Source organism: Oryctolagus cuniculus, chromosome 2 (genome assembly GCF_051225735.1).
Source record: "Oryctolagus cuniculus isolate XC-2025 breed Fujian yellow rabbit chromosome 2, ASM5122573v1, whole genome shotgun sequence".
Classification (NCBI taxonomy): domain Eukaryota; kingdom Metazoa; phylum Chordata; class Mammalia; order Lagomorpha; family Leporidae; genus Oryctolagus; species Oryctolagus cuniculus.
The window spans coordinates 50,368,377-50,512,555 of NC_142868.1; the positions used below are offsets into that span (position 1 = coordinate 50,368,377).

The 144,179-nt window shown below is 39.3% G+C and overlaps 1 long non-coding RNA gene across 2 annotated transcripts; it reads right to left on the reverse strand.

Annotated features, from left to right (window-relative positions):
• Window positions 1-19,014: 19,014 nt before the first annotated feature.
• Window positions 19,015-99,378, reverse strand: LOC149127758 (uncharacterized). 2 transcript variants are annotated; one of them, XR_016228901.1, is made up of 3 exons: window positions 99,306-99,378; window positions 77,762-77,868; window positions 19,015-19,231 (listed from the first exon to the last, which is right to left on the reverse strand). It is a non-coding gene; the product is annotated as an uncharacterized LOC149127758 (long non-coding RNA). The 2 variants fall into 2 exon arrangements; XR_016228902.1 differs by lacking the exon at window positions 99,306-99,378 and adding an exon at window positions 83,144-83,434 and having other exon boundaries at window positions 19,032-19,231.
• Window positions 99,379-144,179: the final 44,801 nt, after the last annotated feature.

The following is a 144,179-nucleotide window of genomic DNA, read 5'->3' on the forward strand; positions in this document are numbered from 1 at the left end:
ATAAATCATTTTTTCATTCCTAATGAATAAGGTGTGACATCTGGAGTTTATGAGTAGAATTAGATAAGTATACATAGTTAATGTAGTTTCAACGAGAAGCAAAATATGTTGCTATAGATAGCCTTCATGCAAAAAAATAATCTTCCATTAGGTGCCTTGGATGAGTGATGTGAATATTTCACCCTACTTTCCTACCACACCCCCTCATGTCCACCTGTTAAGTGCCACAAGCATGCAGGGGTAACACAGTGCCTAACAATGAATTGCAATATTCCCTGTCACCTTTCTCTTTCTTATAGAATAACCTACAAAAGTCTGTTTTATGCTCACTTATATTTTCCTCATTTAGAAAGTTTTATGCTGCTATATTTAAAATTTTTAAGTGATACATATTTATGGGGTACAATGTGACATTTCAGAACATGTATTCATTCTGTATTGTTCAAATCTTCTCCTCATTTATCATTTCTTTATAATAAGAACATTCCAAATCCTTTCTTCTAGATTTTTTTTAAATTACGTATACTACTTTATTATTAACCACAGTTACCCTACTGTGCAATGGAATATCAGAACTTCTCCTTGCTATCCAATTATTAGTTGGTACCTGCTGGTTTTTAAATGAGTTTTGAATACTTTTCTATTTAGAAAATAATATCTTAAATGTAATATGGATTCTAGTTTAGTTCCTGGTATAAACTATTAGTTGAAAACCTGGTAAAGTACAAATAATCTGTAGTTTATTTAATAATTTACAGAGGCAAGCATTTAGTCTAAATTATGATGCCTATGTCCTATCTTGGAGCACATGGGTTCAACACAAAGCTCGTTTCTGACTCTGCCTACCAGTGCAAACCCTGGGAGGTGGCCATGACAGCTGAAGTATTCGGGTCCCTGTCAGTCACATGTAAGATCTAGATGGAATTCCCAGATCAATTGCTGTGGACATTTGGAGAATTAACCACTGGATAAGAGCTCTCTTCTTGTCTACATCTCTCTCTTTTTGTCTTTCTATATCTGTGTTTCCCTTTCTCTCAAATAAATAATGTGCAACTGTTAATGTTTTAGTTTTTTACTTGCTGCACAACACCGGCCCCAAAATTCATATCTGAACTGTCAAATTCTTATGTATTCTTACATCTGATTTTCAATTTTGTATTGAAAAATATCCATCTGTATTAAAATCAGGTTAATAGGAAAGTTTCCACATATCCTACCATAACTATCTATATTTCACCTTTTTAAATAAAAATCAGTTTTAATTGTACACCTCAATATGTGTATCAGAAATATTTTATGATGTTTCAAGAAAATCTTATGACATTTTGATGAGAATCAAATTAACAGAATATATTAGTAAGAAAATAATGGACATTTTTGCCATTTGAATCTTCCTGTTCAAGATGGAGATAAGACTCAGCATTCCATTTTTTCAAATATTTATTAATGTCCTAAGTAATGTTACATATATTTTATGTAATAATTCTTAACCAATTTTGAAATTTATTTACTTTTTCATGGTAAGAACACTTAAAATGATATGTAGCCTATTAGATTTTTAAAGATACAAAGCAGTAATGCTCACTATATGTACAATGGTTTACAGCATATCTCTAGAGCTAATCCATCTTGTTTCGCTGAAGATCTGTGCCCACTGCTAAGTAACTCACCTTTTCCTCTCCACTCCAGCCCTTGGAAGCCACCATTATGCTCTCTGATTTTGTAAATTTGATTATTTTAGATGTCTCATATAAGGAGAATCATGCAGTATTTGTATTTAAAAAAAGATTTATTTATTTGAAAGACAGAGAGAGTTAGAGTTAGAGTTAGAGTTAGAGTTAGAGTTAGAGTGAGATTCCCAAATGGCTACAACAGCTAGAGCTGAGCCAATACAAAGCCAGGAGCCAGGAGCTTCTTCCGGTCTCCCACATGGGTATAAGGGGCCAAGATCTTGGGCCATCCTCTGCTGCTTTCCCAGGCTCATTAGCAGGGAGCATTAGCATGGAGCTCAATTGGAAAAGGAGCAGCTGGGACTTGAACTGGTGCCTGAATGGGATGCTGTGCCACAGACCTGGCTCCAGTATTTGTATTTCTGTGACTGTCTTGTTTCCTTAGGATAGTGTCCTCAAGGTTTACTCATGCTGTCACATCTTGTAACATTTTGTTATTATTTTAGGGTGGAATAGGGTGTCATTATATTCATATACCACATTTTTTACCCATTTATCTGTCAATGGACTTTTAAACTATTTGCCCATCGTGGATGTTGCAAATAGTGCTGCAGTGAGTGTAGGAATGTTCTTGACTTTAAACCTTTTGTATAAGTACTCAGAATCTAGGTTGCTGAATTATATGGTGGTTTTATTTTTAATATTTTTAAAAAGCCCCATATTGTCTTCCATTGAGACTGTACCATGTTTTCTTTTTCTCAATCAATAGGGTGCAGGGGTTTCCTTTATTCTACACCATTACCAACACTTATTGGTACCTGGTAGCCCTCCATCTCCTATCCTAGTAACTGAGTTCAGTTCCTAGCTCTGTTGCCAATTCCAGCTTCCTGGTAATACATAATCTGGGAGGCAGCAGTGATGGCTCTCATAGTTGGTTCCTGGCCACTCATGAGTTCTCAACTCCCAGCTTCAGCTTGCCCTCGCCCTGGCAGTGGCAGGCATCTGGATAGCTAATAGGTAGATGAGAGATTCTATCTCTCTCTTTTCAAATAAATAGAATAAATTAATTAAAGTGTGTGGGGCAGTCATTTGAGGCAGCAGCCAAGTCACCTCTCGGGATGCCTGCATCCCATGTTGGAATGCCTGGTTCGAGTCCCAGCTACTCTGTGTCAAATAAAGTTTCCTGTTAACATGCACCCTGGGAAGCAGCATAGTATAACTCAAGTACTTGAGTTCCTCCAACTCACATGGGATACCCAGATGGAGTTCTGGATGCTGCCTCATCCTAACCTAGTCCTGGGTGTTGTAGACAATGGAGAGAAGACCAGCAAGTTGAAGATGTGTGTGTGTGCGCGCGTGCTTGCGTGTGCACACATGTCTGACTCTTTCTCTCTGCCTTTCAAATAAAAAGAAAACATAAACAAACAAATAAGAATGTAAATGTAAATTAGTAAACTGAATTCCACAGCACCTTAAGATCATACATCATAACCAAGTAGATATATAACCAGGGATTCAAGGATACTTTAACATATGTAAATCAATTAAAATGATGCTTTATATTAAAAGAATGAAAGATAACAATTGCATAATGGTCCCAATAGATACAGAGAAAACAGACAAAATTCAACTCAGTTTTGTAATAAAACTCTCAATACACTGAGGATGTATAGAAGGAAGATACTTCAATGTAACAGAGACCCTATCTGAAATGCCCGCAGCTAACATGATAGCAATTGTTGAAAAACTGGAATTTTTTTGTCTAAAATCAGAAGAAAACCAAGGATATCCAAGCTTGCCACTTCCATTCAGCATAGTACCAGACATACCACACAATTTTAAAACATTTCTTATTGCTATAAATTGGCTTTTTGTCTATTGTATGCATCCCTATTTCTACTCTTGTCCCTGTGTAGTCTTAGCACAGCAGGAAGAGTGACCCACTGTGAAGGAAAATCAAATTACATTACTTGGAGCAGCCACCCTCAACTATTGCTGCACAGCAGAATCATGAAGGGTCACAGAAAAGTCCTAAGACTCAAGCCTCACTCTCCAACAACCGTGTCTAAATTTCTGGAAATGGGGCTAGAGTACTGGTATTTTTGAAAGATCCTGCTGCTACCAGTGCCGTTCTTGCAATAACAATCATGTGTGACCTACCACTGCCTGTAAATAAATGCTCAAGTTTTACAAAGATCAGTGCTTCTTACACTTCAATATGCTTGGAATACCCAGGGGCCTTACTTGAACTGCAGATTATGATTGCATAGGTCAGACTGTGACCTGTGCTGCATTTCTAACATGCATCCAGTGAGTGTCAGAAGATCCTCTGTGTCCCAGGCCTACTGTTATCTGTCTCTACCGCTCTCTCTTGTGCTCACTCCACTTCAGCCTCTCCCCAGTCCATGAGTATACAGTGACACGCATGCTCCTCTTCATTTTCATTATTTATACTGAATGCTCCCCCTCCCAAAAATTCCCTTCCTCCAGCCACTGCTGATCAGCGAGCACTGCTGAAGGGGTGTGTGGATCCCAGGCTTTTTCTGTTTCTTGAGTAAAATGTGCAAAAATTAATCTTGGCACTTACTGTGTAAAAATGATTATATATTCATTATAAAACTTCACGTTATTTTTCTTCCCTTTTCCTACTTGTGCCAAAATTCATTATCCATACAGTTATAATTGGATTTAAAAGATTAAATAGTATGTGAATGATCTATTCCTTAATATTTGAAAACAATAATGAAATGTCTAGTTAATGTCCAGAGAGCAGGATGACTGGCAAAACTGCCAGGCCAGTCTTCAAGGTCTAACCAGTGTTTTTTGTGCACTTCTTCTTTATAAGTTGATACGTCTCTTAGATTTTTTTTTAACTTTTATTTGATGAGTATAAATTTCCAAAGTATGGCTTATGGATTACAATGGCTTCCCCCCCATATTGTCTCTCCCACCCACATCCCTCCCATTTCCCACTCCCTCTCCCCTTCCATTCACATGAGGATTCATTTTCGATTCTCTTTATATACAGAAGATCAGTTTAGCATACATTAAGTAAAGATTTCAACAGTTTGCTCCCACACAAACATAAAGTGAAAAATAATAGATGATTTTTTAAATGATCATGAAATCAGATCAGACCTATTGTCATGTTTAATCCCAGTGAGAGTCAAGTTGGGAATTGATAATTTCTTTTTTTTTTTTTTACAGAAGATCAGTTTAGTATACATTAAGTAAAGATTTCAACAGTTTGTACACCCATAGAAACACAAAGCGAAATATACTGTTTGAGTACTCATTATAGCATTAAGTCTCAATGTACAGCACATTAAGGACAGAGATCCTACATGAGGAGTAAGTGTACAGTGACTCCTGTTGTTGACTTTACAAATTGACACTCCTGTTTACGGCATCAGTAATCTCCCTATGCACCAGTCATGAGTTTCCAAGTCTATGGAAGCCTTTTGAGTTCACCGACTCTTATCTTGTTTAGACAACGTCATATTCAAAGTGGAGGTTCTCTCCTCCCTTCAGAGAAAGGTACCTCCTTCTTTGAAGACCTGTTCTTTCCACTGGGATCTCACTCACAGAGATCTTTCATTTAGGGTTTGGTTTTTTTTTTTTTTTTTTTTTTTTTTTTTTCAGAGTGTCTTGGCTTTCCATGCCTGAAATACTCTCATGGGCTTTTCAGCCAGATCGGAATGCCTTTAGGGCTGACTCTGAGGCCAGAGTGCTGTTTAGTACATCCGCCATTCTATGAGTCTGCTGAGTATCTCGCTTCCCATGTTGGATCACTCTCCCCTTTATTTATTCTATCAGTTAGTATTAGCAGGTACTAGACTTGTTTATGTGCTTCCTTTGACTCTTAGTCCTTTCATTATGATCAATTGTGAACTGAAATTGATCACTTGGACTGGTGAGATGGCATTGGTACATGCCACCTTGATGGGATTAAATTGGAGTCCCCTGGTATGTCTCTTAGATTTTTTAAAAAAAATCATGGATCTGGGACTTGGAGAGAAGAAAAGAACATTTGTAATTTCTCCTTCTTCCCCATGCTAGGAGGTAAGGCTTTGGTTTTCCATTAATCAAAAATAAAGGTTTATTTAGTTCACAGTTGTAGAGATTTGAAGGTGCAAGGTTGAGGGACACAATCTGGTGAGGGTCTCTTTCTGGTGAGGACACTCTGAAAATTCCTGGGGTGGTGCAGATCATCAAATGGCAAGACACAGCAAGCCTGCCAAGTTCCCTCTTCACTTTTTTCCACTTTTCTACATTATTGAGATAGCGTTTTTAATTTATAGTACAACCTAAGGCTAAATGCTCCACTAATGAAAGAGTTCAACAAATAAAAAGTAAAAGGTATTTCTATATCCACAAAAAATCTGTAAAATTTGAATCATCACAATTTCATTTCATGCTGTTTTATTTTTTCACTAGGGAAATAGTAAAGCACCAATTTAAACCAATAGTCACAGCCTAGAATTCATGGATAAATAAACAAAGAAATAAATGAGACTCTAAAGCCGGCGCCGTGGCTCAATAGGCTAATCCTCCCCATTGCAGCGCCTGCACACTGGGTTCTAGTCCCGGTCGGGGCACTGGATTCTGTCCCAGTTGCCCCTCTTCCAGGCCAGCTCTCTGCTGTGGCCCAGGAGTGCAGTGGAGGATGGCCCAAGTGCTTGGGCCCTGCACCTGCATGGGAGACCAGGAGAAGCACCTGGCTCCTGCCTTCGGATCAGTGCGTACGCTGGCCGCGGCTGCCATTGGAGGGTGAACCAATGGCAAAGGAAGACCTTTCTCTCTGTCTCTCTCTCTCACTGTCCACTCTGCCTGTCAAAACAAACAAACAAACAAACAAAGACATAAATGAGACTCTAAGGAATCCTGCAGTGATAATCCACCCAGCACAGATGAAGAGTAGAGGATGCTATGAGGAGGCACAAACACCGAGGGAGGAATTCTTTTTCGAGGAAGCTTGTAATTCACTTAGTTGCTTCTAATTTTAGGTAAGAAATCAATAGGACACCCTTAGTACTTTCGTCAGAAAATTGTGAGGGAATTACATCTAGTGAATCCAGACATCCTTCATCTAAGGAACAGCTAACTACATGGGCACCCATACTGACATTTGATCATGTGCCTACCATCACGATGGGACGTCACATCCAGATAAATGAAAACAATTATTCTAATCCCTGGATATTTGGAGGATAGGTATACAAAATAGATATAGCTAGTCCTTACAGCTTAAGGAAGAAACAAAGTTGCAGAGAGAGTTCCTACCTACTGGCAATAAGAGAGATCTATATTGATTTGTCATCCATTTCCCTAAAAACATAGTGAGGAAGGGGAAGTACTCAGCCATTTTTGATTCCATAAGACTGTCTTGCAAGTTTGCAATTTTTGATGTTAATTTTCTTTGATGTCACGTGAATATATTCAGTTACATCTTATGAAGTTTTTGAACTTCCAAGACTTTATGATCTTCAAAGGATAATTCCATGACATTCAACTCAGTAAATTGGAGTAAAGAGAGTGAGAAGGTAGGGTACAATATGATTTTTTTATGTCATCAATTCGCATTCCTACCCTGGGGGACCAGGTATACATTAAGGTTGTTTGAAGTAGATTACCACCACACTACCTCCTTCAGAAAACAGAACAGGCCGGCACCGCAGCTCTCTAGGCTAATCCTCCACCTGTGGCGCCTGGTTCTAGTCCCAGTCAGGGCACTGGATTCTGTCCTGGTTGCTCCTCTTCCAGTCCAGCTCTCTGCTGTGGCCCGGGAGTGCAGTGGAGGATGGCCCAAGTGCTTGGGCCCTGCACCTGCATGGGAGACGAGAAGCACCTGGCTCCTGGTTTCGGATCAGCGCGGTGTGCCGGCCACAGCGGCCATTGGGGGGTGAACCAACAGAAAAGGAAGACCTTTCTCTCTGTCTCTCTCACTGTCCATTCTGCCTGTCCAAAAAAAAAAAAAATCAACTGAGAGGGAGTCTATAATTACAGTAGAATACTGGTTAAAATATTGATTAAGATGCCTGTATCTTAGATCAGAGTACCTGGGTTCAATACCTGGCTCTTGCTCTTGACTCCAGGTCCCTGGTAATGCAGACATGGGGAGTAATAGCTGTGACTCCAGTACTTGGGTCCCTGGGTCCCTGACATCCCCATGGGAGTTCTTGGCTCCTAGCTTTGGCCTGACCTATTTTTAGCCATCACAGGCTTTTGGGGAGTGAACCAAATATTTCTCATTCTCCCTACTTCTTAAATAATTTTTTTCTCTCAAATAATTTTCAGAATGATAATGTCATAATATAGCAACTAGGCTAATATCATAATAATGAAATTAAAGCCAGTCCTATGCAAAATTGTGCAAAAGAAAAAAGTGAATTTCATGGCTACAGAATTGGATAGATCTGGATTGAATCTGTCACAAAACTATTGTCAAACACTAGGTTTTAATATACTGCAGAATATCTATAAAGTTTCATTTCTTAGTTAATAAAAATATTTTAGCTCTTCTTAGTAGATTATTAACATTAATCTTAAATGTATATAAAAGTGCTACGGGGTTAGAAATAACCAAATGCACAGTAAGTGTCAATGTTTTATATTTTTCAGTTCATGCTCACCATGCCCATCAGAGCCTCAATATTCTGTCTTGTAAGAACAGCCTAGAGAAAATCCTGTGCTTTCCCTTCTCTTTCATCTTTTAGTCCTTGCCTTTTATTACATGCCATGTTAGGGTCTAATCAGTGAAGTCTTACTCATTTCTAATGATTAACAGGCTCATTTTTCTTGCAAAAAATGCATTTTGATAAACAGCAATTCCTCTCTTTCCAAAACAGAGAGGTCCATGTCCTGAGGATTTGTATATTTGAATATTCTGTGGACTAGCACTATGTAATACAGATATCACAGACTTTTCTATAAAGGGTCTAAGAGTAAATAATTTAGGTTTTATAGCCACGCAGTTTTGTCTCAACTACCCTTCTCCACATTTAGCTGGACAGAAATCGGAACCAACATGTAAATGAATGAGTATGGCTGGGTTCCAATAAATGTTATCTATGAACTGAGTTTAAATTTTATGTAATTTTTATGTTTCACAAAATATTATTTTTGAACCATTGAAAAGTACAGATACCATTCGTAGCTATCAAGAGTCATGCAAAACTGGATGATGAGCAAGATTTGGTCCAGGGGCCGTAACGTGTTTACCCATGTGCTAATGCTCAAAAAATTGCTAGCATGTTTGTGATTCCCAGATAACTTTGCCAAACACAATCTCTCCTTAAACAACTTTTCAATACAAGGTAAGGAGAAGAAGAGAGGAGAGGAGAGGGGAGAGGGGAGAAGGGAGAGGAAAGATGAGTGAAGGAAGAAAAACAGGAGGAAGAGAGCAAAAGAAAAGGGGGGTAGAGGACAGAAGGAAGAAAAGAAAGGTAAGAGACCTTTCTCTCTGTCTCTCTCTCTCTGTAACTCTGCCTGTCAAAAAAAAAAAATAAGAAGGAAAAAAGAAAGGTAAGAGAGAGAGGGAAAGGGAGGGAGGGGAAAAGGAAAGATTGAAGAGAAGAGGAGAGGAGAGAGGGGGATTCCAGAGGTCAAGAAAGTTGTTCACATTTCTCCTCAACAGAAAAAACAAAAGTTAGAATCTTAATCACAGGGAACTCATCTTGGTTTTGATATCTAGTTGTGTATTTTTTTTGATATAGGACTATAGTACATGATTCTAATTTATTCTTTTATAGCCTTTGTATCAAAACTTGTGCTGATATTTGCTATCCTGGAGGCTCTCTGAATTCAGTGCTTAGCCCAGTTGAAACATGTATTGACCACTGCAAGTTGCTGGCCTCCTACAGAGTAGAATGATCCAAGATAACCTTGGTCCAGGTGTCACTTCTGCTGACTGCTAGCAAGATTATCCTGGTTAAGATCATTAGTTTCTAAACAGTTTTTCGTCTCTTTAAAATGGGATAATATTGGTTAAACAATTCATCTGTCCATAACGGACTCGGCTTACTGAATCTCAGCCCTTGTTAACCCCCTGACTTGCAAAGTTATAGTGCAACTTAAGTGAGAGAATTACATAGGTAACATTTCTAGGGGGCAGGAGTTTAATGCAGCAGTTAAAACTGTATTCTGTATCTGGGAGCCTAGTTCAAGTCCTGAATCCTCAGCTTCCTTCTAATGCACACCCTGGGAGAGGGCAGACAGCAGCTCCAGTATTTTGTTCCTTGCCACCCATGTGGGAGACCTGGGTTGAGTTCCAAGCTCCTGGCTTTGGCCTCTCCCATCCCTGAGTGTTGCTGTTGCAGGCATTTAAGGAGTAAATCAGCAGATAGAAGATGTCTTTGTCTCTGTGCCTCTCTTTGTCTCCTGCTCCCTCTCTCTTTCAAATAAAATGAAAATAAATTTAAAAAAAATAAAACAACTAGAAATATAGAATTGCTTATGAGGTATCATTATTGTATTATTAAGGGTATGCATACCAATCTGATATTTTACAAACAAAGCCACAACAATCATAGAAGTACTATATCCAGGAAGTGTAATGAAATCGAGGTTGATGGCTTCTAAGCTAGCAGATAAGCAGGTGAAACTCTTATTTCTTGAAAGAGTGCTGTTATTAATGATGCTTCCAGAGATATGGAAGTCGATTTCTAGAGACATATTGCTGGGTCATTTTTCATGAGACATGCAGAGGAGGAAGGAAATATCAGTGCCTGCCAATTGCTTTGGATTTTATCAAAATTGGCAAAGAATTCTTATTTGAGAAGAAAGAAGAAATATCATCAAGTAAATTTGTGATTTAGAAGAGAGAGAATAAGAGCAAATACAATCCTCTTCATTTTCTTGGAAGCTTAATAACAAATTTGGCTCCTGATTTATATTTGAAAAAAGTGCTAGTTAAACACAAGGTAGTTCATGTTGTGAGTCATAGGAAGTTCTCTCATACAGGGAAATTATATCATGCAATTTTATGATCTGCTGGACAGTAAGTTAATTTAATAAAGACACAGATGTATACTTTGCCACATAGAGAAAAGTTTGCAAGTGTTCCCATCATAACTTTGATTGGTTTTTAGATTTTAGTTCTTCTGGCTTATTTCCTCTTTACTCCTACAGCAAATTTAACTTTTATAGCATTAAAAAAAAAAACTCTGTTTGGAAAAGCCACTTAGTTTGGCTATTCTCAATTTGTAGCCACCCCTCAGACCTATAATTTAAGTCAGAGAAGCAAATCAATTGAGCAATATATTTTAACTTAGAAAACTTAAATATAAATCTTAGATATATATACTTCGATTGAAATTAAAGCAATGGCTAGCCATAGAATTGGGAGACAGGGAGAAGAAGCAATATCTTTTAAGTAAACCAAATAAAATATCTGGTAAAAATGTGTACATGTTAATTCTAATTTCTTTAGATAAATAATATATACATTGAGAAATAAGAATATGTTTTCTCAGCATTAAATTATAACATCAAAATGAATAAGAATGTGTTATTAAACCTATATGATCAGAACTTCCAGTTTCATCTGGGGCAGGTAAAGAACTTGGAAGGTGTCACTACCATCCTTACAAGTACACGGTGAACAAACTGAGAACTAACAACTCTTCTTGGAAGCATACAGGAAGGTTCATGGTAAACTACCACCACAAAGGAACAATCATCTCCAGACCACTACGGCTGATATTTACCTTCCCTGAGCAGAAGCATTTGAAGCCATAAACTTGGAGCAACATTTAAATGGCAACATTGATGAATTTCTAGAAGCTGAGCTTAGGAAAGCATGAAATAGAGATACTGATGCGGAGTCACAGCCTTAAGGGATGACACAGATTCTCCGGCTTTATCTCCAGAAAACAGGTTCTCACCAAGAAGATCCAAAAAGAGATGGCTCTGGTAGGGATCAGGCAAGGATAAACCCTGTGAAATACACCTAGGGTCTTGTCTGTAACAAGGTCTACTGTCCAGAAAAGACTCCAAGAGCCTTATTCCAGATGGAAGAAAGTCATTTTTCTGATTTAAGACCTCTTCTAGCTTTTCTATCCAAACTGAAAAAAGTAATGCTGTGGAAAATATCTGAAGATCACAGCCTATGAAAGATAAGTTTACTAAAATAGTGAAATTTAATCATAAGATTATAGAATGCTTCCTTTCTCACATACAGCATTTAAAGGATACTAAGATACAGGAGTTCTTAAGGAAGCCCAAAGAAAACAATAGAGGCTAAAACAAAGAGACCACAGGAATTTAAAGCCTCTGGCACCCATAACTATGGCAAAGCTTAAACATGACCCAAATTCTAACCAGATAACATAGAAGATAACATTTGTGGTCTTTTGAACCTAGTTTTTATTACTTAACACATTGCCTAGCTTTCAACAAAAAATTAGAATATATGATAAAAGGCAAGAAAAATATTCTGAAGAGAGAAAGCAAGCATCAGAACCAGATTTACATATGACATAGACTATGGAGTTAACAGGTTATTAGAAATGACTGATTAATATGGTAAGGACTACAATGAAAAAATTGCACTCAAGGACAAGTAGGTGATGTAAGCATAGAGAAAGAAACTAAGAAAGAATCAAAGGGAATATCAGCTATCAAAACATTCTACCTAAATGAAGAAAGCTTTCAACAGACACACTGGTAGACTGGACACAGTAGAGGCAAGAATCAGTGATCTTAAAAATTGGCCAGTAGAGGCCGGCGCCGCAGCTCAATAGGCTAATCCTCCGCTTTGCGGTGCTGGCACACGGAGTTCTAGTCCAGGTCGGGGCGCCGGATTCTGTCCCGGTTGCCCCTCTTCCAGGCCAGCTCTCTGCTGTGGCCCAGAGTGCAGAGGAGGATGGCCCAAGTCCTTGGGCCCTGCACCCGCATGGGAGACCAGGAGAAGCACCTGGCTCCTGCCTTCGGATCAGCACGATGTGCTGGCCGCAGCGCGCCAGCCGCAGTGGCCATTGGAGGGTGAACCAACGGTAAAGGAAGACCTTTTTCTCTGTCTCTCTCTCTCTCTTATTGTCCACTCTGCCTGTCCAAAAAAAAAAAAAAAAAGATTGGCCAGTAGAAACTTGCCAATCGGAAATGTAAAGGAAATGAGGATGAACCAGCAGACAGAAGACCTCTCTCTCTGTCTCTCCCTCTGTTTGTGACTCTGTCTCTTAAATAAATAAATAAAATCTTAAAAAAAATAGAAAGAACAAAGTATGTAGGAAGATCTCAATAAATGGTGAGATATTCCATATTCATGGTTTGATAAATTCACTAGTATTATGAAAGCAATTCTTCTCAAATGGATCCATAGATTCAGCACAATCCCCATCAAAACTGTAGTGAGCTATATTTTAGGTATTAAAAAGTTAATTTTAAACTTTATATTGAAAAGCAAAATGCAATGTATAAAAATATTCAAGAAGAAAAAAGTTGAAGGACACATATTGTCCAATTTCATAAATTACTATTGCTACAATAAACACAATGTTGTATTATTAAAAAACAGACTCAGATTAACATAGTTGACTAATCTTTGACAAAGATGCAAAGGCAATTCAACAGAGAGAAGATGGCCTTCCAATAAAGGTTGAAATAATTAGACATTCACATGAAAAAAATTAGCCAATAAAAAACTCATAAATACCTTGCAAGGAAGTTTATTCAAATAGATAATAGACTTAAATATAAAATTTAAAAATATAAAAGTCTATAAAAACTCATAGAAGAAAATCTAAGTGATCTTGAGTTGGTGATCATTGCAGGTATACATGAAAAGAAAACAGCACGAACCATGAAACAAAAAGTAAGTTACATTTTAGTAAAATTAGAATAATCTACTCTGTGAAATAAAATGTTAAGAAAACAAAAAGATAAAGCATATACTAGAAGAAAATATTTAAAAACATATATGTGATAAGAAAACTATAGCTTAGCCAGCACCGCAGCTCACTAGGCTAATCCTCCGCCTGCAGTGCTGGCACACCGGGTTCTAATCCTGGATGTGGTGTCGGATTCTGTCCCAGTTGCTCCTCTTCCAGTCCAGCTCTCTGCTGTGGCCCGGGAGTGCAGTGGAAGATGGCCCAAGTACTTGGGCCCTGTACCCCATGGGAGACCAGGATAAGTACCTGGCTCCTGCTATTAGATCAGCGCAGTGCGCCGGCCGCAGCACGCCAGCTGCTCTCTCTCTCTCTCTCTGTCCAGCTCTGCCTGTCAAAAAAAAAAAAAAAAAAAAAAAAGAAAAGAAAACTATAGCTGAAATATGTAAATAGTTATTAAGGGGCTGGCATCTTGGCGCAGCAAATTATGGTACCGGTTCGAGTTCCCACCTGTTCCACTTTCTATCTAGCTCCCTGCTAATATACCAAGAAAAGCAGCAGAGGATGGCCCAAGTAGTTGGGCCCCTGCAACCATGTGAGAGACCCAGAAGTTTTCATGGCTCCTGGTTTTGGCTTGATTCAGCCCTGGCCATTGTGGCCATTTGGAGAGTGAACCAGTAGATGGAAGACCTCTCTGTCTCTTCCACTCTCTCCCTGTTACTCTACCTTTCAAATAAACAAAATAAATATTTTGAAAAAAGAGTTATTAAAATCCATAATAATAAAGAAGCCAATTTAAGATTAGGCAAAATATCTAAAAAACACCAGAGAAAGATACACACTGGCAAATAAGAATATTAAGGTGTCTCAATGTCATTTTTCATTAAGGAAATGCAAATTAAAATGATATACCTGGCCGGTGCCGTGGCTCAATAGGCTAATCCTCCGCCTTGCGGTGCCAGCACACCGGGTTCTAGTCCCATTCGGAGCGCCGGATTGTGTCCCAGTTGCCCTCTTCCAGGCCAGCTCTCTGCTATGGCCCGGGAGTGCAGAGGAGGATGGCCCAAGTCCTTGGGCCCTGCACCCTCATGGGAGACCAGGAGAAGCACCTGGCTCCTGCCTTCAGATCAGCATGGTGTGCCGGCAGCAGTGCACCAGCCGTGGCGGCCATTGGAGGGTGAACCCTGTGCAAGGCAGGGTAAGCATGATGAGCAGGTTGAGGACTGACGAGTTTAAATAATTCTGGTGTGCTCTGGATTAGCTTCTATCTTATCCAGTAAGATTCCTGGGATAATTAGGGCAGAAATATTGTGGTTTGAAATGTGAGAGGCTGATATAGAAGAAGATAGGAAGCATAGAGTCATAGGGTTTGGATTGATATTTTACACATGAAATGACAGATTGGCTGGCTATCTCTAGGAGTTAGCTCTCCCTGGTAAAGGCAATACTTTCAAGGTCTATAATCCTTAACATTCAAAGTGTCCAAGCAGAAATTAGGAAATGCATGGTTATTATACCACAAAGCAGGGAAAATCACACATGAACCTTAAATAAATGCTAAGTGAAAGAAATCAGTTTAAACCCTGTACGATTCCATTTATATAATATTCTGAAAAAGGTAAAACAGTACAGACAGTGAATACATGATGGGCACCAGGAGTTTAAGGAAGGGTGGAATAGGTGGAAAAATAGTGAACTTTTAGCAGAGTAATGAAATCTCTGTATGACACTAATTGTGGATAGCTGACACTGTGCATGTTTCAAAACTAACTAAACTTTATAGCATGAAGATTGAATCTTAATGTGTATAAACCTTTTAAAAATCTTTTTAAGATTCTGAGGAATCTGAGGAGGGAAACAGATTGTGTCTAATAATCAATTTACAATTGTATGAAACAATTTCATTGAGGGTGTGGAAGGAGAGGCCCCTGGCTAGGTTTGGTCCAGCTTCTTACATCCATGAAGAAACATTTCGAGGAGGAGACATAAGCAAAAGTGAGCAGGAAAGCAAGATTTAATTCAAGGCAAAGGGGATGTATGTATTAAGGAGGAATTGCAGACAACTTTGTGGGAGAGTGAAGCCAGTCACAAAGCTTGAGGACATCCTTTTATAGGATAGGGGCTGGTGTCTGGAGCAGCACTTAGCTGAATATTCAAATAGGGGCAGAGTTTGTGGCAGAGCCTGAGTGGTGCCCATTTCTGTGCCCTCTATCTAGAAATCTCACAAGTGTTATGGCTTCACATCCATGTGGGGATGCAGGGCACATGGGGAATCTCAGAAGAGTCATGGCACCAAGTGCATGATAGGAGTGCTGTTCAGGTACTTGAAGAGACTGGGTGTGCTATCCGCAGTAACTTTATTAAGATGGCATGTTAATGACCCAAAGATTGCTGTAGGAACCCAGCCCAAGGTCACGTTCACTAAATCTAGCTGGTACGACCCTGGCAGTGGGTCTGCACAGAAGGGGTTGGGGTTTGAGCAGTGCACAAGGGACTGCAGCACAGGTGCTGGCAGACCTTAGTTCTTCATTAATAACCCCCTGCCTACATCAAAGGGAATGAAGGAAAAAGTTCTGACCTAAGGAACTGTAAGAGTAATAGTAAAGAAAAGAGTGCAGCAGTGTTGCATTCTAGTTGATAAAGTTAAATGACATGGAAGTATGGATTAACAATTCTTATACCACTATACATGTATACTGAAACAGAACAATTAAGTGATGTGTTAACAGAATGTTAAAATCAGATTTGTCATATTTTTCAGTGGGTGTTAACAAATAAGCATGCAGGAGATCACCCCCCTGCAACCCTAAACCCTGGCTGTATTTGTCTGATGTGCAGTAAGCCGATCACTGACAGCAGGGTGTTTGAAAAAGAAAGAATTTACTTGCAAGCACAGAGCAAGGAGCTAGGCAGCTATTATTTAACTCCTAGGGTCTTTTTGGGCTAGAGGTAATGGTTTATAGATTGAGGTTGGGGTTGAGAGTTGTGTGTCCAGCTCATGTGCTGGTCCCTGGATGGTCCCTCTTGATTGGTCAGTGATATTGTATTCTTTTAGCAATTTTGATGATGGTAAAATGGGCTTCAGTCAGCCAGGTGGTAGTTACTTTCTGCTCAGAGCCTGGGGTTCCTGGAAAAGCCCTCAAGACAAGACAGAACATCAAGATGTTATCTATAGAGGAATTAAATGACTTCATAAGTCTCGTGATCAGCGACCTTGCAGGGCCGGCTCTACCACTCCCTCAATTCAGTGAATTATTTTCAGGAGAGATGACTTGCAATCATAAAAGCAGGACAAGAAAACTTTAAACTAAAGAAGCAAAGGAGAGAATAAAATGGTAAACCTTAGCTTAAATTCCCTACGATGACAGGGAGATCATAGGAGACTAGAAGCTGATAGTCTGCACCATCTGCACTGAGGGCACTGTACTGGGCGTGGTTTCAAGCATGATAAGAAGGCTGAAATGATCCATATGGTAATTATTAGAGTTGAGACATAGTCACATTTAGCTTAACACTAATGCAGATGATTGCATAGAGAAATATTTGTAAATGTGCGTTTATAGACAGGATCATGTCCGCACGTGTATTATTTTTTGAACTGAGAGAACTTGAAAGCAATCACACCTAAGTAGAAATGAGTGTATCTAACACCAGATTTCAGTTTCTAACACTTTCTGCAATGGAAGAATGATTTCTTACATCATTCCATGATTTAAAAAAATATCATTTTCTAATACCAAGAATCCTTGGGGGAAAACTCCAACTTTATGGCTGAGGTAGAAAATATTCAAAATGCAACTAAAGTACCTTGTAATGGCAAAAAAATAAGGAAGTGCTAAAAAAAAAGGATTGTGGCATATCAAAGTAATTTAGAAGCTAACTACAAAAGTTCCCAGGAAGAATATTTAGCCTAGTGCTTATGTTGCTGATTAGGATGCCACATGTGACATGAGAGTACCTGGGTTCAGTTTCAGGCTCTAGCTACACATTTCAAATTCCTGTGCATGCAGACCCTGGGAAGTAGACGTGATAGTTCAAGTAGTTGGGTTCCTGTCACCCACCGAGGAGGAATCATTTGAGTTCCTGGCTCCCGGCTTCCGCCCTCCACTGTCGCAGGCATTTTGAGGATATGCCAACAGATAGGAGGGTTCTCACATGTGCTTTCTATCTGTTCACCTTCCCCTGTCTTTCTGTGTCTAGTGTGTGTCCCTGTCTGTATGTTTGCCTCTTAAATACATAAAAATTTAAATTTAAAATTAAATAAATAGTCAAAGCTAGAATGCCATTTTAAGCTTTTTTTTTAATTTCATTTGAGAAGCAGAGAAAGCAAGCAAGCAGGAATAAGGAAGGAAGAAAGAAAAAAGGAGAAAAAAAGGAAGGAATGAAGGGAGGAAGGGAGGGAAGGAGGGGGAGAGGGAGGGGGGAGGGAGGGAGGGAGGGAAAATGGAAGGATAGAAGGCAGGCAGGCAGGCAGGCGGGCAGGTAGGCAGATCTCATATGCAGTTCATTCCCCAAATGCCCACAACATCCAGGGCTAGACCAGGCTAAAACCAGGATTCCAGAACTCAAATTGGGTCTGTCATGGAGGTAGCAGGGCCCCAAGAACTTGAGCTATCACTTAGGATGTGCATTAACAAGAACCTGAAATCAGGAATGGAACAAGGATTCAAAACCAAGCATACTGATATGAGATGACAGAGCCCCAAGTGGCATCTTTGCTGCTGAGACAATTGGCATATCTAAAGCTGGAACAATGTGCACAATAAAATATAGTATTGCATTATAACCCATTGGATAAATAAATATGAATACATATTACTTTCAATAAATGATTGCATGAATAATACAACAAAAGAGACAAATTTCATATATAGAAGAATATCAAATAAAACAGCTCAAGTAATTCAGGTATATAGTGTACCCTTAAGTGGGAGGTGAAGTGTAGGTTCTACACAGTGATTTCCTTTCCTGGAGCATGAGAAGTGGAGGAAAGAGTAACTTTAGAGTGGAGAAACTTGACAAACACTACATCAGGTGATCAAGATTAGTAAGAAAGTGGTATCACATTGATACTATATATCCTGATACGATATGTTGAGGATGGCAATTCACCACTGTGGTCTTCCTCTCAGAACACATAACTCCAGTCTAGTCACAAGAAAGGTATCAGAAAATTCCAACCCTGGAAATTGCGTCAAATATCTGAGCAGTTTGCATCAAAACTTTCAAAGTCATCAAGAGAGATTGAGACTTGATGAATAAATCTAGTTTACAAGGGATATTGCAAGCGAATAGCAGCATTACATTTTTAAAAAGAATTAAAAAAATCTGAAAAGGATATGGACATTGGTTACAAATGATATAACCATACTGGTTCACTAGTTGTGAACAATGTGCCATGCTAATGAGAGGGAGAAATGTATGAGGGGTATGAAAGAGTTCTTAGTAACATCCCTGTAATTTTCCTATAAATCTAACACTTGTAGCACAAGTGTTAAATCACCACTTGGGATACCTACATTTTATGTCAGCAGAGTACCTGGTTCAAGTCCTGGTTATTCTGCTTCCAATCCAACTTTCTGTTGATGTGCATGATGCAACAGGTGGACTCAAGTACTTAGGTCCATGGCATTCATGTGGGACACCTGGGTTGATTACCAGCATCTTGGTTTAGGCCTGGTCCAACCATGGATTTGGTGGATTTTTGGGCAATAGGCCAGCAAATAGATCATCTCTCTGAAAATATATGTAGAAATATGATCATTCACATCCATTCTGTATAACAGAATACAAATTACAATTTAAAAAAAGACTATTTAGGTATCTAAATCATCAGTGTTTATACAAAATTACATACAATTTAATCCATATCTATTACCTATTTGTGCATTATGAACTTTGGTCCAATATATATTTATTGGTTCATTCTTTGTTCTTGCAGTAATGGAATAGACCTATTGTATCAGCTACACTGTAGGGTTAGGATTACTGTAGAGATTTAACTGCCTTTTTCTTATTATTCTGCATTTCAAAAATATTCTAATGTTTCCTGTTGGTAGTAAGCTCAAAAAACAGAAAATAATAAAAGCATAGCTCCCCAAGCAATCAGAAAAAGTAATTGATTATTTCAGTGGAAAAGAATTGATTGGCTATTTTTTTTAAAGATTTCACAATGTATTCTGTATTCTATTGATTATTCAAAAAAGATTTGTTTATTTTTATTTATTTATTTATTTGAAAAGTAGAGTTACAGAGAGAGAAGGAGAGACAGAGAGAAACCTTCCATCCATTGGTTCACCACTCAAATGGCCACAATAGCCTGAGCTGTGCCAGGCCGATGCCAGGAGCCAGGAGCTTCTTCTGGATCTCCCAGGGACTTGGACCATCTTCTGCTGCTTTCCAGGGGCATTAGTAGGGGGCTGGAAGTGGAACAGCCAGGACAGGAACCAACACCCATATGGGATGCCTGCAATGCAGGCCATAGCTCAACCCACTGTACTGTGGCATTGGCCCTAAAAAACTGAATTTTTAAAGATTTAGTTCTGTCCACCTACCCCCGCTCAGACTGTTTTTATTGTCAGCATACTGACTTAGGGAAAGCTCTGCATCATGTTCACCTGCCAATCAAGCTGTTCTGGTCATTCAGTCTGTATGACACCCCAACTGAGGCAGATAGGCATTTTGCAAGAATCTCTAGGTGAATCACAGTACAAATCTTTAGGATTTTGAAGCAAAAATATGTTATCCTCTACCAGTATTATACATTTATTTTTTGAAAAACAGCTTCTGGATTACTACAGAACAGTGATGGAGACTGAATTATTAACCATGGGCCTTGACATTACCATGAGACTTGAGCTACCCATCATATGTTGGGGTTGTTTGACCTACAAATTAAAAGTTAGCACTATGTAATCAAGCTGAACTGGGAAAAGAAGAAATGTAAGGTACATCCCAAAGGCATATGAAGAAATGGCCACATGCATCAGGTTTATAGACAGTGACTAACGGTTTAGCTGGACTATTTGGGACTTAGAAGGGATAAGACTGGAAACATAACCATCAAGAGGTCCCTGGAGAGGCATGTGAAAAGACGATCCCAAATATAAAGTGTATAAAGGTATGGCCTATATGAAAGCTCATTAACGAATGTGCTCAGCAGAGGAGAACCTTAATGATCTGGTGGATAAAATTTTATGGATGTCAATCAGCCTCTTTTCCCAACTGTCACTGTCCTTGCCCAAGGAGATGATTAACAAAGTAGCCATGGGAGCCCAATGTGGATTATGCTTATGCTTAATATCACAAAAGTCTACCCATTAAGGCTGATCTAGCAACAACGCCTAACTGCAAGCAACAGAGACCAATAGCCTCCACTATAGAATTCCCAGTAAAGATTAGCTGGCTAGCCAGGTTCATTATATTGGACCACTTCCATCATAGAAGGGCAGCATTTTTCCCTCACTGGAAAGTAGACACTTATTCTGCCTTTCTAACTGTAACACTTGCACCAAAATCACCATCCATGAAGTTATAAAAGACTTTATCCATAGCATAGATTCTGACCAAAGCACTTGTTTTATAAGATGTAAGTATGGCAAGGAACCCATACTCGGGAAATTCACTGGGCTTACAGTGAATGGGCTTACATCATTCTACATGTCTGATCAAACAGTAGAGCGGTCTTTGGAAGACTTAGTCACGGTTCCAGATGCACGGTAATACCTTGCAGGATTGGGGTTAAAGTTAAATGTAGCCACTAGAATGCAGTATACACTCTAAACCAGTAGCCAATATACGGTGCTATTTCTTCAACTGCCAAGATTCATTGATCCAGGGATCAAGAGGTGGAAAATAAAAGTGGTTCCTAAAACTATTATCTCTAAAGATTCATTCATAAACAAATATTTGCTTCCCATCCCTATGACTTTGAGATCTACTAGAATAGATGCTTTCATTACCAAAGAAAGCACACTTCCTCCAGAAAATACAGCAAAAATTCTATTGAACAGAAGTTGAAATTACATCCTGGTCACTTTGAGTTCTTCATTCGAATAAGTCAGCAGGCAAACAAATTTTCTATAATGGATGAGTGACCCGATTCTAATTCTGACAAAGGGAAACTGAATTGCTACAAAATAATGGAATACTGAGGAATATATCTATTAGGTACATAATCCCCTGGAGTGACTAGCTAGTACTCCCATGTTCCATGATTAAAATCAATGGAAAACTATAGCCCTCTAATAGGAAGTAAGACTACAGGGTTAGACACTACACCAGTAAAGGCTAGATCAAGAACCACAACCAGCTGAATTGCCTGCTGAGGGCAAAATGGGTAGTGAAATAAGGAAAGTATGAATACCAGTTACAACCTCATGACCCTTTGCAAAATGGAGAACTGCCATATTAATGATACTTTTTCTTATTTTGATGTGACTATACTTGTATGAACAGGCATGCATTGCTTAACAATGAGGGTACATTCTGAGAAATGCATTGTTCAATGACTACATCAGTGTTAGAAATCATAGCCAGACACAAAGCTGATAGTATAGGTCAATCCCTTGACATGGTCTCTTAATACAATCAGGAGAGGTAGTAAACACAGATAGTGAGGCTGCTGCCATTTTAACATGGTATTCTGCTTCATAGTAAACTTCTTCTATAAATATAATGAATATACTCTAAAACAAAACAAAAATATAGTCTGGTCATAAACCAGTAATATAATGACTTATAATCATGATCAAGTATTATGTACTATACCTAATTGTATGTTCTATGCTTTTATTCTACTGGAAGGTCAGTAGGTTGTTTTACATCATAATCACCACAAAAAAAAAGAGTACACATTGCCTCATGATATTATGTTGGTCACAATGTCACTAGGCAATAGAAATTCTCCAGCTTTATTAGCATCTCCTTGTACCTTTATCAATACTCACTCTGCCCCTTGGATGAAGTATCATAATGTGTATATGACTTATTTTCAATCAATTCTTTCTAACTTCTATTGCTCCATTTCCCTGTCTTCTAACCTGTTTTAACAGTAATCTATATCTCAGGATAAAAATGATGGGATATCGGCTGGCGCCGCGGCTCACTAGGCTAATCTTCTGCCTTGCGGCGCCGGCACACAAGGTTCTAGTCTCGGTCGGGGTGCCGGATTCTATCCCGGTTGCCCCTCTTCCAGGCCAGCTCTCTGCTGTGGCCAGGGAGTGCAGTGGAGGATGGCCCAAGTACTTGGGCCTTGCACCCCATGGGAGACCAGGAGAAGCACCTGGCTCCTGCCTTCGGATCGGCGCGGTGCGCCGGCCACAGCGCGCCGGCCGCGGCGGCCATTGCAGGGTGAACCAACGGCAAAGGAAGACCTTTCTCTCTGTCTCTCTTTCTCACTGTCCACTCTGCCTGTCAAAAAAAAATTGATGGGATATCATCAAGAGAGTGGAATTTAGCAAAGGGATGAATATCTGAAATGGCAAAAGAATTTTGTATCCACTTTTGGGGATATGGTTAGTGTGCCATCCTTGTGTGTGAGATATTTACATCATGTTACATGAAAGCATGATTTTGCTATTGTCTTTATTTAAAAGTTAAATATAGTTAAAAGAAGTGGCTAATAATTTGAGAATTGCTGAGCTGTGGTGGCTTTGTACTACATCAAATCTGCAACTATATTTTCCAGAATTCTCTTGTTATGTGGCTCTAAGAACTGAAGAACATTTGTACAAAATTTGGAAGTGGAAATAGAGCAACAGTTATTTGGATACTCTATACAGGTTAGTGTCATTGTATTACTGCAGTTCATATGGGTTCTCATCCATCTAGTGGGTCACCTTATTGGTGTGGAACAGCATCTGAACTCACATCAACTCTTAATATTGTCAGATCTTATTGTTCTGCAGCTCTGAGTCCTGAAACTCAGCATGTACCTGCAGGTCACCTGTGGAGCAGTTTGAGTTAATGAGACAGACTTGGGTTTAATTCATTCTTTTTTTTTAACTTTTATTTAATGAATATAAATTTCCAAAGTACAGCTTATGGATTACAATGGCTTCCCCCCCATAATATCCCTCCCACCCACAACCCTCCCCTTTCCCACTCCCTCTCCCCTTCCATTCACATCAAGATTCATTTTCGATTCTCTTTATATACAGAAGATCAGTTTAGCATACATTAAGTAAAGATTTCAACAGTTTGCTCCCACACAGAAACATAAAGTGAGAAATACTGTTTGAGTACTAGTTATAGCATTAAATCTCAATGTACAGCACACTAAGGACAGAGATCCTACATGAGGAGTAAGTGCACAGTGACTCCTGCTGTTGACTTAACAAATTGACACTCTTGTTTATGGCATCAGTAATCACCCTAGGCTCTTGTCATGAGCTGCCAAGGCTATGGAAGCCCCCTGAGTTCACTGACTCTGATCATATTTAGACAAGGCCATGGTCAAAGTGGAAGTTCTCTCCTCCCTTCAGAGAAAGGTACCTCCTTCTTTGATGACCCGTTCTTTCCACTGGGATCTCACTTGTGGGGATCTTTCATTTAAGTTTTTGTTTTTTTTTTCCCCCAGACTGTCTTGGCTTTCCATGCCTGAAATACTCTCATGGGCTTTTCAGCCGGATCCGCATGCCTTAAGGGCTGATTCTGAGGCCAGAGTGCTGTTTAGGACATCTGCCATTCTATGGGTCTTCTGTGTATCCCACTTCCCATGTTGGATCGTTTTCTCCCTTTTTTATTCTATCAGCTAGTATTTGCAGACACTAGTCTTGTTTATATGATCCCTTTGGTTCTTAGTCCTATCATTATGATCAATTGTGAACAGAAATTGATCACTGGGACTAGTGAGATGGCATTGGTACATGCCACTTTGATGGGACTGAATTGGAATCCCCTGGTATGTTTCTAACTCTACCGTTTGAGAGAAGTCAGCTTGAACATGTCCCTAATTGCACATCTCTTCCCTCTCTTATTCCCACTCTTGGGTTTAAATTCATTCTAAAGGATTCAGTCTTTCTGATTTCAATTTTTTTCCTGTTCTTGTATATGTCCAGCTCTTTTCTTCTCTCAGTCTGATTGATTTATATGATTTAAGGCTCAACTCAGCCTCAGAAACACCAGCAATATATAGATTTCTCCAAAAGTTCCTGCCATTGCATGAAGTCTAAAACCTAAATAAATCTCTCTTGATCATTATAATTATATACCTCTGAATGTACTCTAGTACATTATATACCATTCTTCATACTGAAAAAAGAAGGCAATAAACAAATTTCCACCAACAATTACATATTTGTAGGATGAATATGAATTTCACTATTATAAAATGACATGTTCATTATCTTATTTGCCTAAAATAAAATTTTAATCATATTTTTCTCAACACAGCTCTTGTTAAAAACACATGACATGCTGGGACCTACTAGCCAAGTTGACAGAAAGCTGGGACTAGTTTTGGGTGAAACCAGGACACATGTACTAGAAAGGAAGAATTGTCCCCATCCAGGGAGAGATCATCAGTTCAAATCACCAAATATGAATCTTATCTGGAATAAGCATCTACTGGGCTCCTTGAAGGGACAGATCCAGGATTAAGCAACAAGACTGCTAGTCATTTGGCAATATCAACAGAAGCTTTAATTACAGATTAAGGAGACCCAGCTGGTCTAGGCACGGAGATGCATCAAACCATTCTGTGCCTACTGGTTCAATAATGGCCATATCTTATTTATGAATATCATTGTATCCTAGAGCCTGTTTTGGTGCCTAAAATGTAGTAGGAACTAGTTATATTGTGGAAAAATTAAGATAAATGAGCTCCATCAGGCAAGCAGGAATTGGTAATGTTAAAGTTTGCTAGAATAAATGCCTGCTATTTGAGAAGACCAACAAGGTACATTTTTTAAGAATGTAAATAATGTAAATGTTACAATTTTCTCTATCTTCCCCTCTCTCACTGATGTCTATCTTCTAATATTACACATAAAAACACTCATACACGGAAGGAAGAAGGGAGGGAGGAAGAGTGATCTTACATCATAGATGTTGGTGTTAGAAGAGACTTTATTGATGTCTATTAGTTTAACACTCATGTAGGATAGAGAAAATGAAGTTATCATTACCAGAAAACTACAATCCAAAAATAATTTAATATATACTGAGAATAGAATAAATATGAGGAAAATTAGATGCTAGGACAAGACTTTAACATTTCTTTTACATAAGTACCAATTTCTGGCTGCCTCATTTGCTCATTTGCAGGCCCTATCATGGTTAGTTTATAAGCTACTTCAAACTCATGCAGTGGGATTCAGGAGGTTCAGAGTTCTGTTCATATCTGTGATGGATCTTTCCCTCCTTCTAGCCTTCATAAATACACACACACAAACACACACACATACACACACACACAGAATATTTCCATAACCTTTGCCATTACTCTTTTGGTTCCATGACTCCAATGTAACTGAGATTGACATGCGTAAAATTCTACCTGGAAGGCCAGACATCTTTGGTTGTTGGGCCGTTTGACTTCAGATGACCTCTGTCCCTACATTTCAGTGCTAGTCCCAATTTGCTGGATTAAACCTTACACACATGGATGTCAGCAGAGACCATGCAGTTTTCCTATCCACTTAGCACTGCTTGAACATGTGGTGCCCGCTGCATAGTTTCACCTACTACTCTCATAGGTCTGATTGTATTGTCCCAGACATGCAACACAATTGAACCTGAGGAATGACACCCACTAGACACCTTTGAGGAAGGTAATTAAAGAACAAATTATCAGGATGAATGATAAATCTGATTAATCACAATGATTCATGTTCTTTTGATGGAACAATTGCCGCAGATCAAAGTCATTTTTTAAAGTTTATCTCTTTGGAACATAGAGTGACAGAGAGAGAGATAAAAAGAGAGAGAGAGAATCTTTCATCCATGGATTTACTCTCCAAATGCCTGCAACAGCCAAATCAGGGCCAGGTTGAAGCCAGGAGCCAGTAACTCTACCTGAGTCTTCCATATGGGTAAGACTTGGACCATCATCTGCTGCTTCCCTAGGTGCTCACTGGCAGGAAGCTGGAGGTGGGACTTAATCAAAGGCACTCTAATGTGGTAAATAGGCATCCCAAGCAGTAGCTTTACATCCTGTGCCACAATACCCACTCTCCAAGTGATTTTTAATTCATATGTTTTCATTCAGATGTATATCCTTGTCCATTATGTGATATTATGTTAAAATACCACAGACTGGGTAATTCTGGGGGAAATAGGGTTGTCTTTACATTTATAAGGAATGTATTAGCACATTAGATTTTCAAGGACACAGCAAATGCATGATAATTACTATAACAATTCTCATGCTAATATGATATTAATACAAAGAGAACAGATTCAATGTAGTTCATAGATACAATTCTAGGCAAACTGGCTAATTTATAAAGAAATTTATGTCTTACAGTTCTGCCTACTTCTGTTGGGAAGTCAAAGGTGGAGGGAGCCATGTCCCTGAGGGTCTTCTTGATACACGTTTCCATAGTAGCAGATGAAAAGACAAAAGAGCACACACATGTGTGCATTTGTGGACAAGAGAGATGGGGAAGAGTTTGAGAGATAGAAGGGAAAGGAGACAAGCTATACTTTTATCAGGGACTTGTCCCACCATAATGAATCCATTCCTGTGACTGGGCATTCATTTTCCAACACTAGAACTTTGGAGGACACATTCAAACCACAGCAACCCTACAAGTACCAGTCTGGAAGAAATCAGGGTGTATCCTTTTACCCCAAAATTTATATGGTGTTATGTTCAAAAACTACTGACAAACAAAGCATTTTGATGCATTACGCTGTTAGAACTATTCTCAAATATCCTGATGCTTTCATACAAACTCTTTCATGACTAATGCTGTTGACTATCTCCTTCCTGTGCCTCAGGAAAAGGCAGCCTAAAGTACTTTAATGTGCCCAAAACAAGAAAAATAAACAGTGATGGGGAAAAGGATCATGTCGGTTCATAAACTGACAACAGAAAATGCCTGATACCAGTCCTGAAATTACTAAATCAACATTTGTCTGTTTTATATGATTAGGAATTAACCAAGGAAAAATTGCTTTCATGCTACAAGAATGTTACAAATGAAAATCAGTCTTCTGGGATTAAGTGTAATTAAAAATATCTTCCAACTACATATTCAGAAAGTAAAATATTAAAATTTTTAAAATGCTACTTCCAAAACTTACTTAACCAAAGTCAAGGAAATGTAAAATGGTGGTTTAATCCATAATATTTTAAAAAGGACATGAAAATTGATTAATTAAAATAAAACAGCACAATTTCCTTCTCTATTAGTAAATTACAAGTAATGAGTGATCCGTAGATTTAGGCATATCTTGTGACAGAGATTTCCAGTATTACAGCCAATGTAATTCCTAAGAACTTACTACAGGGCTTGCTAATTTCTCAATGGCATGCCCCATTTCATATACCCCTAAACTGGAGATAATAATTACAGATAACAATATGCTGAACATAGTGGTTCCAGAGTTTAGAAAAAGCCAAACCTCACTCAAGAAGGAAGAGATAACCTAAAGAATCCTTTAACCTATCAAATCAGTCTATAGGCTATGAATCTATTACAGATATTAAATGGATAAAAATATTCACACACAAATAAGTAAAATGAAATACTATTCTGTAGCAAAACCAGAAAGCCAAATATTTTCACTAACAAATTCTATCAAACTATTAAAGAAAAAATGTCAGTTCTGTAAATGTTTTCCACAAGGGAGAACTCTTTCTAATTCATTCAGAGGACAGGTTTAATCCAACCCTAATCCAAAACAATACAAAAAAATTACAAAAAAGAAAACAAAATCTATAAATCATAAACCCACATAAAAATATATGCAAAAATTTTCAACAAATACTAGTGAATTGATACAGCAATATATGAAAAAGAATGATATAATAACACCACGTGTGACACATCCAAATATTGTGTGGCCAATTAAATATTCTCAAATCAATCAATAAAATTCACTATATTATAGGAGTTAGAAACATACCAGGGGACTCCAATTTAATCCCATCAAGGTGGCATGTACCAATGCCATCTCACCAGTCCAAGTGATCAATTTCAGTTCACAATTGATCATAATGAAAGGACTAAGAGTCAAAGGGAGCACATAAACGAGTCTAGTATCTGCTAACACTAACCGATAGAATAAATAAAGGGGAGAGTGATCCAACATGGGAAGTGAGATACTCAGCAGACTCATAGAATGGCAGATGTCCTAAATAGCACTCTGGCCTCAGAATCAGCCCGTAAGGCATTCGGATCTGGCTGAAAAGCCCATGAGAGTATTTCAGGCATGGAAAGCCAAGACACTCTGGCAAAAGATCTCTGTGAGTGAGATCCCAGTGGAAAGAACAGGTCTTCAAAGAAGGAGGTACCTTTCTCTGAAGGGAGGAGAGAACCTCCACTTTGACTATGACCTTGTCTAAACAAGATAAGAATCGGAGAACTCAGAGGGCTTCCATAGCCTTGGAAACTCATGACTGGAGCATAGGGAGATTACTGATGCCGTAGACAGGAGTGTCAATTGGTAAAGTCAACAACAGGAGTCACTGTGCACTTACTCCTCATGTAGGATCTCTGTCCTTAATGTGCTGTGCATTGAGATGTAATGCTATAACGAGTACTCAAACAATATATTTCACTTTGTGTTTCTATGGGGGTGCAAACTGTTGAAATCTTTACTTAATGTATACTAAACTGATCTTCTGTAAAAAAAAAAAAAAAAAAAAAAAAAAAGAAATTATCAACTCCCAACTTGACTCTCACTGGGATTAAACATGACAATAGGTCTGATCTGATTTCATCATCATTTAAAAAAAATCATCTATTATTTTTCACTTTATGTTTGTGTGGGAGCAAACTGTTGAAATCCTTACTTAATGTATACTAAGCTGATCTTCTGTATATTAAGATAATCGAAAATGAATCTTGATGTGAATGGAAGGGGCGAGGGAGTGGGAAAGGGGAGGGTTGTGGGTGGGAGGGACGGTATGGGGGGGAAGCCATTGTAATCCATAAATCGTACTTTGGAAATTTATATTCATTAAATAAAAGTTAAAAAATAAATAAATAAATAAATAACTGAAATGAAAAAAAAAAACTCTTATATTTATCTCAATAGATTCAGAAGTATTCAGCAAATTCAATATCAATCCATGATAAAATTGATCAGAAAACTAAAAATGGAAGGAAACATTCTCAAACTGATAAGGTGATATTTCAAAACCTTAAAACTAGTGTCATGATTAATAGTGAAAGATTGAATGGCTTCCTCTTAATATGACAAATAAAACAAATATTATCTACTCCACTATTTCTATGCACTATTGCACCATAGATAATAACATGTGAAAAAAAGAGAAGAAAAAAGAAAAAGGAATACAGTTTGGAAAGGAAGAAGTAAAAGTATATTTATTTATAGACAACATAATTGTGATTGTAGAAACACTTAGGTAATCCACAAAAAAGAAAGCTCACAGCCATTAGGTTAATATTTTACAAATCTGTTTGATTTCTATATACTATAACAAGCAATTGGTAACATAAATTTCAAAATTAACAAAATTAAAATGAAAACAGTGGCGCAGGCATTGTAGTGCAGCAGGTTAAGATATCACTTGGGATACTCACATTCCATATTGAAGAGATATGTCCCAGCTACTCCACTTCCTGTCCAGCTTCTTGCTAAACAAAATGGCTCAATTGTTTGGTCGTCTACCATTTATGTGCAAGATCTTATTTGAGTTCTGGACTCCTGGCTTTAGCCTGGCTCAGACTGAACCAGCAGGTGGAGGATTTTTCTTTTCTTTCCTACACATATACTTTCTGTGTGTATGGGTGTGTGTGTCACTCTGCCTTTCAAATACATGAAAATAAATATTTCAAAACACAGCTACTTGCATAAATATATGAAATATTAATGAAGAAAATTGGAAAATACTTACAATTCCTGATGATGAACACAAGAAACATTGCTGAGAGAATATTTAAAGGATGGAAATAATTGTTCAGATATACCATGATCAAAATTGAAAGAGTTATTGTTGAGAGGTCAGTTCTCCACAATTTGACCTCGAATTTAGCATAATCCCAATAAAAATTCCAGGAGGCTTTTTGGACTAGAACTTGTCAGTATTATTCTAAAATTTGTCTGAAAGTGAAATGTCCTAGAACACCCAAAATCATTGTGGAAAAGTTGGAGGAGTTACACTACCTGATCTCAAGACTTACTATTAAAATACAGTGACTCAAACTGGCATAGTATTGGTACAAGCATCGATGTACAGAACAATGGAACAGAACAGAAAGTTTGGAAACAGACCCATATATGTTGCCAACTAATTTTTGATGAAAGCAAAGATACTTTTCAATGGAGAACGAATAAACTTCACAAAAAATAGTGCTGGAAAAAAACTGTTTATTCATATGCAAAATAGTGAATTTGGTCCTTTGCCTCATACCACATAGAACAATGAACTTGAAATAAATCATAGGGGGGCCGGCGCTGAGGCTCAGTAGGCTAATCCTCCACCTGCGGTGCCAGCACACTGGGTTCTAGTCCCGGTCCGGGCGCCAAATAATATCCCGGTTGCCCCTCTTCCAGGCCAGCTCTCTGCTGTGGCCCGGGAGTACAGTGGAGGATGGCCCAAGTGCTTGGGCCCTGCACCCGCATGGGAGACCAGGAGAAGCACCTGGCTCCTGCCTTCGGATCAGCGCGGTGCACTGGCCTCAGCGCGCCAGCCGCAGCAGCCGTTGAAGGGTGAACCAATGGAAAAGGAAGACCTTTCTCTCTGTCTCTCCCTCTCACTGTCCAATAAATAAATAAATAAATAAACAAATAAATCATGGGGGATGGGTATTTGGTTTAGCAGTCAAAACACAGCTAAGGAGACCCGCATACCACACCATACCAGAGTGCCCATGTTTGAGTCCTTACTCCCAATTACAGCTTCCTGCTAAGGCACAGGCTGGGAAATAGCAGGGATGTCTCAAGTGCTTGGGATCCTGCCATCTACACAGGAGACCCACATTGAATTCTGGGCTCCAAGTTTCCGCCCAGCCCTGGCTGCTTTGAATATTTAGAGAGTGAACTAACGAATAGCAGATCTGTGTGTGATTGTGCACACACACCATTAAGATAAATAAAATAATTTTAAAAATTAAAAGAACGGATATATTTAATTGCAAAATAAGGCACTATGAAACCATGGAATGGAGACGGCCTGGGCATTTCGCAAAGTGATTAAACTGCTTCTGGGGATGCCTGCATTCCCTATTAGATTGCCAGAGGTTGAGTCCCAGTTCTGCTCCCAATTCCAGCATTTCTGCTAATGTGCACTGGGATGTAGCAGGTGAGGGAGGGCTTAAGTAATTGGGTCTTTTTCATTCATGTAGAAAACCCAGATTGAGTTCCTGGCTCCTGGCTTTTGTCTAGCCTAGACCTGGCGACTACAGGCATGTGGGAAGTCCAACACAGATAAGATATCTCTCTATTACTGACTTATCCCTGTTTCTCAAACTTTCAAATACAGTTAATGAACCTAATATTTTAAAAGTAAAACAGCAGAAAATAACTTTTTTAAAAAAGAAAAATTTATTTATTTTATTTATTTCAAAGACAGGGTTACAGAGAAGGAGATGCAGAGGCAGAGAAAAAGAAGCCTTCCACCCACAGATTCACTTCCCAGATGACCAAAACAGCCAGGACAGGGCTACACCAATGCCAGGAGCCAGGAGCTTTATCCAGGTCTCCCATGTGGATGCTGGCGCCCAAGAACTTGGGCCATCTTCTGCTGTTTTCCCAGATGCATTAGCAGAGAGCTAGATTGAAAGTGGAGTAGCCAGGATTTGATTGGCACTCATATGGGATGCCAGCACTGCATGTGGTAGCTTTATCCACTATGTGACAGTGCCAGCCCCAGAAAATAACTTTCTGACTTTAAATAAGGAAAGTTTTCATAGAGGTAAAAGAAAACAACTGATAAGTGAAAGTTTATCAAAATTGCAAACTTTTATTCTTCAATACTCTCAAGAAATAAAAAAAAAGGGAGAAAACATTGGTAAACATATAACTAATGAAAAATTAGAATCTAGAATATATTAAAAACAGATTCCGGCGCTGTGGCTCAATACGCTAATCTTCCGCCTGCACCACCAGCACACCGGGTTCTAGTCCCAGTTGGGGCACCGGATTCTGTCCCGGTTGTTCCTCTTCCAGTCCTGCTCTCTGCTGTGGTCCAGGAGTGCAGTGGAGGATGGCCCAAGTACTCAGGCCCTGCACCTGCATGGGAGACCAGGAGAGGCACCTGGCTCCTGGCTTCGGATTAGCGCAGTGCGCCGGCTGCAGCAGACATTAGGGGATGAACCAATGGAAAATGGAAGACCTTTCTCTCTCTCTCTCTCTCACGGTCCACTCTGCCTGTCAAAAAAAAAAAAAAAAAAAAAAAAAAAAAAACCAGGATTCCTGGATACATACAACCTAACTAAATTGAGCCATGAAGACACAGAAAACCTAAACAGACCAATAATCAAGACAGAAATTGTGGTTTTAATTTGCATTTCCCTGATGGCTAATGTCCCTGAGCATTTTTTCAGGAGTCTGTTGGCCATTTGCATTTCCTTTTTTGAAAAATGCCTGTTTACATCTTTTGCCCATTTCTTAACTGGTTGTTTGTTTTGTTGTTGAGTTTTTTGAGATTTTTTTATCAGTTGTATAGTTTGCAAATAATTTATCCCATTCTGTCCCTTGCCTCTTTAATTTTCTGAGTGTTTCTTTAGAAGTGCAGAAGATCTCAGTAAAAAATAAAAGTGGGAACAGTAGAGTTAGAAGAAAAAAAGGTGGGAGGGAAGGTGAGAGGGTAGCGGGTAGCATGGGAAGAATCATTACTCCTAAATTTGTATTTATGAAATGCGTGAAGTTTGTATAGCTTAAATGTAAAAAGTTTAAAAAAACCTTTCAAATATGCAAAAAAAAAAAACTTTGAACAATTCAATGGTAAGAACATGTACATCCTAACTGAAGATAATTAGATAAAAGACTTGAATAATCACTTCACCAGACAAAATTTTCTGATAGCAAGAGGTAAACATGTTGAGAGCTGTTCAAAATTATTGATTATTGGTGACATGCAATTCAAAACCACAATATGATACTATAAAGCACCCACTTGCATTTCTTAAAAAAAACTGACTATAAAAATGTTTCTGAGGATGTGATCAGCTCAAATTCATATATATTGCTGGTAGAAACATAAAATAATTAACTATTTTGTAAGACAGTCTGGTATTGTCTATATTAACATAAAACTACTTTATGTACAATATTTCTAACATCTAAATGTTTTTCCTAGAGAAACTAAACTCTATTTCCACAAAAAAATTTATTCGTACATGAACATCCATATTTGTGTGGAAAGTTGTATTAAAAGTTGGAAGCTAGAAAACACCAGAAATCAATCCAAACATCTACAGCCAACTTATATTTGATCCAGGATCCACAACCAATCCCTGGAGCAAGGACAGTCTATTCAATAAATGGTGCTGGGAAAATTGGATTTCCACGTGCAGAAGCATGAAGCAAGACCCCCACCTTTCACCTTACACAAAAATCCACTCAACATGGATTAAAGACCTAAATCTACAACCTGACACCATCAAATTATTAGAGAACATTGGAGAAACCCTGCAAGATATAGGTATCTGCAAAGATTTCTTGGAAAAGACCCCAGAAGCACAGGCAGTCAAAGCCAAAATTAACATTTGGGATTGCATCAAATTGAGAAGTTTCTGTACTTCAAAAGAAACAGTCAGGAGAGTGAAGAGACAACTGACAGAATGGGAAAAAATATTTGCAAACTATGCAACAGATAAAGGGTTAATAACCAGAATCTACAAAGAAATCAAGAAACTCCACAACATCAAAACAAACAACCCACTTAAGAGATGGGCCAAGGACCTCAATAGACATTTTTCAAAAGAGGAAATCCAAATGGCCAACAAACAATGAAAAAATGTTCAGGATCACTAGCAATCTGGGAAATGCAAATCAAAACCACAATGAGGTTTCACCTCACCCCAGTTAGAATGGCTCACATTCAGAAATCTACCAACAACAGATGCTGGAGAGGATGGAAAAAGGGATGCTAACCCACTGTTGGTGGGAATGCAAACTGGTCAAGCCACTATGGAAGTCAGTCTGGAGATTCCTCAGAAACCTGAATATAACCCTACCATACAACCCAACCATCCCACTCCTTGGAATTTACCCAAAGGAAATGAAATTGGCAAACAAACAAGCTGTCTCAACATTAATGTTTATTGAAGCTCAATTCACAATAGCTAAGACCTAGAATCAACCCAAATGCCCATCAACAGTAGACTGGATAAAGAAATTATGGGACATGTACTCTATAGAATATTATACAGCAGTAAAAAAAAAATGAAATCCGGTCATTTGCAACAAGATGGAGGAATCTGGAAGACATCATGCTGAGTGAATTAAGCCAGTCTCAAAGGGACAAATATCATATGTTTTCCCTGATCGGTGACAACTAACCAAGCACCAAAAAGGAAACCTGTTGAAGTGAAACAGACACTATGAGAAACAGTGACTTGATCAGCTCTTGTCCTGACTGTTGATGTACAGTTTAATACTATATCTCTTTTAGTATTTTTTTTGTTCTACTTAATACTACTGGTTGAACTCTGTAATTAACACACAATTATTATTAGGTTTTAAATTTAACTGAAAAGTGATCCCTGTTAAATGTAAGAGCGTGAATGAGAGAGGGAGGAGATGTATAGTTTGGGACATGCTCAAGCTGACTTGCCCCAATATATTACTAAAGTTGTAAAGGTCTTATAGTTACATATCCCATATTAGCTTGTATCACCTAAAATATCTATCAATCCTAGAATAAAGGCATTTTTTGTTATGATTCTTTGTTGAATCTCCTGGGCAAAAGTCTGCGATACATTTTAGGCCCATCCTATTTCTCTTATAATATCTCTACATCTTCCCTCCCTACTCAGTCTTGTCTTTTCCTCACATTGGTTAATATCTAACTTTTTGAATGGATTTAATATGAGCTTCATTGCCTATTGAATACTCCATTATCCTCTCTTTTCTCTGATCTCAGATACACACCAACTGTCTTCTCACTTGATTATAGTTTTACAAATACGATTGTGACATAAAGTAGTCACTTGGCTTCCAGGTTTTAAAAAAAAAAAAATCCATCACAAAGGAATCTGAATGTAGTTGTTCCAGAGTTCACAGATTATAAATACTAGTCTTGCAGTTCAGAAACTGTTTCTAGAACTCTAACCCACACTATGAACTTTATATTACCACACAGTTCTGGGTCATTATTCTAACCTTGAAGGAAGCATTTTCCTAAGCAAGGGGAAAATACAGTTCAAGACATGTTAGTTCACTGATTGAATTCCTTCACTGCCAACAGCACGACACTGCCATTATATCTACTGCCTGGGCACAAAGGACTTTTTTAAGAGATTGAGAACAGAGCCACTAATGCTTCAAATTTTCTCTTGTGTTCTTCCTTCAGTAGGTAACTTTGCTCACTGCAGTAGTTTGTTGCACAGTTTTATACTATAATCCAGGGACTTCTATTCATCAACAAAATGGTAGGTATCCTATGAAAAACAATTCTCTTCTCAAATCTCTGCCTGATTAATCAGCAGCAGAGAGAAGCAATCTACCTAAGAATTAAATATTGGATATATGTGACATGGAGTCCCCTGATAATGTGATATAAAGACACAGAAGCATGTGAATGTGTGGGAAAACCTCAGAATTCCCATAATCTCCTTGTCTTCCAAATGTTGGGATTATGCCTTGCAAATGTTGATAGTTTTATAGGGAAAAAGTCCACATCTACACTGGCTACAGACTACCCAATAAATTTCTTCACATAGATTTATTCTGAGGATAAACCTAGATATATTTATTCATGGACAACCCAAATCAATCCCTCAATGCTCAATTTTCAGGGTAAAAAAATCTAAGAGAGCTCTGAATTCTTACCCTCATTCTGAGTCTATGTTAGACTTAACTATGGCCAACTTAATGACCCCACCATTGAGTTCAAACATTAGTTTTTACTAAACCAAACATTTGAGGAGATGGGCACTCTCCCAGGGCCAACACATGTAAAGTGTTTGATCCCAAGGCTGAGGCTTGCACAGCAACAGCTCACAGAGCAAAAATGTTTACTGGCATGGTATTAAGGAAAAACGACTTCCAGGCATCACATAGTGGTTGTGCTGGATTTTTGTCGTTGTTCTAAGAATTCTGGCTACTTAAGAAATCTCAGAAAGATAATGACAATGCTCCTATCTGAAGTGATCACAACATAAAAGGAAACTGCTATTTCACCATTTTTTTCTTACTAAGTTAACATAGTACTTGCTGGCTGAATTAGAGAATTATGTTGCAAATAATGCGTTTCTCATCTGAAAAATGAAATGATTGCATCACCTATACTTGGTTCAAGTGAAATAAAATATAATATACATAAATAATCCTACACTGCGCCTAGCACCTAATATCAACTCCCCTTCCTTTCAAATTGGAAGTTAGAGTCTGTTTTCATTTCAATGGATGTAGTCTAGGCCTGATTTCTTGCTGTTTTTACCCCAGCTCCCTCTTCTCTAATGCTCACCTTCTACTGCAAAGCTCAGACTCTCCTTAGTTCCCAGAATCCCTGGCTTCTTCCCTTCACCATTGCTACAGGTGCCAGTTCACTTAACTGGGCTTTGGTCTTAACCCACATTGCAAATCCCTAGGCCACTGTTTCCCACTTGAGGACCATGGTTCTTTCTTGTCCCAGCCAAGGTATGTGAAAACAGCTTATGTGCTCCCTCATTTTCAAGGCAAGCATGCTCCCTGATGAATTGAAGCCTAGCTGCCCTTGGACTAACATATCTTCTCCTTATGCTCTTTTTACATTGTTTTTATTGAAGTCAAAGAGGGAGAAAGAGATACCTGCAAGAATTCTGATGTTTGGCTCTAGCCCCATATCCAGGAGGACCTCTTTTTTTTATATATCTTTATGAATCTTTAAGATCTTCTTAATACAGACCTTCCCCTAATAATTAGTGGCAAGAGGCAAACAAGAAACAAGTCTGATTTTGGAACCAAGTGAACATAATATACCAAGGAACAGAAGACTTAAGACATCATGGGTCCCAAGGCCAACATTGTGGCATAATGGGTTAAGCCACTGCCTGCAACGTTGGCACCCATGTGGGCACTGGCTTGAGTATCAGCTGCTCAGTTTATGATCCAACTCCCTGCTAATGGCCTGGGAAAGCAATGAAAGATGACCCTAGTGTGTGGGCCCCTGTACCGATGTGGAAGACCCAGAAAAAGCTGCTTATTCCTGGCTTCGGCATGTCCAGCTCTGGTCATGTGGCCATTTGGGGAGTGAAGCAGCATATGGAAAATTTCTCTCTCTTCCTCTTTCTTTATCTCTGTATTTCTGCCTTTCAAATAAATAAAATAAATATTTAAAGGGAAAAACAGCATGAGGCCCATGGAAGAATAAAATTTTACAGATGCAAGGCTCCATCTCTACAGAGATGGGTGGTACTCTGCTTGAGATTTAAGTAGAAAATCAGGGTCCCTAAGCCGGCTGATGTGGAATAAGATGGGAGAAATGGATGGAGAAGAGGAACACTGACGCATCTCCACCCAACATGCTCACTGTATGGCTGCCAAAGGTACACTGAGTCCCAAAAAATTGGTGTGAGGTTCTTTTAAGATTCTGGATAGAGATGGATTTGGTGAAAACAAGCTCCCAAGCACAGTCCTTTCCAAATGTTGCCTCATTATCTTCCATGCACACAGGGAGAAAGCAACAGTCATGACTTGGCACGAGGGTCTCACCATGTGCCCTGGTAGAGCCCCCCTTTCCGTTCTTACTCCACATCCTCTCCACTTCGACCATCAGTTGTACTTGAGCAAGAGACCAGATCTTATATTTAACCCCACAAGGACTTGAAAAGGAGTCATGTAAGCAACTGCTCTCTTACTTAGGGAGCACACCATCTTTGCCCACATAACATACACTGAAGAGGCAGGAAGTAGAGAAAGGGATTATTGAGCAGAGCCTGATCGGCATAAACCAGCATGCACGCCAGGATCATGCCTAGAGATGTAAACAGGTAGAAATTCTACCAGGGTTTGTCTCTGAGGAAGAAACCTTGAAGGCAGTTGCAGAACTTGTTTTGACAATAATAAGTTGTAAAGCTGAAATAAATTTCGAAAACACCAATTAAAAATAAGTTCTAATTAATCATGTTGGAGGAAACACTAAATTATCATTCTTTTTAGAGAAAAAAATTTAAAAACTGTTCTAATGGTCTATGGTGCTTATAGGTATGAGCTATTACACAGACCTATGCCTATTACAGAGGTATATAGTTGAGTACAATAGTGCTGAAGAAATCACTCTACAAGGGCTGGTGTTGTAGCATAGCTGACTAAGCCTCCACCTATGACGCTGGCATCCCATGTGGTTGCCAGTTCAAGACCCAGCTGCTCCACTTCTGGTTCAGCTCTCTTATAATGTGCCTGGGAAAGCAGTGGAGGATGGCCCAAGTTCTTGGGCTCCTGAACCCACATGGGAGACTGGAATAAACTCCAGGCTCCTGGTTTCAGACTGGCCCAGCCCTAACCACTGCAGCCATTTGGGAAGTGAATCAATGGATGAAAGATCTCTCTCTCTCTCTCTCTCTCTACCTCTACCTCTACCTCTCCCCTCCTCTGTAATTTTGCCTTTCAAATAAATTTAAAATAAATGTATATTTTAAAAATGAATGATTCTACAGACCTTATTGGAATTAATGAATTCAAACTAGTATAGAGTTCCTATATTTCTTAAGAAGTATCAAAAGACCCAATTCAAAATTAAGAGATAAGAGAAAGGGAGAAAGGGAAGATAATTGGACTGGATTTAGGGTTAATAATATGAATCCGAGTTGTCCTGTAGGCTATATGCTCCACAGAAAGTCTATTAACCTCTAGGAACCTCAATTTTAACAACTACACAATCAGATAATAAGCATCTCACAAACAGCTTCTCATCCAAATAAGGTCATTATCACTTTTTGCAACAGTTAGTACAAGAAATAAAGCCTAGTTTTTCCAATATGCTAGTTCTCATGAACTGTTGACAAGGTTAACCATATCTAAAAGGGAGGACTTTATGTAGATTTTAATACTTTATTTTTAATTTTTAAAATTTATTTGAGAGAGAGGAGAGTGATAAAGAAGAGGATGGAGATATCTTCCATCTGCTGTTTCCCTTGCCAAATGCTCACAAGAGTCAGTGCTGGGTCAGGCTGAAGCCAGGAGCTCGGAACTCAATCCTGGTCTCCCACATGGGAGGCATAGTCCAAGCACTTGGGCATCATCTGCTACCTCCTAGGGTGTGCAATAACAGGAACCTGAATTTGAAAACAAAGTGAGTACTCAAACCCAGGAACTTGGCTATAACATGTGGGCATCCCAATCAGGTCTTAACTATGGGACTAAATGCCTCCTCAGACTTGGACTTTTTAATTAACCTAATCAATAAAATCTGAGCTTCATTAATAAAGATGAAGAGAGAATTGCTATTAGTTAAGGAACTAGCAGCCTCTGATTCATTTACAGACTGAGCAAAATGAAACATAAACAAGCGAGCTTTGTTGTTTTATTGGAATGGAAAAAACAATGCTCATAAAGCTTATACTTCTCACTATAAATTTTTCTTTGTCCATTACACCATATATAAACAAACTTATATAAGTATACACAGAGGTAACACCATATAGTAGAGATAGCAAACTTGTCCAGGAACATAGATAGCTGTCAATTGTTAACTGCTTGACCTGTGTCTTCAAAGTTGGTCTCCTAACTTTTGCCTTTCAGTTTTCTTTTTTAAGACTTATTTATTTGAAAGTCAGAGTTACACAGAGAGAGAAGGAGAGGCAGGGAGAGAGAGAGACAGACAGACAGACAGATGACCGGAGCTGCTCCGATCCAAAGCCAGGAGCCAGGAGCTACTTCCAGGTCTCCCACACGGGTGCAGGGGCCCAAGGACTAGGGCCATCTTCTACTTTATTTTTATGGATTTCCCAGGCCATAGCAGAGAGCTGGATTAGAAGTGGAGCAGCTGGGACGTGAACTGGCACCCATATGGGATGGCGGCACTGCAAGTGGCAGCTTTACCCATTATGCCACAGCACCAGCCCCTTTCAGTTTTCTTATCTGTGGAATGTTAGTAGGACCATCAACCAAATCAGTTTGCCAATATTTTATTAAATGAAATCCAGTATGTGAAAGCAATTTATAAACGGTGACATGTGGGCATGTTAAAGAATACCCTGGGTACACAGGATAAGAAGATAATGTCATTGGCTAGAATTACCAGGAAGTGCAAAGAGCTGTGGAGTTTAGTAATAACTGCATGGGGGAAAGCCACATGGCCAGGGTTAAAGAGCAGTTTTGGAGATCACGGAAATCTGAGTTTCAGTTCCAGATTTGTCACTCATTAACTATATCATCTTAAGCAAATTATTTAATCTCTAATGTGACATTTCTTCAACAATGTTACTTAAAGTACTGTTTAGAGTAAGCTAAATAAGATACATAAAACTCTTGGCGGTGAGACTGGAATCTTGCAGATACCCTCTAAGTGAGACCTGTGATAATGATGATGACTATGATGATAATGATGACACTGATGATGGGAATGATTGTAATGATGCTACAAAGAAGCATATGCATGTAGATTAACACAGAAAAGCAAAGAGAACACTTCTCATCCTCCCATTCCCAAATAAATAACAGTGTTCAAGAGTGAAATTTAATATTTAGCACCATGGACAGAAGCATATATAATTTCACATCTCTAAACAAAAAAACATGTTCATTGAAATTTACAAAAAGAAAGAGAACATATCAGATAACTTGTTACAATATTTGTTATTAGTGTTATTCTCAGCTCTAAAATAACATGTATATCTTTGCTGTTACTTTAGGATTCTTCTATATGTAGTACACATGTGTACACATTGATTCCACAAAGATTTTGAGTGCAACCTGCATGAAACAGGCACTAATCTAGGGATACACAATTCAACCAGGCACAATTAAACAACCACAATAAAACATAGTACATCATAACAGAAGCCCATGGTGCTTTGGGGATATGCAGCAGAAGAAATGTATTGCTATAGAGAGGAACCAAAAAAAGATTTTCCAAAGGTTATGAAGCTTATATATATTCCCAAAGTTAGTCAGATAAAAAGAAGTATTTTCCTAGCAGGAAAACAGCATGTACAAAGGTGCCTCGAGTGAGAGAGTATCTTACATTAGAATTAGTGGAGGAAAGTGCGGTAGAAAAGAAAAAGAAGGTGGGACATTCTCAGGCATGTTAAGCTTTCACTTTCCCTGTAGATAATAGGACCACTGAAGCATTTTTGAGAATAATAAGATTATCAATTGTAAAATAATGATAACTTTGTTGCGTCTTCAACTTTTCAAATGTCAAAAGGATTACAGGTTATATTTCCCAACTTTCACACTCTCTTAATCAAAACCTTTCAATAGCTTCCCATTATAAGCTCAATGGACTCCCCCTTCAACTTGATATTCAAGGTCTTTCACTGTCTGGTATCAAATGGAGTCTCTCTACGTATATACCTGGACACACATTTTGTAATTCAAAGAAATATTTCCAAAATTCATGCTTTCCTATTTTTAATTTGACCTTCTATTTAATTTTCATCTGCCTATAGTCCTATTTAAATTTCTACTTTTCAATAAAGTATCCCTTGGTCTCCTGTGGTAGTATTTCTCCACACTGAACTTGTAAAAAATACTTCAGTATTTCATCCTTTCTTACTAAGCATTCGCTTTATACTCATATGCCTATGTCATATATACTTTAATCTCAAATGTAGGACACTTGATGGTAGAGGGTAAACTTTATTAATTTTCATATCCTCTACAAGTCAAAGCCCTGTTCTTGGGCTATGAAAGCAGCATAATTAATCAGCAAATAAATGGATGAATGATAGTTTTACCACTAGAACAAGAGAAGACATTCCTGTGTCAAAGCTATAAATGGCATTGTAATTTATAGCTTCACTTTCTCAGAACCTTGTAATCAAGTTTATATAATACAGAATGTCACAAAGTACTTGGATTTATGTCAATTATTAGAATATTTATGAACTGATAAAATAATGAAGAAAGATGAAGCCTCAGAGTTTACAGAATTGTGAGAATTAGTTAAGAAAATTAGAACATTATAAAAGCACTAAGTTCTACAGTAGTGAGAAATTTGATATAAATTTCAAAAAAGTAGTTTAAGATTGTTGGTTGCCGGTGCTGTGTCTCAATAGGCTAATCCTCCACCTAGCGGCGCTGGCACACCAGGTTCTAGTCCCAGTCGGGGCGCCGGATTCTTTCCTGGTTGCCCTTCTTCCAGGCCAGCTCTCTGCTGTGACCCAGGAAGGCAGTGGAGGATGGCCCAAGTCCTTGGGCCCTGCACCCCATGGGAGACCAGGAGAAGCACCTGGCTCCTGGCTTTGGATCAGCATGGTGCGCTGGCCGCAGCGCGCCAGTCATGCCGGCCATTGGAGGGTGAACCAACGGCAAAAGGAAGACCTTTCTCTCTGTCTCTCTCTCTCACTATCCACTCTGCCTGTCAAAAAAAAAAAAAAAAAAAAAAGATTGTTGGCTACCTGATAATGGTATCTATGAATTATGCAATAGATTTGTCCATCTTTTCTGTTATTAATTACATAAATTAAACATGGAGGTGGGCATTGAGGCATATTAAATCAAGCTGCATTTTTGGGCATATGCATACCATACTGGGTGTTTGGGTTTGAGTTCTGCCTGCACTTCTGATCCTGAATGCATAACTTGGAAGGCAGCAGAGTATGGGTAAAGTATATGGGGTCTAGCCCCAGATGGAGTTCCTGGCTCCTGGTTTCAGCTTGGCCCAACCCCAGATCTTATGAGCATTTGGTAAATGAGCCACAAATGAAAGACTTTCTCTCCCTCTCTCTCTCTCTCTTCCTCTGTTTTTCAAATAAAATTAACTTTAAAAAATGTGCTTTAGAATAATGAAAAAAATTTGAGAGGATTCCAAGATGGCAGAAAAGGGAGGGCTCTTATAGCTCTAGTTTAGGGGAAGATAGTTTTAAAATAAATGGAGAGAGTGCCGTCTCAGGGAAAAGTCAAGAAGAAAACTGCAGAGAAAACTCCACACAAATTAGAGGAAGGAACATGGTGGACCTATGTGGAGGCTATGGACACATACATCTCAGGACCCCAGCAGCTGAGAACCTCAGCACCAGCTTTGGAGAGTGAGGTGAGAAAAGACAGCAGCAGACCAAGCCACTGGAGATAAAGCTATGGGGAGAGGCTCGTGTGAGTCCAACTTGGGGCCTTGTGGGCGACAGTAACCTGCCAACCCAGGGGGAAAAATGGGGGCACATTTCTCTTTCCCCCACAATCTGGCAATGTCATTCTATAAGTAGCTAAGAGAGGGCAGGCACCATTTTGGACATACAGAACCAACTACATCAGTTTGTGTCCTCACACCCAGCAACCAGCTGAGAGGAGACACCTGAGTCTGGCTGAGAGACTTGGCAGGGGACTTGATGGTCATGTGGGATCCTTGTGTGCTGGAACTGTGAAAACACTATGGTTGCATAGGAGGGCAGAGGGTGTGGTTGGGTATTTGGGCAGCCACTGAGGGTGGCTCCACACACTAGTGGCTCCCTGATTCCCTGGTGAGGGTCACTGCTTTGGGATCCATGCTCACACCAGGAACTGCAGAGATACTTTGTGTGACTCTTGTGGCAGCGCAGATGAATATTGTACTCACTGGGACTGGCTCTCAGCGTTAGTCTCCGTGGAGGAGAGGTTAGCATGACACCATGCCAATGGAGCTGATCAAACCTCCACTCTCATAAAAATAAGAAGAAGAAAAAAATAAAAGAAGAGATAACATTATAAGCACAACTTGGGTGTCACCTTGGTCATTCCCCTCACACTGGAGTACTGAACAGAGCTCCCTGGTGACACCCAGAACATGGCTCTGGGTATTCACTGAAGGAGCAGGCACTCCACTAAGGCACAGAGGCTTAATCCAAAGATAAAATCCATAACAGGGGAAAAATATCTCCACAAAATCCTAAAAATAAATGCAGCAATTCAAGAAACAAAAATAAGGAACACAACATGATGCCCCCAAAGGAACACAACAACACTTGAACACTAGAATGTGAAGACGAAGAGACTGAAGAAACACTGGGGACAGATTTAAAAATTTCATCAAATGATTATTTAGAAGTAATCAGAAGCAAACCCACAAATTAAAGAAATCCATACATAACATGAAATTTTTTCCCATGAAATTGAGATTTTAAAGGGAAATCAGAACAGAATATTAGAAATGAATAATTCAATAGATCAAATAAAAAGTGTAGTGGAAAGCCTTAACAACAGACTTGGTGAGGCAGAAGAAAGAATATCTGAGTTAGAAGACAAACCTCTGGAAATTTAAAAGTCAGAACAAAAACTAGAAGAAATTAAAAAATAAAAAAGCATTTCACTTCAACAAGTTTCCCCTTTGGTGCTCAGTTAGTTGTCATTGATCAGGGAGAACATATGATATTTGTCTATTCGGGACTGGCTTAATTCACTCAGCATGATGTTTTCCAAATTCCTCTATCTTGTTTCAAATGACCGGGTTTCATTGTTTTTGACTGCTATATAGTATTCGATAGAGTACATGTCCCATAATTTCTTTATCCAGTCTACTGTTGATGGGCATTTGGGTTGATTCCAGGTCTTAGCTATAGTGAATTGAGCTTCAATAAACATTAATGTTCAGATAGCTTGTTTGTTTGCTAATTTCATTTCCTTTGGGTAAATTCCAAGGAGTGGGATGGCTGGGTTGAATGGTAGGGTTATATTCAGGTTTCTGAGGAATCTCCAGACTGACTTCCATAGTGGCTTGACCAGTTTGCATTCCCACCAACAGTGGGTTAGTGTCCCTTTTTCCCCACATCCTCTCCAGCATCTGTTGTTGGTAGATTTCTGAATGTGAGCCATTCTAACTGGGGTGAGGTGAAACCTCATTGTGGTTTTGATTTGCATTTCCCTGATTGCTAGTGATCCTGAACATTTTTTTCATGTGTCTGTTGGCCCTTTGGATTTCCTCTTTTGAAAAATGTCTATTGAGGTCCTTGGCCCATCTCTTAAGTGGGTTGTTTGTTTTGATGATGTGGAGTTTCTTGATCTCTCTGTAGACTCTGCTTATTAATCCTTTATCAGTTGCATAGTTTGCAAATATATTTTCCCATTCTGTCGGTTGTCTCTTCACTTTCCTGACTGTTTCTTTTGCAGTACAGAAACTTCTCAGTTGGGGCCGGCGCTGTGGCTCAATAGGCTAATCCTCCCCATTGCAGCGCCGGCACACCGGGTTCTAGTCCCGGTCGGGGCGCCGGATTCTGTCCCGGTTGCCCCTCTTCCAGGCCAGCTCTCTGCTATGGCCAGGGAGTGCAGTGGAGGATGGCCCAGGTGCTTGGGCCCTGCACCCCATGGGAGACCAGGAAAAGCACCTGGATCCTGGCTCCTGCCATCGGATCAGCGCGGTGCACCGGCTGCAGCGGCGGCCATTGGAGGGTGAACCAACGGCAAAAGGAAGACCTTTCTCTCTGTCTCTCTCTCTCACTATCCACTCTGCCTGTCAAAAATAAAAAAAAAAAAAGAAACTTCTCAGTTGGATGCAATCCCAATAGTTGATTTTGGCTTTGACTGTGTGTGCTTCTGGGGTGTTTTTCAAGAAGTCATTGCAGGAACCTATATCTTGCAGGGTTTTTCCAATGTTCTCTAATAATTTGATGGTGTCAGGTCATAGATTTAAGTCTTTAATCCATGTTGAGTGAATTTTTGTGTAAGGTGAAAGGTAGGGGTCTTGCTTCATGCTTCTGCATGTGGAAATCCAATTTTCCCAGCACCATTTATTGAATAGACTGTCCTTACTCCAGGGATTGGTTTTGGCTCCATGATCAAATATGAGTTGGCTGTAGATGTTTGGATTGATTTCTGGTGTTTCAATTCTGTTCCATTGGTCTATCCATCTGTTTCTGTACCAGTACCATGCTGTTTTGATTACAACTGCCCTGTAGTATGTCCTGAAATCTGGTATTGTGATGCCTCCAGCTTTGTTTTTGTTGTACAAGATCGCTCCCTGATTAGCGACAACTAACTGAGCACCAAAGGGGAAACTTGTTGAAGTGAAATGGACACTATGAGAAACAGTGACTTGATCAGCTCTTGTCCTGATGGTTGATGTACAATGTAATACTTTATCCATTTTAGTATTTTTTTGTTCTAGTACCATTGGTTGAACTCTGTAATTAACACACAATTATTCTTAGGTGTTTAAATTTTAACTGAAAAGTGAACCCTGTTAGGAATTTGGAAAACATTATGCTGAGTGAAATAAGCCAATCCCAAAGGGACAAATACCACTTGTTCTCCCTGATAGGTGACAACTAACTGAGCACCAAAAAGGAAACCTGTTAAAGTGAAAGGAACACTAGGAGAAACAGTGACTTGATCAGCGCTCACCCTGACTGTTGATGAGCAACTTAATATGTTATCCCTCTTAGTATTTTTTTTGTTTATTCTACTTAATACTTTTGGTTGAATACTGTAATCAATACACAATTCTTCTTAAGTGCTGAAACTTAACTGAAAAGTGATCACTGTTAAATATAAGAGTGGGAATAAGAGAGGGAAGAGATGTGCAATTCAAGACATGCTCAAGCTGACTTCTCTCAAACGGTAGAGTTAGAAACATACCAGGGGATTCCAATTCAATCCCATCAAGGTGGCATGTACCAATGCCATCTCACTAGTCCAAGTGATCAATTTCTGTTCACAATTGATCATAATGATAGGACTAAGAACCAAAGAGATCACATAAACAAGACTAGTGTCTGCAAATACTAGCTGATAGAATAAAAAAAGGGAGAGAACGATCCAACATGGGAAGTGAGATACACAGCAGACCCATAGAATGGCAGATGTCCTAAACAGCACTCTGGCCTCAGAATCAGCCCTTAAGGCATGTGGATCCAGCTGAAAAGCCCATGAGAGTATTTTAGGCATGGAAAGCCAAGACACTCTGGAAAAAAAAAAAAAAAACCTAAATGAAAGATCTCTGCGAGTGAGATCCCAGTGGAAAGAACGGGTCATCAAAGAAGGAGGTACCTTTCTCTGAAGGGAGGAGAGAACTTCCACTTTGACCATGGCCTTGTCTAAATATGATCAGAGTCAGTGACCTCAGGGGGCTTCCATAACCTTGGCAGCTCATGACAAGAGCCTAGGGTGACTACTGATGCCATAAACAAGAGTGTCAATTTGTTAAGTCAACAACAGGAGTCACTGTGCACTTACTCCTCATGTAGGATCTTTGTCCTTAGTGTGCTGTACATTGAGATTTAATGCTATAACTAGAACTCAAACAGCATTTTTCACTTTATGTTTCTGTGTGGGAGCAAACTGTTGAAATCTTTACTTAATGTATGCTAAAATGATCTTCTGTATATAAAGAGAATCGAAAATGAATCTTGATGTGAATGGAAGGGGAGAGGGGTGGGAAAGGGGAGGGTTGTGGGTGGGAGGGATGTTATGGGGGGAAAGCCATTGTAGTCCATAAGCTGTACTTTGGAAATTTATATTCATTAAATAAAAGTTAAAAAAAGCAGTGTTGGAGATTTATGGGACACTATCAAATGGTCCAGCATATGGGTCTTAGAAGCTTGTGAAGGCATGGAAAGAGAGACTGGATTAGAAAGCCTTTTTAGTGAAATACTTACAAAAAACTTCCATGATTTGGATAACTAAAGGGATGTCCAAGTAAAGGAAGCACATAGAACTCCTAATAGACATGACCAGAAAAGACTTTCACCATGTCATATTGTAGTTAAGTGCTCCACAGTAAAACATAAAGAAAAAATTCTTTTTTTTTAAAGATTTATTTATTTATTTGAAAGTCAAAGTTACACAGAAAAGGAGAAGCAGAGAGAGAGAGGGAGAGAGAGAGAGAGAGAGAGAGATCTTCCATCCAATGGGTCACTCCCCAACTGGCTGCAATGGTGGGAGCTGTGCTGACCCGAAGCCAGGAGCCAGGTGCTTCTTCTGGGTCTCCCACATAGGTACAGGTGCCCAAGCACTTGGGCCATCCTCCACTGCTTTCCCAGGCCATAGCAGAGAGCTGGATTGGAAGAGGAGCAGCCGGGGCTAGAACTGGTGCCCATATGGGATGCCAGTGCTTCAGGCCAAGGCGTTAACCCATTGTGTCACAGCACCAGCCCCAGAAAAGATTCTAAAATGTACATGAGAGAAACACCAGATTACCTTTGGAGGATCTCCAATTAGACTCACAGCTGACTTCTCATTAGAAATACTACAGGCCAGGAAAGAATGAAATGATATATTGAAGTCTTAAGAGAAAAAAACTCTCAAACTCTCAACCAACAATACTATTCCCTACAAACCTCTTATTTATGAATGAAGGTGAAATAAAGAACTTCCATAACAAACAGACTGAAAGATTGTATCACCACCCATCCAGCCTGACAAAAGACGCTTAAGGATGTGTAACGTGGGGTCTCCCCTGTGGCATAGTGGGTAAAGCCACCACCTGCTTTGCCAGCATCCCATATGGGCACCGATTCATGTCCTGGCTGCTCCACTTCTGATACAGTTCTCTGCTATGGTCTGGGAAAGCAGTGGAAGATGTCCCAAGTCCTTATGCCCCTGTACCCATGTGGGAGACCCAGAAGATGCTCCTGGCACCTGGCTTCTGATTGGCACATCTCCGGCCATTGTGGCCAACTGGGGAGTGAACCAGTGGATGGAAAACCTCTCTCTCTCTCTCTCTTTCTCTCTCTCTGTGTGTGTGTGTGTGTGTGTCCTTTTTCTCTGCAACACTGCATTTCAAATAAGTAAATAAATTGTAAAAAAAAAATGTGTAACATACAGAAATATGGTCATCATGAAGGCAGAAAAATCTCTCAGTAAAAGTACAAAGGAAATCCAAAGTAAGTAATAGGAACATTGATGTAAAAATGGTAGGGCCAAGTTGTTACATATCACTAGTCACTTTGAATGTAAATGGCCTCAACTCTCCAGTTAAAAGACACAAACTGGTTGAATGGATTAAAAAACAAGGCCCATCTATTTGCTTCCTACAAGAAACACATAGCTTCCTACAAGAAACGCATGACTTCCTACAAGAAACATATGACCGGTGCTGGCACTGTGGTGTAGCAGGTTAATGCCCTGGCCGAAATTGCCAGCATTCCATATGGGTGCTGGTTTTAGTCCCGGCTGCTCCTCTTCCAATCCAGCTCTCTGCTATGGCCTGGGAAAGCAGTGGAGGATGGCCCAAGTCCTTGGGCCCCTGCACCTGCATGGGAGACCCGGAAGAAGCCACTGGCTCCTGGCTTTGGATCAGCACAGCTCCCACCATTGCAGCCAATTGGGGAGTGAACCATCGGATGGAAGACATCTCTCTCTGCCTCTCCACTCTCTGTGTAACTCTGACTTTCAAATAAATGAATAAATCTTTAAAAAAAAAAAAAAAGAAAAACATGACCAACAGACTGAAAGTGAAAGTATGGAAAAAGATATTCCATGCCAACAGAAACCAAAAAAATGCTGGTGTAGCCATCTTAATATCAGACAAAACAAACTTTAACACAAAAACCATTGAAGAGATAAAGAAGGGTACTATGTGATGATTAAGGAATCAATTCAAAAATAAGATGTGACCATAATAAACATATATGCATGTAATTACAGGGCACCTGTCTATTTAAAAGAAATGTTAAGGGATTTAAAGGGAAACTTAGACTACAATACAATAGTAATTGGGGACTTCAATACCCCACTTTCAGCAATGGACAGATCAATAAGACAGAAAATTAGCAAGGAAATAACAGTTAATCAACATTATAGACCAAATGGAACTAACAGATATCTACAAAAGTTACCATTGTACAGTTGCAGAATAGACAATCTCATCACCAGTACCTGGAATCTTCTCTAAGATAGACCAGATGCTAAGCCATAAAGCAAGTCTCAGCAAATTAAAAGAAATCAAAATCATAACATGCATCTTCTCAGATCACAAAGGAATACAGCTGGAAATCAACAACTGAATAACCTCTAGAACATATGCAAACATATGGAGACTGAGCAACATGCTCCTGAATGAACAACGAGTCATCAAAGAAATTAAAAGAGAAATCAAAAAAATTCTGGAAATGAATGAAGATGACAACACGACATATCAAAGCTTATGGAATACAGCAAAAACAGAGTTAAGAGGAAAGTTTATAGCAATTGGTGCCTACATCAAGAAATTGGAAAGACATCAAGAAATGAGCTACCAATGCATCTCAATGATATAGAAAAACAATAAACAAAAATCAAAAAACAAAAAACTACAAAAGATCAGAGGAATGAAGAGCTGTGTTTTTGAAAAAATAAACAAAATTGACACACCATTGGCCCAACTAAACAAAAATAGAGGGAGAACATAAAAATCAATAAAATCAGAGATGAAAAAAATGTAACAGACAGCACAGAAATAAAAAGAATCATCAGAAATTACTACAAAGAGCTGTATGCCAACAAAATGGGAAACCTAGAAGAAAAGGATAGATTCCTGGACACATACAACCTACCTAAATTGATACATGAAGACATAGAACACCTAAATAACCAAGATGGAAATTGATTCAGTAATAAAGAACCTCCCATCAAAGTAAAGCCCAGGACTGGATGGCTTCCCTGCTGAATTCTACCAGGTATTTAAAGAAGAACGAGCTCCAATATTTCTCAAGCTATTCAAAACAAATGAAAAGGAAGGAATTCTCCTAAACTCCTTCTATGAATTCTACGCCACCTTAAAACCTAAACCTGAAAACAATGCAACAGAGAAAGAGAACTACAGACCAATTTCCCTGATGTAATGGGACATAAAATTCTCAACAAAATACTAACCAATCAAACCCAACAATACATCAGGAAAATCATTCACTTAGACCAAGTGGGATTTATCCCAGGTATCCAGGGATGGTTCAACATTTAAAAATCATATCCCAGGTATCCAGGGATGGTTCAACATTTACAAATAAATCAATGTGATGCATCACATTAACAAACAAAAAAACAAAAACCATATGATTATCTCAATAGATGCAGAGAAAGCATTTGATAAAATATAACATCCTTTCATGATGAAAACTTTAAGTAAACTGGGTATAGAAGGAAACATTCCTCAATATAATTAATGCAATTTATGATAAATGCATAGCCAGCATCCTATTGAATGGGAAAAAGTTGGAAGCATTGCCACTGAGATCCATAACCAGACAATGATGCCCACTCTCACCAGTGCTATTCAATATAGTCCTGGAAGTTTTAGTTAAAGCCATTAGGCAAGAAAATAAATCAAATGGATACAAATTGGGAAGGAGGAAGTCAAATTATCCCTATTTGCAGATGACATGATTCTACATATTTTTAGGGGATCCAATCAACTCCACTAAGAGACTATTGGAACTCATGAGAGTTTGATAATGTGGCAGCATATAAAATCAACATACAAAAACCAACAGCTTTTGTATACATAGACAATGCCACGGCTGAGAAGGAACTTGTAAGACAAACGCAATCCTCAATAGCTACAAAAAAGTCAAATAACTTGGAATAAATTTAACAAAGGACATAAAAATATCTTTACAGTGAAGATTATATACAAGTAAAGAAAGAAATAGAAGACACAAAAAAATCGAAAAAATTTTCCATGTTCTTGGATTGGAAAAATCAGTATTATCAAAATTTCCAAACTGCCTAAAGCAATTTACAGATTCAATGTAATCCCAAAAAAATACCAAGAACATTTTTCTCATATCTCAAAAAAACCTATGCTAAAATTAATATGGAAACACAGGAGACTGCAAATAGCTAAAGCAATCTTCTATAACTAAAACAAAGCTGGGGGCAATACATTATCAGGTTTCAAGACATACTATAGGGAAGTTATAATAAAAATACCTGGTAGTAGCAATAAAAACAGATATTTAGACCAAAATAGAATAGAAACTCCAGACATCAACCCATGCATCTATGACCAACTTATCTTTGACAAAGGAGCTAAATTCAATTCCTGGAGCAAGGAAGTCTCTTCAACAAATGGTGCTTGGAAAACTGGATCTCCACTTGCATAAGTATGAAGCAAGACCCCTACCTTATATCACACACAAAAATCCACTCAAATTGTATTAAAGACTTAAATCTATGATGTGATACCATCAAATTACTAGAGAACATTGGGGAAACCCTGAACAACATTGGCATAGGAAAAGAGTTATTGGAAAAGATACCAGAGGCACAGGCAATCAAAGCCAAAATTGAACAATGGGATTACATCAAATTGAGAAACTTATGCACTGCAAAAGAAACACTCACTAAAGTGAAAAGGCAGTTGACAGAATGGAGAAATCATTTGCAAACTATGCAGCTGATAAAAGAGCTCAAGAAACTCAACAACAAAACCAACAACCCAGTTAAGAAATGGGCAGATGACTCGAATAGGCATTTTTCAATAAAGGAAATCCAAATAGCAAACAAACACTTGAGAAAATGCTCAGGATCACTAGCCATGAGGGAAATGCAAATCAAAACCACAATGATGGCTGGCACCTTGGTTCACTTAGTTAATCCTCCAACTGCAGCGCCGGCATCCCATATGGGCACTGGGTTCTAGTCCCAGTTGCTCCTCTTCCAGTCCAGCTCTCTACTGTGGCTCAGGAGGGCAGTGGAGGATGGCCCAAATGCTTGGGCTCCTGTACCCACGTGGGAGACCAGGAAAAGGCACCTGGCTCCTGGCTTCAGATCAGTGCAGCACCAGCCATAGTGGCCATTTGGGGGGTGAACCAACGGAAGGAAAACCTTTCTCTCTGTCTCTCTCTCTCTCTCTCTCTCTCTCTCTCTCTGTCTATAACTCTACCCATTAAATAAATTAAGAAAAAAAACACAGTGAGATTTCACCTCACCCCCTTTAGAATGGCTTTCATACAGAAATCAACAAACGACCAATGCTGGCAAGGATGTGGGGAAAAGGATACCCTAAACCACTGTTGGTAGGAATGTAAACTGGTCCAGTCACTGTGGGAGAATATATGGAGATATCTCAGCAATCTGAATATAGAACTACTGTATGACCCAGCCATCCCACTCCTGGGAATATTTCCAAGGGAAAGGAAATCAGCATATAAAAGAGTGATCTGTACTTCCATATTTATTGTTGCTCAATTCACAATAGATAAGATATGGAATCAACTCAAATGTCTGTCAATTCAAGACTGGATAAACAAATTATGTGATATGTAAAACATGGAATACTATATAGTCATAAAAAATTGAAATACTGTCATTTGAACAAAATGGATGAAATTGGAAAAATTCATACTTAGTGAAGTAGAACAAATATCATATGTTCTCACTGGTCTGTGGTAACTATCAGAGCACCTAAAAGGTAATCTACAGAAGTGAAATTGACACTTTGAAATGCAATGAGGAGATGTACAATTTGGGACATACTCAATCGGACTTGCCCCAAATGGAGGAGTTAGAAATGTGCCAGGGGATTCCAATACAATCCCATCAAGGTGGCGTGTACCAATGCCATCTCACTAGTCCAAGTGATCAATTTCAATTCACAATTGATCACACTGATAGGCCTAAGAGTCAAAGGGATCACACAAACAAGACTAGTGTCTGCAGATACTAACTGATAGAATCAAAAAGGAGAGAACGATCCAACATGGGAAGTGGGATACACAGCAGACTCATAGAATGGCAGATGTCCTCATTCTGGCCTCAGAATCAGCCCTTAAGGCATTCGGATATGGCTGAAGAGCCCATGAGAGTATTTTAGGCATGGAAAGCCAAGACACTCTGGGGAAAAAAAAAAAAAAAAAAAAAGAAAAAAAAGAAAAAAACACCTAAATGAAAGATCTCTGCAAGTGAGATCCCAGTGGAAAGAATGGGGCCATCAAAGGAGGAGGCACCTTTCTCTGAAGGGAGGAGAGAACTTCCACTTTGACTATGACCTTGTCTAAAAAAGATCAAAGTCAGTGAACTCAAGAGGCTTTCATAGCCTTGGAAACTCATGACTAGAGCCTAGGGAGATTTCTGACGCCATAAACAAGAGTGTCAAATTGTTAACTCAACAACAGGAGTCACTGTGTACTCACTTCTTATGTGGGATCTCTGTCCTTAATGTGTTACCCAATGTGAATTAATGCTATAACTAGTACTCAGACAGTATTTTACACTTTATGTTCTGTGTTGGTGCAAACTGATGAAATCTTTACTTAATACATACTAAATAGATCTTCTTTGTATAAAGATAATTGAAGATGAATCTTGATGTGAATGGAATGGGAGAAGGAGCAGGAGATGGGAGGGGTGTGGGTGGGAAGGAAGTTATGGGGAGGGGAAGCCATTGTAATCCATAAACTGTACTTTGGAAAATTATATTTACTAAATAAAAGTTTAAAAAAAAGAAATGCAATGACTTTGAATAGCCCTTGTCTAAACTGTTGAGGAACAGTATTTATTTTCATACTATTTGTTGAATTCTTTACTTAATATAGAGTTAATCTTACATGTATAAAGTTAATTGAAAATAGATCTTAGTAAAAAGTAAGAATGGAAATATGAAAAGAAGGAGGAAGAAATGTGGGAGTACAGGTGGGAGAGTAGGTTCAGTGGGAAGAATCACTAAGTTCCTAAAGTTTTATGAAATTCATGAATTTTGTATACCATAAATAAAAGTTTTCTGAGAAAAAAAATTAGAATTTCCAAACTTTGAAAAAAAAAGAATTTGGGACCCTGAATTAGTAAAATGTGTTTGAATAATTAATCTATAAACTACTTCTACTTTATATGATGTTGACAAGCTACTAAACTTTCTGTACTGGAGCCAGCATTATTGTAGAGTGGGTTATAGTGCCGCCTTCGACAACAGCATCCCAAATCAGAGTGCCAGCATTGGCTCCTGGCTTTGGCCTAGCCCAATCCTGACCAAAATGGCCATCTGGGGAGTGAGCCAGCAGATGGAAGATCTCTTTCTCCCTGTCCCTCTCATCCTGCCTATCAAACAAATAAATCTTCAAAAATAAATACATAAAATAAACTCTTAATGCTTAATTTTTCTCATAGTAAATATGATAACCCCACTACTTTATATTATAAAGTTGTAGGAACTGAGCTAATGAACATAACTGTGTTTCTGTAAACAACAGCTTTACTGTTTATTGTAAATGTTAAGTTTATGCTTTCCATTGATATATTGAAAGCCATAAAATAAACTCAGGGCCAGCACTGTGGTATAGCAGGTAAAGCTGCTGCCTACAATGCTGGCATCCAATATGGGTACCAGTTCGAGTCCCTGCTGCTCCACTTACGATCCAGCTCTCTGCTATGGCCTGGGAAAGCAGTAGAAGATGGCCCAAGTCCTTGGGCCTCTCCACCCCTGTGGGAGATCCAGAAGAAGCTCCTGGCTCCTGGCTTCGAATCGCAGCAGCTCTAGAAATTGTGGCTAAATGGGGAGTGAACTAGCGGATGGAAGACCTCTCTCTCTCCCTCTCTGCATAACTCTTTCAAGTAAATAAACAAACATTTAAAAATAAAAAATTCTACTCTCTAAAAATAAATAAATAAATTCTATTATAAATCTTGGATCACAAGTATAAAATACCTCTCCAATCTATGTATCATGTAAACTAAGGTATTTATATCTGGCTCTGCTTATTAAAATGCACAGCTAGCTATCTGGAATGACTTTAAGGGATCGAATGGGCAAAATATGAGCATATACTTGATGATTTGTTTCATGGTAGGAAATGTGGAAAGTAGGAACACTAAGTTAATATCTCTCATAGAGGTTTTAGTCTAATCAGAAAATTCCACCAATATTGTGGTGGGCATTATGGCTCAGGGGATTAAGCCACTGCTTGGGACATCAGCATCCAAAATCAGAGTGCTAGTTCAATTTCCGATTCCTGTGCTTCTGGCCCAGCTTCCCACTAATGTGTCTTGAAGGCAGCAGATGACAGCGAAAGTACATGAGTTCCTGTCACCAATATGGGAGACGTGGATGGGATTCCTGAGTCCTGGCTTCAACTTGCCTGAGCCCTGACATTTGCAGGCATTTGAGGAGTAAACCAGCAGGGAAAATATCTCTTTCTCTTTTTTTTTTTTCTGTCTCTCTCTCCATCCCCCATTTTGAAATAAATAAATAAATCTTTAAACACATTTCCACCAATATTATATTATAGTCAAAGCTCTTTTTCTATCCAAACTTCTGTATGAACTTTTGATTTTAGTCATAAACATGAGAAAATTAATAGAGATTTATTTATTTGTATATAAATCTGTTGAAAGCCAAATTAGAGCCCTTTATGTATGCCAGATACTTGATTCAAAATTTGGCATAGTTCTTGCTCTTAAGAATCTCCTAAGTACAAAAATATATAATCTAATAGTAAATCCCCAAAATAAAATTCTGCATGAAGTTCTCCTTATAAAGATGAATTCTGAAAGAGAAATTATAAAAAGTTTCAAACTAAGATGGAATATTTACTATCTCTTACATAATAAGTAGGTATTTTCTGAGCAAACAGACAATATTATAGACAGAAGAAGATTTCAAGCCAAGAAAATTGTATGTGACATAAAATCTTAACATGCTCAAGGAACTGGAAATCCTGCCTTGTGATCTCTTTTTTTTAACAGGAATGGGAAGTCTCTAGAGGTTGATTATTTCATAGGTAGTCATAGTCTTCTTTCATCTTTCAATTCATTTAATGTTCAGCCTCATTAAAAAGAAAGAATGACTCAGTGTGACAGAACTGGTGGTGACTCATCTGATTTGTTTTGGTAACAACCTAATTGCTATAATCACATGTAAATTAACTATATTATATATACACTTAAAATGTACAACAGAATGTCAAGAGGGATGTTTTCCTGTCATGTTAATTATGGCTGGTACCCAAAATCTAAAATCAAAAGATGATATGCACCCAATATTCTAAAGAGAGATACCAGATCATCTAAAAGATGATCCAACAAACATACTTGGCAAACTCAGGGCCACCTTGAATGCATCAACAACCATGGCTGCCCGATGATTGGTGATGAGGTGCTAGAATATGAGTTCTTCTTTAATAAGGGTGTTTCAAAATGTTATCCATTCCCTCCTGTACTCTCCATTCAAGTAAACTTGGTTTTGGAAATTTTAAAAGGCGTCTTCTGAATTTTGTGAAACACTGTGTCTACTACCAGACTTAGGCATGCCCAGAAAAAGCCTCTAAAAGCAAGAAGTTGCTTATAATAGCTTGGCATGATGGAAGAGATGTGGTTAAAGTGAAGGTCATAAAATAAAAAAAAACTATTTTATAAATCCTATACCAAAAACTATCCCTATTCTATATATTCTGTAAAACAAAGTCTTCTTATTCTGGCTCCGCTTATGGCAGAGATTAGAACATCCAACACTGAGAATTTCTAGAATTTCATGTAAAGAAAAGATGCAGGCCCTGGGGAGTGCCAGACATATGTCAACTTGAAAGGAATTCTGCCCTAAAGGTTTGAAGGGGTAAGGTAACAGTTGTTTGAATTAACTGTAAGTGGCTTGAGGGGACTCCTAAGCAGCCAGCCATGAATACAACATCCCCATCAGGGAATAGTGGATGGGCGATGTCCAGTAACAAAAATCCTTTATGAAATACAAACAGGATCCAAAAAGATGATGACCCATATCTTCTTCATCAGAAAGGCACCAACATCAGGATAAAAAAAAAAAAAAAAAAAAAAAAAACACTGTGTTTTCTAGCAAGGGAGGGCTTTTCTATACTTCCTTGGAGCTCTTTCTCAAGGATCTACCCTGTAGCAGCAGAGGGAGCCCCTTGAATGCAAGGACAAGGAGAAGAGCGGCAGAGGACAGTATTGAGGAAACGCGCCACAACCAGCATGGTGGTCCTAACCTGAGGGGAAAACTCAGAGTGAAATGAAAACTAATATTTTGAAATCAGAATGAACTATACTCATTAGTACCCTCCAAAATGAGACCATACTTTCATACCTAAGAATTATCAGGAAACCTAGGGTTACCTACCTCAGATTTCACCAAGGAGAAAAGAAGAACCAACAGAATAATTTTAAAAGGAATGATGGAAAGATAAAATACTAAATTGCTTCCTAACTCATATCCTATTGAACCCACAATATTCAATTAACCAATTACACATAAAATCTTGTGTAATCACCATTCTATGACTTAGACATTATCATTATGATTTTATAGATGATCAATTAAAAATCTTGACAGAGAAAGAAAACCATTGAGGCTTACCACCTGTAAGGGTGGACTTAAACACAGCTTTGCTTAAACTCAAATCTAGGACTTACAACCCAAGGTATTATACCTTCTCATTCCATGCACTATAAACTTAAGTTCCCATTACTATTAAACAGAAATGCCTTTCATATTGTACTAAAAACCTAGACTTCTGAAAGGGAGATGATAAAGAGATGGCAAGAAATGACTTAGGGTAGGTAAGGGACCAATAAAACCTGCACTGTAACTGGGTAAACAGGACTTTGACAAACTCCTCCTATTTATTCTTTAAGATACAGCTAAAATGCATTGATTTAGCAAATATTTACTGAGCTCCTACGTGCCAGGCAGTTTTGCAACCAAAATAATGGTAGTTTTCATTAACCAAGGGATACACAGCAGTTTGCTCTACAGACAACCAACCATAGCCCAATATGTTATATTTTCTTAATGTATAGGAGCACACACAAAGGAAGGATCTGACCCTGAATTGAAGGTCAGCAAGTTTCCAGGGGAGGTAATCTGTAACAGGAGACTTGAAGGATGACTTGGCAAAGCAAAGAGAACATAAAGGTGTTTGCAGGGAGAAATGAGCATTATGAAGGCCTGGCTGCAGACATTGATAGGGCAGATGGTAGTATGACTCAGCACATCTCAACTTCTGTGGGAAAAGGTGCAGCCACAAAGGGAAACAAGAATAGATAGGATGGGGCCTGCGCTGTGGCATAGCGGGTAAAGCCACTGCCTTAGTGCCGGCATCCCATATGGGCGCTTGTTCTAGTCCCGGCTGTTCCACTTCCAGTCCAGCTCTGTTATGGCCTTGGAAAGCAGTAGAAGATGGCCCAAGTCCTTAGGCCCCTGCACTCATGTGGGAGACCTGGAAGAAGTTCCTGGCTCCTGACTCCTAGCTTCAGACTGGCCCAGCTCCAGCCGTTGCGGCCAATTGAGGAGTGAACCAGCGGATAGACCTCTCTTCTCTGCCTCTCCTTCTCTCTCTGTGTAACTCTGACTTTCAAATAAATAAATAAATAAATAAGTCTTAAAAAAATGGATAGGCCACAGTAAAAGGACATGACTCTCCTGGAAAAGAAGTGTGAAGAGGAGATAGCAGTAAACAACTCGTGTGTTTACATAAATTCCTGAAATCATATAAACAATGCAACTTCTGAAAAACCTCCTCCTCTGAACTTATTCCAAACCACAATTCCGATTCAAAAATTTGGGGAAATGGGAGGAATGCAAAGCAACCAATTTAATAATCGGCTTCACAAAAGCTATCCTCCTTCCTTGGCCTGCACCTTACACAGCATATGCCAAAGGAAAGGCATGCTCCCCGGAAGGGCTGGGCAGCAACGATGCCTGTGGTCTGGCTGCCACAGATCTACCACCACAACAAAATCTGTTCATTAGGATTTCTAAAATTATTGCAGTTATAATCACAAAAATAAATTACTATTATTGGTTTGATTATAATGCAAACTTATCATTATTGGATCTATTATTACAATACTACAAAGATTTTTGATTTTTTTTCTTTTGTTTTCTTCTTGCTCTATTTTGCTTTAGTTTGTGTAGACACAGAAAACTGTTGAACAAAGACACAGATCCAGGACTCTTAGGACTCTCTACTTTGGTGTTGGTCTAAAGCTAAAACACCTGTACATTTTATTCCCATGGTTCTTCCTTTCCCTCCCTTTTCTTGGTTAATTTCCCTGGGCACCAAAGGGGGAAAAATGGGCTATTAGAATAAGTAACAATCAAAACAATTTAAAAAACTTCTCATTTATTGAGCTCTTGCTTTGCGAGAGGTACAATGCTGGCTGTTTTGAATACAGAAGCTCTTTGGTTTACTATGTGGTTAACACACATCATAAGTTGAAAATATCTAAACCAAAAACTCACTTAGTACCTGTAACACACCAAACATCACAGCTTAGAGATACAGCACTGCCGGAGGATCCATTCTTCTCACCTTGTGATTACATGGCTGCCTTGGGGCTGGGGCTCACTGTTGCTGCACAGTGGCCCAAGTGTATGGCACTGCTGATAGTCTGGGAAAACATTCAAATTCAAAAGTTGAAGTGCAATTTCTAGTGAGTGTATCACTTTCACACTGCTGTAAAGTTGAAAAATGGTATGTAGAACTATCATAAATTGTGGGACATTGGTGTATTAACTCATTTAGTCATCTGAACAATCATTTTTTTTTAAAGATCTATTTATTTGAGAGGCAGAGTTACAGAGGGAGAAGGGGAGGGAGGGAGTGACAGAGATGTCTTCCATCCACTAGTTCACTCCCTAAATGTCTGCACCGGCCAGAACTGGGCCAGTCCGAAGGCTGGAACCAGCAGCATCTTCCAGTTGTCCCACGTGCGTGCAGGGACCCAAGTACTTGGGTCATCCTCTGCTGCTTTCCCAGGGACATTATCAGGGAGCTTAACCTACTATACCACAGCACCAGTCCTTTATTTTATTTTTTAAAGATATGAACATAGGTAATATTATCATTTTACCGATGAATTAAGGCACAAAAAGATTTTCAGGTCCCTCTTATTCCACAGACATTATATGTTGGAAGACATCTTCACATTCTTACTGTTTTATGGAGGGGCCAGTCTTGGTTGGAGTTGGATGGAAATTTTTAAAAAAGGATATTCTCCTTCAAAACACAGAATATGTTGACAAGAGATCTATTATATTCAAGAAAAAATGTGTAGTACTATTGCCATGTTTATCTATATCCTGAATGTTGATAAAGAAATAAATTTAAAAAATTCTTTCATTCCATGAATCTATTTTTATTAAAACTGAACATTCTTCAAGTAATATTAAACATTGGGCAGGCAACCAAAATATATTGTCAAATTTTATTTTATTTTTTTTTTTTGACAGGCAGAGTTACACAGTGAGAGAGAGAGAGAGAGAGAGAGAGAGAGAGAAAGGTCTTCCTTCCGTTGGTTCACCCCCAAATGGCCGCTACGGCCAGCGTGCTGCGCTGATCTGAAGACAAGAGCCAGGTGCCTCCTCCTGGTCTCCCATGTGGGTGCAGGGCCCAAGCACTTGGGCCATCCTCCATTGCCTTCCCGGGCCTCAGCAGAGAACTGGACTGGAAGAGGAGCAACCAGGACAGAATCTGGTGCCCCGACTAGGACTAGAACCCAGGGTGCTGGTGCCACAGGCAGAGGATTAGCCAAGTGAGCCACGGTGCCGACCAAATTCCTTTCTTAATATGACAGTGTGAATCTATTTGTAAATTTTCCTGATAGCAAGTTTACCAGGCTGACAATGGCTCTGCAAATTTGTATCATGATGCATTCTCCAAACTTCAGAGCTTTTTCAACAGCAAAATTTGGAAGATTAGAGCTGTATCTCTGAAATGAAACATTTCATTTTAAGGTGAGATATATACAACAGATTACCATAAATTATGTTGTAGCCAAAGGAAGGAAGGAAGAATGATTGAGACCTTTCCTAAAGTAATGACAAACTTCAAACCACAGATCCAGGGTCACTAAGCAGGATAAATACCCAAACTATCCACCTCTTTATGCATCTTATGCAAACTCCAGAAAACCAAGACAAATACAAAAGAAGAACTAAAGAAGCCAGGGGATGGAGGGTGAGGAAACTTGCATATAGAGAAACAAGGATAAGAATTACAGTGAGTTTCTCATCAGAAACATGCAAGCAATAAGAGAATAAATTGAAATATTTAAGACATATTCTAAAAGAAAAAAAAAACTACCAGCTTTAATCCAACAAAATTACCACTCAAAAGTAATGGAATGTGAAGACTTTTTCAGACTCAAAATAACTGAAGTTATTTATTGTATGCACACCTGCCCTGCAAGAAAGAGTACAAGTTTTTGAGGTAAAGGGAAAATTATACAGATCAGGTACTGGGTTCACACACAGAAAAGAAGTTTATTGGAGAATATGTAAATGAGTATGAAATGGAATTTTATTTTTTATTATTAATTGGCCTAAGAGATATTTTAAAGTAGTAACTGTAACAATGCACAAGGTGCTTACAACATACAGATAAGAGAACTAAATGATAGCAATGCCACAGGGGACAGGAGAAAACTGTGCCTAAGGCACTAAATGTGACCAAGTGTAACATTTTCTGAAGGCTGACATAAATTAGTTAAAAATACGTTATAAAACCTAGAGGAGAAAAATCTTAGGGTACTACTAAAAAGGTGTTTTTTTTGAAGAATAAGTGATATGTTAAGAACAAATATAAAATGAAATAATATAAAATACTTAAGAGAATGCAGAAACAAATACAACAAATTCAAAACAGTTAAAACATGATGGGTATTAATAACACCATGCAAATAATCACTTTAAAATGTGAATATTCAAACATATCAATTAAAATACAGAGATTGCCAGAGTGGATTAAACAAAATTGATTCAACTACCTATTATCTGTAAGAAACACATTTTATGTCTAAAAACTGTTAGATTTACTCAAAGTAAAGGAGTTGATCAAGATATAATAACTAGCAATTATGAAGAGAAAGCTTTAGTAGCTGTAGTAATTTCAGACAAATCAGAATTCAGAACAAGATTATCAGAGATATATAGGGAAAATTTATAATGATAAAAACAGAAGTTTTTCAAGAAAATATAACAACCCCAAACTAAAACATCTAACAATCCAGCATCAAAATTTATTAGGCTAAAACCATTAGAACAGAAGGGATAAACAGACACATCTACCATGAAACTTGGAGACCTCAAAGACTGTCTGTCAGTGACTGATTGATGAGGTAAGAAGAGAATCAGGAAAAGTACACATGACCTGAACAGCACTCTCAATCAACTTGACCTAATGTGACATCTGTAGAACAGTCCACCCAAGGGCAACAGAATGCACATTCTTCTTCAGCTGCACGTAGACCACATTCTGGGCCATAAAACACAACTTTGCAAATTTAAAAATAAGAATAAATACATATAAAAGTCATATCAAATACATTTTCAGATCACAAAGAAATGAAAGTTGAAATCAATAGTAGAAAGATAGCTGGAAATTCCCAGGCATTTGAAAATAAAACCACACATATCTAAATAACAGATCTGTGAAATAAATCTTAATAAAATTTTTTAATATTTAGAGCAAAATTTGTAATATGAGATAACTTGTGACATGCTTTTTTTTTACCATTATATACATATCCTAAAAATCTATCAGAAAAGTTTCTACCATAGGAAATTCGATAAAAGATGAGAAATATAAACCTAAAGCAAAAGACTAGAAGCAATAAAAATTAAAGCATTAATCAATTAAATTGAAAATGGGAAACAACAAAAAAGTCAATGAAAGCTGAAATTTGTTCTTTGAATTTTTCAGTAAAATTTTTCAGCCTCTTTATTAAAGAGAAACCATGAAATAAGAATATTATGATAAAAATAATGCAGTACTATGATTCATTTTTCTCTCTGTTTAGTTGATAAAGATAAAATGGGCAAATATATTGAGGCAAGTAACAGAAAATATGAACAGGTTCAATACTTGTTAGTTTGGACTCATGATTTAAAATATCTCTATAATGAAAATTCCAGGCACTAATGCCCTCACTGTTGAAGTCATCAAAGATTTAAAGGAAAATTTAATATGAATTTAGGATTTGGAGGAAGTCATCAGGCTTCCTAGTGTTTGCTTTTCCACATAGATGAAGTATAATTTTGTGACAACAGGATGCTTGCTTTCTGTTAAATTGATGCTTAATTTCTTACATAATATTTTGATGCAGATATTTTGAATGGAACTCTTGAGCTCTTAGTGTTAGAAAACTTCTAAGTCTTAAGAAAAAACAGAGAAGCATCCCAAAGGTGCAAGGAAGGTCAGGAGTGAGATAGAATGAAAAGGAAGATAGAGTTAGAAAGAAAGCTGAGACCATGAGCATTAATTGAGGAAGTCAGTAGTGGATTTCAGTGGTTTCCTCCACTTTCATTCTTTTAAAAAGTATATTTTAAAATGTTTATTTATCTTTCATTTACTTGTTAGAGTAAGAGAGTATTCTTCCATCTGCTGGTTCACTCCCCAATTGCCCCAGTAACCAAGGCTGAGCAAGGCTGGAACCAGGAACCAACAATTCCATCCTGGTCTTCCAAATGAGTAACAGAGTCCCAAATATTTGAACCATCATCTGTTTCCAAAGGTGCACATTAGATAGAAGCTGGGTCAGAAGTGGAAGCAGAAGTTGACCCCAAGTACTCAATATAAGAAAAAGTATTTAATCTGATTATAAATGTATGAAACATACCGGGGGATTCCAATTCAATCCCATCAAGGTGGCATGTACCAATGCCATCTCACTAGTCCCAGTGATCAATTTCTGTTCACAATTGATCACACTGATAGGTCTAAGAGTCAAAGGGATCACACAAACAAGACTAGTGTCTGCAAATACTAACTGATAGAATCAAAAAGGGAGAGAACGATCCAACATGGGAAGTGGGATACACAGCAGACTCATAGAATGGCAGATGTCCTAAACAGCACTCTGGCCTCAGAATCAGCCCTTAAGGCATGCGGATCCAGCTGAAAAGCCCATGAGAGTATTTTAGGCATGGAAAGCCAAGACACTCTGGGAAAAAAAAAAAGAATGAAAGATCTCTGCGAGTGAGATCCCAGTGGAAAGAACTGGGGCCATCAAAGGAGGAGGTACCTTTCTCTGAAGGGAGGAGAGAACTTCCACTTTGGCTATGACCCTGTCTGAATAAGATCGAAGTTGGTGAACTCAAAAGGCTTCTGTAGCCTTGGCAACTCATGACTAGAGCCTAGGGAGATTACTGACACCATAAACAAGAGTGTCAAATTATTAAGTCAACAACAGGAGTCACTGTGTACTCACTCCTTATATGGGATCTCTGTCCTTAATGTGTTGTCCAATGTGAAGTAATGCTATAACTAGAACTCAAACAGTATTTTACACTTTGTGTTTCTGTGTGGGTGCAAACTGATGAAATCTTCACTTAATATATACTAAATCGATCTTGTGTATATAAAGAGAATTGAAAATGAATCTTGATGTGAATGGAATGGGAGAGGGAGCGGGAAATGGGAGGGGTGCGAGTGGGAGGGAAGTTATTGGGGGGGAAGCCATTGCAATCCATAAACTGTACTTTGAAAACTTATATTTACTAAATAAAAGTTAAAAAAACAAACAACAAAAAAAAGTGCCAGTCAGATACCATAACATGTTAAATGGAAGGTTTGGATTACAGGATCTCTAAGCAACAATGCAGCGCCAATAATGTGGCAATCTAGATAGCACACCTCTGGACTGATAACTTGTTTTATTATACAAGAGGAGAGGAAGGAGGGGAAGGAAATGCTTATTGATGAAAGCCAATCTTTTAAAAGCCGCATTCATGGAAAGACTAAAGACTGTCCATGTTAGATGTTGTGCCAACACATTGTATAAGAAAAATTCAACTTTTTTGGTGTAAGGAGAGGGCATTTGATAATAAGAGGAAAATGCTTTGTCATTAGATTCATTACTTTCTTAGTATAAGCTTAAAAGTAATCTTTCCAAAATTTCATATTTAAACTGATTTTTTTTTCATTTGAGTAAATCAAGGCTCATGGCTTCAAAAATACATAAAAGGAAATAAGTGTAAAACACCATTCTCCAAATATACTTTTTTTAGGAAAAAGTGAGGGTTACCCATTTAAAAAAAATAGCATATCACCTAATTCCCAAATTGCCTACAGCTATGGTTATTTTATCCCATTAATGGTAATCATCGACTACAAAATAAATCAAAAGATGTTTTTGAACATGGTAAATCTGTTGTAATGGTATTGTATATTACTAATGAAGATGTTTAAAAATGGAAAAATATTATCAATTTCCTAACTACTAAAATGGAATATTGACAGCCATGTTTTCCTATTGTGCAGTGTTTTCATGTGTTCTTGCTTGTGTTTCATGTTTTCCTGCTTGTGCAGTGGGCAAAATTAAATATACAGAAAGTCTGGGATTCCTTTACATTTTGACTGGCTATTTTTTAAGAAAGGATGTGAACTGTTGGCTGTCCTCTTTCAGAGCCTCTGCTCTATTCTTAGCCTTTAAGGTTGAGAAGTTCTCAGGCAGCTTCATGCCACCCCTCCCCCACCCCTGGCATTTGACTTGTTTGTGACTTTCTTTCCCTGCTATTTCACCCTGTGTTTAGCCCTCCTGGAGCAGCAGTTTCCTTAGCAACAGACTTGTCCATTTAGAGACTCAAACTATGACAGCAGCTAATGGGCATGCGTTCTCCCTGTCTCCCACATTAATGCTGCATGGTTCCTCTGCCTCCCTCATTGATGCTCAAAGGTCAAAAAGTGAAGTCCACCTTGCTTCACTCTTTTCAAATCAAGAAAGGAGGCTCTAGTAAGTTGGGAAAACACATTTTAACTTGGGTATCTCATGTGAAATCATAATCTTAATTTTATATAAAAAGCAACTATTTTCATGGAAGACAAGGAAGATGGGGTGGAAACAATGACAAAGAGAGACTCTGGAAGGAAGACAGCCACCTGGGAAACACAGAGTGGAGGTTCTGGATGGAATTGTGGGAACACAAAGGAATCTGCTTTGCTCTCTCACAGTATCTCAAAATTAGAAGGGATGTTGAGGGTCTTCCCCACCAGTGCACAACCTGATAGAAGAATGAGCTCTAGGCTGAAACCGTTTAAGCTTTACACCATTTAGATATGAAATTTAGACACTGTAAAGCTATAATAAAACATTTACTGAATTTATTAACATTAAAAACCTAGGGATTGATGTTATACAAATAGATTAACACCTTTTTTTTTTTTGGAACAGAATTTCATTCACTCAATCATCAAATATTTGTTAGGTGCCTACTATGTGCCAGCAGTGTTCCAAGTATTTGAACACATCACTGAATAAAAATAGTTTTAAAAATCCATAAGCTGTACTTTGGAAATTTATATTCATTAAATAAAAGTTTAAAAAAAAAGAAAAAAAAAGAACATACTTAAATTCAAATTCATGCAATTGTGCCACAGGTTTAGAAGTGGCATGAGTTTTCTAATACTTGACAGGTGATGACTTCAATCTGTATTACAAAGTTTTACTAGTTAAAGAGCATAGTAGTAGTATGAAAGTATATACACCAACCAATAGGACAGAATACAGTGCCCCAAAATTAATATGCATTAATAAATCTATGGAATTAATAAGGGTGCCAAGAACAAAAAAAATGGGAAAAGGAAAAATTGTTTAAAAAATCTATTGTGGAAACTGGATATCTACACACAGAATTAAATATAGTACAAAAATCAACTAAGAATGATTAGACACTTAAACTTAAGACCTAGGGAAAAAAAAAAAAAAAAACAGGAAAAAAAACATACAACATTGACTCAGATAATGATTATTTGCACTGACTTCAAAAGTTCATATAGTGGGACCAGCGTTGTGGCATAGCGGGTAAAGCTGCCGCCTGCAGTGCCAGCATCCCATATGGGCATCAGTTCAAGTTCCAGCTGCTCCACTTCCGATCCAGCTCTCTGCTATGGCCTAGGAAAGCAGCAGATGGAAGATCGATCTCTCTCTCTCTCTGTGCCTCTCTTTTTCTCTCTGTATAACTCTTTCAAATAAATAAATAAATAAATCTTTAACAACAAAAAAGCTTCTGCACAGCAAAAGATATAACAGAGTGAGTAGACAATCTACAGAATGTGAAAAATATTTGTAGTCCATACATGTGATAAGTAACTAATGGCAAACAACACCATGATACAAAAATAAATAAATAATAAATAAACAAACAGCCTGATTTTTAAAATGGGCAAAGGATATTTCTCAAAAGAAGACACAAATGGCCCACAGAGATATCATAAAACGCTCACTAATTGCTAGGGAAATGCAAAATAAAATGAGGTGTTACTTCACCCTTGTCAGAAAGACCATTATCAAAAAGATCAAAGTCAACAAATATTGCTAAGCATGTGAAGATAAGAGGACCCTTGTACACTGTTGGGAAAGTAAATTAGTATAGCCACATGGAAAACAAGATGAAAGTTTCCTCAAAGAACTAAAAATAGAGCTAACATATGATTCAGCAATTCCATTTCTGATATATATTCTAAGATTTTAAAATCAATATGTAGAAGAACTATCTGAACTCTGATATTTATTGCAGCACTGTTCACAATAGCAAAGTTATGAAATCAACCTAAGCATATGATGAACAGATAAATGTGATAAGGGAAATAAAATGGAATACTGTTGTCTTCAAAAAGAGAAATTATATCATTTGTGATAACTTAGATTATTAACCTAGGGAATATTATACTAAGTGAAAGAAACCAGACATGGGGCCAGCACTGTGGCATAGTGGGTTAAGCCACCGCCTGTGATGCCAGCATCCCATATGGGCAATGGTTCGATTCCCAGCTTCTCCATTTTCAATCCAGCTCCCTGCTAATGTTCCTAGGAAAGTTGCAGAAGATGACCCAAATACTTGAGCTCCTGAACCCACATGGGAGACCCAGAAGAAGCTCCTGGCTTTGGACTGGCCCAGCTCCTGCCATTGCAGACATTTGAGGAGTGAACCAGTTGAATACAAGATCTCTCTGTCTGTGTCTCTCCCACTCTTTCTTTCTGTGTGACTCTGCCTTTCAAATAAATATATAAATCTTTTTTAAAATGTGAAATAAACCAGGCATGGAAACACAAATAATGCATTTTTCATTTATGTGTGGAATCTAAAATAATCAAATACATAGAGGCAGAGAGAAGAATGGTACCTACTAGGGGCTGGGAGAAGGTGAATAAGAAGATATTGTTTCAGTTGGACAGGAAATGAAATAAAATACATTTGAGCTGATGGACATATTCATTAGTTTGATTCAATCATTTCACATTGCATACATATCATTATATCACTTTGTATCTCATAAATATATACAAATATAATTTTCCCATACTTCTGTAAGTCTGTTTTTGTTACTATAATGAAATACTGGAGGTTTATTTTGATTCATGATTCTAGAGGTTCAAAGACTCCATTGTATCAGAGACAGAGAAGGAAACTGTGTATGTGTGTCTAACTCTGATCTCTCTCCTCTTCTTATGAAGCCACCAGCATTCAATCACGGAGGGCATCCAGGAGGTGCTCTACCATAATGATCTTATCCAGTCCCAATAATCCCTCAAGTACCATACCTCTAAACATCATAGTAGTATGAAATAGCCACCCTTTTAACAAAATAATGATTAAATTTCAACACATAATATCTTGGAGGACACTCAAACTATATCTAAACCATAGCAATATCCAAAACAAATTTAAATAAATAAATTAAAATTTGCAAGTGAAATTGCTCAGGTCAGAACCCTACCGCTCTACCTGTGCATAATGAATTAAATAAATGGTGAAAAGCTTTACCTCTATTTGCTCAGTAATTATTTCTGCTGACCATAGTGGAAATAGTCAAATACTCATTAAAAAATAATCTCAACTATTTGCATGCTATCATTCTCTGTTTATAAACTACTATGCCCAAATCTTTACTTAAATCTTTGAGTTCTAGATACAGCACCCTAATCTTTATAAGTTTTTCAGATACCTTATATACCCTAGATACCCTGGATTTAATCTATCCAAAACCGATCTCAGCACCCTCTCCCCCAAGTCTGTTCTCTCTCTAGGGCTACCACATCAGTAAACTGCACCATTATTTTCTCTTTTGCAATACTGAAATTTAATGTTAGCTAGGTTAACACTTCTCTACTTCATCTTGAAGTCCTGTAGATTTAATTTTGTTAAACCCTCTTGATTCTGCCTATTTGCTTTCGATTGCTAGAATAGCTCCACTTAATTTGTCTTTATTTCTAATTTCTCACCACTCCTCTCCAACTCATTTGTCAACTGAAGCCAGATAAGTATTATAAAAAAGCAAATCTGATTGTGGTCTATTCTATGGTTATAATCTTCTCTGCTGCCATCGGGACCAATATTTTAACTTGTCTTACTATATTTCATGGTCATCCTTTCAATCTTATCACATTCTGATTTCAAGCCATATTGTTTAAAGTTGTCTCACTATGCCATGAGCTTTCTTACTTTGGGCTTTGGATGTGTTCATTGCCTGGGCAACATACGTAGCCACCAATCACTGCCGTGTCCTTCATATTTCCAGTTGGGTTTCTTCTCAGATGTATTCCCTGGCCTGCCAAACTAGATAAAATGTGCTTCCCATGTGTGCTAAATACCAGCTTCTAATTACTCCCATCACACTGATAATGAACCCTTTTTTTCAACAGATCACAATTACTGGGAGGCAGAGATCATGTATATTTTATTATTTGAATTCCTAAAACCTAGCTGGCATTTTTAGTATAAAATGTGTTGATTTATGTGTTGATTGAATTAATGTGTTCTAGCTGTTCAGAGTTGTTAAATGGACCTGAATGATACTAAACTCATGAATTATTGCCATATGAGCTTCTTCATATTAAGCTCTTCTAACAAAGGGAAACCATACACAAAGTTTTATTTACTAGGATTTGCAAAAATGTCTCATTCTGAACTTTCCCTTCTTTAATTAATTACTGTGATTATTTTTGCCCTACAATGTTATTTCACTTGGGTGAAGTTTGAAGATCAATCATAACTACTAAGACAACCTGGACTAAGCCTTTGCTTTTTGTTTTCATGCATTTTATTTATTCTAAAAAAAAAAAAGAGAAAGTATCCAATCTTCTATCTATTGGTTCACTCCCCAAATGCCTGTAACAGCCAAGGCTGGGCCAACCCAAAGGAAGGAGCCAGGAATTCAATCAAGTCCCCCGTGTGTGTGGCAGGGGCCCAAGTACATGAGCCATCACCAGCTGCCTTCCATTAGCAGAAAGCTATCATCAGAAAAGGAGTCAAGACTCAAACCCAGGCTCTCTGATAGGGTATATGGGTGATCCAAGTGGCATGCTGACCAGTAAGCCGACTGCTCACCCATAACTATTTCTTAATAAAACAGCATAATAGATACTTCTTAGGCTCAAAGGGAAAGGCTGAGTATTTACATGCCAGATAACACAGAGCTAAGTATGGTCACCTTTTTTGCTAAGTGGTATATTCTGCAATAAAGTTTTTATATTCTGAGAGAACTTTTTTCAGTTAATTTACAGAAGATATAATTAGATAAGTAAACATTTTAAATTAAATTCAACAAAACACTTATCCCCAGGGCGTCTAGTACCTGCTAACATGATTTATGTAAAGTATCTTTAGCCAATTTTCCAAAGGACGCGGAAATCACTCAATAAGATATTCTTCTATTGTTAAATGTCAAGGACACAAAAATACTATAATGCAAACCTTAAGGAACTTATAGAACTGAGATTTAAATATGCTGCAGCAGAATAAGAATAGAGTAACAATAATAATAATCCTTTCACAGTGGTGGGAAGGGAAATAGGTCCCTCTCTTATTCAGTTTAACACAGTGCATCCTAGATTTTTATATAAGATTAAACCATTAAACAAATAGCTAAATACATAGGTTTTTTTTTTAGAACTTGCTGTAGAAAATAACAAGGTAAATACATAGTTTTTTTAGATTTTATCATAGAAAATAACATTAAGTGCAGTTATTTTAAAAGCTTTTGAATTTGGAGCATCAAAAATTTCAATAAGTAATGAGAAATCAACAACATGCTAAAAAAATTTTGAAATATATGTAATGGATAAAGATTAGCATCAGCATATCAGCATTTAGTACATTAATGAGGAAACTTTCAAAAACTGTAAATGAAAACTAAGCAAGACCATAGATGGAGTTACTATTCTTGTGTCTTGAATCCAATCTAATAAAGTTTTTGTCCTCAAATCTACACTGAAACAAGATGACCATCTGGGGTTTTAAACTCTTTCATAATCCAATTGGAAAACAGACTACACTCCAGTTATTTCAAGCAGAGAAATGTTGATATAGTGATGGAAGAACTGAAAAGCCAAAAGAGCTGGGCTGGTGCCTTGGCTCACTTGGTTAATCCTCCACCTGCGGTGCCAGCATCCCATATGGGCGCCGGTTCTAGTCACGATTGTTCCTCTTCCCGTCCAGCTCTGCTGTAGCCTGGGAAAGCAGTGGAGGATGGCCCAATTGCTTGGGCCCCTGCACCCACATGGAAGACCAGGTAGAAGCTCCTGGCTCCTGGCTTCGGATGGGCACAGCTCTGGCCATAGTGGCCATTTAGGGAGTGAACCAACAGAAGGAAGACCTTTCTCTCTGTCTCACTGTCTATAAAATATACTTGTCAAATAAAAAAAAAAGCCAAATGAGCTAGTTATGCAATCTAGATAGTTGGCCATATCCAGGTGATATGGCCACCACAAGGGCTGGAAAGACAGACAAGATGATATTCCCAGAGCCCAGCCAGGACTGTCTGGGGAACTGTACCATCTGCAGGCTCCCTGATAGAAGCTTAGACTAGAAATATAGGCAAGACTATCTCAAGTCCCAAGATGGGCTATGCTCTCTCCTTATTGAAAGTGTTTTTCTGCTTTGAACTCTCTGCTTCTCACTAGTTCTTGCTAACTCCTAATCAATATAAAGGACTCTCTCCATTTCCATAATATATTTCTTGAGTCTGTGCCCTAAATAAGATCTTTCCATAACACTCTATGCTAATCCTCTATTTTAACACTCACCCAATCTGATTGCAATTATAATTTAACTGTCTGTCTTCCAGGGTTGTAAATCCAAAACAACACAAACCTGGGAACATGTTCCCTGCTGTATGTTTGGTACATAAATCAATTTGACATACAACGTGAAAATCAATAAATTATTTATTAAATGAATTCTCAAAAATAAATAGCTGATACCTCATCAGCTTTCCTTTGAAAACCCACCTCTTGCTTCAATTCATATGTATCAGTTAGAACTGACCCCACTACCTCCTACTCTCCATTATTAAAGGAATGCACATATTTTCAGATGTGCCCAATCAAACTATATCCCTCTGACATAGCATTTGATTTAGGAATGGTCAGATGACCTCATTCCAAATGGACTAAAATGGACTCAATCTTAGGACTTTCTCTAAAGTTGCTATTTAGAAGGCATTCTTCTTATATTATGGTTACTGAACTAAACCATGTTTGCCTGGAGCTGCTAGTAATATTTTGCTACCAAGATAGTAGAGTCTGCATCAAATAGAAATGAAAGCTTTGATGTGAAGCCAGAAAGGTGAGTGACTGAGTTTTGATGGTTGGCATCTTCTGATCCTTTGAATCCATTAATGCCTAAAGCCAGATATACACCTGAGGATTCTGGCTACACAATCCAAAAAATTCCTTTCTGACATGAGCTTGTTTTACTTCCACCACTTACAGTTGAAGAAAATTCACTTATTCCTGTATCAATATCCACATAACCAGTGGATGGGAGCTCTATATATCTATCTATATCTCTTCTCCTTTCTAATAAAATAGAATATTAGAAAAATCTTTATGTCTGACCCTCTTTTCACATATCTGAATTTAATCTTCCATCACATGTAGGCTTCATCTCATCTTCTGTATGATCTATGACCAAAAAATCTTATTTTGTGTATTATTTTGTGTATTACCATCTAAAGGAACTGCAGTAGACTCTAGTGATGCAAAAGAACCAAGGTATTTCAGACTCTGGCATACCAGATATCACTTCTAGAGCATAAGCAGCATCTGGGAAACCAGCTGAAAATGCTAATGCAATTCCTCCACTCCCACGACCTTCTGACAATGGTTCTGGAGGTGAGGCTCGAGAATCTGAATTTTTTTTCTTTTTTTTCTTTTTTTTAACTTTTATTTAATGAATATAAATTTCCAAAGTACGACTTAGGGATTACAATGGCTTCCCCCCCATACCGTCCCTCCCACCCACAACCCTCCCCTTTCCCACTCCCTCTCCCCTTCCATTCACATCAAGATTCATTTTTGATTATCTTAATATACAGAAGATCAGCTTAGTATACATTAAGTAAGGATTTCAACAGTTTGCTCCCACACAGAAACATAAAGTGAAAGATAATAGATGATTTTTTTTAAATGATGATGAAATCAGATCAGACCTATTGTCATGTTTAATCCCAGTGAGAGTCAAGTTGGGAATTGATAATTTCTTTTTTTTTTTTTACAGAAGATCAGTTTAGTATGCATTAAGTAAAGATTTCAACAGTTTGCACCCCCATGGAAACGCAAAGTGAAATATATTGTTTGAGTACTCGTTATAGAATTAAATCTCAATGCACAGCACATTAAGGACAGAGATCCTACATGAGGAGTAAGTGCACAGTGACTCCTGTTGTTGACTTTACCAATTGACACTCCTGTCTATGGCATCAGTAATCTCCCTATGCACCAGTCATGAGTTTCCAAGGCTATGGAAGCCCTCTGAGTTCTCCGACTCTTATCTTGTTTAGACAAGGTCATAGTCAAAGTGGAGGTTCTCTCCTCCCTTCAGAGAAAGAATCTGAATTTTTTAAATGAAAAATAAAATCTCAAAATGATTTTATCAAGGTCATGTTCAAACTATGCCTAATGAAACTTTAGAGGGGAAAAATAGAAACTACAGTACAGATTCCAGAGCAAACACTAGAACACTAGTGTGGTAGGAGTGCATTAGCAGATGGGAGCAGGAGGGCTGAAGTTAACCTTGGAATCACAAAAGCTCACTCGAGGAGGGCATGTTTAAGCTGAGCCTTCAACCATCCCTAGAAAGACACTCTGACAGAAAGATTGGGGGGGACAGAGACCAAAGAAGCTACCAAGAAAGAAGGATTAGAGAACATGTGAGGTGCTGAGAGATTACCAGAATAGGTGTAGGACAGAGCAAATGGCATTACTGGCTCCTAGCTTTGACTATTGTGGACATTTGGTAAGCAAACCAGCAGAAGGAAAATCTTGCTCTCTCTCACTCCATTTCTCTGTGTCTCTGTCTCCTCCCACCAGCCCCCATCACTCTGCCTTTCAAACTAGAAACAAAAGTAAATAAATAAGTCTTTAAAAAAAAAGAATGGGAAAATACATGAGAAAAGGCCTTTAAGCTGAGAAAACAGCATAGGCAAAACACCTAAAAAATGTCAAATGAATGAAGATGAATGGCCCTGGGAAGGAAGTATCCTGAAGAGCTTTGGGATTAGGATGACCAATAAAATGATGCACTTAAAAAATATTGAGGCCTTGACAATGGAATATAAGAAAACAAAACAATTCTGAGAAAGTTTGAAGGATATGATTTCAGGCAACTCCCCATTAAGAATGTCTTCACTCTGGGCCAGTGCTGTGGCTCACATAGTTAATCCTCTGCCTGCAGCGCTTGCATCCCATATGGGCATCAAGTTCTAGTCCCGGTTGCTCCTCTTCCAGTCCAGCTCTCTGCTGTGGCCTGGGAAGGCAGTGGAGGATGGACCAAGTGCTTGGGCCTCTGCACCCACATGGGAGACCAGGGAGGAAGCACCTGGCACCTGGCTTTGGATTGGCACAGTGCGCCGGCCATAGCGGCCATTTTGGGGGTGAACCAACTGAAGGAAGACCTTTCTCTCTCTCTCTCACACTGTTTAACTCTGCCTGTCAAATAAAAAACAAATAATGTCTTCACTCTGATCAAGGAAAAGTTAGTCTTTTAGACATCCCATGTATGACCATCTTGGGGGAATATTAACTGCTCTGGATTCTCTTGGCTAAGCAACTCTAGTATCCAGTGGGCAGTGAGAAAAAGAAGAGTTAGGTTGTTTGGCATAGAAATTAAGACAGCAGTTGTGATACCATATGATATATCAGAGTGTCCATATCAAGTCTCAATTCCACTCCCAATTCAAACTTTCTGTTTACTTGTACCCTGAAAGGAAGCAGGTAATGGTTCAAGTTGAGTTCCTGCCATCCATATGGGAGGTCTGGTTTGAAGACCCATCTCTCTTCATCCTACCCCATGCTCAGCCATTGTAGCAGATTGGAGCATGCTCTCTCTCTCTGTCTCTCTCTCCCTCTCTCACCTTACCTCCCTCCCTCCCTTGTTCCCTTTCTACTTCTCTAATACATAATTTATTTAAAAAAAAAAGGACAAAAACACAGAAGTCTTTGAGGATTGACAATAGAGTGGGGATGGAAGGAAATGAGAATTAGTAAATGTGACCTTATTCTGTCACCCTTTGTTATGCAAGCATTTAGTATCTACCTAATAATTGCCAGAATCAGTGTGGGCTCTCACATGTATTAACCGTTTAGTCCTAATAACAACTCAAATCACTTTTGCTTAATTCCATAGTCTCACATCCAAATAGCTATGCTCAGCTGTCTCACTTAGAATTATTCTCAGAATTTGTCATATGTTCTTGTGACCAACCTCAGGAGGATATTCATTCAAATCTGAGTTCTCTGAATAATATATGCAATCAAGCTTATCAATTCTGATTTTTAAAAATTAAGGTTGGCTTTTAATATATTAGTACCAACGTTCACTAGATAGCTTGTGATGAATTCTAAGGGCAATTACAAAAGTTGTTTGGAGCAATGACAGTATTATTAGAATAAATACATTACCTTTGACAAGCTTGAAGGAGACTCTACTCACTTAGAAATTACATTTGTTGAAAAAAAAAAAAAAAAAAAACCCTTAGCTCATAACCATACCTTGATGGTGTCCCTTTAAAGATGGAGACAGAAAGATGTAGGTGAAAGATCAGCTCCACAGTCCGTGAAGTACTCCCACATTGACTCATTCCAGCATGATTAATAATCTAAAAAAGAAAAGCAGTCATCAATCATCTTGATTCCATTTTTTACTCCCTTGTCAAAAGAAATTGGAGGGCTGGTACTCGCCACCGTGGTTACAATGCTTTTTGGGATGTCCATAACCCATATCAGCATGCCTTGGTTTGAGTCTTGGCTCTGCTCTCTATTCCAGCTTTCTGCTCATGTACATGCTGGCAGGCAGCAGGTGATGGCTCCAATATTTGCATCTCTGCCACCCAGATGGGGCATCCAGAGTCTCCAGCATCTGGCTTTGGCCTGGCCTAGCATTTCAGGAATTTGGGGAATGAACCAGTGTACCCAGCTTATGGATGATCTCTCACTCTTTCTCTCTCTGCTTTTCAAGAAACACATAAATCACATTTCTTAAAAAGTATTTTTCAACCTCACCTTATCTTTGTATGGATAGCCTCCATAAAAGGGTCGGAAAGCAACACATTTTGCCTCAAGAGTCCTCAACACACTCTTCAGGCTTTTTAGCAACATAGGAAAATCCCTGACTTCATGAAATAAGTAACTGTTGGCAATGCGGAAGCAGTGGCATTATAAAGGCATAGGTCAAATTAAATCACAGGCTTTTAGAACCCTCATGCCCAATTTGTTAATCTTCTGTTTTGTTCCAAAATCCTCTACAGTTTCTGACATCATTGATTATGGCTCCAAGGTGAAGTCTGGTCAAAGCCAAGTTAACCATATCCCAGTGTTACTGTGGGCCTATTTAAGGTTAGAAAGGATTAGACTATCTTCTGAGCTCTAAACCCTCCATTTAATTATAAAAATATTACTCATTCATTTTACTCTTACTAAGTATACTATTATTAATTATTAAACATTTCAGTGATGATAATTAGGCATCTAATACTGCTAATAAATTAAATATGCTTAAATAAATTTTAAATTTTTAAATTTCATGTTTATAATACTTCATATAAATTTATATTTTGAACATATTTTTAAAGAACCTGAACTAGTAATACAGTATATATTATATAATTATAACATGTATATATAACTTATTAATTATGTAAATATAGATGGTTCCTAACTTCTGATGGTTTGACTTGCAATTCTTTTTACCTTACAACAGTGTGAAAGCCACATACACTCACTAGAAACTGTACTTTGGACTCCGAACTTTCATCTTTCCTAAGGCTAACACATGTGATATGAGCCTCTCTTGCCATTCTGGGCAGTAATAGCAGTGGCCTAGTTTCTAGTCAGTCATGAGATCTCATGAACTGGTACCCTAACAGCATATTGTGTTACCAAATAAAGAAGTTTAATTGCTTGAGTGTACTAAAAACATTTTTTTCAAGATATTTTCTACTCATGATAGAGTTACTGGGACATAATCCCCCATAAGGTGAGGAGCATCTATATATAAGTACATACATAAAGAGGCGTATCATATATAAAATGGATGTGCATCTGAACATTTAATTGTAAAATGCATACACATTAATGTACACACATACAAATGGATGTTCATATGAACACACATTTAACTAAAAATACACACATTATAGATGCATGCTTAGACACTTCCTACTAAATGATAAAGCTCTTAGAAACTACTGGCCTAGAGGGCCTGCTTCTAAGAGAAAACAAAATTTAAGAGTGTGAGGGATTTCATTCCAATAATAGAAAATATTCTTCCAAAGCAAAACAGAGGAAAAAATACTGGAGAAAAGATAGGTATAATGAGAAAGGGTCAAATCTGACAATGTCTTATATGTAGAAATATGGAGGTATTATATGCAAATGATCACCTTGAGGGACTTGACAGCACTGTCCCAGAACCTGGGCAGTGGAGTCACTGGTCTTGCACACCTCAGCTATTGTGAGAAAAAAGTTACCACAGCCCTTCTCACTAGAGTCTGATGAGGAGTTCCCACCTACAAAACCTTCTATGGAACTGAGGAGCCAAGTGAGTCCAGAAACAACTCTGACCAAGTGAAGAAAAAAAGCCACCTTCCAGCATCCAAACAGCAACAAGTCCACAGGGCACAGTGAGGCCCTGAGCATTGGGCAGAGCAAAAGAGAAGCTTCTAACTTTGTACTTGTCGCAGGTGACATATAGCAGGACGAGTGTCAGATTCCTCAGAAGTGGGACAGTGATCTAAAATATCCACAATGCTTGAATAATTAAAAACAAATTTAGAAATTGTAAGAATGTGATCAGAAAATGTGTAACTTGCCTTCCATAATGAGATTCCCTGACACACCAAGATGCCAGCACAGTGGATAACCAAACCTCATTAAACTCATAGTCTAGCAGAGATGGTGCTCTATCCCACGATGGCCCTGAGAAGACTGTATCAAAACTTTTCTCTCCCTGCTCCAATACACACTCATTCTCAAAGGATGACCTCATTTTTCACTGCACTGTAAAGAAGGCAATGAAGGAAGAGTATATTTCTCTCACCAAAATTCTAAACCTGCAGTACCCATGCCCATTGTCCCCACCTTCACCATTCTTCCTTTGGAAAAAAATGGCTTCCTCTCTGACGAAAGGCAAACTTCTTGCACCTAAGATCTGGAATTTATCACCTCTTGCTTTCTCAAAGACTTAGCCTCTTCTTTCTCCCTTTATCTGCAACGTGCATTAACCTCAGTCAGGCCATTCTCATTGGACATAAACATACCTATCACTCATTAAAAAAAATCATCAGCTCTTACACTTCCTGCTGCTATCAGCTCAATTTCTCTGGTTACTCCATAGGAAATCTTGAGGCGTGGTCTATTGGTTTCTCTGCTTCCTTGCCTCCCACTCACCTTCAGCCTTATGCTGTCCATGGACATCATGTCTCCAAATCCAACAGGCACTTCTGTTTTGTTGTTTTGCCTGCTTCTTCAGCAGTACGTCACCCTGTTCACTATGGCTTGCTTCTTAGAACATTATTCTGTTTCTGCTGAGAATGTCTATTGGATTTCTTTCACTCAGAGTCCCTTCTCCTCTGGTAACCATACCTTAATTTTGTTCCTTTCTCCTTCTCTTGGTCATATCATTTCAAATAGAGATAATCCCCCTACTCCAGGCCTATTCAATAAATAATAGCACAGAATGTTTCTCTATGCAAGGCACTGTTCTAAACACTTTTAATTCACTTAATAGTTATAGTCGTATTTCAATGATTATGGATTAGAACCAGAGAATAATTGACTAGTCCAAGTTCACACAGCTAATAAATGATGGAGATGAGTTGAATTCTATGCTCTCAATCACTGTTTCTCACATTCCCTGATCATAATCAATTTAGGGATGAATATTAAGAAATAGATTCTCTTACAATTGAGTTCATAAGCAAGAATATTGTGTGACCATGTGAAAAGACTCAGCATAAAAATAAAGGAGACAGAGCTAAAAATAATAATAAATGATATCATTTGAGCACTTAGATCTAGCCATGCTTGTAGCCAATAATATTGATTTTTCAATTACACAGTTCAATAAATTCTCATTTTTGCTTAAGCTTACTAAGACTTTTTGAGGCATCACTTACCTACAGAATGCAGTGATTAATAGTGTCCACAACAGCACACTCCTCTGTTCTTTCTACCTCACAGGCTCATCTTTCTCAGTCTTCCTTGCCAGTTCCTCCTCTAGCTGGCCATTAAAGGATTGTATTCCTTGCTTATTGATGCACAAATATATCTGCTTTTCTATTGCTTCTTTAAGATTTATTTATTTGAAAAGCAGATTGATAGAAAGAGGGAAAGGAAGAGAGATGGTCCATTCGCTACTTCACTCCCCATATGCCTGCATCAGCCAAATTTAGGCCAGGCTAAAGCCAGGAGCTGAGAACTCCATCCTGGTCTCCTAAATGGGTGTCAGGTGTCCAAGCACTTAGGCCATCTTCTGCTGCCTTCCCAGGTGCATTAGCGGGAAGCTGGACAAGAAGCAAAGTAGTTAGGACTCAAACCAGTGCCAGTTATGGAATGCTGGTATCACAAATGGGTATTTAATCTGCTTTGTCACAAAGTAGCCCCTCTCCTTTGCTGTTTCAATTCCCTCCCTAAATAAGTTAATATAGCCCTGTATTTTTTTATTTTATTTTTCATCTTATTTGAATGGCAGAAAGAGATCACTCCCCAAATGCTCACAACAGCTTGGACTGGCCCAAACCAAAGCCAGAAACCTGGAACTCCCTCCAGGTCTTCAACATGAGCGGTGGGACCAAAGTACTTAAGTCATCATCTTTCATCTCTCAGGATGTGCACCAGTAAGAAACTGAACCAGAAATGGAAAAACTGAGGCTCCAACCAAGTACTCAGACATGGCATACAGCTGTTCCAAGTAGCAACTTATCCTCTTCACCAAACACCTGCCCTCAAACGCCACAATATTAAAGGTTAAGTACACATTGGTGGTCCTTAAATACATTTATCAAATTCAGATGTCTCCAAACTACCATCTACCAACTGCCTGTTTAACACCTTCAGCTGCACATGTCATAGCATCACATAATACCGAATATTTCCCATTTTAAACTCTTCCTACTCCAGTCTTCCTTATCTCAGGAAATGTCTTTCCCAAGAGCCTGGTTGCTCCAACCAAACATCTTCAAATCATGGGTTCTATTTTGTGTATTAAAATATCAAACCCTTTCATTGATGTCCATGCTCATTGCTACCACCCTCATCTACTCTCACCCCTTTCTAATTCATCCAGTACATGGAAGTTATACGGGTCTTTTAAAAATGTAAATCAAATCATCTCCTTCCATTATCTAAAATTCTTTTTTTAAAAGATTTTTTTAATTTATTTGACAGGTAGAGTTATAAACAGTGAGAGAGAGACAGAGAAAGGTCTTCCATCCGATGGTTCACCCCCAAAATGGCCGCAACGTCCAGAGCTATGCCAATCTGAAGCCAGGAGCCAGGTGCCTCTTCCTGGTCTCCCATGCGGGTACAAGGTCCAAGCACTTAGGCCATCCTCCACTGCCCTCCCGGGGCCACAGCAGAGAGCTGGATGGGAAGAGGAGCAACTGGGACTAGAACTTGGTGCCCATATGGGATGCTGGTGCCACAGGTGGAGGATTAACCTAGTGTGCCACCGTGCTGCCCCCCCCCTTACCTAAAATTCTTCAGTTGGTCCTCTTTACTCCTGGAGCATAATCCAAGCCCTATTTCCATTTTCATCAAGGCTCCATCTTCTCTGGACCTTCCAACCTAGTTCCCTGCACATCACTTTCTACTAACTCCAAATACTTAGCCTCCCTGGCCTGTTTTTCAGCCTCAAACACAATAGTTACATCCTACCTCTTATCCTTTCCACTTGCCATTTCCTCCACCAGGAAGGCACCTCTTACAGCTCTTCACCACGAAATGTCGCCTTCCAGGAGTTGCGGCACACTTCATTGTTCTCCTCCCACGAAGGCATGAGTGATGACACTTACATTTCTTTAGCCGAAAGCCATTCTCTGGCTACTAAATCTTGTGCCACACGTATAGCAGGCAGGACATTCCAAGGAACATCTTCCTAACCTCTGTCTTGAACAATACTCAACCAGCCACTGAGTGGTGAGTTTCTAAGTTCCCACTCCCCTCAGCTGGCATAACTTGGGGGCTATTAGTCAACACCACTTCCAGAAGTTCGCCAGGGCATTCAGCTGCAGTTGCCTAAGTCATTACCTGGTAAAGCACGCTTAACTGGTGCTTTCCTTTCTTTGTCCCACTCACTGCCCTTCTGGGATTCCTGATATTGCCTCCCAAATGAATCACTTGTGCCTAAACTATTGTGTGTTGTTTTTTTTTTTTTTTAAGATTTGTTTATTTTACTTGAAAGTTAGAGTTACAGAGAGAAGGAGAAAGAGATTTTCCATGTGCTGGTTCATTCTCCCAAATGGTTGGAATGCCTAGGACTGGGCCAGACTGAAGCCAGGAGTCAGGAGCTTCATCCAAGTCTCCTACATGGGTGGCAAGGGCCCAAACACTTTGTCCATCTTCTGATGCCTTTCCCAGGCCTTTAGCGGGGAGCTGGATCAGAAATGGAGCATCTAGGACTCAAAGAGCCAAGTGAGATGCTGGTGTTGCAGGTGGAGGCTTCACCCATTAAGCCACAATGACAACCCCTAAAACTAATTTCTTGAAAGTTATCAGTTAATTTCCAGATTAACTCTACTTTCCTGCCGTTTTTCTCTTCCTGTTATATTACAAAGGTTAGGGTCTGACAGACTGCACATTAAGTCCCTGTAACTAACTACAATAGTGCTCTTGACTCTGAGGGCTACTTTTCTGTCTCCTTCACTGTGTCCCTATCCTTGAGTAATATTTTCCAAGGTTCTGTCTTGGTCTTCAAAGCCCCGGATGTGACCAAGGAGCCATCAATAGGAGTTTGACTATTATGTGCAGTATGAAGAGCAGTCTGAGGCGGTAAGGATGAAATGGCAGTCAGCAAGTCAAGTAAGTGTGGCTGTGACAATACACAGAAGAAACAGTGACATTTCTGCATATATAAAACACTCTGACTCTGCTTAATGTATGCAGGTAAAAAATAGATGTAAATGAACATGTCTTACCCTACACGCATACCCCCTCTCCCAACCATCAGTCTAGTTTCAAAATCTTTACTACATAGATATTTAATTTTTTTTTATTTTTGGATTAAACCCTCACTGCACTGTTTATGTGAAAAAGAAGGTGGGACAGAGAATCTACATAATATAGGTGGGGGAAATGACTATCTATAGTCTTTACTTGATTTATGATTTTATCAATTTCTCTTTATATAATAGCTTGCTATGAGACAGGTAGTAATGATTTTTGTAAACCACTCAGGGTTTTGGAATTTTGGATAAGAGAATTGTCCTAATAAGGTAAGATCCTTTTGCCCAGTGGAGATCTAAGTAAGGTTAAGAACCCAAATTCCAGGATTAGACACATTTAGCTTCTGTCCTTAATCTATTGCATCCTACATGCATGACATTGGACAAGTTACTTGATTTTGCAAAGGTTCAGTATGTGAATGAAAAGAGCTGTGTGTTAGAATTGGGATTTCAGGTTATTTTTACAGCTTTATTGAGATATATTTCACATACTATAAATTTCATCTGCTTAAACTGTACAGTTCAAGGGGCTGGCACTGTGGCGTTATGAGCTAGGCCTCCGCCTGCAGTGTTGGCATCCCATATGGGTGCCAGTTCTAGTCCCAGCTGCCCCTCTTTTGATCCAGCTCTCTGCTATGGCTTGGGAAAGTGGTAGAAGATGACCCAAGTGCTTGGGCGCCTGTACCTACATGGGAGACTTGGAAGAAGCTCCTGGCTCCTGGCTTCAGATCAGCCCAGCTCCAACCTTGGCCGCCATTTTGAGAGTAATCAGCAGATGGACAATCCTTCTCTCTCTTTCTCTCTCTCTCTCTCTCTAACTCTGCCTCTCAAATAATCTTTTTAAAAATCTGCACATTCAATAGTATTTATAATATTAACAGAGCTGTACAAATCATGACATTCTAATTTTAGAAAATTTCAATAATCCAAAAGGAACCTCAGAGGCATGAATGGGTGACCTCTATCCTTGCTCCCTCAGCTTCACTCCAGCCCCAGACAGCTATAAGCCTACTTGCTGTCTCTACGTATTTGCCTATGATAAGCACTTCACTGTACTTTGCATAATAGGTGACCGTTTGTGGCTGGCTTCTTTCACCGAGCAAAATTCTCTCAAGTTTCATCCATACTGTAACACATATCAGAACTTTCTTTATTTTTTAAGACTGAAAATCTCTTTTATACACACACCAATTGTGTTTACCTACTCAGCAGCTGATGGAGTTTGAGTTTTGTCTACTTCTTGATAACTATGAATAAATCTGCTATGAGCAGGCACATTAATGCACAAGTCTTTGTGGACATATACTTCCATTTCTCTTGGGTATAAACCTGGAGTGGAATTGTTGGATCATATGAAAACTGCCAAACTGTTTTCCAAAGTGGCTTCAACATCTTACATTCCCACCAGCAGTTGCATGATGATTGCGATTTTGCCACATTCTACCAACATGTTATTTTCTGTCTTTTGCATTTTACCAATCTTCTTGGGTGAGAAATGGTATCGCACTGTAATTTTACTTATATTTCCCTAATAATTGCATTTAGTGCCATTTTTCATGGGAATTTGTACTTCTTTGGAAAATGCTTATACAAACCCTTTGCCACTTTTTAACTGGGTAATTTGTGTTTTTTATTGACTTATGAGTTCTTTATATATTTGGATTACAAGTTCCTTATGAAATATGGGATTTATATGCATTTTCTACCATAGTGTGGATTATCAATTTAGTTTCTTCATGGTATCAGCAGCCTAAAAGTTTACATGGGCTGGCACCATGGTTCACTTGGTTAATCCCCCGCCTGCAGCGCCAGCATCTCATATGGGCACCAGGTTCTAGTCGATTGCTCCTCTTCCAGTTCAGCTCTCTGCTGTGGCCCGGGAGGGCAGTGGAGGATGGCCCAAGTGCTTGGGCCCTTGCACCCACATGGGAGACCAGGGAGGAAGCACCTGGCTCCTGGCTTCGGATCAGCACAGTGCGCTGGCTGTAGCGGCTATTTGGGGGGTAAACCATCGGATGGAAGACCTTTCTCTCTGTCTCTCTCTCTAATTCTGCCTGTCAAATTAAAAAAATGTTCAGAATGTTTATAAATTGATTTTCATTTGTTGAACTTATATTCTGCTACATTGATGAACTTCTTAATTAACTCCAATAACGAATTCCTGATAATATTCTATACACAAAATTATATATGAAATTATCTGCAAAAAGACATAATTGTACTTTTTCCTTTTCAATTGGATGCCTTTTATTCTTTTTCTTGATTAATTGCCATCTCTTTAACTTCTAGTACAGTATTTACTAGAAAAGGCAAAAGTGGCCTCCTTGCATTACATCTGATCTGGGAAGACATTTGGCAGTAAGAATGATCTAGCTGTGTACTTTTCAAAAGTGCCCCTTATCAAGTTGAGAAGTTCCCTTGTGCTCCTACCTTTTGAGCATTTTTATGATGAAAAATGCTGAATTTCATCAAATACTTTAGGAGAAGGTAAGTGTGTTCCACACAAAATAGGAGGAGTCAACTGAACCTTTGCTGAAAGCAGAATCTGGTAAACAAATGACTCAGACTGAAGTGAAGGACAGAAGGGAGACGCATGCATTCTTTTCTCCTGCTGTAGTGATGAAGTAGGCTCCCAGGTGAAGCAGCCAAACAATGGTGAATTCTGTGATAGTTCTGGCTCCCTGGATGACTGTATGGAGAGAGAGCTCCCTGACAGTAGTCCCTGCCAACGTGCCGTTGACTCATAGCAAGACCAATGTCCTGACTGGTACATAGTCACCGACTCTCATTTTCAAGACTCTCTGGCAAACTGAGAATCGTCTTGACTTTCTTGCCATAATGACACCATGTAGGAGAGGAAGCTCATAAATCAAACATAACACAGAAATGCAGAAAAAGTCCAATTTGGTCACCTGAGGGTCACAGGCACACTAGCATCCATTAAAATGCCTATCTGATTGATATTAGTATAACTATTTTATACTGTTTTCCTTTGGGTAGGGGGTATTGTTTGCATGGTATGCAATTTTCCATTTTTTCTATGTCTTTGAAAATTTTAGTCTTTATTTCTTTATTCAATATATTTGTTTCTTTGAACCTTAAGTATAGTGCTTATAGAAAGCATACAGTTGGTTGTACCATTTTTTTTTATTAAACCCATTCTGCTGTGGCGCAGAGGGTTAACGCCCTGGCCTGAAGCGCCAGCATCCCATTTGGGAACAGGTTTGAGACCCGGCTGCTCCACTTCTGATCCAGCTCTCTGCTATGGCCAGGTAAAGCAGTAGAAGATGGCCCAAATCCTTGGGCCCCTGCACCCACATCAGAGACCAGGAAGAAGCTCCTGGCTCCTGGCTTTGGATTGGCGCAGCTCCGGCCATTGCAGCAAATTGTGGAGTGAACCATCGGATGGAAGACCTCTCTCTCTCTCTCTCTCTCTCTCTCTCTCTGCCTCTTTTCTCTCTGTGTAATTCTGGCTTTCAAATAAATAAATAAATGTTTAAAGGAAAAAAAAACGCATTTTGCCAGTCTTTCTGCCCTTTGATTGATATGTCTAATGTATCTACATTTAATATAGTCACTGACAATGTAGAATTTATAATTTTGTTATTTTTATGTCTTTCTTTCTTTGTCCTCTGTTCCTCAATTTGTCTTCTGTTGTGTTTGATTTTTTCAGCACTTTAATTCTCTTCAATTCATTTGCTACATATTTTTAAATATTATTTTTAGCAGTTGCTCTAAGAATCACTATTAACATCTTATATAATGTAGTAAAATTAATTCCAATTTTAATGTTATAGAAAAATTTATTCTGTTATACCTCCATTCTCTTCCCTTTCTTCTGTGCTATTATTGATCCCACACATCACATTTTTATATGTTCCTGGGGTTACAATAAACACTTTTATAATTGCCATTTTATGTGCTTAACTTTTAAAAGAGGACAGTTACAGATAAATGTATATTTATGCTGCCTTTCATCAAGGCATCATTTACCTTTATGTGTATTTCTTCATAACAATTTGATTTCTTGTACATTCATTTCTAGCCTCTAGGAGATACTTCAGTATCTCATGTAAGGTAGATCTGTGAGTAGCTACTTCTTTTTTTCATTTCTCCAGAAATTTATTTGCTTTTGAAGAATAACATCTGATATGGGATTCTTGGTTGACAATCTTTTTCTTTCCACACATTTAAAATGTGTTACCCCTACTGTCTTCTAGCCTCTATTTTTCCCAATGAGAACTCAGGAGTTAATCTCATTAAGAATGTCTAATACAAGATACATCATTTTTCCCCTGCTACTTTCGATATTTTTAAAATTATCTTTCTTTAACTCAACTATGAAGGGTTTATATATGAATATCTTTGAGGTTGTTGTATTTGGACTATATTAAAATTTTTGAATGTGCTTATTAATATTTTTCATCAATTGAGAATGTTTTGGTCATTATTTATTCAATGTTTTCTTCCCTTCTCCTTCTGTTACGATTTTCATTACATAGATGTCTATGCTATTCACAACTCTCTGACACTGACCATCTCTCCTTTCTCTTTCTTCTTTCCATTCTTAAGACTGCATGATTTCTATTGACGTTTCTTCAAGTCTACTACTTTTATTTATAGGCTCATAGCTTCTATTACATTGTCAGTTTTTCTCTTCTGTTATTATTATTCTCAACCTCAGAATTTCTATGTGGCACTTTTTTTTTTTTAACTTTTATTTAATGCATATAAATTTCCAAAGTACGACTTATGGATTACAATGGCTTCCCCCCCATACCGTCCCTCCCACCCACAACCCTCCCCTTTCCCACTCCCTCTCCCCTTCCATTCACATCAAGATTCATTTTCGATTATCTTAATACACAGAAGATCAGCTTAGTATACATCAAGTATGGATTTCAACAGTTTGCTCCCACACAGAAACATAAAGTGAAAAATAATAGATGATTTTTTTTAAATGATGATGAAATCAGAGCAGACCTATTGTCATGTTTAATCCCAATGAGAGTCAAGTTGGGAATTGATAATTTCTTCTTCTTCTTTTTTTTTTTTTTTTTTTTTTTTTTTTTTACAGAGGATCAGTTTAGTATGCATTAAGTAAGGATTTCAACAGTTTGCACCCCCATAGAAACACAAAGTGAAATATATTGTTTGAGTACTCGTTATAGCATTAAATCTCAATGTACAGCACATTAAGGATAGAGATCCTACATGAGGAGTAAGTGCACAGTGACTCCTGTTGTTGACTTTACCAATTGACACTCCTGTCTATGGCATCAGTAATCTCCCTATGCTCCAGTCATGAGTTTCCAAGGCTATGGAAGCCCTCTGAGTTCTCCGACTCTTATCTTGATTAGACAAGGTCATAGTCAAAGTGGAGGTTCTCTCCTCCCTTCAGAGAAAGGTACCTCCTTTTTTGATGACCTGTTCTTTCCACTGGGATCTCACTCACAGAGATCTTTTGCCAGAGTGTCTTGGCTTTCCATGCCTGAAATACTCTCATGGGCTTTTCAGCCAGCTCCGAATGCCTTTAGGGCTGATTCTGAGGCCAGAGTGCTATTTAGGACATCTGCCATTCTATGAGTCTGCTGAGTATCTCACTTCCCATGTTGGATCACTCTCCCCTTTATTTACTCCATCGGTTAGCGTTAGCAGGTACTAGACTTGTCTATGTGCTCCCTTTGACTTCCAGTCCCTCCACCATGACCAACTGTGAACTGAAACTGATCACCTGGAACAGTGAGATGGCATTGGTACATGCCACCTCGATGGGATTGAATTGGAATCCCCTGGTATGCTTCCAACTCCACCACTTGGGGCAAGTCAGCCTGAGCATGTCCCAAATTATACATCTCTTCCCTCTCCCATTCCCACCACCATGTTCAACAGGGATCACATTTCAGTTAATTTTCAACACTTAAGAATAACTGTGCATCAATTACAGATCTAAACCAGTCATATTAAGTAGAACAGATAAAAAAACTACTAAGAGGGATAATGTATTAAGTTGTTCATTAACAGTCAGGGCTATGCTGATCAAGCCACCGTTTCCCATAGTGTCCACCTCACTCCAACAGGTTTCCCTCTTGGTGTCAGTCAGTCGTCACCGATCAGGGAGAACATATGGTATTTGTCCCTTTGGGACTGGCTTATTTCACTCAGCATGATGTGTTCCAGATTCCTCCATTTTGTTGCAAATGACTGGATTTCGTTGTTTCTTACTGCGGTATAGTATTCTAAAGAGTACATATCCCATAATTTCTTTATCCAGTCTATCGTTGATGGGCATTTAGGTTGGTTCCAGGTCTTAGCTATTGTGAATTGAGCTGCAATAAACATTAGGGTGCAGACCTCTTTTTTGTTTGCCAATTGAAATTCCTTTGGGTAAATTCCAAGGAGTGGGATGGCTGGGTCGAACGGTAGGGTTATCTTCAGGTTTCTGAGGAATCTCCAGACTGACTTCCATAGTGGCTTGACCAGTTTGCATTCCCACCAACAGTGGGTTAGCATCCCTTTTTCCCCACATCCTCGCCAGCATCTGTTGTTGGTAGATTTCTGCATGTGAGCCATTCTAACCGGGGTGAGGTGAAACCTCATTGTGCTTTTGATTTGCATTTCCCTGATTGCTAATGACCTTGAACATTTTTTCATGTGCCTGTTGGCCATTTGGATTTCCTCTTTTGAAAAATGTCTATTGAGGTCCTTGGCCCATCTCTTAAGTGGGTTGTTTGTTTTGATGTTGTGGAGTTTCTTGATCTCTTTGTAGATTCTGGTTATTAACCCTTTATCAGTTGCATAGTTTGCAAATATTTTTTCCCATTCTGTCAGTTGTCTCTTCACTCTCCTGACTGTTTCTTTTGCAGTACAGAAAATTCTCAATTTGATGCAATCCCAATAGTTGATTTTGGCTTTGACTGCCTGTGCCTCCCGGGTCTTTTCCAGAAATTCTTTGCCTGTGCCAATATCTTGAAGGGTTTCTCCAATGTTCTCTAGTAACTTGATGGTGTCAGGTCGTAGATTTAGGTCTTTAATCCATGTTGAGTGGATTTTTGTGTAAGGTGTAAGGTAGGGGTCTTGCTTCATGCTTCTGCACGTGGAAATCCAATTTTCCCAGCACCATTTATTGAATAGACTGTCCTTGCTCCAGGAATTAGTTTTAGATCCTTGATCAAATATAAGTTGGCTGTAGATGTTTGGGTTGATTTCTGGTGTTTCAATTCTGTTCCATTGGTCTATCCATCTGTTTCTGTACCAGTACCATGCTGTTTTAATTACAACTGCCCTGTAGTATGTCCTGAAATCTGGTATTGTGATGCCTCCAGCTTTGTTTTTGTTGTACAAGATTGCTTTAGCTATTCGAGGTCTCTTGTGCCTCCATATAAATTTCAGCACCATTTTTTCCAGATCTGAGAAGAAGGTCTTTGGTATCTTGATTGGTATTGCATTGAATCTGTAAATTGCTTTTGGGAGAATGGACATTTTGATGATATTGATTCTTCCAATCCATGAGCATGGAGGATTTTTCCATTTCTTGGTATCCTCTTCTATTTCTTTCTTTAAGGTTTTGTAATTTTCATCGTAGAGATCTTTAACGTCTTTGGTTACGTTTATTCCAAGGTATTTGATTGTTTTTGTGGCTATTGTGAATGGGATTGATCTTAGAAGTTCTTCCTCAGCCATGGCATTGTCTGTGTATACAAAGGCTGTTGATTTTTGTGCATTGATTTTATACCCTGCTACTTTGCCAAACTCTTCTATGAGTTCCAATAGTCTCTTAGTAGAGTTCTTTGGGTCCCCTAAATACAGAATCATGTCATCTGCAAAGAGGGATAGTTTGAGTTCTTCCTTCCCAATTTGTATCCCTTTAATTTCTTTTTCTTGCCTAATAGCTCTGGCTAGAACCTCCAGAACTATATTGAATAGCAGTGGTGAGAGTGGGCATCCCTGTCTGGTTCCAGATCTCAGTGGAAATGCTTCCAACTTTTCCCCATTCAATAGGATGTTGGCTGTGGGTTTTTCATAGATTGCTTTGATTGTATTGAGGAATGTTCCTTCCAAACCCAGTTTGCTTAGAGTTTTCATCATGAACGGGTGTTGTATTTTATCAAATGCTTTCTCTGCATCTATTGAGATAATCATATGGTTTTTCTTCTGCAGTCTGTTAATGTGGTGTATCACATTGATTGTCTTGCGCACATTAAACCATCCCTGCATACCAGGGATAAATCCCACTTGGTCTGGGTGGATGATCTTTCTGATGTGTTGTTGCATTCTATTGGCGAGAATTTTATTGAGGATTTTTGCATCTATGTTCATCAGGGATATTGGTCTGTAATTCTCTTTCAGTGCTGCATCTTTTTCCGGCTTAGGAATTAAGCCAGCATCTATGTGGCACTTTTTAAAAATGTTTTAAATACCTTAATAAAATTCTCTATTTGGTGAGATATAATTTACCTCCTTTTAACTCTTTAAAAGTTCTTTCCTTTGTCTATCACTAAAATAGTGACATTGAATAGTAAATAGTAAATTAATGTCTCAGCTTCCTCAGGGACTTATTATAAAAGACAATTTTTTAATAAAAGTTGAACTAGGCCGGCACCGCGGCTCACTAGGCTAATCCTCCGCCTAGCGGCACCGGCACACCGGGTTCTAGTCCCGGTTGGGGCGCCGGATTCTGTCCCGGTTGCCCCTCTTCCAGGCCAGCCCTCTGCTGTGGCCAGGGAGTGCAGTGGAGGATGGCCCAGGTGCTTGGGCCCTGCACCCCATGGGAGACCAGGATAAGCACCTGGCTCCTGGCTCCTGCCATCGGATCAGCGCGGTGCGCCGGCCGCAGCACGCCGGCCGCGGCGGCCATTGGAGGGTGAACCAACGGCAAAGGAAGACCTTTCTCTCTGTCTCTCTCTCTCACTGTCCACTCTGCCTGTCAGAAAATAAAAAATAAAAAAAAATAAAAGTTGAACTTTTTTAATATCATGTAACATCTGTGATATCAGTCCTCCATCCATCCCTAAATTTTGTTGCTTTTGCTATTGCTTTTTTTGTTGTGTACTGTTTAGCAAATTTCCTAGATTCTACAATCCCAAATGTATGTGACCTCTGAGTTCTCTGCTAGAATTTTGTTCATTTTTTGTTTCTGTTTATAAACCTGACTTTATAGAAGTCACACCTGGCTTGGTATAAGTCAGAAAAGGATTAGTCAGATTTCCTTCAGTGAATTTAAATCTTTCACCTGTGCCAAGGGTACCAGTGTGAGAAGATGGTTCTTCAAGCAATTTACAAGAAATCCCTAGCTTTTGTTTCTTACTTGTTCAAAGTCAGCCAGCAGTGAATGATTGATACATTCTCCTTTCCCAGGTTTTTCCTGCCATTTGTTCAGATCTGTACATGTGCAGCTTTTTAGACCCACAGGAACATGTCTGAGCGTTTTAAAGTTCCTATGGTTGTCCACTTCTTGAGGATTTCCTTTTAAGTTACACAGCTGGATCTTGTTTGCCCAACCGAAATCACAGCCTCAGGCAGTAGAGAAGTTGCCAGCAATTTGCTATTGTTTTAGCAATATCCTGGGGGTTGGCTTCCCCCTAAACAAACACAAACACACACACACACACACACTTCTAAGTCCAACAAGTAGCCATCACTTTCTAAGCATAGCGATTTCTCAGGATATTTCAAGTACAGGCAAAATATTAACTGTGCTCCAGGGAATTATGCTTTTAACAAAACTCTACAGGTGATCAGATCCTCCCATTATCTGTAATAGTGTTGATATTTATGTACCTCACTGCTGTTCTGGCCTGGAGGGGGAAAACCAATAGCCCCCAGTTAAAATGCCCCAGGTCCTGTTTCACTGTTTTTGGTAATTTCCCTTACACATATAATTTTCAGTCAGTTCTGTGGCTCTGGTTATTATCAGGTTTCTGAAGTGTTTGCTTTTTAGTTACTTTACTCATATTTGTGTTGTTTTTGAGAAAGAGGAAGTTCACTGAGATCCTTATTCCATCACTCCAAAGCTTACACTCTAGTTCATTTCTCTCATAACTGCTAGAAACTTCTGTCTTCTTGTTACATTGTTTCACTTACTAAGAGATCCTCTGGACTATTTCATTTACCCAAAATTCAGGATTGATGCATGCATATAATCTGGAGATTATATGCATGGAGAAGTGAATGCAGAAGGGTACAGAGAATTGTACCAGACAGGTATATAAATATGTATCTATGTATTTAGGTAGATATAGATGATTTCCTTGCCTTATTCTAAAAATGAATTAATAGAATAATAGGCTTTTTGACTATGAGAGTATCAGGTGACAAAACCATCTGGAATAATTTAGCAGCTGATGGCAACTTGGGCCTAAAGGTTAAAAGATGCCTTGATAACACAGGATGTAAGATGATCACGAAGCAACTTCATTTTTTTTAAGAGATTTTATTTATTGTATTTGTGAGTTCGAGTTACAGACAGACAGAGAGACAGAGAGAGGTCTTCCATCTGCTGGTTCACTCCCCAAATGGCTGCGAAGGCCGGAGCTGCACCGATCCAAAGCCAGGAGCCAGGAGCTTCTTCCTGGTCACCCACGTGGGTGCAGGGGCCCAAGGACTTGGGCCATCTTCCACTGTTTTCCCAGGCCATAGCAGAGAGCTGGAGTGGAAGAGGAGCAACCAGGACTAGAACCAGCACCCATATGGGATGCCGGCGCCGCAGGTGGAGGATTAACCTACTGCATCATAGCACCAGCCCCAAAGCAACCTCATTTTTATCTCTTGCTCTTCCTTCAGTGGTAGTCAGTGACAGTCACATTCCTTTGCCATCAGATGAAAACTTAGTTAGCTCTTCCTTTCCCCGACCTGTGACATCTCTAATACTCTATAGTAATAACAAATCTATCATGAGTTGAAGTCACATTCTAATTCTTAATTAAAATTATCCAGCCTAATTATATGCTTCGATCAAAAACAGGACATCCTCACACTTTTCCCAGGCTGAGTCTTACTCAAGACGCAGCTTTTGTCTTCAGGATAGAGATTGTGGGCAAGTTTCTTTTTCTTCCTCGTTTTTAACCCTCTCAGACCAGCTGCTTCTTCTGACTCCTTCCTTTAAGGTCAGAGGAAAGGAGAAAGAAAAGCAGCGAGAATAAAAATGTTCTCATTTAACGAGCGCCATCAAAAAGCTGCCTTTTATCCAGCAGACAGCTCACTCCAGGTCTTTTTCCTGTGATGTTTTCATGTTCATTTGGATTTTTTGTGATACTCTGTCTCCAGTGCTCATGCTAATCACCTGCTGCTTGTAGGACATTTTGCTAGAGATCTCAGCCTTTGAAAGAAAAATCCTTGGAGGCCACTTGCCTCTCTACAACTGCACTGTTCCAAATTGCCCTACTTGCCTCACCTCAAAGAGAAGTTCTTACGAATAACCCACTTACGTTACTGCCTTCCATTGTTGCCTTACTATTCAGACATTAATCCTTGACTGTTGGATGCATTATAAGCTTCTCACAGAACATCACATGCTCTTGATATCCTAGTGTCCTCTGCTGTCATCAGCATTTGATTACATGTGAAATTCCAGCTGCTGCAATAATAACTCATAGTAGTTGATATTCACTGAGAATTTTCTAGGTATTGCCCAAGTGCACATTTATTTACTACACATAGATTTTTAAACTTTACATACATTATCACATACAAATACCTTATTGGGTAAGTAAAGCAAACCATAGGGTAGGTAATACCTCCATTTTATTTGCCTGAAATATGAGTTCTAAGGAATTTAGGTGACTTGTCAAAGGACATTCTGTATATAAAGAGAAACGAAAATGAATCTTGATGTGAATGGAAGGGGAGAGGGAGAGGGAAAGGGGAGGGTTGCGGGTGGGAGGGACGTTATGGGGGGGAAGCCATTGTAATCCATAAGCTGTACTTTGGAAATTTATATTCATTAAATAAAAGTTTAAAAAAAAACAAAGGACATAAGACCAGTGGGTGGCAAAATCATGTTTTAGTTCAAAATATAGCTCCAGAATCCACACACCCATGTCCTTGTGTTTTCTCTCCCTAGTGACTTAGTAACTTTGACCCTAATTTTTTAGGTGATCTTGAAAAGTCCTCAATTTTCTGGTTTACAATAGTAGTAGGATAGGCTAGAATTACCTAGATCCACACCCCTACTCTAGCATTCTGTGCTTTAATGAAGACACCTCTGACAACATTTTATATAAAGATTTTATTTATTTATTTATTTGAGAGGTAGAGTGACAGAGAGTCAGAGGAAGAGAGAGAGAGAGGTCTTCCATCTGCTTGTTCACTCCCCAGATGGCCTTAACAGCTGAAATTCTGCCAACATGAAGTCAGGAACCAGGATCTTCTTCCGGGTATCCCACGAGAGTGCAGAGACCCAAACACGTGGGCCATCTTCCACTGTTTTCCCAGGCCACATCAGAGAGCTGGATAAGAAGAGGAGCAGCCAGGACATGAACCAGCTCCCATATGGAATTCCAGTACTGCAGACAGAGGCTTACTCCACTAGGCAACAGCACAGGCTGCAATAACATCCTTTCAATGAAACTCTGTCCATTCCAACTTCCAAGCAATAATTGGCTTCAACAACATTAAGAAAACAGTCTCTCCTCTCAGCAGGTACTACCTCACTTTATCTTTGCTGCAATCATAGGTGTTTGGTGAATGTTGAAGAACAGAGTCTCAGAACGGTGCTGTTGTAGCATAGTAGGCTAAGCTTCAGCCTGCGGTGCTGGCATCCCATATGGACAACGGTTCATGTCCCAGCTGTTCCTCTTCTGATCCAGCTCTCTGCTATGGCCTGGGAAAGTGGTAGAAGATGACCCAAGTGCTTGGGCGCCTGTACCTACATGGGAGACCTGGAAGAAGCTCCTGGCTCCTGGCTTCAGAGCAGCCCAGCTCCAGCCTTGGCCACCATTTTGAGAGTAATCAGCAGATGAACAATCTCTCTCTCCCTCTCTCTCTCTCTTTTTCTCTCTGTAACTCTTCCTCTCAAATAAATAAAATCTGAAAAAAAGAAGAAAGAGTCTCAGAAGCAGTTGTGTAACTAAAAAAAAAAAAATGCCCTGTATTCTGACTCTTGAAAATTTGTTGAACATTTTAGCATTTCTTTGACCTTGAATTCTTGAATTCAGCAAGTGAACTTTTCTGACCTCACAAACCTAACAGCAAGACCACAATAAATAAAAAGAAAAACTGTAGGACACAATTTTCTGCTAACTTTTATAAAGTAAATTATTCTCAATATTTTCCTGCAAGACAAATTTCCTTTGTTGTTATATTTTCTCTGTCCTTTCTCTCTTCTTCATTCTGTTCTCTCCTCCTTGGTTTTCTAAGTCTCACATTTTTGATAATTAAACAGGTTTGTATTATCCTTAAAAACAAAATACTGTTGTACGACCTTGAGAGTAAATCCTTCACATATGAGTTGTCAAAAGAGGACCAATGAAAGCATTGTCAATAAATAAAAAAAAAAGCACATGCAGGTTTGATTTTTATGCAAGAGATCCAGAACACAGGTGTGACATAAAAGTTTTCAAGTGTGTCAATGCAGACTTATTTCTCTAGAAAACATAATTAAATCTCATAAAACTATCACTTGACAACAGAATATAAATCAGCTCTGGGGAGGCAGGGCAGAAACTTGAATCTGAAGCCATCTTCAAAGTCAGCATTTAGCCAAGAAATGGCATGGAGCAAATAAGCAGTTTTATGGTTCACTGTCATTAGCAGATTCATTAATTATATGTGTGCACTTATTCAGTATCATGGACCCATCTCAACAGTTTCTGGCATGAGTATCCATAACAAGTTGATATGCAACAAGGCCAATAAACACAGCTGTTCGAAGTTTAGGCATAACAAGTACAATGCCATCTGTCCATGAGGGACAAAGAGCTACTCATTCCCAGAGGTCCAGACCCATCTTGACCATCTAACCTTGTGTATTATTAGTTGAAAGGCAAGGACCTTCATGGTGTATGGTGAAGAAATAGTGTTAGGTTTATATAATATGGTAAGTAAGACAAGTTTTAATTTATAGTCAATTTATTGACTCTTTACCAATAGACAGCAGCATGGATTCTGTGGCTTTTTACAAAACTCAATTCAATTTGGCTTTGATTAAATCTTTGAGAAAATGGATTAAGTAAATTTGCCTAACATGGTATAGTTACACAGTCAGTCTTGGCCCTGGGTCCAGAATCCAGGTCTTCTAACTCATATTGAGATGCTTTTGCATTTTAATAGAGTATTTTCTAATTTGTCTGCAAATTCAATCATTTGGAAGAATGAGAACCAAAATAGATATAGTTCCAAAAAGCAGTGGAGGATATCAACTAATGTTGGTTAGGCCTTGAAAACAGTACTAGAGGCCAGAAGAATAAAGTACATCTGCTAGTGATTTTAATTATTTATTTAGCTATTGTGATTTATTTCACATTTCTCATGTACTGACATGATTACAGGAGTTAGCAAATCAGTTTATTACTTTCTGTGAGTCAATGAGTCTTATATATATCATCCTCATTTATCTTTCTCAAAGTAACCTAAGTCTGAATCCGGAATTCTGTCACAAATGTCCATATAAATCAGTACTTCAATCCGCTCCTTGCAATAAAGTCTTCTGAAAAAGCAAATTTGGCTGAATTGATGAGGACAATAGTCTAAAGAACTTCATGGAAGACTTTGAACTCAGCAAAAAATTTTATCACTATGTTTCCTTACCAGAGATTTCTAAAGGCTAGAATAATTAGATCAATCGAATAGTGATACATTAATTAAAAACAACATTGAGAGAACACGAAAAAACAGTTGTTGATATCCGTATCCTAACAATTTATAAAATATTTTCTCACCTCTTCCAACTCCATGAGACTCCTCTTCATTCACTCATTGGTTTCTCAATATCTGACAAGTGCTGTTGTGAAAAACAAAAATGAAAAAAGCAATAATAAGAATTAACCACTTTTCAAAGTTTGATATCTTATAAACATCAATAAATTAAATACTGGTAGTATTATTATCTAGCATATCTAAAAATCCTTACAAGGGATACAGGATTTTTTCCTGTATTTCACATTCCATTGTCAATCTATTTTCATCCAGACTTAGGATTGTTTTACATCATTTCAAGAAAGCTACTGCAGTCTCATACATCCTAGGAGTTGCAAAAAAATTTTTGAGTTATAGAAGCAAAAAGAAATATTTCCTCCAGTAGGAATATTTACCAGTAAGAAGAAGTTTTCCAAAAGACATTCAATAGACCTCTCCCCCTTTCTCTGCCAAAATTGCATTAACTGTCTATGATTAAACTGTTCACTCTCAAAGGTAATGGAATTATCTGTGATTGGCTAAACTTGGTCAAGATTCACCCACTTGTTGAGAAATAAAGACAAGCTTGCAACCCTATCTCAAGGAATAAAAGGGACAACCAACAACATCTACTCATTTGAGGGAGGAAGGATAAAAATTCCAACAAGATGAAGAGAAATGAAAATCCAAGAGTTTCGGAGTCACAGAAAATGAATTTGATTTGAAGTATGGAATAGGAAGTAGACTGAGGAAAGTATAGAATAATTAAAGCCAACAATTGCAGCAGATTTTCTGTAATTTTTATAAGAAACATAATATAGCATAACCTGAGAGTAGACACTATTGGAGATTTTTTGATGAAGAAATATTTAATATGGTTATCTTCACAGTAAGTGTGCTGTGCTGTCATGAATTGTCACACACTCCAGCCTCCAAGAAAAGGCCTACACCAGATTTGCAGTTATCCGCCACTTCTAAGTACATTAAGCTACTGAATTGCCAATTTTCATTACCATAAGATGACTTCACATTGAATGTGGTGTTAAATAGTACTGAAACATCTGTGGAATAAAATTGACATGGTGTGACTGCAGTGGCTCTATACCATAAAGAGGTCATGGGAGTAAAAAAGAAATTAAGAGAACAGGAAAGTAAATAAAAGTAAAAACATTGACAAAAAATGTTCTTATATGGACAATAGGTTTACAGATACAGGCACTGTAGATATCCAGTGTAAGCCAATGTAAACTTAGTGGGCTGGTTGTGATGGTTCAAAGAACTTTAGCTGTACAGTTGGGTTTAATTCCTAACTTTTTAAGGCACTAACCTTGGCCAAATTACATAATCTGTGTGACAAACAGCATACTTGTATAGAATTAGGAAAATAATGCAGGATTTTGGTAAAACTTAAAACAGCATAGAGATAATGCTGAGCAAAATAGCCAACAGTGATAGCAGCAATGGATACAGAAGTAGAGTTGGGAACAGCACTGGTTGTTTACTGCTTGAGATGTGGGAAAAAGAGTGAATTAAAATGCCACTGGCAATCATATAGCAAGCTTGTTTACATACTGTTGACTGAAACACGATCTCCACACATCAATGAGAGTTATCCTTTTGATAAATGGACCCCATGAGAAATAACATGAAAAAGTGAAGGAAGAGCCACTCAGACAATCCCATCAAAGAGGTGATAGACACCCCCACACCCCACTGCACGCAACCACAAGGGAGTGAGGTCACTGCGTGTGTCACTGAAATGGTAATTACAGTTTAAGAGGTAGCACAGGTTGTGACATGAGAGATAAAGTAGAGATGTATTTAAAAGAAAGGCAAATCTAAGATGCAGTGGAGGGGACAGACTAAGAAAAGAGGGAATGAAACTTGGAAATATTTGATCTTCCTTTTCAAGCAAAGTTTTCTTAAGACCTAAAGTGGCAGTCACTACTAGATTCATTATTACTGCATCCCTTATTAAATTCTTTGCCTCCCAGCTCTGCCATCCCCACTTCCATAATTCATTAACCAACACAGTTATTAGACACATTATAAAGTAATGATGCTTTTGGAAAGCTGTGTAAAAAAGTAAGTTAGCTAACAGAGTAAGATGAAATAGCATTACCATACAAAGCTATAAAAGTAAAATTAAACAATGAGATAGCATCTTGGAAGAAATACGGTGCTTAATTTTACAAAATTATTGTGCCAATATCCCCAAATTTATGTTCTACTGTTTGCAGCTTACACTTTGCTGCTGGTGAAAAATCATTTTCACTTGACCAGTTCTACTGTGTCCCGGAATCACCATCTTGCTCATGTGTTCAGTTAATACCACCCTTTTTTCAACAGCTCTCTATTTGAGCTTCATCCCTTTAAGGAAACTTTTCCTAACCACCATAAACAATGCTGATCTCCTTCATTTCATTTTGTACTTTGTATCTGTTTTAGTCATTAGACTTTCCCACATATAATCCCTTGCTCCATTATATTCATTCTCCACTGAAATATGTTCCACATTCTCAAGCAAGCACTTTGGGGGCTTTCAGCATACCTGGTGTCCATGCGAGCATGCCTATCCAAATGGTTAGCAAAAAAATGACTCCAAGTCATATCATAAATCTTAATTTAAACTTTGTGTAAGTCTAAAGACAAAAAGAAAGAAATAGATGGGCGCCATGGCTCACTTGGCTAATCATTCGCCTGCAGCCCCAGCACCCCGGGTTCTAATCCCAGTTGGAGCCATGGATTCTGTCCCAGTTGCTCCTCTTCCAGTCCAGCTCTCTGCTGTGGCCTGGGAAGGCAGTGGAGGATGGCCCAAGTGCTTGGGTCCCTGCACCCACATGGGGGACTGGGAGGAAGCACTTGGTTCCTGGCTTCAGATCAACGCGCAGCGCCAGCTGTGGCGGCCATTAGGGGAGTGAACCAACAGAAGGAAGACCTTTCTCTCTGTCTCTCTCTCTCACTGTCTATAACTCTCTCTCTGTCTCTCTCACTGTCTAACTCTGCCTGTCAAAAAATAAATAAATAAAAAATAAAAAAGGAAAGAAATAGAAATATGTTAGAAGGTTCTAAATCACACGTGAAATAGTACTTGTAAGTTAAAGATTCCTACTGTAAATTCAATAATAAGTATACAAATAATGAAATAAAATATATCATTAAAAGTCCAATGATGAAAATAAAATACAATCATGTATAACACTGTATTAATAAAAAGAAAGGGGCCGGCGCCGCAGCTCACTAGGCTAATCTTCCACCTGCGGCACCGGCACTCCAGGTTCCAGTCCAGGTTAGAGTGCCGGTTCTGTCCCGGTTGCTCCTCTTCCAGTCCAGCTCTCTGCTGTGGCCCAGGAAGGCAGTAGAGGATGGCCCACGTGCACTTGGGCCATGCACCCGCATAGGGAGACCAGGAGGAAGCACCTGGCTCCTGGCTTTGGAGGCGCAGCGCCGGCCGTAGTGGCCATTTTGGGGGGTGAACCAACAGAAGGAAGACCTTTCTCTCTGTCTCTCTCTCTCTCTGTCTAACTCTGCCTGTCAAAAATGAATAAATAAATAAATAAAAAGGAAGGGAAAACAGGAAAATGTTACAAAGAACAGATGGAAGAAATAGTAAGATGTTAAACATAAACATAATCATATTAATATCATTTGAAGAAATGTCCTACATATCCCAATTAAAATATTCAGTATATGTTTCATAATTAGATATATTAAAATATCTAATTTAAATTTCAAACAGGAAAATGAATATAATCTTAAAAATGCTCACTTTAATTATAAAAACACAGAATGAAAAAGAATGCTTGTTTGACATAAAACAAGCTGAAATCACTCTATTAATGTTAGGAAAACTAACCTTCAAGAAAACAATATTACCATGGTTCATCAATAATTATATTTAGGAGCCGGCACTGTGGCATAATGGTAAAGCCTCAGCCTGCAGGGCCGGCATCCAATACGGGCGCCAGTTCGAGTCCCAGGTGCTCCACTTCTGATCCAACTCTCTGCCATGGCCTGAGAAAATAGCAGAAGACAGCCCAAGTCCTTGGCCCCTGCACCCACATGGGAAACCTGGAAAAAGCTCCTAGCTTCTGGCTTCAGACCAGCCCAGTTGTGGATGTTGCAGCCATTTGGAGGGTGAACCAGTGGATAGGAGTTCTCTCTCTCTCTCTCCCCATCTCTCTCTTTCTCTCTCTCTCTCTTTTTGCCTCTCTCTGTAACTCTGCCTTTCAAATAAATAAATAAATCTTTTTAAAAAATTATTATTAATTTAATACTTAATGCATATCTCCTTATAGATTTCATAATTTTCAATGAAACCTCAACAATTTTTCAAACTTTACAGCTGATTCTAAATTTTATTTATTTTAAATATTGATTTATTTGAAAGACAGAGTGACACACAGACAGATCTTCCATTCACTGGCTCATTCTTCAAATGCTGACAACAACAGGAGCTGGACTAGGCTGAAGCCAAGAACAAGAACTACATCTGAATCTCCCATATGGAAATCAGGGACTCAAATACTTGAGCCATCATCTTTTGCCTCCACGGTACATTATCGGGAATCTGGATTGGAAGTAGGAGATCCTGGACTTGATCCTAGGCACTCAGATATGGGATGCAAGCATTTCAAATGATGGTTTAACCAGCAATGCCAGATGCCTGCCCCAATTCTAAATTTTAGAAGGAAATTTCTGAAGTTTGAGACAAATATTAACCTTAACACACCATTTATTAAAACAAAAAGAGGTTAAGACAGATGTTAAGAAACTAAAATGAGAGGTAAGCGGGGGGGGGGGGAGTAGATAGAAACCCCTCTTCATGGTTAATCCTCTGCTCAGTAGCTTATTGAGCAGTTGACAGTAGTGTAAAAATCTTAAATCTAATTTTTTTGAATGTTTCTTGGGTTGAGTGGAAGAAGGAGCAGCTTGGGGGTACTTTTGAAGGGAAGACTGAGTTCTGAGATCAGAATTGAAAGCTAATATTTCTAGAGGTACCATTTTGGTGATTTATCTCCAGTAATTCTCAGAGGCTAGAGTAGAGGATGATTTAGATAATGGTAAAATTTGAGATTTACAAACAGGACTGTCTCTTCAAGGCCTCAGTAGACAGGCTATTGCAATTATGAAGCTGGAAAATGATGTTAGTAAAGATGAGGGAGTGAGTAGGGTATAGTTAAATTATATGAGCATCCTGAAATATACTCTTTTCATAAGCTTAGACAGGAAAATGCCAGCTTATATATATTTATGGTCATTCTCTTTCTCTCTCTTTCTCTCTCTTTATTCTCTCTCTTTCTCCCTTGTACAACATACACATAAACAGTGCATGTGAGATTAAGATTAGTTAATTGAAGACCAAAATTAGTTAGATATGACATCTTATTATGGAATGGAATCAGACAGGGAACCATGTAGCTAAAATATGTTAAGGCATTCATTCAGATGATATCAGAAAAAAAATGAGAACTTGGAGTTCGAAGACAGTAATCCCTTACGTCTACAAATTACATTCAAAGAAATTTCTCACAAGCAGATAAATCCATTTTTAAATCACTTACATCTATTAAAAACTATTGCTTATATCTGGCTTTTTTCAAATGAACAAATAGAATTCCAGTTTGGAGATATGAATATCTTCAAAGCACATTGATTTCACCATTATAACAACAACAGAACTAAACAAACTGAAAATTCACAATGTTTTGTGAATCCATTAGGATGCTGAGGTTTCATGATAACCAATTCAGCAGTAATAGATACCTGGGGGAGAGGTAGCCAGATGCCTTTAAGAAGCATTCAGCTGAAGTTGAGAATGATAAGATAAGGAAATACAGAATCCCTGAGAGAAAAGATACAAGAAAATTTGCATCTACTTCCAACCTTTTCCTCATGGCTGGACATTCCATCTAAAACCAATGAAATTGTGTATGTGTCCCTAAAATTTATGTATGATTGTTTATAGAAGCTTTATTCACAAAGACCAAGAACAAGAAACAACCTAGGTGTCCTTCAACCAGTGAATGAGTAAATAGTACAACTATACAATGGAATACTCTCTCATACTCTCTCTCTCTCTCCACACACACACACACACACACACACACACACGAGAGGCAGAGTTACAGAGAAAGAGGGAGATCTTCCACTTTCTGGTTCATGCCCCAGATAACCACAATAGCTAAAGGCTGAAGGCATGAGTCCAGAGCTTCATTTGGGCCTCCCATGTGGATGTAGGGGTTCAAACACTTGGACCATCTTCCACTGCTTTCCCAGGCACTTTAGCAGGGAGTTGGATCAGAAGTGGAGCAGCCTGGTCTTAAATTGGCACCCATATTCTGGGATGCCAGAGTCATAGATTGCAGCTTAACTTGCTACGCCACAACGCCAGCCCCAGTGGAATACTCTAGATACACACGACAAAGTATGTCTCAAAGTCTCAAATGCATTTTGTTAAGTCAAATAAGAATAGATAAGCCAAAACATTACAAAGCACACGATTTTATTTATAGGATATCAGGAAAAGGCAAAAACTATAGGAACAGAGAGGAGATCTGTGGTTATCAGGTGCTGGGGAAAGGAAAAGTCCACTTCAATGAGCTTTTTTTTTTTTTTTTTTTTTTTCTGTTTAAGATTTATTTATTTGCTTGAAAGGCAGAGTCACAGAGAATCAGAGGCAAAAGAGAGAGGTCTTCCATCTGCTGGTTCAGTCTCCAGAGGGCTGCAATGGCCAGAACTGCACCGATCCAAAGCTAGGAGCCAGGAGCTTCTTCCAGGTCTCTGACGTGGGTGCAGGGACCCAAGGACTTGGGCCACCTTCTACTGCTTTCCCAGGCCATAGCAGAGAACTGGATTGGAAGTGAAGCAGCCAGGACTTGAGCTGGCGCCCATATGGGATGCCGGCACTGCAGGCGGAGGCTTTACCCAATATGCCACAGCACCGGCCCCTCAATGAGCTTTCACATAAGACTTCAAGTTCCATGGAATCATTTTAGGAAGCACTGGTGTAACAGAGAAAATTGGCTCTGGGCATTAGAGATACAAGTTAGAATCTCTAGTTCTTGCAGAAACATGACCTTGTCTGAATTATTCATACCTCTAAGTTTCGGTTTCCTCATCTGTTAAATAAAAGTTGTCCAGTTGACTAAAATACAAATGTAAAATACTCTTTTGTTTCCCTTGATCATTCTCAAAGGTCCCCATTTCTTGTCAATAAATCCTAACATTATCAGCACTCTGCACTCCTTACAGAAATCTAATTTGCTGTTTTCTTTGTGATGGGCAAAGCAAGCTAATGATAAATGTGAGACTGTCTACAACATTGTACCTGTGTTTTTAATAGAAGTTCTGAGGGTCTCTCCACAAATAAATTATGCATTCTTTCATAAGATTTTATTTTGTGGAAGCCATCAATGGATTTAGCTGTAAGGAACTTCTGAAGCAAGAAGCAGGAGAAATGAGCAGGCACTGAAAAATCTTGGATATTAAAAATAACCCCCCAGAAGGCAAAATGACCTCCATTTGTTTATGCTTTTCAGCCCACGCTGAGCAAGCTGCTACAAAGAGCTTATTATACAACTGCAGAGCAAGATGATTCTCTCCACATATTTAATAATGATTTGGGGATTTTAAAATGAGAAGGAAGAAGCTAAGGGCAATCTCTTGCAGTCGCCTTGTCTCTCACAGATAGGAAAATATAGTTAAGTGGCTCTCGCACTGGCTCTTGTTAAGAGGTAGTGAAGAGCTAAACTGCAAAGGCAGGGTGAGCACACACAGGGCCATAACCGAGAGGGGACCACCAGGGAAGAATCCTCAGTCATCTGTACTTCCTTAATCTTGCCATCACCTTGACCTTGTATGCTAAAAATTATTCTAGTATTTCCTATGTGACTAGGAAGATAATGGTACCCAGAATAAAAACGGGAAAGGTGGGGAGAAATAGGATGACCTTGAGCATTTTAGTTTGGGCAGCTTAGGCTTAAGCTACCAGTAGGACGTCCATATGGAGATTACTGAGCACAGTTTGTGGAGATTGGATGCTATGACGAAGGCCTATACTCGCAAGCTAAGTTTGGGAGAAATTCCTCTAGAAATACTAGCTGGAGAGGTCAAAGGAGTTTAAGTCACCCAGACAGAGAGTGAGAAACAGAGATTGCATTGAGCTGTCAGGGACAGGAAAAGAAGTTTAGAAAGGACCGAGAGCAGAGACAGGGTGGAGGCTGAGGAGGGGACCTTCCAACACAGCATTGATCGATAGGATCCAGTAGAATAATGTGGCCAGACAATGAGGGTAAACCAACAAGGGTGCCCTTTTTCTGGTTCCATACAAAACTCGAAGAAGTCACTAAAAGATGGCCATGGTTATCCATGGTTTGTTTTCATTGTGGACAATCACAGGATGCAGCTGTCCACAGGCTCTAACTTGGACCTAACACACAATAGCACGTTTAATATGACAAGTGCTAAAGTTAAATGAAAAAGGACAATAAGGCCAGATAAGAAAAGTACAAAGGCCTGTGTTGTATTGTAGTGGGTAAAGCTGCTGCTTGCAATGCCAGCATCCTAGCTGGGCACCAGTTCAAGTCCTGGCTGCTCCACTTCCAATCCAACTCACTGCTAATATTCCTGGGAAAGCAGCAAAAGATGACCCAAGTACCTGGATTCCTGCCACTCGTGTAGGAACTGGATGTTCCTGGCTCCTGGCGTCAGCCTGGCCATCCCTGGCCATTGAGACCATTTGGAGAGTGGAGGATGAACCAGCAGATGAAAGATCTCTCTCTCTCTCCCCCATCTTTCTCTATAACTCTGCCTTTGGAAAGAAGGAAGGAAAGAAGGCAAGATGGGAGGAAGGAAGGAAAAGGACAAGAAATCTGTGCTTCTTGGGCTTTTTTCAAGAACTTTAAAAAAAATTTTACACTGAAAATCTGTTTCTGTTATGTGGTAGGTTGGAGATAAGCCTCCAATGTTACTAATTTGCTTCAACAGATATTTATGATTATCTGTGAAAAGTAATATTTTTTCTGGGAACTTAAACAAGTTGCTTTTAAACTTCAGCCTGAGGAGGCCAGTGTTGAGGCATTGCTGATTAAGCTACTGCTTGATTATGCTGGAGTCCTATACAGAGTGTCAGTTTGAGTCCTGGCTGTTCCACTTCTAATCCAACTTCCTGATAATGCACTTAGAAAGGCAATGGGGATAGCCTGAGAGCTTTGGCCTCTGTCACCCGCATGGGAGACCTGGATAGAGATTCAGGCTCCTGGTTTCAGCCTGGCCCAGCCATGACTGTTGCAACCATTAATGGATAAAAGATCTCTCTCTCTCACTCTCTCTCTTTCTCTCCCCCCCTTCTTCCTTTGCTTTTCAAATTAATTAATTAATTAAACTTCAGCCAGCTTCAGAATAACTTAAACTGTTTGTGGAAACACAGATTGCTGGTTCCTGTTCAGAATGTCTGAGGATATGGCCTGAGAATTAGCATTCTTAACCAATTCTAGAAGGCTTTACTACTACACATCTAGAACAATGTTGAGAACATTCTGATTGCTAATCATCAGAGAATAATAAATGAGCTGTGACCATTTAATCTAGAAAGAAAACTACAATTTCTATAATACATCATGATTATGAGATGAATTATTTCAAATAGTCAATGCAATATTTTTTAAAAGCAAAATCAATTTTCTACCATCAGATCCTGATCCTTCTCCTCTTAAGAGCAGACTTGAGGCAAAATACACTCATATTATACATAGGTTAAAATAAATAAATCAATGTGCCTATATCTCCTTACCTAACATTTTCTGATCTGTAACAAGAAAAACAAATCCTTACCTTGTTGGTTCATTCTTTGATTCTCTCCCAATCCCTGATTTCTTTCACTGTACCTATCTCTCACATTTGTATTCAGCCTTTTTTCTAACTTATTCTGGAGTAAACTTTTTGAGAACATAGGTCTCATTTATTTAACTTTACACATCTAGTATCAGGACACAGGGCCTGGCACAGGCCTCAGCCCACTTTTTAGCTGATAAAAGGAAGGAAGGCAGAGGGGAAGGAATTAATTATTAATTATTAGGCATTTAATAATCTTAGCTAATACCGCTTCCTTACTTTGACATATCCATCAGTTTCCATCACTCCAGTCCAAACCCAAACTGTCCTTCATTTCACCATCTCCTTTATGACATATTCCAAGTACCCTTCACATTCTCCCAGTTCTTCCCTCATATAATTTCTTTTGGGTCTGTTCTTTCCCAGCCTCATCATCACCATCCTTATGCCTGGACTGTTAAAATGGCCTTGTAACTGGACTCCCAACTCCACTATTTCCCTCCACCAAATAATCCTACACACTATTGCCAAATTAATCATCCTTAAACACTGCTTTCATTATTGTAGAAGCCGTTATTTATTAAGTACTTAATATGAGTGCAATGTAATGCTAAACATTTTATATGCATAATGTCATCTCATTCTCACCTTATGAGATATGTATTATTATCCCCATTTTAGAGGTGAGGTAACTAAGGCTGACTCATCTATAAAGCCTTGCTTGAATCACTGTGTTTAAGGGCCTCTAGTTTAACCTACATTCCTAATACTTTCTCTCACTCTTCCTTTCTTCAAAGGCTCTTTTCCAGTCAAACTGGTCTAGATTCCTCCAAAAATGGCTACAACTCCCTGCTTCTACTACTGATTGTTTCTCTTAGAAACAATACAGACTGCCAACTGTGCAAATATAGGGCCCATTGAAGAGCTCCTAGGCCTACCTTACTAGCTTCACACTACTGTATAAAACACAGTCTATTTCCAAGAGGGCCATAGTGATCTAAACAACACCAGCACTTGCCCAGTAAGTAATGTTCTCCTGTTTCTTGATTGTTGAAGTTATTTAGTCCCTGCTTACTGCTTCATATTATTCCTGAACATCTGAAATGTAATCCAATAAAGTCTATGTGCCATGGCCATCTAGCTCACAAGACATTCAAACAAGCATAAATTCAGCAAAATATACTTTTTAGAGAGACGAAAATAAATCTAGATATGCACTTGTTTATCACTTACTTTAGTAGACATGTGCATGTGTGTACGCATGCACACACACACACACACACACACGACTTTTACAATTTAATTTGTGCAATATTCTTTCCTACATAGTTTCTTGTCTTACTTCCTTGCAGCATTCAACTCTCCACAGAAAGATTCCTCCTCTGAAAAGCTATCTCTGATCTCCTAGCTAAACTGCAACCTGTTTCTTCCCCCCTCATACTGCTTTGCCTTATTTCACACTCATTGTTGCTACCAGGACTCTATTGCAGAAAGGTCTTCCCCACTCCAACTCTATGGATTCAAGTGCTGTACCTGTTATTTCCTGTTGAATCTGCAAATCTAAACAATACCTGGCACTTAGAATTCGTGTAGTATGTATTTGAGGAGAGAATGCATGGAAGGAAAATAACTATAAAGAAACAAGAAGGAATAAAAGCCTTATTTGAAACCAGCATTTTAATTCAAATGCAGGTATAAAATCAAGTTATAAATCATGTAGAAATGAATGAGTTTATGGAGAGAGCATCCTTGAATTTTTCCATTTCCAATCAGGGTGAATTTAATCTGGTTTCAATTCCACTGTTCCCCTGGTGGTATAGAAGTTGCCTTCCCATTTGAAATTCACTTAGCTATGAAGCTCACCTGGCTTCTAGACTGGGACAGATGCCCATGCAGCAAAGAATGGAGACCAGACATGTACCTGTCCTTTTCATGTCTGATTTTAAAGTGAAATTATAAAGAAAGGTTTGAAATTTGGAAAGTAAAAAATAGAGAAGCACGATGATTCAATTTTTTCAGAAGACAATGTCATTTTCTCAAGAATCTACCTGACTTCAAAATAAAACTGAGATGTGCATGTCACCTTCTCCCCCAGCCATAATCATCAGTATATCCTTGTGCTCAACTTTATGCCAATATGGCAAAATCTCAATGTTTCAGGACACACTAATGAAAAAAATAATTGGTTGTGATTTATTCTACCTCAAACATAAGACAGTCATGCCAACCTTCAGATAGACTCAAAGAAGACACCAATCAGAGATTCTGAGCAAACCAGAACTCCTTCAGCAACTCCAGGGAAGCTAACAGCTACCTTCTATCATGTCACACTCAAAGAAAAGACAAGCTATATCCATTTCAGGAATATTCTAGCCAAGATATGTGCTGGATAAATAGAGAAGATCAAGAGAAAAACCCAGTGAAAGACCAGTGGAGGGCTGCTCACCAAATGTCATGGCACATTGTTCTTTCTAAAAGAATGTTTATGTAGTGAAAGCCAGCCAACACTGGAAGGCGAGCTTCCCTTAGGCCAGCCCTGGCCACATCCAGTTTGGTCATGATGTACCATGGCTTAGCCAAAGTCAAGCACATTAGGGGAAACTATTTTCTCACTTTTTGAATTAATCTTTCTCCTAATATATAATATCACAGTATGTTTTGTTCTGTTTTTTGCTTTGTGACAATAGAGGGGAAATCCTGAGTATTTTTGTTTTCACTTTTTCTCTCACCTTTGTTTTTCACAGAATGAAAACTTTGATAGTTCCCAGGCAACAGAAATACAAGCAAATGGAAGGGTGTGAAAGGAAGCTAAAATAAATTCAATCAATCCTTTATCTGGCACTTACCATATGCAACTACATAGTAAATGGCCGCTTACAATGATGGAAGAAAGAATGTAGAATTCAGGATCTTTTCTCAATGACACATTTTTAAAAATATTTATTCTGATGTCTAGAAAAAAAGTGACAATAAAAATTTCAAATGAGGTTGAAGCAATTATTTCTCAGCATTCCTCACACAGATCAGCTCAAACTCTGTCCCTTGATCAACTATTCTTAAGTTAATCCTACCCGATACATACTTAATAAATGTTATTTTTGTGATTATTAATAAAACATAGTGAGTAATAAAGAAAGTGGTAGTTAATAATACAGTGGAAGTCTAGGCTACATGGGGAACAAATGAGATTTATACACAGGGCAAAGGCAGGAAATGAGAGACTGGAGATTAGAGTGAGTGCCAAACCTGGGAACTGCTGGGGGCAAGAGGGAGTACTGACTGCAAAGAATTGTGACTAAAGAATGCTTTGGGGGCTTTATAACTTCAGAAATGAGGCAGAGCTGGTCCAGGCTAAAATCGAACAATGTATGGGATGCCACATGCTCCTCCATAGTCTGGAAAACAATTCTTGCTTCACAGCACAAATCCTGTTAAAGACGGAAATGTGATCCGGGTGATGATGGACTCAGTAACAGCGGTGAGGCTGGCAAAGAGAAGGGGACGGTTGTTTATGGCATACTCAAGCGCTGTGAGATGAGGGGACAACTGTCTGTCGAGATCTATGAGGAGACTGTCATTAGGAGAAGGGCTAGGTTTCAGTTGCAACAGAAAACAAAGTAATCACAAATAACAGGCCAGCAAGTCTTCTTGGGTAGGATAACACTGACCAAAATTTCAACTTAGTTTCTAAAATATGTGAGTTTTAGTTTGCCATTTCTCTAATTGCTTGTTAATAGATTTTACTTATCATTATGGTTTACATTACTTTAAATTAAAGAGTATGCCTTATTTTTAATGAAAAATTTTGAAAAGCAATATGGTAAAATGTTTAAATATGTGAATGTATTATTAATAAATACTCTTTCCTGGGTGTACACATTTAGAACTTACTTAATTTGAGAATCAATTATAAAGGTTGTACTTTAATGAAATTTATAATATGAACTTGAATAGTATGCTGACAAAAACAAAATATTTTACTTGAAAGCATTTCTTTATCACAGACCATGCAAAAATAACTAAAAGAATTCCAAATTTCAAAAAATGCTTTTAAAATAATTATGTAAATACTGCAAAAGGACTTCTTGAGTTAAAAAAAAAAGGCAAGTTACATTTAAGATAAGTGTCAGACACAATTCTGTAAAGAGTCTAAAGATAAATAAAACATTATTCACAATACAGTGCTATTTGTAACAGGGACAGTGAGTAAGAGGCAGAAGTAAGAATGATGTAAGAAAGTCTAGTGGTGAGAAGAATAGGAAATGGGAAGAAAGGAGGGAAGAGGTTGCACCATAGATGATGGGTGAGACAGGGATTAAAGAGCAAAGTTGGGCGTGGCTAATCGACCTCAGATTTTGTTTGTTCTGGAATCCAAGTGGAACCCTAATGTGGTGCTCCTTTGGCAACCCTCGTAAGGGCCCTTGGAGGTGAACATAAGGGTGAGAAACCACCACATCGGAGGGTACACTCTGCACAGATGGAGAGCTTCAGCTATTAGTGCCTCTGGTCACATTCACTCACTGTGCCTGCCCTGCTATGGAGGTTTGAGACTTCTAACCATGACCTTGAGCTATTTCTGAGACAGGTACAACTGACCATAAGTTACATATAGGAGATGGAAACAAAGAAAAACTTTTGATTCCTTTCAGATTTCTCTTAAAAACAAGATTGAAACATTGCTTTTAAAACCAGTATCTACAAAAATGGAGAAAATAGGAAGATATAATTCTCCCTCCCCCATACAGGAGATTGGATGTTTGCCAGACAGCCTGGGAAATGTGGCTTACAGGGACACCAGGCCCAGCTGAGGGCATTATGGGAAAGTTCACATAGTGAACAGTGAGACTCACAACTCTGTCCTGGGATTGACTCTAGAAAGAAGACAGCAGGCCATAACCTCCAAGAAGGCTACAGACGCTTTTCTGGGTAAACTAACCAGCGTAGAGAAATGGCTTAGTTCAGGAAACCTGCTGGCTGACCAGCCTTGCAAGGAAGTCACCCTTCAGAATTTCACTCTCAAATATTAAATATTGATATGGATCACTTGAGGAAGATGCAGAAAATCAAGGACAGAAACCAAAACAAACAAAGAAAAAAGGCTTTGAAAAAATAAATCATTCAAGGAGAAGAAAAATTATCATTGATGTGCTCATAAAGATAAGAAAAGATATTGAGCTCTTGAAACAGAACATGATACTATTTTTAAAAAGGAACATTCCAAGAACAAGAGAAATTCTTGGAAATTAATAATACGAGAACACAAAACACTCAATATAAGGCAGCTAGGAGATAAAATATTTTACAAAGTAAAACAAAACATAAAGAGATTTTAAAAACAAACTAAAAAATCATGAATTTGTAGAATCACACCAGAATGTTCAATAGCCAAAGATCTGATTCCCAGAGAGATAATTAATTAATATATTAGTAACACAAAATATTTCCCAAAAGTACATGTCATGAATTTCCAGATTGGAAGGCCCACCACATGGCCAATATGTTAAATATTGTTGAAATATTCACATGATGGCATATAATAATGAAACTCCAGAAACCTCAGTATAAAAAGAAGAATGAAAACATTTTCTAGGACAGAATATGAATCAAATGAAGGACTAAGGCTTTGCATGACAATGGGCTTCTCATGGCAATGCTGACAGTGAATCAAGTCCTTTAAACTTCTGCAAGAAAAGCAAATTTTACCTAGAGTTCAATACCCAGACAAAACAAGAACTAAGATAAAGACATTAACAGACATGCACTGTGTCAGAAAACTCACTTGCCAAACAACATTCTCCACCAATTCAAGGGAATAAGTCACTCAGGATCCTGAAAGCCTGAAGGCAGCAGAGACAAAGGCCCTAAAACTATCTAATTAAAATGATCATGTATGAAGAATCTGGAATCAAAATATATCAATCTATTAAGTAGTAATACTACATGCTAGAAAAAGATGGAAGGTGGTCTTTGAGACTCAGAGAAAATCAGTTTCAACCTACAATTCCTAATTCAATAAACTACCAATTAATTGTTGGAGTACGTAAATCCATGCTGCATGAAGGTTAGATATTAAGACTTTCACCTCTGGAGCAGGCGTTTTGGTGTAGTTGGTTAAGATGCCTCTTGGGACACCCACATCCTGTACTAGAATGCCAGCTTCAGGCCTGGCTACTCTATGCTTCTGAACCATCTTCCTACTAATGTGTCTGGGAAGGCAGCAGATGGTGACTCGGGTACTTGGATCCCTGCCACCTATGTGGGCAATCCAGACAGAGATCCTGGCTCCTGGCTCCTGGCTTCAGCATGGCATACCCCCAGCTGTTGTGAATATTTGGCAAGTGAAACAGCAGATGAAAGACTGATCTCTCTCTCTTGTCTTGCCCTCTCTCTCTCTGTCACTCTGCCTTTCAAATAAGTAAATCTTAAAGGAAAAAAAAAAAAAACACTTTTGCCTCCTGCTATGGCTGTGGAGGAGACAGCTGTTTTTACAGTAAGAACATAGCCCAGGCATTGCTTCTGCTTGTCACATTAGTTTGCAGCCACAGTTACACCATGCACTGTGAACTGCACAGACAAAAGAGATATAGTGGGGATTTCTCTAAAGCATAGTAGCACTGATTCTCTCAGGAGCTGTTCAGTTTGGGGACTGCGATAACTAGCCACAATGGCCAGGGCTTGGGCCAGGCCAAAGTCAGTAGCCTGGAACTCCACCTGGGTCTCCCACATGGGCAACAGGAGCTCAAGTACTCAGGCCATCTTCCACTGCTCTCCCAGGTACATCAGCAGGGAGCCAGATGGGAAGCAGAGTAGCCAGTACTCCAGCAAATGCTCCAAAGGGATATGTCATAGGCAGAGCTTAACCCACTGTGCCACTGTGCCAGCCCCTGCTGACTATTTCAATACACTGTCAGCCCTTTATATTCTCAGATTCTACATCTGCAAATTCATCCAGGTGTGCATCAAACACATTTCTCAGGAAAATATTGCACCCAAATGGTTTTTTTTCATTATTCTCTGAAGTATCTAGTGTAGCAACCATTTACAGAGCCTTGAGATTGTATTAGGTATAAGTAATATAGAGATGACTCCAAGTATACAAAAATGGGCATGCTTTTGGCACAGCAGTTAAGTCACTAATTAGGATACTTCCATCCCATATCAGAAAGGCTGGGTTCAAGTCCCTACTCTGCTTCCTATCCCAACTTTCTGCTAATGCTCACACTGGGAGGCAGAAAGTAGATGGCACAAGTACTTGGGTACTTGCCACCCATAAGAGAGACCAGATTGAGTTCCGGGCTCTTGGCTTCAGCCTGGCCTACCCTTTGCTATTTTTACCATTTATGGTATGAATGAGTAGTTGGAAGATTCATTCTCTCTCTCTCTCTCCTTCTCTCTCTCTATTTCTCTCCATCTTTCTCTTTTTCTCTCTCCCTCTTTCTACCTTTCAAATAAAATGAAAATAAATACATAAATAAATATTCTAAAAAATAAGTCTACAGGAGGATTAGCTGCAAGTCATATGTCATTTTATAGAAGGGATTTAGGAATTCAGAGTTTGGTGTCTGTAGGGGTTCTAAGAACTAATCCCCCATGCATACCAAATGAAGACTGTATAATCACTAAGCATATTTCCCTCTTTACAGTCCCTCTAAACAACTACAGAAAGAATATAAGCAAGAATTTAGATGCTTCAAAGATTACTCATTCTGAATTGTAAGCTATTACTAAACCTGTTATCTATAATTCATTAGCAAGCACACATGCTATGATCTCTTTGGGTGGGGTGGGAATAAAAGAATGTAGTATAACGTGGGAGTTAACTGGATTGTGTTTCAGAGGAAACTTCCTCCGGGCTTGATTGTCAAAGTCAGCCAATCTGAGATTTAGACCCACAAAGTGAAGCACACATCAATTAAAATTCAAAAGAAAAACAAATAAAAATATTTCACCAGGAAACTTCAGAACCTCAAAAGATATTACCAACTGATTATTAGGATATTTAAAAGCCTTGAAATTGTGTAAGAATATAGAATGCATAAACCAATCATAGAAAGAGTGTTCTCACTCCTACACGGAAGACTGAAAAGTTGCTCTCATAGACACAGAGAGTAGAGTAATGGTTACCAGAGGAGACACGGAAATACCAGTTAAGAGACACAAAGTTACAGCTAGGAACAATAAATCCTAGGGTTTTTTATAGCACAATGGGGTGACTACAATTAAAAATAACTAGTTTTATATTTCAAAAGATATAGAAGATTTTGAATGTTCTCAACACAAATAAATGTTTGAAATGATGGATATGCTAGTTGCATTGGTTTCTTACATACTGTATTCAAGAATTGAGATATCACAAAACTTTTATTGCAATATCAAAAGTACCTAAAACATGGCTATTGTCCTAATTGCTATAGAAGCAGCATTGGAAACTCTTCATCATGACACCCTTCTTATTTCCCATTATTTACTCTCCCTTAACCATCTTCCCACTCTGCCAGCTATTTATTTTTCATCTAGCTTCATAAAGGGTTCATTTTCCCCTTGAAATGTGAAGACTTTTGTAGACTCAAACCTAGCTTCTCATCTTACTCTGCACCCTCTTACAGGCCATCACATTATTCAAGCTCACGGCCTCAAATACTGTAACAGTTTTAGCATTTACATTTACAATCTAAGCATCTTTACTAAGCTCTAGAATTGTATGTCTAATTGCCTTCTCTATTTAAATGTCTCACAAGCACCTCAAATTTAACTTTCCTAAATTAAAATCAAAATCTACATTCTCAGTTATGTTCTTCAGCAAACGGTCTCATCATTCACTCAGTGCTGCAACTCAGTAACTATAGGTTACACTTGAATAATCATAGACTTGTTTGAGTTAGAAGAGGAAGGCCAGACACATAAAGACAAACACCACATGTTCTCACTTATACAGAAAGGCTAAAAATGTTTATGTCATAAAGTAAAGTGTAGTAGTGGTTACCAGAGGCTTCTCTATCAACCAATCCATTGTCAAATTCACTTTTCCAAAGCTGAACTATTATTACTCAAATATTTGCATCCCTTCATCTCCTCCACCAGCTCACAGTCCAATCTATCATTATTTTTTGCCTGAGTTACTGCTGTAGTCTCCTAAGTGGTATCTCTAGAGCCAGTCTTGCCACCTTTCCAATCCATTCTCCATGCAAGAGCCAACATAACTTCCTTAAAAAACAAAGATGGTATTACTCTCAGGCTGAAAACCTTCCATTGGTTTCTTACTAGACTTGGAATACTGTCTACAGCATACGTTGTTGTATACACCTAGATTCCCCTCTAAGACCAAAGCCTGAATTCCTCAAACTGCTAGAAGTATAGCAGCTGATTGTGGCAGCTCAATCCCTCTCCAGGACTTGCCCTCAGATAAGAAGCGCTCCCTCAACCAAGACCACAAACCCTTCCCCTGGGCAGTCCTCATCTGACCACTTGTCAGCTAGTTGTTTTGGAAGCATAAAGGTCTAGCCCCTCAACCTGAACCTGTGGCAACCCTGAGGGGTCCTTCCCATCACTGTAGGATGAACTGCAGCTTTCTTGAAGCTACATCATACTTCTGCTTATCTCTGTTCTACCTCCTCACTTCCCTACTGATTTCTAGAATCCTTACCAAGATTTCCTGCATGCTCATCTGTACCTCAAAGTATGCTTCTAACTGGGGTGGGGGAGGACAGGGGTTATTTGTGATATCCTTTACAAGATCTAGAAGGCCCTGAGCAATCTGGCCTTTGCAGGCCTTATATTGTGCCTCCCCTAGCTCTCTGTTCTCTTGTCATTCAGGCCTTCTGTCAGTTCCTTAAACATGGCATTTTTTTTCGCAAGACTTTGGTACATTTAGTGATATTCCACTCCCCAATTAGTTTTTTTTTTTTTTTTTTTTGGACAGGCAGAGTGGACAGTAGAGAGAGAGAGAAAGAGAAAGGTCTTCCTTTTCCATTGGTTCACCCCCCCCCAATGGCCACTGCGGCCAGCGTGCTGCGGCCAGCGCACCCCGCTGATCTGAATCCAGGAGTCAGGTGCTTCTCCTGGTCTCCCATGCAGGTGCAGAGCCCAAGGACTTGGGCCATCCTCCACTGCACTCTTGGGTCACAGCGGAGAGCTGGGCTGGAAGAGGAGCAACCAGGACAGAATCCAGCACCCCGACCGGGACTAGAATCCAGGGTGCCCGTGCCACAGTTGGAGGATTAGCCTATTGAGCCGTGGCGCCAGCCCCCAATTCTTTCATCACTATCATTTTTCCTCTCTATTTAATTCTTATTCTATATTCAAATCTTCAGTGCAGTTCAAGGATATCTTGCCTATTTCACAAGGCTAGCTAGTTTCCTTTGTGTTGGCTGTCTGTTTCAAGGTAATGTAAAGAACTTTATTGAAATATATTTAATTCATTGTGAAATATTGCCAGCCTTGATACAACATCAGATCCAATCTCTGTTTCTTGCTACCAAAGTTCTAGCACAGAACTCTGCACACAGTAAACACATAAAAGGAACGAATATCCAATATCATATATATTAAATGATCATTCATGTAGCTGGCTCTATCATCCAATCCTGTTATGGTACTGTACATAAATAAAGGGAGATAAAGCAGTCATCGAAGTCATATGAATACATCTAGAGAGGAAGGGTATGTTTATGATTTAACCAATTACCTGCATTCTAAGTGAATAGTGCTTTCCATAGTTGTGCATCATGGCAGCCCTAGTCTCAGGATATGGTTAATTCCAATAGTAGTTATCATAATTATATCTTTGGGATTTTAGGTTGAGTCAGTAAATAGATGTGTGGTGGTAACTGTTTCATCACCTGCCCTGAAGTCAAATTTCACAGTGAATGACCTTAAGAAGAACTGGAAACAGGAGTCAACTTAAAGTAGAAAGCCAAGGGGAATTCTGAATCAACCCAGAATAAATCTGGGATGGCATATGTGAAGCAAGTACTAGATGATACATCAGCATTTGAGAAATAAAAATGTTACTGGTAAGGTTTGGAAGATAACTAAGAAGTCAGTAGCAAGATAGGGATAGAGAGAAAGGTTTGAAACCAGAAGATTACAGTCATAGAAAGAAAGCAGAGATCAATTGTAGATAACTCCAGAATACATCTAACCTTAAGAGGTAGCAGTTGAGAGTGACAGAGGTGATTTTGCTAGTACTGTGCTCAGGTGCCAGTAGATTTGGAGAGCTGTGAGGTCTCAGAAGACTCACTACGTGGAGTGCTCCTGGAACTGCCCCTCCAATCTTTCACAAGATTGTGCAGTTTCTATGCAGAGGAAGAGTGTGAGAAGCTGATAAAAGTAAGTGTGCATTGTCAGCATTGATTACACTCATTCATTGAAACAGATGTCTTGGATGGTTCACAGGAAGTATCACCTTCTTTTACAGAGAAGCTGAATTCAAGGAATTTTTTAACTCATATATCCTCAGCAATGGCCTCAATTATTTTCTCCCTTTGTTGCCAAGGTCTGTCTGAAGGCAAACAAGGCATCAGAGACTAATCAAGAGATTCACCACCACCCCACTTCTTCAGAAACATTGCAATGGAAGTTTCGGTGGCTCTAATGGATTCTAAACCTCATTATGGGGACATCTGCAGGCCACTAGGAACAGGAAAATGACCCAAAGCCACTTCAAGAGAGCAAAAGTGTAATGGTTAACCATTACAAACTAAGGAATGTCCAAAGTGTTGGTAAAGTATTATTTTTGAGATTGTCTGTGAGGATGTTTTTGGAGGAAACTGGCATTTCAATCCATGTGCTGAGTAAGGAAGATGTACCTGCACCCAGTGTAGGCAGACACTTTCCAAACAGATGAGGATCCAGAAAGAACAAAAGGCAAAGGAAAGGTAAATTCACTCTTGGATATCAGAACGCCAGGTTTTCCGGCCCTTGGAGTCTAAGATATTCACAAACAGCCTGCCACACTCTCGAGCCTTCAGCCTTGGGCCAAGAGTCACAACACTAGCATTCCTGGTTCTGAGGCATTCTGATTCGGATTGGAACTCAGCTTCCCTGGTTCTCCCACCTTGTAGAAGGTCTCTTGTGAGACTTCTCAGCCTCCATAATCAGGCGAGCCAATTTCCTAATAAATTCCCTCCTATACAAATGGACTTCAAAAAAATTATGGAAAATGAAATTAACACAGCTATGATAACCCAAATACTTGGGTCCCTGCCACCTATTAGGGGCACGAGGATGGGGTTCTTCACTCCTGTCTTCAGCCTGGGCTCAGACTTGGCTGTTGCCATTTGGGTAGTGAAAGCAGGTGGAATCTCAATCTCTCTCCCTCTTCCTATCAAATAAATAAATAGTTTTTGCAAAAGGTGTTTATTTTAATTGTCGCTCCCCGTCTTCGTGGAGGAACGACACAGGACCCTGCGCTGTTCTTTCGTCTGCTCGGCCCTCCCCGGGTTTGCTGCTGGTTCTTCCCGGGTTGGCTACTATCCCTTCCACCTCCGTGGAAGGGCAGTTCCCCCTGGCCACATTCCCCACTTCCGCAGGGGAGCGGCACTCCGCCGGCCGGCTTTCTCGGGGGCTGCACAGGTTCCCTTAGATGTTCCCCATAGATGTTCCTGGTGCATGCCGTCTCTCTCCTCCTTTATAGTCCTCCTCCGCCAATCCTAACTCGGCTGCCCACACGCCGAGTATGCTGCTCTCCTCCAATCAGGAGCAAGTCCTACAGTTTATTAGTTGAACTGGAGGCAGCTGTGCGGAAGCTGTTTACTTCTCTCCCAGCGCCATATTGTGGGAGAGCAGATGCATAGAATAAGTCTTAATTCCAGTAACTCAGTCCAGTCCGGATTGCTCCCCACATTTAATGCCAAAAAAATTGAAATCCGCACATTGGTTTTTCATAATACAAATTTACCATGAACATTTTGAAGCACCCTCTTACATATTCACAGAGACATATGTGTGTACTGTGTGTATATATATGCATATGCATATAGTTATACATATTCATATCCTATTGGTTCTGTCTCTAGAGAGCCCAGACTAATACTACAAGCAAACACACAGTAACATCAAGTTAGCCTTTTCAAGGCATTCATCTTTCATATTGTATCTGCATACAGCTGTGGAAAGAAAGAGAAGAAACTGATGGTTGATGAGCTTGGAGATCAACTCCTAGCTGCATTTATTCTAAATTTAGTAAAACTGGAGGGAGCTGAACAGTTAACAGGATGACAAAAAGAATTAGGTGATCTAGAATTTGAAAGGAAAGAAGGTGAGATGGGAAGATAGGAAGCATGATCAACGACCCATCCCGATCAGAGGCCAGCACCCTATAAATACTTCCACAGAATGTTCTCTTTGAGTCTCATGGTTTTCGGGGAACCGCCTGCTGAGTTTACTCTCTCAGCTATCCAGTGCAAAAGGCTGAGTCTGAGAGCCAAGCTTCCCTCCCCCTCACTACCTATATCACAGGATGGGAATGATACCAGCAGCAGCAAGTTCCTGGCTCTGTGCCAGCTTCTTTATTACTTATTAACTTATTTTATACAGCCTTCAGCATGGCAAGAAAGCTTCCTTTAATTATCAACAGGAATGCAGAAGCCACGAGGGGAAATCAGAGGCGGGGAACTGCGGCTGCGCTGATTACACCCTGGGTCTTATCAAAGCGGACACAGGGCTCGGACGGCGCAGATACGATGCTGGGAGCTGCAGGCAGCGCGTGGGAGGGAACCTGGAGGCAAGCTCCGTGCTGGGGAATTTTGCTGGAAAGAATTCTCAGCAAAGGATTTTTTTTTCTTTTTCTTCTTCCCTCTTCTACCAGTTCAGAGAAGTTGAACATCAAAGTAGCCAGAGACAGAACATTCACATGAAGTGCAACCTTGATATGAAAGTGACCAATTGACAGAGTGAGGTGGAGCTGCAAGGTGGTGAAGAAGGTAGAGAGGAGGGATTATTAACAAATTGGCTAAAGGCAGACTTAGGCCTTTGCATAATCACTAAAAACTTGCTGTTGCAAACAACTTATGAACAAGCAGTTAGTGGAACTTAATGGGTAGGCTACAAGACCCCAGGGACACCCTTCCCTCACCCAAACCTATATCCCCTGTGGGTCTTGTGGCATCTAAGGAGTCATCAAGCAAAGTGATCAAACACCACCTTTTCCTTAAGGTTATTGATACCTTGTGTTACCTGTGTTTGTCCCAGAAAAAAAAAATTATCAGCAAAAGTACCTGGTGGAGAGATATGAAATGAGATCCAACAGAATACTGAGAGACTGGCACTGTGGCATAGGGGTAAAGCCACTGCCTGCAGTGCCAACATCCCATATGGGTGCTGATTCAAGAATACTGAAAAATACATTGAGAATGTGTACAACAAATCACCTATCTCCCTGCCTTCTCAGGTACATGAAATTTCCAGAACGATCTTGTGATTCTGTCATAGAATTTCGTTCTGTTTGGAAGAAATTTCAAATGTCATGCCATGCCTGTGGTTAGACTCTGAGAAGAAGACATAGCTTAACACAAGATAACAAAAGCAGACTAGAATGAGCAGATTCGGGTAGATGTTGAGACGGACTTGTTCTCAACGGGCACTTGCAGAAAGAAATTCATCTTTCCAGGATTCAAGAACCTTGGCACATACGCCACCCAGACCTACTGAGCCCTCACATACAAAACCAAGATGTGATGGCATATAAAAAGCACTCTGCTAAGAGACGAGTTCACCTGTCGCGTGCAGTGGCTCTCCCAGTGAAACGTTAGGTGGCGCAGGAATGTTGCATGCATCAGAGAGTCGGTGGAAATTTACATTGCCCTGAAGTAGGATAGACATATTTCATAATGTATTCATTTAGAAAAGAGTAAAGTGATCAAATCTGAAGGAAACAGGACAAAACTTTCAGTTAAGGGGCTACCATTTGATGCAGCTGTGAAGTTACCTCTTGGGATACCTGCATCTCATGTCAGAGTGCCTGATTGGAGTCTTGGTTACTCCATTTCCAAGACAGGTCCCTGCTAATGTGCATCCTGGGAAGCAGCAGACCACTGCTCACATGCTTCTGTCCCTCCAGCCCACGAGAGAGACCTGATGGAGTTCTGGAATCCTGGCTTTAGCCTGGTCCATGCCTGCCTGTTGAGGGCATTTGGGAAGTGAACCAAAGAATGGAAAACCTTTCCCCCTCCCCAGCTCCCTTTTCTGTGTGTGTGTGTGTGTGTGTGTGTGTGTGTGTGTGTGTTTCTCTGCCTTTTAAATAAAATGAAAATAAGCAAATAAATTTTAGGATAGAGCAAGTTAATGAAATTGTGTTGAAAGAAAATGACAGAGTCAAGGGAATTGCTACATTTCATGATTTTTGGCAAAAAGCAGGACTAATGCTAAAACATAGGTACATGTGGAAGATGTAACTATAACAGGAAAATGTGTTAGAGAAAAGGAGAAAGGAGAGAAAAAACCGCTTCAGTTTTTTTATTGTTATAAGGTGATAAAATGTACTATAAAAGTTATTTGACTGGTTTGGCAGAGGAAAACAACTAAGAATATGTAAGTGGATTTAGAATAGAAACACCTGTGAGGCAACGTGCACTGAAGCACTTTCAACAGTAATGTGATACAAGCCCACTGCTTTTGTCTCTCTTTTCCAAGAATTATCTCTCACAGTTTTTCTTTTACTCTTTCTTTTCAAGCTTCTTTCCCATTTTAAACATGTGCAGACTTCCCTATCTTAAAAACCACTTCCACAAAACCGTTATCCAATTACATTATTTTCTCTTCTGACACCATCCCATCTTTCTATCCTTTAATAATGGCTTTAAAAACTGCACACATAGTCTTACTTTACTCCATCCAAGTCTCTCCTCTTTGCTTTCTTCACCTCTTTATTTCAGCAATCTGGCTTCTACTGCCATGTATCACACACTTTCACAATATTATAAACTCTTTGCAACCGGGCCCAAACCCTTTTCTCATGCTTCATGCTCTTAGTTGCTCTGTCCCATTTTAGACTGGTGCAGAGCCACATTCCTCTTAACTGCCTCCCAGCTTTTTTTCAGATTGTTCCTTCTCTCTTTTGCGTGTCTTCCACTATCCCAGCCCCCAGGATGTCCATGCACATATCTCTATGTACATAATGTCACTACAGGAGAGCAAACCAAAGCAATTCCTCAGGACCTTACACTTGGATGATACATTTTTGTTATTTCAGATCCAGACAAAATATTTAAAGACATGGATCTTGGACATTGTCCAGAGAATCTCATACATTTTCACATTGTTGATGCTTTCCTTTGTCTTATTAGGATTGATAAAGATCACAGTAACCCAGAAGATACTATTCACTCTGTATTTTGATCAACCCTAATTATTTTCTGTATCAACTTTTTCTCCTAAAATGATGTAGTTTTGTACATGGTATACCAGATGTCTTGAAGGGAAGCACAGGGTTGAACTCTGTATATTGGCCCATCCTCTTTTCCCTAAGCCCCAAGTTTTACTCACCGCCATCAACAACAAACGTGTGATGGACCTGAAAAGTTGACAATATAATCAAACAAAAAAATCTTTTGATACAAATTCTTCTGAGGAGAATTGGAAAGCTGAGTAGAAGAAGTGAGAGAATTACTTTTCATTGCAACTGTTCTGCTTTTCAACATATGCCCTGTAGCTATGCATATGTATTCAAAAAGGAATTTGTAAATAAAAAATACATAAAATTATTTGCAATAGCCTACTCATCTAAAGAAATAGAGATGTTATCTCTACTCTCAAGGGACTTGCAATGTCACTGGGGATACATGGACCATTTACTCTGGTCTCTCCACAACTTGCTGCCCAATATTAGCCAAGTTATGTAACTACTCTGCTTTCCGTTTGTTTCTTTGTGGAAAAGGAAGACTGAATAAAATAATTTCCATATCATTTCTATCAGTCATTTATGCAATTTATTTATTTATTCAAGAAATTTTATTGAGCACTGAGTTAGTTGGCTTTTGCTGTATAATCCTGCCAAACACAAATAAACTTAGAAGCTTAAAACATTAACCATTTCTTTAGATCATTATTTGATGGCATAACAATTTTGGCTGGGCTCAGCTGGGTGGTTCTCATGCTCATTTATATGTCTGCAGTCAGCTGTCAGTCAACTAAGGTGGTTCTGCTTACAGGACTTGGAAAACTATTGGCTACAGCCACAGAGGCAACTGGGCCATAGAACTCTCATGTGGTCAGCTAGCCTGGGCCTGTTTACAGTCAGCTAGGAACTGGAAAAGCTGGAAAATGGTAAAGTCTCAATGAGAAAGCACTTTTCAAATCTCTGTTTGCATCATGTCAGCATTCCATTGGCAAAATCAAACGCTTCCCACATTCAAAGACTAAGTGAAAGAACTCCATAATGAGAAGAGTTACAAAGTCAACTGCAAGACGGTGTGGAAGGGAAGATGAATTTATGGTTATTTTTGTATTCCACCATAAGCATCTTTTTGTGTCAACTACTTTCTTTCATGGGCTTAACTTTTATCTTTCTTGCTGCTGTGTTTCTACTTTGTACAAAGATCTGGAGTGAAATGAACCATGAAGCAATTCTCTAAGGAAAGCGATTAGGTCTGTAGGATTATTACAGTTAGGAAAATAAAATCTTCTTAAGATAGACTATCTTGAGCAAACTTTCAAAAATATTTACTCTTTTATTTGTAAAATTTTTATCTGGAAAGTCTGTATGTAGAACCAAATGACAGCATTTCTGTGTTGAGGGAATCAGTGATTGTTGATGTATTTCCCTGATTGAGACTTATGCATTTTTTTAACTACAGCTTATAGAGTAATAAACTATATATCTCTCTGACCACTGAGAAGGGCATGAATCAATCAACTCATGAGACATTTTAAACACATACATCTTCCTAGCACTGTGCCAGAGACTGAAGGTATGAAATGAGAGGAAATACCATTTGTTCCATCTGGAAACCTGGCATATAGTTAGAAAATAAACACCACATCACATCTAAAGAAACAAAGCTAATAATACCAAGTTCTAAACTAAATGAAGATGCTGACTCCAGAGTTCCCTCCAAGTATCAAGTTTCTCCAGGTGTTCCAGCTGTTCTGACATTATCCACTCCCCATTTCCGCTGTGTCAAGTGTCCCATTGCAAATTACCCTGCAGAGAGGAAATATTACTCAGTCTGACATCACTGCACTCCATCACACCCTCTCTCACACCTGCTCACAACTGCCCATCCCTCAAACACCTGTCATCACGCACAAAACACCCACTCCTTTATGCTATACATCAGCATATAAATTCATATCACATTTTTCCATTCAGATACTGCATTCTGTCTTAAACAAACAAATCCAGAATGAGGAAGAAACGTCACTTTTTAAAAGTGGGAAAATATGCAGTAGCAAATCTTTTTACTTTTCCATTTCTACATTAACTCTAAGGAGTAACTAACGTCCATGAATGAACCATGGGGTAAAAAAGAAATTTAAAAAGTGAAAGTTGTCAATTGGAGAGATCACTTTCCTGTAGACTCAGGAAATCTGAGTTCTAAAGATTTTTTTGATGTTTCTTATTGTATGATGTAGGACACAATCACTATGTCTTTAAGTTTTCTTAATGTTCAAAAGAAAATAATGAATATTACACCTCCTGCATCTACCTCAGGGATTGTTATAACTTCCCAATGTGATAAGTATATGAAATCATTCTATAAAATATAAATTTCTCAATCATTGCATGATAACAACATCTAAACCAAGGGCTGATACTCAAAATATTCACCGACTAAAATGATACTGGCATGAACTAATGAAAGAGGATGCCTAACCAGTCAAAATAAATACCAGCCAGAAGATCTATACAAGCTACAGTAGAAGTGGTATGACCAGCAAAGCAGATACATAGACTAAGTCAACATGCAGCCTTTCCCAACTCAAAAATAAATACTTGTTAGGTCATATATTAATTATTAATGTTAATATAATGCTTAAAACCTTTAAAACCAAAACCTTAAACAAAGCATTTTCATAATTTTTAAAAGAAATAATAAATTAATAAATGTGACTTTGGCAGTCAAATTTCCACACATTTAAGCATCCTTCACTGTATAAAAGAATAATGACTGTTAGAAGATTTCTGCACACTTTCACCTATAAACCAGCTAAATATCAAATGGCTAACAACTGCTGTGTAACTGCCTTGTCTTCACTGGTGCCAAATGAAGGTTGGTTTCCTTGAGGCTAATGATCAAAGAGACTTCAGAAAAGATCCCTAAGCATTCAAAGATCCAATCTTTTTAAAGGTGGCAATAAATCAGATGTATGGTACGCCATACCTGTAGACCTTGTAGTAACTAACCTGTAAGAGGTTTGCACAGAAAATAGACAGAGTCTGAATTTAGGACACTGTAAACGTCTGCAAGCCTCACTTCTAGGGCTGATGCATATCTAGGCATGTCTGGCAAACTGAAGTGCTAGGCTTGCCAAATGTCTATTGGAATGAGGGAATGAAGAAACCTCCCAGGGGAGAAGTCATTCCAAAGGAAGAGAAGGTCAGGCAGATAAGCATGGCCAATGGGGTCAGGGAAGGGACAATTCTAAGGTCAACCTGGTGTTTGTCATTAGAATCAGAGTCCTGTGTGTTTGCTCCAGCAGGGAGACTGTAGTTTTCACTTGTGAAATCTGGAGGCCCAAGCTGCACACTTTGGGAACCACCATGGGCCCACATTCACACCACTACCATCCCACCCACCTAAGCAAATTCAAGTGTATTGAAGGCACTACGCAATTATACCCAAGAGAAGTCCCAGGAGCGCCCAGCAGATGGCAGTGGTGCCTGGCTGAGGTTGCAGAGCCTGTGACTATAGCTCTCTGGGCTCCAGAACCTGGACTGAAGGTGGGGTACAGAGAAGGGTAGCCCAAAGCACTAGAAGCCAAGATCCATTACTGAGAATGTTGGAGGGCCTAGGGTCGGGCCTGGGACTTTCCATCCTCTGTTTCCTCCCATTTTCCAGGTGCTCTCAATCTCACAGTTTTAAAGGCCATCACCATGCCAGCAACTTCAGTTTTGAGTCACCTTCCCAAACTATACTACAGCACTTCAGACCAGTATATTTAACTGGATATTGGGTATCACGACTTGGATACCAACTTAAAATTTCCAAAACTGAATTCCTAATCTTCTCTCTTCAAAACCTTCTTTTAAAAATATTTATTTATTTATTTGAGAGGCAGAGTTAGAGTAAGAGGGAGACAGAAAGAGAGAGAGGGGTCTCTCACCTGCTGATTCCCTCCCCAGATGGCCACAATTGCCAGAACTGGGCTGATCCAAAGTCAGGAGCCAGGAGTTTCTTCCAGGTCTTCCCACATAGATGTAGGGGCCCAAGCACTCAGGCCATCTTCCGGTGCTTTCTCAGGCCATTAGCAGGTAACTGGACTAGAAGAGGGACAGAGGCTTTACCTGCTATGCCATAGCACTGGCCCCCAAAAACTTCTAGAACCTAGAGCCTTCTTTATCTCAGTTGATGGGAACGTCATTCTTTCAGTTGATCTTAACAAAAATGATTTGGCAGTCATTCTTACCTCCTCTCATACATTCCACATCCATCTCATCACCAAATACTACAAATCCAGGAACTTCTTACTTTCTCCACAGCTTCTACTTCAGTTCAAGAAATCATCAGCTCGGACCTGCATCACTTCAATACATAAAGGTGTAGAACCCAAACTCAAACATTTCTCTTTCTAGTGAAAGAGGAAACAAATGGAGCACACTTAGCTTTTCATGGATTTCATGTTGTTGCTCCAACTGAATGATGAGGCAGGCAGAGGTCCTGGCTTAAGCCACAAGTGGTATTTCAGATATGTCCTAGTAGTTTTGTCTATGCAATAACTAATAGGTGGGGCTGCCTTTCCTACTTGCATAAGAGGGTCTTGCTGGGGGCCAGCACTGTGGTGCAGTGGAGTAATCCTCTGCCTGTGGCACCAGCATTCCATGTGGGTGCCAGTTCATGTCCCGGCTGCTCTTCTTCCAGTCCAGCTCTCTGCTATGGCCTGGGAAGACAATGGAAGATGGCCCAGGTGTTTAGGCCCCTGCACCCACACGGGAGACCCAGAGGAGACTTCTGGCTCCTGGTTTCAGATCGGCACAGCTCTGGCCATTGTGGTCATTTGAGGAGTGAACAAGAGGATGGAAAACCTCTCTTTCTCTCTCTTTCTCTCTGCCTCTGCTTCTCCGTAACTCTGCCTTTCAAATAAATAAATCAATCTTACAAAAAAAAAGACTGAAGATTTCGAGCGTGCATTTGTGTGCATATTCCAAGTTGAGAAGGGGTGAAGACAAAGGAACACGGGAAAGCCTGGTGTCTGGCTTTAGATACTAATCCCCTGCTTGGTCTTTGGGTTCAGATATTAGCCCAACAGAGAAAAGAACTGTTAGCAAAGCTGAACGAAAAGTTTCTTGAGCAAGTCTTGAGGATACTAAAGCACTCGCTTTGATGCTCAGGTGATAAACAGAAGCAGAGAACAGGTACCGGGAACACTGCTGACTTCTCAGTGACTCAGCCTTGCAATGACTCATGGAGGGATAGGACCACTGAGGTTTAGACCCCATTAAAAAAAAAATAAATTCCAAATTCCCTTTAATGACAGATGGGCTAAAATATTTACTAGCAGTTTATACTGGCATTTTACAGAGTGGAGCCGACTCCTTCGGAATTCCTATTGAGGGTAGTGAGGAGTTGCATGGGTGGCTTTGCTTCTACCTTTTCCAGGGGTTAACTTGATCCGGAGGCACTTCAAGTACTACTTTTGCAGTGCCCTCACTGGTACTCCCATACCAGTGTAGCCAAGGACCCTGAACCCCAAAGCAAAGATCACAGGTGGAAAGCCTAGGGCGTTCCCTCAGCTTGAGGGTCTCAGATCATTTGTAGAATATATTCTGATTAGTTGGATTTTTTAATAAGTAACAAGTTTCTCTATTAAATTGGGCATTCTGGCAGTGTATTTGGGGCACTCATTTAATTTTGGTGAACTTAATTTTTCCTGTAATAAAAATACTAATTACTGGAGCTGGCACTGTGGTGTAATAGGTAAAGCTGCTGCCTATAATGCTTACATCCCATATGGGCACTCATTCGAGTCCAGGCTGCTCTACTTCTGACCCAGCTCTCTGCTATAGCCTAGGAAAGCAGTAGAAGATGGCCCAGCTCCTTGAGTCCCTGCACCTGTGTGGGAGACCTGGAAGAAACTCCTGGCTCCTGGCTTCCAATCAGCTCAGCTCCAGCAGTTGAGGCCATTTGGGAAGGAAACCAGCAGATAGAAGACCTCTCTCTCCCTCTCTGCCTCTGCCTCTCTGTAACTCTGCCTTTCAAATAAATAAATAAATCTGTTTTAAAAAAATACTAATTCTTTGGCTGGCGCCGTGGCTCAATAGGCTAATCCTCCACCTTGCGGCGCCGGCACACCAGGGTCTAGTCCCGGTCGGGGCGCTGGATTCTGTCCCGGTTGCCCCTTTTCCAGGCCAGCTCTCTGCTGTGGCCCAGGAGTGCAGTGGAGGATGGCCCAAGTGCTTGGGCCCTGCACCCCCATGGGAGACGAGGAGAAGCACCTGGCTCCTGGCTTCCACGGCGCCCATTGGAGGGTGAACCAACGGCAAAGGAAGACCTTTCTCTCTGTCTCTCTGTCTCTGTCTCTGTCTCTCTCTCTTTCTCACTGTCCACTCTGCCTGTCAAAAAAAAAAAAAAAAAAAAAACACTAATTCTTAGCCTGACTTCTTTGAGTGTAATTAGTATAATCCACTAAAATCAAGTATGTGAAAATGCCTTAAAAGTTATTAGTAAACTTAAAAACATGGTGGAAAAACATAATTAAGAAACAAGTTTAATTCACTGAAAAAAAGGTGAAATCTGTGCATAATCTTTTCATGATATGTATTTTCCATAAACTTTTTAAAGCTTTCTTGAATGTATGGATTTCAATATTGTTGCACCAAAATAAACTTATATTTTTATTCCATTTTCCAAGAACTTCTGATATACCCTTTAGTATTGTATAAACTTAAAATATTATTATTCTTATAATCTATACATATAGATAATTAAAGAGTGAGAGAGTAACTGAAATCATTTAGGTTTATTTCAAAGTTTATTTCATTAAATATAATTTAAAAAGATTTATTCATTTATTTGAAAGTCAGAGAGAGAGAGGGAGAGACACAGAGAGAATTTTTCATCTGCTGGTTCACTCTCCAGATGGCCACAATGGCCAGGACAGGCCAGGCCAAAGTCAAGAGCCAGGAGCCAAGAGCTTCTTCCGGGCTTCTCACATGGGCAGCATGGGCCCAAACATTTTAGCCATCTTCAACTGCTTTCCCAGGCCATTAATGGGGAACCGGATATCAGAAGCAGAACAGCTGGGGAATGAACTGTTGCCCATATAGGATGCCAGTGTTGCAGGTGGCAGCTTTACCTGCAATGCCACAATGCCAGCCCCTCATTAGCTAAATATTTTTAGCAAAACGGATACTCGATTAACTTTCCAATTCACCTTGTATTGCTGAAATTATTAACACCTAGGAAAAAAGTTCTTAATTTCACTAAGTGCTTAAGGCCAGTTACTTATTGAAATGCAACATACGGAGGAGAAAAATCACAATATGAAGTTTACCTTATATTAAAATTAAAGACATATTCTCCTTCCTTTCCATGTTCTTTAGTACCAGGTTAAGCTTTGAGTCTTTCCCGTGTTTGCACATCAGCCAGCTTCTCACTGTGATCATGGGTCATTCTCCCCATTACAAAGGCCAATGGATTTGGCTCAGTGCCTTCCTTCCCTGTTATTGACATCTTCCCTAACAGGCAGCATTGCTTAAACTTCCATTTCTGGAGGAACAGATGGCTTTTACTAATATTACTAATATCACATTTTCTGCTCCTATCAGGCATTGTTCTGCCCAGGTCATCCAATTTATATAATAGTAATCTCTTGGAAATGAACAAAGCTCTAAAAAAATCACATTTTCCCTCACACTGAGTTTTAAATTTTTCTTTCTGTTTGGTTTAGGTATCACCAATATGCAAGAAAATACACAGACCTTAAGTGAGTTCAGGGGTTTCACAATTGTGTATGCCACATAACTAGTCAAAACCAGTTACAAAATGACAAACATCAGAAACTCATCAGCAATAATGATGGCAAGATGGTCGATCCATCTTTTTATACTTCTGACCAAGCTAGCTTTTATGGCGTACATGACACATTTCCTGACTAAGCGAGATTCCAGTAGATCTGTGGAGAAACAAATCTCAACACGAAACTTGTCTACTTGTCTACATCTTATGCTATTTGCGGGAGCCTAAGGATTGAGTTGTATACTTCTTTAGGTGTTTTCTGACTGTCGATCAGCTGAACATTCACCGTAAAAAAAAAAAAAACTCAGAAAATACAAAATAAAAACTGAAAATGAAAACACAGATTATCCACAATCCTACCGCCAGATAAAAATCAATGTCAGCTTGGTGTGATATAATCTTCTTCCAAGTACATATCTTATAGATAGTTGACAGATGTGTTTTCAGCAGGATCTTACTACACATCCTGTATGATGTTATCAAGTGAAAGAAGGAGTTCCTGATTTGAGGTTTAGCATCCTCTCTTGCTTGTACAACTTTTGTTACAGAAACTGGTGCTCATAGGAAAAGATTTAAATAATGAAAGTGCAATATCCAGCCTCCAGAGAAAACTATAGCTCACCTGTCTCTTGTGGGCCATATCTAGCCAGCATTCTGGGAAACTGACAGAAATCTTGTGAATGTTGAATTTAAGATGTGTAAAACATGGTAGGAAATTTAGATCTCAGTATGCATAAACCTCTCTCTTCTAGCCAATTACTGGGCTCCCTATGTGAACAAATCCTTCTCAGCTGCTGCTGGCGTGAGATGCTTTCCACCAGTGCCACAAATGGCCTGCCTATGCAGAACAGTGTGGAGTTGTGCGAATATCTCTAATCCTGTCACGGAAATTCAGTGTGATCCCGATGCTGTGCATGGAGAAATTATACTTCCAGAACAAAACAACCACAGTGAAAACCAGCAAGATCAATTTTTACAGGCAAATTTAAGCACTGTCATTAGTTTATCTCTTCCTTTGATTAATATTTTCACAGACCTTCGAGCTCCATGTTTCCAATTTTCTCCATCCTCAAAATGAAATTGACTGGGAAGGGGGTGCAGGGAAGGGATAGCAAAAGAATGTAAGCTTTGTAATTGTCAAGTAAAAACACATTGCGCCTCTTAAATAGAGCATAGGTCCAAGAAGAATGAAGTAATCAGAGATCCTCTCCAGGCGATAGGAGAGATAAAGGCAGAGCTAACAAAGGCAGGGGAGGGGAGCAAAGGGGGAAAAAAGAAGAAATAGATTCCAAGTGAATTCAGCCAAAGAAAGCCTGTGATTCAGCAAAAGAAAGGCATGGGTGATTATGTTCAGCTCTCAGACGCACATCCAGCTGCAGCTGGGGAAAGACTGCTCCCTTCCCTCGACCCTCTTAGCCAGCCAAAAGCAAGGAACATTAGTCATCACTATTCCTGCCTTCTTTTTAGGAAATCTAGCTCCCAGGGAAGAGCCCATGCTGTCGAAAAGAAGCTACCTATGAAGAAAAATGAGAACAATTAAGCCCTAAATCTGTACAAGAAATTTAAACAGCTGAGACTCTACAATGAAAACGGAGATAATGCTAATGATTATGTTTTATGGCCTCAACATGCCTCACATCTGGAAGAGTTCCAAAGCCCTCAGCAGGCTGTCACATTGATAGAAGGGTTCCCTGCTGAGACGCAGCTGCTTCCGAGGCAGCGCCGGCATCTGGAGTACAGCTGCATGTCAATCCCTGCAAAGCGAAGGGCAGGAAGGCTGGGGGAGCTGCACAAGGACACCCCTCCACCTGGGGCCTCCAGGCAGGCTGAGCCCGCTCACATTTGCTAACTGATTGAAACGCAGTAAAAGCCTCCCTATCTGGGAGCTTCCACTCTGGGGAAGGAGGAGGTCTGAGCTGTCTAGATAGCCAGAAGCTCTCTGCACATCGAGACACCAACATTTGTGCAGCCATTATGCTTCTAAAACGGATTCTCGGACTATTCCAGTGCAAATTAACCCTTTATTTCTAATGTCACACTCTCAACTCCTCCTGTACCCACCAAAATGGGAAGATGGATGATATGTCCATGGGCTTCTGCTACAGACAGGTTTCCAAAGCATACTCTGTGTACACCAGTGCTACATGCATATGTTCAGTCACTCATACACACACTTGGGGAGAAGGTCAAAGAAAGAAAGAAAGAGGCAGGACACTCCCAGAGAAATCAGCAGACTGCATTCCTGATTCCGCCTTCCATTCATGAACAGTGTGTGACTTTGAAGGAGTCATCTCAATTCTCCGTGTCTCAGTTTCTTCACAAGATGAGGGAGGGTCAGGGGCTGTTCTCTGAAGTCCATACAAATGTTAGTCTTGAAGCTTTAAGGAATATAGTGCTCCAATTCATTCCCTCTGTTTTCCTTCTTTCCTTTTCTTCCTTTTTTCCTTCCTTCACACCTCTTTTTTCCTTTCCTTCAAATTTCTAGTTATTCATTTTTGAAGTATCCAAACAAATGACAGAAATAAATCTGAAATACTATGCGGTTCAAGTGAGCGCTGAGATACAAGCTGGGCTAACATATGCTTTTTGAAGTAGAAGGCATGGCAAAAGCCCTTAAATATCTTAAATGCTGTTATAACATTGTATCAGATTTTTAATTATTGCATTTCTTTTACCTTCTCCCTAAGGTTTGAGAATTAAGCATGTGAAGAACAGAGAACACCCTGGGCTCATGTAGCCTGAGAACTTACCCTGAAAGCAGGGTCTGAATGGAAGACTGAAATACACTAGAAGAGGCATGATCTGCCAAGACAAAGGAAGATGCACTCCAGGGGCCACACACTTCAATGTCCATGGGGATGCAGCTGAAGCAGCAAACCTTAGGAGGCTCTCAGAGGGGTGAGTGCACGAGCTCAGGCTAAAGGACTTGAACTAAAGTGGTGTAGAACACTTATTAATCAAAACAAATAGGTCTTCAAGCAGGACAAGCCAGTAGGACCACAGTGTGTGACCTTGCATAATTATTTAAATGCTTGCTGTTTAATTTTTAAAAAAGAGGTAAAGGAATCAAAATCATATGGCCTTCATAAAAAAAATAAGTCAATGTAAGGTCTTGATGAATAAAACATGATGAGGTTAATTTTAAATCCATTTTACGCTATCAGTCTTCTGAAGAATTTTCCATTGTCCTTGTACGATAATGTAAGTTATCACACTGGCTTTTTTGCTCATCTATAAATAGCTCCTTTACCCCAACCCAGTGATGACAGCCTAATTTTATTATTTAAACATGTCTCCAACTAAGATAAAGCTATATCCAGGAAGCCACAGCAACACAGCTATTAGAGATACATGTTGGGCAAACGTTGTAAGAGATTCTACATTGAATCTTATTCTGATTCAGCAAAAGAAGGAAGCACAAGAAGGAACATTGGCCACATGCTGCTAGAAAAAAATCTTGGCAGCCTGTGCTAAGACAAATTCACAAAATCAGGAGTCAGAAGGGTTCTTTCTTTTTCTTCACTGGGTCGACAGGAGACGAGACAAACCAAGGGACAAACCAAATGATATTGCTGACCCTTCTGCCAGCCTTCTCCTTTCTGCTATACCTTCTAAAAGTCTGTTTCTCTAGGATGATTTTTGTCCCTATGTTATATCTGCATCTCTTAGACAACTTCAATATGTGAGTGGTAGTACATCCAAACATTGCATCAAGGATTTCAAACTCAAAAGCAATCAAGGCAATGGAGAAAGTAGGCAAAAACCTAAAAAATCCATTGAAGAGTGTCAATGAGGGCGCAGATGGCAACTGCACTGGCATTAACAGGATGGCAGAGAGAGTGGTCCATCTCAACGCCAGCATGATGTGCCTCGAAAGAATGCAACTCTAGAGAAACTAGATATACAGGATTGTGAAACAGTGGCAATTAATTAATTTAAAAAAAAAATCAGGAAGCAACCAAATAAAATGAGTCTGTGGGCCAGTCTCTGAATCTGCACAGCCAGGTTGAAGACAAGGCATCAGGTCTCAATCCTCTGGGGAGCATCCTTTTTGCCTGCACTGCCACAGAATCCCCACACTGTCCTCTAGATCTTCATTCTGGCCCTGTGCTCATCTGGTTAACTTAATACACCCTTCAGATATACTTTAAAAAAAAGATTTATTTATTTAAAAAGTATAGTTACAGAGAGAGATCTTCGACCTGCTGGTTCACTCCCCAAATGGCCACAAGAGCCAGGACTGGGCCAGTTTGAAGCCAGGAACCTGGAACTCCATCTGAGTCTCCCACAAGTACTTGGGCCATCTTCCACTGCCTTCCTAAGGTGCCTTTCCTGGGAGCTGAATCAGAAGCCAAGCAGCTGGGTTTCAAACCAGGGCTCATCTTGCTGTACCATAATGCCAGCTCCCAGATCTCATCTATTTTACACCCATTTCCTATTAAGAATGTGATAATTTCCTATTGATGTCTCTAAAGTTCACTCTAGGTTGTCAGTAAGATAAAGACAGGCATCTTGGTTGTCTTCTCCATCGTATCCCCTTCTCTCAGCAGAGCACTTGGCACATTGGAGGTGCTCAGGAATATCTTTAAAATGTTTCAAAGGACCATTTGCTAATCCCAGATGCACTCGCTGATCTCAGTCCTGAGCAACGGCTGCACATTTCCTGATGTCCACTGTCGCTCCCCGTCTTCGTGGAGGAACGACATAATGGTGCCGTGACTCGGATAGGAAACTTAGGAGGGAAGAAGCGGGAAGAAATGGGAAGAAGTGGGAAAATACCAGAGAGAGAGACAACATGCACCAGGAACATCTAAGGGGAACATCCGAATAACATCTGAGCAGCCCCCGAGAGAGCCGGCCGGCGGTGTGCCGCTCCCCTGCGGAAGTGGGGAAAGTGGCAGGGGGCCCGCCCCTCCACGGAGGTGGAGGGACTGTAGCCAACCCGGGAAGAACCAGCAACAAACCCAGGGAGGGCCGAGCAGACAAAAGAACAGCGCAGGGTCCTGTGTCGTTCCTCCATGAAGAGGGGGAGCGACAGTCCACTGCTGTCCCCTCTTAGAGAGACGCTCATCAGCTAAAATTTGCCCTATCTATGATGGTTTAAAAACTGTCTGCACAGGGGCTGGCATTGCTTTGCAGGGGTTTAAGTTGCCACTTGTGGCACTGGTATCCCATATCAGAGCGATGGTTCAAGCCCCAGCTTCCCCACTTCCAATCCAGCTTCCCACTAATACACTTGGGAAGACAGCAGATGGTGACTCAAGTACTTGGGCTCCTGACACCCATGTGGGAGACTCGGGTGGTTCCAAGATCCTGGTTTTGACCAGGCCCCCAGACCATGCTATTGCAGCCATTTGGGGAGTGAACCAGAAGATGAAAGATTCTCTCTCCCTCTCTCTTTCTTCTTCTCTCTCTCCCTCTCTGTTACTCTACCTTTCAAATAAATAAATACTTAAACAAATTGGTAAATAAAAATGTCTCCACGGATCCTCCCTTCAAGATGTGGAGATGTGGGGCTTAATTTCTGTCTCTAAATTGGACTGCATTTAGTGCCTTATTTCTAACACAGAGAATGCAGGAGGGCTGGGACATCATTTCTAAGACTTAACTATAAGAAGACCATGGCTTCCTGTTAGGATCAGCTGCTACCCCTCTCCTTCCCTCCCTGCCTCTGCCACTGCTTTCCCTGCCCTTCCTTGCTCTTCATACCTTTCTTGTATCACTTGTTCTAGGGGGAGCCAGTCCTATGGAAAAGCCTATGTGGGTAGAACCTGTCATGTCCTGCCAACAGCCATGGGATAGATCCTGGAGGGATATACCATAGAAACAGTCAAGTCTTTAGATAATAGCAGCCTATGCTGACAGCTTGACCAAAACCTCATAGACATCTTGAGCCCAAACCACATTGTTGGGGCCGGCGCTGTGGTACAGCGGGTTAAAGCCCTAGCCTGCAGCACCTGCATCTCATATGGCTGCCAGTTCAAGTCCCAGCTGCTCCTCTTTTGATCCATCCCTCTGCTATGGCCTAGAAAAGCAGTAGAAGGTGGCTTAAGTCCTTGGGCCCTTGCACCTTTGTGGGAGACCCAGAAGAAGCTCCTGTCTCCCGGCTTCAGATCAGCTCAGCTCTGGCCGTTGTGGTCATTTGGGGAGTGAGCCAGTGGAATGGAAGACCCCTCTCTCTCTCTGGATCTACCTCTTTCTGTAAATCTGTCTTTCAAATAAACAAAATAAATCTTTTAAAAAAAACCACATAGTTAAACCACTCTGATTCCTGACTCCAAGAGACTGTGCAATACAACAAATGTTTATTGTCTTTAGCCACTAAGTTTTGAGTTAATTAGGCAGTCAGAGGTAGTTCATAAAGAATAAAAGTTGAACTAACGGTCATCCTTCTTCTTCAATCCCCTCCTCCAACTCCAAACAATCCTACTCTGAGGTCCCTTGGCTCTGTTCATGGCTCAATCCTTTTAACTCACCAAGGACTACAAACTCAGCATCCTATTCCTCTCTTCTCCAGTCCTCTATCCAGTAATTTGTCAACTCTGTCAACTCTTGTTTATTATAATTCTGCTGGATACTTTAGTCATTCCTATCTCTATCCCTGTTGCCATTTCCCTATTTCACTCTCTTTGTTCTGAGATAATTTCCCTTCTCTCTCTCTCTCTCTCTCTCTCTCTCACACACACACACACACACACACACAAACACCAGTAGTCCAGTAAACAAATTTTATATTTTAAAAGATCATTTTCCTAATGAAAATCTATATTAATGAACTAAAATCCAAATCTCTTAGAATGATACAGTCTTGGCTGGATTCTCTTTCCAACCTTACTCTCCAGTATTTTTCATATACTCTTAGGCTGCTGCATTTACTTCTAGGAATAGTATTATGCCTTGGTGGTACTTGTTCCAGTTTCAAATGACCCTGAAAACAATTATTTTAAAAAGACACTTTTATTTGATTTTATCATTCATGAGTTTGGGAAAGGTTTGGTTGGCTCATCTGTGATTCACATGGTATTAGCTGAACTGTGGGACTCACTTCCTACATGACTTAGTCACTGACAAGTCTAACAACTTGATGTCTCTTGGGACTTTGCTTCCACATGCAGTTTCACCATCCTACACTTTTCCACATAACTGGGACTTCTCACAACATGATGGTCTCAAGATGATTTTAGGATCATGTCTAGTTTCCAACACAGTGTTCCAAGAGCTAACATTCCAAGAGAGTTAAGCAGAAACACTAAAGCTTCTTACGACTTGGGATTAAATATTAGGCAGTATCAGTTCTGCCACCACTCTGTTGAATGGGGTTTAGGGCCAGCTGGATTCAAGAAGGGAAGCTATACCAGGAGTGCAATCATGAAGAGGCATGATTCTATGAGGGCACGTCTTTGATAAAGACCAGCTGCTATAGTACTCTTTGCCCCTGAGAGAAGCTTGGAATAACTGGAAGATATTGTGAGAGGGTTCCAGAGAGAAAGAAAACAGGAATGAGAAGTGTTGAATGTATATATACACACACATACACACACACAAATACACTGCCATTTCTTGTTTTGATCAGGGGTCAGGAAAGAAGCTCAAGAAATGGAGCTTAATTACAGGGCAGAAAGGCAGCAAAAATAAACAAACAAAAAAACTGCATCTGAAATGCATTCCTAATCCATCCATCCATCTGCACATTACTTGTCCTAAATAAATTTTTTAAATATTTATTTATTTGAAAGGCAGAGTTAGAGAAAGGCAAAGGCAGAGAGAGACAGAGAGAGAGAGGTCTTGCACCTGCTGGCTCACTCCACAAATGGATGCAACTGCCAGAGCTGGGCCAATCTGAAGCCAGAAGCCAGAAGCTTCCTCTGGGCCCCCCACATGGGTACAGGGGCCCAATGACTTGGGCCATCTTTTACTGCCTTCCCATAAGCAGAGAGCTGGATCAGAAGAGGAGCAGCTGGAACTTGAACCAGTACCCATATGGGATGCCAGCACTCCAGGCAGTGGCTACACCACAATGTTGGGCCCTAAACTTTTATTCTAGGTAGTAACTCTTCAAACCCATTTTTGTGCACTTAGGCTAGAAGTGGACCAAATTCTTCCTATATGCTGCAAATCCAAACCCAATCATTTTCTTCAACATCCAAATGGCTCCTCTCTAATCCTTTAAGTCTTCCATGGATATCCTCAAATCACTATGATCCTCCCTTTCTTAGAGAATATAGTCTATGTTTGATTCTCCCAGGAAGTCATAAATTGCCATACACTGATGTTTTAATGGAATGAGAAAAAAAGTAGAGCTGGAACAACAATGAGATATCATCTAAGCTGATTCTTTTTTTTTTTCTTTTTGTTAGATGAGTACAGGAAGTCTCAGCAGCCTACTGGGTGACCTGAGCAGGGTCACTACAGTAGTAAACAGCAGAGCCAATCCCAAGCTCTTTCCCTAATACAGAGTTCCCCATATTTGCATCAGTTTTGACATTCTAGAAAGTGTAAAAAAAATTCTTGAAGAACAGGAATAAGAATTCCCTTTTTGTCTCTGACACAGTATACAGCATAATTATTAGCAAGAACCCATATGCTTTGTAATTGGGGGCTGAAGGATAATTTTTTTACTCCAGCTATAAAATCCGTTGAAGAGGATAATGATAGAGTCAAACAAGGTTTCCCGCATTCTCCCAGACACCTAAAGGATAATTGAACAAAATAGAATCTAAACAGATTTGTGAGCGGACCTATACCTAATATCTGTTGCAAGTGGAAGGAGAGAAGTCACTCCTCTGTGGAGTCCATAGTGGGAGAAGTGATGGCTGTCATCAAAACACAGCTGCGCCCATAGACTAGGTTTGAAGTAAAGATCCATAGAGCATCTCTCTCTCTCCCCCCCCATCCTCCTCCCTTCTCTTTCTCTCCCTCCCTCCCTCCCTCTCTCTCCCTCTAATTCTCCCTCTCCCTCTCCCTCTAATTCTCCCTCTCCCTCCCTCCCTCCCTCTCGCTTGCTCGCTCTCTCTCTCTCTCTCTCTCACACACACACACACACACACACTGAAAACACTCTGAAGTGTCTGGGGGATACTGTGGTAGTTAATTTCTCATACCAATGCCATAGACACTTTTCAATTTTAAGCTGAGTTATAAAAGGTTTAACTTAATGTATTAGTGCATATTTTGTTGCTAATAATAGAATACTACACACTGGCTAAGTTTTAATGAAAAGTTTATTTTCCTTATGGTTCTGGGAGTCCAAGTTCAAGAGGGCATATCTAGTGATGGCTTTTTTGCTGGCAGCGTTTCAAGGAGGTGAAGAACTTCACATGACAAGAGACCAGGAGCATTTTTATGTATTCCCTGGTCTCTTTCTTCTTAATATAGCCACATGTATTCAATCCTAAGAGCTCTACCTGGATGACATTATCTAATCCTAGCCCTCTCCCAAATTCTCCACCTCTATGTACCACAGTCAGGTTAAGTCTCTACCCTCTTAAGAACTCCAATGTGAATTTAACTCCAACATGAGTTTGGGAAGCAACAAACCATATTCAAACCATAGCACTTACATTCTAGATGGGGTCTCATAAGGATGATTCAATGTATCCTTCTTTGTACATATACCTTTCAAATCATTTATCAGATATTATGACTGCTGATCAGCTGGTACCCATTGGTACAGCAAGTCAATTGATTCTTCCCAGTGCCTGCTTGATAGGTCAGTTGCCTATTGCTGTATCTGTTGAATGTACTCCTCCTTCAGACACTGTACTTCATGTTATGGTTTTTTTTGTTCTTTGCTTATCCTATAAAGTGAAAAAAACCTGCTGAAGACTATGAGTAAGACAGTACAGCACCTTCAATAGTATCCTGTAGATTGAGAAAATCTCAATACATGTCTGTTCAGTCAAGACAATACTGTGACAACTATTGACAGACTTAGGTTCAAATCCTGATGACTCTGACATCTATTAATGTGCTTGATATTAAGCTAGTTACAGAGTCTCTACCAGTGTTAGTTATCTCCTCTGAAAACTGGGGGTAATTATACTCTGTTATGATGGTTAAATCAGAAGGAAAATGCACACAGAACACAATGAATAAAGCATAGAATCCACTAAACAACTCAAGTGATTATAATTTTGGACGTGTTGTCAATTCACCATGAGCTAGCATATCCCTTCCCCCAGAAGTGGACTTAATTCTATTCTTTAATGAATGAGAACATTTCTGGCTCTCTGACACACAGCCCAGAGATGGGAATCATTATGAACTTTCAAAAAATCATGTCAGCATTAATCCTTCCACTGGGCACACTATGAAAGACACACTCATCATCCTGACATAAATCCACCACTATCATGTAATGAAGGAAAGCCACTCAATATGCGTTTCCTACATGAACCCACATGTTGGCTGAAATTTTTCAAGGGCTCTATTAGCTCGACAAATTTGCTTATCCTGCCAGAGGAGATCAAGGAACTGAGTCAAGGGAGGGACACATTTGTTATTTCCCTATCCTGGGCTGGCTTCTTCCTGTTCCAACAGTATAGAGTCTTGAGAATTCTAACTTTCCACCTCCTCCTGTTCATGAAAGGTTTTTTTTTTTTTTTTCATTTTCTCCTTTGCACCAGAAAGTCCCTGAGCAAGCCTGAGCAGATGAACTTCTTCCTCAAGCCTTTTGGGGTACCATGGAAATGCGCCCTCAGTTTAGTTGATCCCCTCCTGGCCTCTCATGGAAGAAGAGCTGACTCTGTGGTGCGTGCAGCAGGACTCAGCAGGACTGGCCACAGGACTCCCCAGCAAAGCTTTCCTCAGTGGCTTCAGATGCTCAGCTACTCCAACCCTGTAATTTTCCAGATGACTTGAGGTTTTGAAAGCAAATGAAGCAGCGAAACTGCCTCAGCTGCTAAATTTCTTCCTGGATTTATTTGGAAATAACAAAAAGCTGCCATCGATAGTGATTTCAGTTTTTCAGAC